The sequence below is a fragment of the Bolinopsis microptera genome, chromosome 3 (assembly GCF_026151205.1).
Source record: "Bolinopsis microptera isolate Bmic1 chromosome 3, MBARI_Bmic_1.0, whole genome shotgun sequence".
Lineage (NCBI taxonomy): Eukaryota > Metazoa > Ctenophora > Tentaculata > Lobata > Bolinopsidae > Bolinopsis > Bolinopsis microptera.
Genome location: NC_087074.1, coordinates 4001566 through 4145744, shown reverse-complemented (window position 1 = coordinate 4145744; position 144179 = coordinate 4001566). Strand labels below are relative to the sequence as shown.

The window sequence follows — 144179 nt, the reverse complement described above, 5'->3', positions numbered from 1 at the left end:
ATGATGAATTAGGTAAAACTATAGCCGAGCACTCCCCCAGCAAAAACGTGACCAATGCAATTCAATGTAATTCCACCATATCTATCAATCGTGTTAATGATTACAAAAGCCCGAGGTCCACCGGTAAATATAATCAAGTGGAAAAAGGTTGTAGACATATCACAAAATCTATGTTAACTTAGATATTCTAATAATTGGGAATAATTTGATTACATACTTTAAAGAGAACAGTAACCCTGGTCATTAGAAACACCCCTAAAAGTTCGTTTTTTGACAAAAAATTTAAAACTTCTGTAATTTCATTTCTGTTTTAGTTACGAGTTCTGCCAGGAGTTTTCCGTCGAAATTTTTCTGTCTGACATTGGACGTTAAGTCTCTTTTGATCTTTGCTGCTTGCTCTGATCGGATTGAGGCTCTGTGACGACGTGCAGTGGACTTTGAGAGAGAGATAACAGCCTCATATCCCCGTATCTTCACCGAGCATTGCGATGCAGTGTCTCCTCGAACCGTCACTGAGGGAAAGAAATGTTCACAAATCTGATTTATTTTTCAATAAATAATGAACATGCAATATACATGAAGGTTTTAACAAACAGGGTTCAAGCCAGGCAGCATGGTTGAATAGTGAATAGTAATACCTGATAGTGAGAGAAACAACTGCACCAAGACTGAAGACGAATGAACTCCGTAAATTTCTGGCCGAAAATAAATCGTCTTTGCAAATTGTAGATCCCCTCCTAAAAATATAATCTATATTTAAGAGATGTAAAAAATTACCCCATACGTTTGGTCTTATGGCATAGCCATTCTTTATTAGTTTATATAATATGTTTAGCGTAAAAACATCGATTAGATCAGGTACTAAGTTCTGTACGTGACATCGACTAAGTATAATTTTGGAATTTAGTCAAAAACCCACCCACCGACCCTTCTGAGGTATTAAATGTTGAGAAATCACGGTACTAACTGTGTCTTAGTATATAAACAGCTTTAAACAGCTCATTAAACAGTGGGAAAATTATACCCACTAGGGGTTTTGTTTTCAATGTAGTCGAATTAGATGAAATAAAAAGTTACAAAAACAGGAATAAACTCAAAATCCCAAAAATACTCAAAATTGAAATTAGAGGTGAAATGGGTTTTTTGGGCTTAGTACCATGTGCCTGTTTTTCTGGGAAATGTGCCATGTAATAACTGTGTTTTGGAAGAAAATATGACCCACCCCAACGTCACCTACGGTACTAAGTGTATCCCCCCCCCCCCCCCCCCCCCCCCCGATTACAATCTAGCGATTGTACCAATACAAGTGTGTGGCTATATTGATTGATCCATGTCACGTGTCATTTGTATATAATATGATCTCTTAAAACTATTAATACTACATTCGAAGTGTTCTAAACAGTAAACATCCTTCATTCGTGTTTATTAAATTTTCGGCGAAATAACCACCGAAAAACAGTTCACTTTACCGTCTGTACTTGAAAATTCACGGGACGAACTTATGAATATATCGAAGTTCCGGTGTTGTGTTATAGTGATTTATGGACCGTTCACATAATACGTTATCAACACAGAGTCAGTATTACTAATTATTATCGAAATATATTATACGACTGAAAGATCAAGCCGTCTTAAATCCTGAGACAAAAGATTTAACGGAAGCTTCCTGAAAAAATCACACATTGAATAATTAAGCTTTACTGGGCCGCGCTCAGCCTGTCATTCCGCCAAATCTTTATTATGTTAATGAACATAATAGCCTGGGGTCCTCAGGTTACTGGAATCTTTAATGTTAATGAACATAATAGCCTGGGGTCCTCAGGTAAAATTAAGCTAAATAACGATACAGTTAATTCCCCCCCCCCCCCCCCCCCCCCCCCGCCCCATCGGCTGATTAAGTAACATATGTCAACACCCCGGCCCCTCAGTACGCCGGTGATAAAAACCGGAAGAGAAGCGCGGACAAACTTAGAAAGAACTGCTGAAAGAAGTGTATTTTATATTAAAACTGGTGTATTATAACTGATGTATAATTCTGTCCGTGACCCAGAACGTGATCTGAGCCGCGCGCACGTGCTACAACAGAGCTGAGTCAGCTCCGAGCTGAGTGTAGATAACTGATTTGAGTGACACACTAACTATTCAATTTTAACTGTTTAGAGAGATTTTCAAAGAACGTTCCATGGTTCCTAGAATACCAAATAAAAGATTCGAAATGTAGCATACAGTGAATATGTCCCTATAAAACATTGTAATGTAGATTATTATTATCGACAATATAGGCAGTCGGCAGAGTGAATGAGTTCAGCCATCTACAGATTATCGGGAGACCCCCGAATTGCCCGTATCCATGGAAACGTAAAAAATACTTAGACGTCGCTCAATCTTTCGCAGGTAAGTTTAAGGCATATCTTTTCTAAAACGGAAGAAAGACTGATTGTTTTAGTTCCATCCAGTTAAACCCAATTGTCAAGCGACAAAATATTTATGAATGTGCTAGAACCTGGTGTCCCTATATATGTAGACGAGATTATTTGTGAATTATTTTTACGACTATGATCATTTTCTCAGACTGTCAAAAGAGACAATTTTGAAAAAGCGTTGAAAGACCTCATGGATCAAATCAGCTTTGGATCAATGCCAGGGACAAAAGGATTTCGCGGTAATTTTGGCCAAAAATCGCGGCACCGCGACAAGCCAAACTAGGCTAATTCGCGGCTATTTCGCGGCGGGAATTCCGAAAATCGCGGCATATTCGCGGCAACAAATCGAAAAATCGCGGCAAATTCGCGGCAAAAAATAATGTATTTACAGTGCTTAGTTAGAGTTCACATATTCTTTGACTATTCTATTTGATCGGCTCATGTCCCATGAGGATATGATCTCATCATATGATGTGATACAGGCTGATGGGGGTCCATAACAACGAGTTACGAGAGCTACCATAACTTTGACATGATCTCAAATGTTGCAATGTCATACGTACTGTATGACGAATCTCGTTATCAATACTATATAACTTTCAACAGACGACAGGAGACATCATCATTCGACCATCTGCAATTCACAACGATAGCAATGGAATACTACGACCTTCTCAATCCTATTCCTCTATCCCTACCTAGCATCGAACCTCTACCCCTCGAAGCTTATATAAACCTTGACAACATCCTTTCCCCAGTCCCTTGCACGAACCTTCTTGAAGTTTTAACCACATCCCGTGGTAAGCCCATGGTTGTTCACGAAGACAACCTGTTTCAGCAACGATCGGAGCTGAAAAACAACATCAGTTACAGATGTAACCAATACCACGCGAGGAATGGAAATTGTCCTGCCACCATTACCACAGACAAGAACAGAAGTCTTCTTCTAAGTTTCAACGGGCCCCACAACCATCCGGACAGAAGCCCTAACAGTCTAGAGAAACATAAGAAAAGACATCGGCTGCACGTCACTTACAATACCAAGCAAATAACGATGACGTTATCGATGACGAAATATCTGACAAGTGACGATTCAATAACAACACTGATTTAACCTACTGTTCGATTTCCTAATCCATTGTATGTCTTCTGGTCAACTTTATGTCGTTTGGTCAAGTTTTGTATGTCTACTGGTCAACTTTATGTCGTCTGGTCAACTTTATGTCGTTTGGTCAAGTTTTATATGTCGTTTGGTCAACTTTATGTCGTCTGGTCAAGTTTTATATGTCTACTGGTCAACTTTATGTCGTCTGGTCAAGTTTTATATGTCTACTGGTCAACTTCCATATACGATCTCGGAAGTCAGACCTCTCCTTCGCAATACGAGCTCGGAAGCGGGAGCTCCGCCTTCAGATGTACGTATCAAGAATGACTCGGACAGAAAATTTTTTCAAAGTTTTTCTGGAAACTACTTTTGTTCATGTTTCATGCTACCCTGATCATTATGAGCCAAAAATATTTTTCCGGTTTTCAAAAGTCACACATACCCTTCGATACACGATATTGGACTCGAGGGCTCCCCTTGTAATGCGATCTCAGAAGGCAGGCCTCCCCTTCGCAATATGAGCTCGGAAGCGGGAGATCCGCCTTCAGATGTATGTATCGAGAATGACTCCGACCGAAAATTTTCTAAGTCAACATTTTTTCAAAGTTTTTCTGGAAACTACTTTTGTTCATGTTTCATGCTACCCTGATCATTATGAGCCAAAAATATTTTTTCGGTTTTCAAAAGTCACACATACCCTTCGATACACGATTTTGGACTCGAGGGCTCCCCTTGTAATGCGATCTCAGAAGGTAGGCCTCCCCTTCGCAATATGAGCTCGGAAGCGGGAGATCCGCCTTCAGAAGTATGTATCGAGAATGACTCTGACCGAAAATTTTCTAAGTCAAAATTTTTTCAAAGTTTTTCTGGAAACTACTTTTGTTCATGTTTCATGCTACCCTGATCATTATGAGCCGAAAAATTTTTTTCGTTTTTCAAAGGTCACACATACCCTTCGATACACGATATTGGACTCGAGGGCTCCCCTTGTAATGCGATCTCGGAAGGCAGGCCTCCCTGGCCTTTCGCAATATGAGCTCGGAAGCGGGAGCTCCGCCTTCACTTTCAGAGGTATGTTATATGTATCGAGAATGTACCTACAATCAGAACTCACGGAAGGCTGAAAATGTGATTGGTTTCATATACTTGTAGAAAACGTGACATTTGGCCCGCAGATTTTATGGAAAATACGCAAACTTGGTCCTCAGATTTTAAGGAAAATGCGCAAATTTGGTCCCCAGATTTAAAAGATAATGCACAAATTTGGTCTTCAGATTTAAAGATTTTTCGCGAAAAACTGAAAAAATCGCGATTTGTCGCGGAGAATGGGAGATTTCGCGGTCTGTCGCGGAAAACGTAAAAAATCGCGATTTGTCGCGGAGAAAGGGAAATTTCGCGGTTTCGTACATGCCGCGAAATCCTTTTGTCCCTGATCAATGCCGTTTCTCGATAATGACTTGACAGAGGGTATTATCAAATTGATTGTACAGGAGTGCCACAAAATCTGCTTTCCACAAGATTTGGATGCCTTGGTGTCGGGGTTGAGTGAGTCAACTAAATTGGACATCATGGAAATATTTTACGATATTTTTAGATTGAAGAAGGTCGACGGGATTTCGATGTAGTTATGTCTTACATCAGTCGCAAATACATTTGACATAATATTGGACACCCCCCTTAGTACCATGTACCTGTTTTTCTGGAAAATGTGCCATGTACTAACTGTGTTTTGGAAGAAAATATGACCACGGTACTAAGTATATGATCCCCCCCCCCCCCCCCCCGATGCTATCATGATTGCATAGAATTATGTACTGTGAATATGTTAAATTACAGCATTACCAAGTATAATTAGTTCATAGATCCACGCCCTACCTACCAAACTGTTACACAACATGAAGGCTTTGATTTGCTTCTAATTTAAGAGCTATAAAGTGTATGAGAAAAATCAACTATAACAGGTTTAGATGTTTACCTGAGTTCTGTATCGTTCGATAGCAACTCCATCTATACATCTAGTCAGCAAGCCATTACTGTACGTGTATTCCACCAGTACTTGCGATCCTCGTTGCAGCTTTCGCATGTTTTATGGGTCCAGCTTTCGCAGTTTATGGCTTCTACCTTGCGATTTCGTAGAAGGTAGACCATTTCTTGCTGTCACGGGCTAACTAAATGGCATAAGAACATTGAAGAGCGACCAAAGCAGCCTCATTCAGTGCTTTCTTCTTCGTTCTCTTCGTCAGTCCAAAGCAGTTGAGTAGAGCTGGTAACCCAATCTCTACCGTAAAGAGCTGAGCTTTCCAAACTCACCCGTCGATGCCAGCTCTAGCTGTTGTACCTTACTTATTTACGCACGACTTGGTCACCACAAGTCAGTTCTATCAGAACCACTTCTCTCTACAATTTCAGGTCTCTCGGATGTGTTGTAGATGTGTTGTATCGTGTCCTCGTCCCAGATCAGCATCCAGTCATTCGCCCTCTCAAACGGCATCTCCTTCCTCAACTTCAGCTCATCATAGCTCCCATTCTTCAACTTGAATCGTAACGATTATTTGTCGGAGGGCGTGGAAAATGCGGAATTGTAAGTCTTGAGTTGGTCTAGCAAGGCTCCAGCTATGACACGCAGAACGTTGTCATGCCTCCAGTTGTATCTCTTGGAGTTTCTTGCTACACTACAGACAGTAGACAGCCAGGATGTGGTTGATGTTGCACGTCTTCCTAAAGTTTCCTGTCCTCGAATAGCTTCACAGCTTCATATTAGCAGGGGTATTAGCCACATCATTTTGTCGAGTTTAGATGGAATTTAAGGAGAGCTGGGCTCATCTTGTAGTTGTAGATAAGGTTGTTCCAATAAAGTCTAATTGCGTTGTGTCTCCCATGTCAAGAACCTGCCCTGTACTACCTTGTTCACCGAGGAGGACTCATGTTTACATCTGAGTCCTCCTCGGTCTTTAGTTATTACTCCAAACAGCTCCTGGAAGTAGAGATCTCGCTCCCTAGCAGTCAGCTCCGTCGTATACGACCATTTTGAGCTGTTATTGTAGGCTTGTTATATAAGGCTTCTATACATCTAGTGTTATCACTGTTCTTTAAGGCGTGTCCCTTTGATACCTGAAGAGACTTGTATTAAACTAAATTGATAATTCATTGCGGTTATAATCATGATAGAAACTTTGATGAACCTATTAATTATATTATAGTATTATGATTATTATATAGTGCAATAAGAGTTTCTACCTTTTTAACCCTGCACTAAGCTAAAATATATTAATTAAATCTGAAAATCACTTAAAATCTTACCTAAAAATTGCAGTCTAGCCTGATTGCGACATCATTAGAAGAGAGAACTAATTGAAATCCAATTCAGCAACAGACAAGAAACCATACTTCCTGCAAATTTGGTAGTTATTTTTTATTTGAAAATTCAATTAATCATTATATATATAAATCAAGCGTTACATTTCAGCCATGCAAAATTACAATGACATATTTTGATATACTAAATGATAAATGGTACTGCAATATAAGTTGCTTAATGTTTGGCCGGATGACAACTAACGAGAAAAATAAACTTGATTAAATATAATAATTAATTCGGCTGAACCAACACATAGCAAGAGCCACATTAACGTTGGGGCCGTCGTAAAAGTCATGTCAACCTAGGAAATTGTTTCAGAGTATTTCTCTGATTCTGTCGTGTTGATCATCATTTCACAATGCCTCAGCCGTACTAAAACACAACCTACGATTTGAAAGGGCTCCCGTATGTTTGTTTTATGTGGGCAACATCGTAGAATACACACGCTATACACTATGGTTTCAGAGCGGATACTAATCTCATGCTGCAGTGTTAATAAGCATGAAAGTACAAAAGGTAACAAAATCTTATCGACTACACAAATTCAGGTTATTAAATGATAAAACAACTTCTTATCTACTTCAGCCCTAATGTCATAACTGATCACATATTATCTCACCACCTCCCTATATTTACAATATTTGACTGGGAAATTAGCAAGAACAAAAATATTCACAAGCACACTCAATATTATGACTATTATAAATCAAACACTGATAAATTTGCTGAAGTCTTGGGTAACAAACTAGACAAGAGGAAGTGTGTCAAACAGTATATATTCATTCAATTAAATCAAGTGATGCAATACAAACCAGACAATGAACCAATTATAGATTTTACTTACTTTCATGATATCTTTAAAAACAGCATTGACGAAACCTGCAAACTAGCTGTACCCAAAACCACTAAGCGCACTATCCAGAACAACCCCTAGATTACTGGCGGGATTATAGCCTCAGTAAACCACTGCCATGGACTGTATGATGACTGGGCGAAAGTCAGGAAAGTTAAGTGTAAACAAGGCGAAACTGACACAAAAGGGGGCACATGCCTGTGTTCTATCTGCTGTAATAAAAGATACCGTTATGATGACTACATATAGAAATATAGAAAGGCTCTAAAAAAGGTTCGTTAAAAGGCTGTATCTGAATATTATTCTGACAAGTTTCTTGAAACTCAGGGAACTCCAAGAAAACCTGGGAACTGATAAATAAAATTCGTGGCAAACAGAAACGTGATATCAGACCTATATTTACCATAGACAATGAAAAGATAACTGATCGCAGAGTTATAGCTAATGAATTCAATATAAGTATTTTGTATCCCTAGCATCTAACCTTAATGCAGCCTACACAGAACTAGGAGAGATACAAATAAATCAGCTTCCAAGTTTCTGTGACTTCTTACCTAAATCGAATAGAGCTAATATATATCTACATGACTGCTCACCTGAGGAGGCTAATATAATGTAACTTGCCCAAGCGATAATCATGTTATTGCATGACTCCTACATTTAGGCTGTGATTAAGAGGTAAATAGGGGTGTGATAACCTAAGACTAGGAGGGTACAAAATTACGGCCACGGTCCTTTTAAGTTTCGATTGTTTAATATTTAGCTGAAAATACGACACCGATAATAGGTAAATACCGATTAATTAACGATTGGTATTGGTCAATATACTCACCATGTATAATTAATCTCAGCAATAATGGATACTAATCCAAACAGCCGGCCTGGTAACATAGTAATGTATCTCTTGACATATATTAATGATATAGAAATACGATATTTTGGGGAAATATGTTATGATCGGCCTATGCTGCTCAGAAGTAGAACCTAAATAGTCGAACAAGCCTATTAAACCAATTTCAACATTCAACAACCATGCTACTTCATAAATCAATGATTGAAAATTGAAACATCAAAATTGGACAGTGATCTTGACTTACCCTTATTATAAGGGCCTTATACAATATATATATATATATGTACATATATTAAATCAGTTTCTGTATAAAAGCATTTAAACCGGCGTTGACAGTTTTGAAGTTCCTGTAAAAGAGGACATTAGTTTCTAGTAACTGAACTAACTTACACAAACTCAAACAAGTCAGTCGAGTTTCTGTATTTGCTTAATAAGCTGGTAATCGTACCGTTCCCAATGTAAATGAAAAAATTCCTGACCTTCAATTTGCTGAGTAATAGATCATACGGAATTAATGAATTAAATGGTTAAAGCCCAAGATTGCTTAATTACTACAAAACACAACAGGTTCTTAGTTCTAAAACGACAACTGTTCCATGTTCTATCAAAATTGAGAAGAAACGTAACTAAAGCTCAAAAGATAGATTCTTGATATCTCTTCTGTTACGAAAATCAGCTGGTTCATAAAATTAATAAAGAAGATTCGCATGCACGATTTAAAATAAAAGTAGAAACGTAATCGAAAGACAAACTGAACAAATGAGGATAATGTCTTGAAACGGGCTATATATAATAGTATAACGTAGCGCTCGACTCCAAATAGAATTCAAATAAAAATGCGCTCCGGTAGTTTCAACTCCCAGCAGCTGGGAGTTGGAAACCTGGAATTCACGTTACTGTCGCTGTGAGAAGCCTTATTGAGTGCGCGGCGCGGCACAGTAACGCATCGCGCTACAACGACGAGTCCAACTCGGCGCGCGTCCTGGTAGGTTGTAAACCTACAACAATTATGTAACTTAAAAATAAAACTTTACTGGAATAAAGCAATATTATCAAAATTTAGAATATAATAAAATGTCATACCCGTCGCTGTTAGCACATTATTTACTTTGCCCTCAAATATATTAATATTATTTATAATTTTATGATTGATGTTACCATTTACAATTAGTAAAACAATTTTTTTAGGAAAACAAATTTAAATTTTGGTATTTATTAATAACAATCAAAACATATCATATCATAAAAATAAAGCCGCGCGTTGGTTGACTGCCTCAGTAAGGTGAATAATTTAAGCTTGAAGGTGCCCTGCGCATTTACAGAACCTTATGCGGCGATCGCATATTCACGAGGACCTGTGAGCGCCAAAATTAATTTAAAGTTTCTAGAAATCATACATCACTACGAGTTACTCATGCTTTTGGATTATTAGAGTGCGGATTGTTAGGTATTTCATTCATTCATACTTTAATTGACGATGTCAATTCATGGCAGCTCGGCGCGGCACAGTAGCGCATTTCGCCGATCTAGCCAGCGCTGTGAGATAAGAAGCCTTATTAAGTGCGCGGCGCGGCACAGTAACGCATCGCGCTACAATTCATACTTAATCGGTTTAAAGCTGTATATTTAGAACTCACTATTGTTTAAACTACGAAAGCAGAACGTAGATAATGGACAATATACCGACGACAATACCAAAGACCCGAGTGCCGCATATGCATTGACTTTTCCGGATTTTTTTTAAACGTTAAAATTTAGTTGGGTATAATTTTTTGATTTATTGAGCTCAGTAAATCAAAAGATCTAAATTTTAATTTTTTTCAATTTGCTGACCCAAATTTTGTAAACTATTGGGCGACGTTCATAGTTCAGCCTTTTGTTCCGCCATTCATTCCGCCTCATTCATTAATGCAACAGCTAGCTTTTAGTTTTATATTGACCATTGTTAATGATCTGGCCCGGCGCGCGCTACTTCGTAGCTCGTGCCGTCGGGCCAACATTTTTTGTATCACGTTGCAACCCCCACGGTCGTTTCACTTTATCGTTCTGACGATACAGGGGGAGCCGCGCACTTCGTGCGCGGCGGGTCATACAACGTATGACAAAAGAAGAAAGCGGCGCGCGCTACTTCGAAGAAATTTAGACGAGTAACATCCGTCAAGTTTTATATTGTCAATTTTGATAAGTTTTGTTTACCCAGCTTTTTAGTTTAGGCTTTTTTATTTTCCGTATACTATATGCAGGTTCTCGAAAAGAGCGCCGCGCACAGAGACAGGAATATCTGGTCAATTTTTCTATCACGTCGTGACCACCACGATCGTTTCACTGTAGAGTTTCTACGATACAGGGGAGCCGCGCACTCGTGCACGGCGGGTCATACAACGTATGACAAAAAATGGTGTGTATTTTGTACATTTTTTAGTGTAAATTAATTTATTAATTTATCACTTAAACACGTATCACAAATTATTTTATTATAATAAAAAACTTTTGTGAAATGGTTATTTTGACTTTAAATATTTGAACTAAATATGAATTGATTGTGGGTATAAAATAAAATTTGTTTTACTAAAAAAATTTGTTTTACTAGTATACTACTATTAGTATAGTGCTATTTTTTAGTACACTCACGCTACAATGTAGATATATTGAAAGGGTATGAAAATATTTTTAGCCTTATGTCAGGGCGCCCCTTTATTTGACCCTCTATCACGGTTCACCGATCATTTGGCTAATTGCTAAGTTCAACTGGGGAGACATCAGAGGTGCGAGAAGGAACTTTGTTAACATAGATAGTCTAGATTTGAACTTGGACCCACAAGGCCAAGGGTGATATTCAAACGTTTCTCCCGATATTTGAGATAGGGAATATATTGAGTTTTTGAAGGGTCGGTTTTATATACAGGGTCACTGTGACATTATGTATATATACTGTTTAAAAAATGTTTATATTGAAAAATAAATAAAACTGAGGAGACATTACACAGGAAAACAAATTTTTTAGGAAAACAGATTTAAATTTTGGTATTTATTAATAACAATCAAAACATATCATATCATAAAAATAAAGCCACGCGTTGGTTGACTGCCTCAGTAAGGTGAATAACACAAAAGTGTAATTTCGCATAGATCCAACGGATCCTTAACCATCTTCCTAAACTAGGTGACACTAGGATTACAGCCCTGAACCCTGAAGTTTTGTCTTTCTTCTGCACAAAATGCCAAACCTACAACCATAACATACATGAAGCTTGACTGATTTAATGATATCGTAACACCCGTGTGTCGGATCTCTAATGAGAATCAGAATTATTATGTGGTTCGCCAAGAATTGTCTCCTACTCGGCCCATTATGAGAGTTTTATTGTTGAAATAGTTGTATTGCATTGGCATCAGCATGTCCATCCAACTTAAAAGTGGTTCAGCTTAAATGTTTTTCGAACTTCGAATTTCGACAAACAAGGGCCTAGAAGCAAACTTTCAAATATAGTTCGATCCCATACCACAGCTTGTTTCAAATTTTCAAAGAAAGTTATAACAATTGACCAATCAAAATCAATGCATTTGATAAGTTTTTAAGTTATGTATGACGTGAATATTATATTTAGGCATCATTTCAGGATGGGTAGTGGAATCTCGAAAAAGAAATCTAACATCATATGTGTTGGACTTGATAACAGTGGGAAATCTACAATTCTGAACAAGTTAAAATCAGACAAAGAGCAATCACATGACATTGTGCCTACTGTTGGATTTTCAGTTGAAAGCTTTTCAGCTTCCTCTATCAATTTCACTGTTTTCGATATGTCAGGTCAAGGGAAGTACAGGAATCTTTGGGAGGCCCATTACAACGATGTTGATGGTGTCATAATGGTTGTAGACAGTAGTGACAAACTGAGAATTGTCGTTGCTAAGGAAGAACTTGAAAATTTCTTGCAACACAATGATATAAAGAATAAAGGCATACCAATTCTTGTTTACAGCAACAAGATGGATGTGAGAGATTCCCTGTCTCCTTCACAAGTTTCCTTGAAGCTGGAGCTGGATCAAATAAGAAATAAACCTTGGCAGATATTTGGGAGTAATGCACTGACTGGAGAAAATTTAGGAGAAGGAGTCAACTGGTTAGCTGCACAAATACGTCAATATAGACTGAAACGACAATGAAAGTTATTGAAAGCTTTTCCTTCGGAATGCATTCAACAACCAAACTTAAATATTCAGTCTTTCCAAATCTTCCTCTTGTAAATATCCTTGTTACATTTTTCATGGTATCAAATCACAACTTCTGCCTATGATTCGATATGCAATATAGTTCTGTGTTATCATTTCAAACCTTTCTCACATTTTTAAATCATGGGTTGTGAATTTGTGATTAAGTCAATTAATAGATTTAGCTAGTGATGCAATTATTTCTGCCCTGAAGTATACTCTGTAAAATTATTTTATTCTATAATCAGTAAAATCATTATATTCTTGTTAATTGTATAAAATGTACAGTAAGTGATTCTTAGTGTGCAGCTATGATAAGACAACCATGAAAGTGTTAATAATATAACAAAGATTATTATAATTATGTAACATGTTTGTGTTTAGATTGTCAGATAATTGATTATAGTTACATGCATTAATTTATTTCATTGTTGTAAAAATGGTTTGTTTCCTGTTCTGAGTAGCTTTTGCTTTCTAGGTAGATTATCTTCCAGTAACCAATGCATGCGCATGGTTGGCTACTGGAAAGTGCTAGAATAGCCCTAGAAAAGAATTAGAATGGTTTTGAAATTTACCTTTAAATAGTATCTCATGATTTGTACCTTTTTTATAGTAATAACATTTATTAACTACTAAAGCTAATCTGCCAAATTCAGGACTCAGCAGTATGGGAAGCAGAATAAAGGAGAAAGAAATCTTGTATTTATGGAGGATAACATTATTTTTCAATATGGTCATAATGAATGGAGTCAATTCGTCAAGTTTCATTGTTACTGAAGACTTGTACACAAATGAAAACCCACCCTTTACCCTCCCTGTGTTTTACACAAACAGTATGGACTCCCCGATCTCTCTAAAATGTAAAACCGTTAATAGTAACAGCGGACTTACAGCTCAAACTGTGACATTACCAGTGGGTTCTAACCAGAAGGTTGATGTGGTGTTCTCTGGTAGCCTCACGATTTCTCTTCCTTTTGAAGTTTCTTGCTCAGTTGAAGACGAAACAGAAATACTGACTAAATCTATTGTATCAGACACTGAGAGAGTATTGGGATTGTGCCATTTAGACCAGTTATACGCTGACCCAACCACTGGTAAAGTAGAAATTCGCACAGCTGAAACTCAAGGTGATATAACTCTAAACTTTTGTTCATGTATTAATGTTGATGAAAAATCGATCCTTCTTTTTGATGACAAAGACACAGCTGAAGTTAGTAACGGTAACTGTGTTGGGCCAGTTTGCAAGTGCACTCTAAAATGCACTTACAATACTAATCAGTTTGTAAGTAGAGAACTGAAAGTTCTGAAACCTGTCCTCTACATAAAATCTTCATTCGAGAAACTTACACTCTTCAAGAACACATCAACCATTGCTGCCTTCACTTTTCCTCCTTCTAAAGATGCTCTTGAATGTTTTGCAAACAAAGTGGATGTTTCAGAAAGTACTTTTCTTGTTGGGGATGTAATCAAGAACGGTAACTTTAAAGATCTGGTATTGGAAGAGTCGCAGTCTGACCCTGGTGTGTACCACGTCTTTCCAAAGGACTCAGCTGTGCTATCAGGGGTATATGGGATAAAGTGCACTTCTGGCACAACTTCTGATACATTTGTGTTTGAATTTGACAATAGTGAAGCGAGCAATATTGTCGGAGAGAAAATTGACTTCGATGAGTATGTTTCTGTACCTTGTTCTTGTGATAAAACTCCAGGTTTCTGTGATCATCGGTGTTGTTGTGATTCAGATTGCTCAGATGTACAGGTACTTGTCTATTTCACTGCAAAGAGGTGTTATGTTCCGTCGAATACTACTGCCCCTAAAATACTAATAATCCAAGTGCTCCCAATAATTATTTATGTAACATTATAATTGTCTAAAATATGGCCGAATTTATTTCCCCTATCCCCAGGAAGAGTCGTTCAGCAGCTGTATCGAAGGACCTAAGGGAGGTGACCACACTGTTAGAATAACTCCGTCGTGTTCTGACGTCAGTAACGTCTCCCCCTGGGAACGAGCTTTGTGCATCAAGACTTCCAACTCTGCTTTTCTCGGCAGATACTTCAATTTTGTCAACCGAAGGTTACTATTTCACGAATTCTGATCACTCGAGCTTTCAAGCATGACTACATTATATTCAAAACATTATATATCAAAAGTCATATTTGTAGAAAATCGATTTTGGGACTCGAAACCTTCCAAAACCTTCCAAAACGGAAAACTAACAGAAAATTAGATCTTCCAATCCCAGTTTCACAGCGGAGAATGAGTGGGATGATAGCAACATCGCCGGTATACCCACATCATCGTCAAAATCTACAAAAGGATATCCAATCTTCACTCTCATTTCTCTAGATGAGAACACTGACGTGAAGGGTTTCCTCACCTTACCAGGTATTTGCTAATTTTTTTTCAATTTTGTTTTTGTTTTTCATTTACTTTGATCGAGGTTTTATACAGGAATATATTTTGGAAGATTTAATAACTTAAATTAATTAACGTCCAGAATAATTCCAGGTAGAGTAGGACGATCCTGCATCTCAGCTGACCCGTTAAAATTACTGGAGAACTCCCATGCTATTTGTAGTAGAGAGGTTACAGATAATTGCAATATGGAGTTTGGGGGAGCTTTCAGTGCCCGCTCTTACCTTAGTCCTACAGAACGTTCCGTCGATCCTTGCGGATGGTATGTGTTAACTTGTTCTCAATATTGTTAAAGTTATTTATCGGATATAATTATATAATGATCATCCTACTAAATCAGTGGCTCACAGGTCACACATTGTATTGTGTTTGTATATTAGAGCTTTAGCCACAGGTAGGTTGGTCTGCACGGAGCCCCACAGTTTCAATTCCTTGTTTAACTAGCCGTACAGCAAGGATATCCACTGTGCTCACCAGGTTAGGCACATAACCAACACTACCCTGCTAAAGTTAACTATATACTATGGTTTTCTCGAAAGTATTTCCTTGTATTTGACTTTTGTCAAGAAAGTACTCTTACTTTCGGTTCAGATGTTATATAAGCTAGCCTTTTATGTGATAATCATAGTACTTTTAAAACCGTCATTCCTTCGTTGTAATCATCACTCAAAACCTTTATCCCAAAACTCACTCAACTTTGGTTCCCTCTTATGACTGAACCCACCAACTTTGTACTATCAAGACATAGATAAATCACTACAATAATAATCACAGGTTTACACGTGTATACTCAAACGGAGTGAATTCAAATGAAGCTTCAGAAGCTATAATAAAAGTACTCTACAAAAAGGACGGAGTGATTATCAACAACTTGGCCTCGAAAATCCTGCAGGATCAATCCTGTGAGCATGCAGTTACAGGAGTGCTGTACGAAGTATCTATCTCCTCTGGTGTTATAATCTATATCACCGCTACAATCACTATACAGGACCTCAGGAATGTTGATAGCGTGATGACGTCATATAGTGTGGTCTACAAATCAGCTGATATGAAATCGGTGATTGCTAAAGAAATGCCCCCAGAGATAGGATACAAACGGCACGAACCACTCCTTGTATCATCTGGCACATTCCAACTGCCCCAGTATGGCAACTGTGATGATGATAAGAAAAGAAATACCCCCGAATTCAGAGTATCTACTATCGTCCAATGTTACAAGATCATCCAGGACAACAACATCAAACAGAACTGTTCAGCACTGTACGATTCACTTCTAAAAGGCTACTTCCAGATAATAGAGAACGGGACTATGATAGGATCAACTCCCGGAAATAGTTCCCTGATAACAGCCACCCTTACTAACCCACTAAACATTACTGATATCACAGAAACAGAGCTCTGTGATTACCTCCCCTCATATCTCCACATTAAAATATACCACAAGAACAACACCCTTTCTGGGGAGGACATCACCAATGTCACCTTCAGTTTAGAACACGGTTCTATCACTCAGTTCAGTGGTGATAGGTTTCTGTTACAAGCTGATCTTCAGTATCTTATCTCTGATGTTCCTGTCACGAGGGGCTCGTTATCTTTTGAGGATATTATCGAGTTCTTTGAGAACAAGCAGGAGCTCTTGAACAGTTTGATTGTTGTTTTTGCGGCGCTTATCTATTTTGCTATCCCCAAAAATTTGTTGTCTTCAAAGCTTTAACGTTCGTGAGATAGATATATTTTCAAACGCTATATTTTAATATGTATTTTAAATTGAATGTAAATATATGTGAATAGACAACAAATTATTATGGCTATAATGATTAATAGTTCATCGACAAGTCAGCTTAAAAATGGGGGGGGGGGGTGTCATGTCCGTCTATGTCCGCCTATGTCCTGTCCTTTTTGGATTCTATGAGACAACGGACGTGTTTTTTGGGACATTGGCGGACACGGACGGACATTGGCGGACTCGGACGGACATTGGCGGACTCGGACGGACATTGGCGGACTCGGACGGACATTGGCGGACCCGGACGGACATTGGCGGACTTGTATGGACATTGGTGGACATTAGCGGACATTGGTGGACATTAGCGGACAAACATTTTGAGGACTGAAGAGTACTGAAGAGTACTGAGGAGGATGGCTGAGAAGGATGGCTGAGGAGGATGGCTCAGAAGGATGGCTCAGGAGGATGACTGAGGAGGATGACTGAGGAGGATGACTGAGAGGGAGGAGAAGGATCAGGAAGACCCAGGAGGAGGAGGAGGAGGACCCAGAAAGAGGACCTACAGGGTGAGTTGAAAATAGTGTGTAGAATGTAAATGGCTCAAAGGTCAGCGCGTGTGTGGTTATTGTATTGCGCGAGCAATTTTTGATCGCGTGCCCTGAAAATCGAGTCTAAAAATCTATCTCCTCCTACATTTTTTGAGCAATCACCCTGAAACTTTCAGGATATGTTTTAGGGATCATTTAGAAGAGATGAGCCAAACAGAATTTTGAGAGTGGCCTTTTTAAAAAAATTTTTTCGATTTTGAAATCGTAGACCTCGAAAAACCATCAAAAAACGAGGTCCAAGATTTTAAAAATCGAATAAAAATTTTTTAAAGCCCTATCTCAAAATTCTGTTTGGCTCATCTCTTTTAAATGATCGCTAAAACATATCCTGAAAGTTTCAGGGTGATTGCTCAAAAAATGTAGGAGGAGATAGATTTTTAGACTCGATTTTCAGGGCACGCGATTTGAGAACCCCATTAGGACGAATTTACGAATTTTTGGAAAACTGCCAGAAATCGGCAGTGTCGAGATAGCCCGACCACTGTCCGCGGACAACTGTCCGCGGACACCTGTCTACCAGATCATATTACTGTATAATAACAGTATCCCCTGAATCAAGCAACAGGTGTTTGTGAATAGTTGATTGGTTACCAGATCATATGAATGGTATGTATGGTATCTTGGATGCAATTAGTTACGACTAGCATAATTAATTGTAGCGTAGTAAATTACTGGGTCAAACTATTGATTACGATTCAAATGACGGATGCTGACGGATGTGCCCGAGTAAACATCCTCCACTATAATAATTGATGGGGTATTTTTCGTGAATAAGTGCGTCTGTTTGTGTTCGCCGTCTGCTCCGAATGGGTCCTACTCTGCTTGTAGAAGGGGGGTGATCAACTGCAACTGGAGGACTAGGCTGCAATACATCGACTGGAGGTGATGGGAGCAAGGATGTTTGTGATGTTTGCTTGATTCAGGGGATGATGTGAACCCTGCTTGATTCAGGGGATACTGTTATTATGCAGTAATATGATCTGGTAGACAGATGTTCGTGGACAGTGGTCGGGCTATCTCGATACTGCCCAAAAATCAACCAAATTATGAGTTAGAATCAAATGAGAGGCAAGAATGAAATTTGTAACGTTTATGAACTGATAGCAATTCACCTTTCAAAATTTGCTCCTTCATAAAAAAAATTATCGATTTTTACATTCTACACACTATTTTCAACTCACCCTGTAGGAGGAGGAGGAGGAGAACTGAGGAGGATGACTCAGGAGGAGGAGGACTCAGGAGGAGGACTGAGGAGGACTGAGAAGGAGGAGGACTGAGGAGGATGGCTGAGGAGGATGGCTGAGGAGGATGACTGAGAGGGAGGAGGAGGAGGAAGAGGAGGAAGAGGACTGAGGAGGAGGAGGAGAAGGACTGAGGAGGAGAAGGAGGACCCAGGAGGAGGAGGACCCAGGAGGAGAAGGCCCCAGGAGGAGGACCCAGGAAAAGGCCCCAGGAGGAGGAGGAGGACTGGGGAGGAGGAGAACTGTTGAGGACTGATGAGGAGGACTGAGGACGAGGAGGAAGAGTAGGAGGAGGACTGAGGAGGGGAGGAGGAAGAGGACTGGGGAGGATCAGGAAGACCCAGGAGGACCCAGGAGGAGGAGGAGGAGGAGGACCCAGGAGGACCCAGGAGGAGGAGGAGGACTGAGGAGGACTGTGGAGGAGGACTGACGATGACTGAGAAGGAGGAGGACTGAGGAGTACTGAGGAGGATGGCTGAGGAGGATGGCTGGGGAGGATGGCTGAGGAGGATGACTGAGGAGGATGACTGAGAGGGAGGAGGAGGAGGACTCAGGAGGAGGACTCAGAAGGAAGAGGAGGAGGATTCAGGAGGAGGACTCAGGAGGAGGACTTAGGAGAAATGAGAAGGAGGACTGAGGAGAACTGAGGAGGAGGAGGAGGACTGAATAGGAGGAGGAGAAGGAGGGGGACTGGGAGAGGACTGGGGAGGAGGAGGACTGATGAGAAGGATGAGGAGGAGGACCCAGGAGGAGGAGGACTGAGGACCGAGGAGGAAGAGGAGGATGAAGAGAAGGAGGAGGACCCAGGAGGAGGAGGACTGAGGAGGAGGACTGAGGAGGACTGAGGAGGATGGCTGAGGAGGATGACTGAGAGGGAAGAGGAGGAGGAGGAGGAGGAGGAGGAGGAGGAGGAGGACTGAGGAGGACTGAGAAGGAAGAGGAGGAGGAGGAGGACTGAATAGGAGGAGGAGGAGGGGGACTGGGGGAGGACTGAGGAGGAGGATGGAGGACTGAGGAGAAGGATGAGGAGGAGGACTGAGGAGGACTGAGGACTGAGGAGGAAGAGGAGGAGGATGAAGAGGAGGAGGAGGACCCAGGAGGAGGACCCAGGAGGAGGACTCAGGAGGAGGAGGAGGACTGGGGAGGAGGAGGACTGTTGAGGACTGATGAGGAGGACTGAGGACGAGGAGGAGGACTGAGGAGGGGAGGAGGAAGAGGACTGAGGAAGATCAGGAAGACCCAGGGGGAGGAGGAGGAAGAGTAGGAGGAGGAAGCATCTAAATGTTATTTCCATTTTGTCCGTTTTTGTCCATTTTTGTCCGTTTTTGTCCGCTCTATTTTTTGTCCGTTTTGAAAATATAGGGTACCGAACGGACAAAAAACATAATCCCCCCTATAACAGCAAAAATTGAACATTTTATTTAGCAATTTAGGTGTCCATTAATGTCCGCCTATGTACGCCTATGTCCGTCTATGTCCGCCTGTGTCCGCCTATGTCCGTCTATGTCCGCCTATGTCCTGTCCTTTTTGGATTCTATGAGACAAGCGGACATAGACGGACGTGACACCCCCCCCAAAATGACACCGATTTAAGTTTCAGAAAACATGCAGTATTTATTGTTTATCATTAATTTATTGATATGTAATTGTTTCTTTGTGTTCGAGCTGGACTACGAATTAAACCCTTTATTACTGTGTGAATATAATATTTTTATGCACAATTCGTGTAATATTTACTGTAAATTATTTGCTTATCGATTTATTCACAACGATGATCGGTGTATTTCTTTATTGATAAATAGAAACAAGGAAAGTATTGGTAAAATTAAATTGTCATCTAGACCTACTTATTTAATAATCACCATAATGATAACTCCGGCATAAGTTCACATAAAATTATAATTGAATTATAATGGGGCAATTTGTTTAATAATATTTTGAATTTGCGTATAAGAGCTTCTGTTCTAACGCAACCGTTTTTGACGTCTTGCTCTCTTAATGAAGTGATTATATTATGCATGTTGTACACATCCATACGAATATTAACGAACGCGCACATTCATTGACATATCTTAACTCTCCAATCTCAGATTGACAATGTAACATGTAAACGCCCTAACTCCCAACGAACATGCTTACCCTGCTCCTGCTCCTCTCACTTCACCCGCCATCTCACACCACCCTCTGCCCCTGTGACGTCACACCTCAAACATGTGACACTGACTGTTGTTGTGACATTTCCTGTTCTGCTGAACAAGTCCTCTCCTTCACATGCCAAACATTCCTGCTCTCCGACTCCAAGTTGTGTTGTGAAGACAAGTTGACCCTGACCCTGGAAGGGAGCTATCAGAACGTCAGGACATGTTCCAGTAACCTGGCTTGTTTGCAGGATACTCCCCGCTCTTACGGAGGGTTCCCTGACGGGGAACCACCTGATAGCACCGTGTGGAGGAGTCAGCTGGGAAGTTCCCCCGCCACGGTAGAAGTAGGTTCTCAGACTCAGTATCAGGACAGTGATGTGTTGTTGCAGGATAACGGGGCGGATCCTGCTTCCAGGTTCATGTTCCCTGTTCAGTTTCACGGCGATCTGTGTGCTAAGAGCCCTGTTTTGTTTTACTCGGAGATACAATCATCTTGTAGGAGGAAAGTAGATATGGGGGAAGTGTGTAATGCTGGTAGTATGTTAGATTACCACAGCTATCTTAACACTCTGCTCTCCTTCCCTGCAGCTAATTCTACTGAAGTTGTAGACTTGTCTGATGCTGACAACATTGTTTTCTACTGCCTTGATTCTTCTAAGGGACTTAAAGAAAAATGTACATTGAACCCGATAGGAGCTGTTCCTAAAGTTGCAAATGGTTTGTGTGTCAACGCTGTTCAAGAAGTAGCGATTTATCTGACAGTTTCTGCCGACAAAATGACTATATCAAGCGCTGCTGTTCGTGTTACCTTGACATCTTACCAAACCAACTCACCAGATAAACTCTCCCAGAAGTTCTCCATATCCTACCAACCAAGCTCACAAGTAAACATGATATCCGGTAATTTTGGGTATGTCCGGGGTTCTCACATCCTCTCAGGAGCAGTCCTGTTAGAAACAAACTCTGATCCTGAAGTTATCATGAACTCAGATTCAACTCACCGGATCTTGTCCCTGTTCAAGTCCCAGGACTGCTCTCAGTTTTCAGACCACCCTATTAGTTTTGGTACTGGGTATTACACAGGGTGTAAGATGGAGCTGCCGTTCTATAACTTTGAGGTGATGTCTGGAGGTGATAAGGAGCAGTATTGTCAGGTGATTAAGGGTATTAGTGGTAGTGTCTTCAACGTTACTAAAGGGATCGTTGTAGGTTAGTGAACTTAGCTAGCTACTGTTATTTAAATATAATTAAGACCCTGGTCATTAGAAACACCCCTAAAAGTTCGTTTTTGAAAAAAAATATAAAACATCCGTAATTTCATTTCTGTTTTAGTTACGCATTCAATTTTTTGTATGCGTATAGAAAATTAATACGGCTTAAAAATGAGATGTCCGGCGACCTCCTAGCTCACTCACAAGACTCAGTAGGAGTGATTGAACTGCGAGGGACAATTGAGGCTAACGAATTTACTCATTATTTTCAAAAAAGAACATTCTCGTGTTACGTCCATGATATCCAGGTTGCAAGTATAATCCATAGTGATTATACTTGATCGAGATCTAAGCTTTAATTATTCGAGGTGAAAATGAGGCTAACCACCTTTTGAGAGGGTGAAATGAGGCTAACAAGTATACTGTTGTGTATATTTTTGAGCAGGTTCAGTATTGTTACTATCTAATAAGTCAACAATAAAAATGTATTCATCCTCTTCAAGCTCAACATTTCAGAAATCGCCGAGTCTACTTGTAGGAGGCCAAAATGAGGCTAATAAATAATTCGACCGCATTTTAACTTTAATGTACGGAAACATGTTATAGACCCACTATAAAATTTGTAATTGTAGCCCGAAGGTTATTGAGACTTTATCGAAACTTATGTGAGGTTGGATTGAGGCTACCTTCCCTCCTTGAGGCAAAATTGAGGCTAACAGATACACTGCGCAGACAAACGTCACTGTGCCGGCTGTCAAGTAGTTGCTGAGCAGCAGCAGCAGTTAGATGAAGAAAATGAAGTTGAGGAAGGAAATGTATTAGAACTGTTGGCTAGAGTAAGCCCCTTACTTCTATGGAGCTCTTTGGCTAATTGCTCTGGCAATGCTCTCTATGGGGCCATGTAATATTACATGATCTGATATCATGCCAATCTAGGCTCTAAACTATATAATAAGGTATAATGAAAATGGAACTGTTTGAGAAAGTTTTACAAGGGAAGTTTTTATTTCGCTTGACACATCTCAAACGCAAGGAAATATTTTTTAACAAATATAAATATAAATTTTTCCACAATTGTCAATCGACTTGATCAATGCACCAATTAACAATGAATCTACCTCAAATCACTAATTTACACCATTAGTTAGATCTATACCTCTTTAAACTGGCGAGAGGGCTCAAAAAAACCAGTGCAATTAGTTTTGTAATGCGCGATTTTGAAAATAATTAGTGGCTATGAAATAGGTCAAAAGTGGAGTTATATAAAGAAAATAAAAGCATTCAACATTAAAACTATCGCTTATAAAATATTATAATAAGCAGGAGTTAGCCTCAATCTTACCTCTCAAGTGAATACAGGTTAGGCAGACCGCAAAAACAATTTGAAATTGAAGGGCTAGTCCGAAGAAGCAGTAGAACAAGAAATGAACAAAACCTTGATAGTTAGCCTTATTTTACCCTCCATCAAAAGACAGAAAGGGTAGGTGGATTCTACCCTCGACCTAAAGTATCCATATAATGTATACCAGGGCAAAGGATAGTTTAAAAAGGACGTTATTGTTCAAACATAATTCAAAAATCAGAAAAGATCTGTTAGCCTCATTTCCCCCTCAATTAGAAGAAAAAAGGGGACGGCTGGGCTAGCCTTCAACCTAGAGCATCCATCTCATGCATTTTAGGTCAGAGGATACTTTGATAGACGTTATTGTTCAAATATAATTCATAACTTAGTAATGACTTGTTAGCCTCATTTCCCCCTCCATTAGAAGGAAAAAGGGGTCGGCTGGACCAGCCTTCGACCTAGAGAGCGTCCATCTCATGTATTTAGGTCAGAGGATAATTTGATAGACGTTATTGTTCAAATATAATTCATAACTTAGTAATGACTTGTTAGCCTCATTTCCCCCTCCATTAGAAGGAAAAAGGGGACGGCTGGGCTAGCCTTCAACCTAGAGCATCCATCTCATGCATTTTAGGTCAGAGGATACCTTGATAGACGTTATTATTCAAATATAATTCATAACTTAGTAATGACTTGTTAGCCTCATTTCCCCCTCCATTAGAAGAAATCAAGGGGTCGGTTGGGCAAGCCTTCGATCTAGAGCATCAATCTCATCTATTTTAGGTCAGAGGATACTTTGATAGACACTATTATTCAAAAATAATTCACAAATTAGTAATAACTTGTTAGCCTCATTTTTCCCTCAATTAGTGAAAAAATTTCCCTCTTCTCTCTGGATTCTGAAAGAGTCAGATCTGATGAATCGATTAAACATGTTTAAACTTTTATAGCATGCTTGGAAGCTGTTATTAGGAGACAAAATGTAAATGACTCGTTAGCCTCAATTTGCCCTCGACTAAATGCTTCAAAACTTTTATTAATCGAAACAAAATTAGTTGAACTATAGATATGTGAAATATCATATGCCTATCTCAAAAGTTCTTCCTGTGAAAATCTTCTAAAGTTAAAATGGGAAAATGTGGTCCATCTCGTGCGAACTTTCCTAATGACCAGGGTCTTAATACACCTTTATTGGGCGAATTTCCTCATTGATTAAACATAATATCCAACGTGTATTGTCTGTTATAACTTATAACAATAAATTGCTGATGGCATCATACAGTTCACCTTAAAATTGAACTGTGAAATATACTAAACTAGTTTTCCAATCTAATGAAAACAAACCACCTAACAGGGGCAACAGGTCGAGCCAGCACAAGTGACTTATCTCAGTGGGTCTACGTAGAAACAGAGCCTGATATCTCAAGCCCAGCAGTGAGCCTAGAGAGCACTGTGAAGTGCAGTGACGTCATTAGTCACGTGACCTACAAAGTGTTCTACACTGAGGTGGGGGAGGCGGGTGATCTGCAGGCTATCATTACCGCCGTTAAAGTACAGTTCACCACTCAGGGTAAGTGTTCGCAATAATATTGTATAGTATAGTTATCACATTATTGTGCTACTGAAGGGTTTGTCATGTGTGTCGCTCGAACGCACTGTTATGTCAAAACATTCCTTAACAAATTTTATAAATATTACGTACGGGTAAATGCCTCACAGAATGGCTAGCCTCACAGAATGGCCAAATTTGTAAATGTTTTTGTAACTAATTTTTTATAAAAGACTGGTAGGTTTTGTGGATACCATATGAAACAAAAGTCTTCTGGCAACACTTCCTGTGGTGAAATCATTAACTAGGACCACATTTTCTGGCATAAATATGACTGTTTATGTAGAAATTTTGAGCACTGAAAAATTTGTTTTCAAATTTTTGAACTAAGTTTACATTTTGGTGAGAACTTCTGGCACCAGTATGACAGAAGATGTTCAAAGAATAGTATTCATCAAAAAAAACGAACATTGTTCAATATAGGAAGAAAAAAATGCTAAAATGGCTACACGCCTCACAAAATGGCCAAAATATGCCTCACAAAATTTGTTTTCAAATTTTTGAACTAAGTTTGCATTTTGGTGAGAACTTCTGGCACCAGTATGACAGAAGATGTTTAAAGAATAGTATTCATCAAACAAAACGAACATTGTTCAATTTAGGAAGAAACAAAATGTTAAAATGGCTAAACGCCTCACAAAATGGCCAAAATATGCCTCACAAAATGGCCAAAATTTAAAACTCCTTTTATTCAATGAAACCATAAGTCTAAAGTATTCACAAGCTATTTATCATACAATAACACCCCAGATGGAGTGTTTTTACAGCCGAATGAAGGTTATAAATCATGAAATCAGGGAATATGAACAACGCCACACAAAATGGCCATTTTTGGTGTAGGAAATTATGCCCTTTTTATTCAGTTCTAAGAAATTTCACCTATATGGGGGTGTTAACAAGGCATATTAATACCAGCAGCATGCCTGAAACAAGAGCCAAAGGTTTTAGAAAAATAAAATTTTCTCGTTTTCTTTTTTTTTTGCCATTTTGTCAGGCATTTTTTCTTTTTTGTGAAATAATTTTTCACAGCTCAGTTTTTTCGTGAGTTTTAGGTTATTACCCCATTCCTTAATAGGTTTTCTAAGAACGTGTGGTGATAGAAATTTAAAAAGTATCTCCATCAACAAAATTATAGAAATTCAGATTTGGCCATTCTGTGAGGCATGTTTTTTTGGAGGAAGATTTTCCGGCCAATTTTTCTCAAAGAAAAAATGGTTATGAGATTAAATGAACCCCCGGGAAGAAAAATATGAGTGTCAACTTAGCTTCTTATGAGATAAAAACTGGAATAAAGTGTGTTTTGTGACTTTGAGAGACCTTCCTTTTTTTTGGCCATTCTGTGAGGCAAATACCCGTATCAGTTAACTGCGCCATCTAGTCAAAATTCCGATTAAGGTATCTTGACAATTGTTCTCTAGGCCGGCTCAGTACAACGCTATGTGACTATGTTATACCTCACACCTCCCCCACATTTCAGATGTAGTATTATACTGCAGCAGTACACACTGTACCTCCAACAAGGCCCAGTACGTGGTGCTATCCAACAGTGTCCAGTTCCACTACAACACCCCCGACCTTCACCACAGATACAAGGTCAACCCCCGTACCACTGCGCTGCTGCCTCTAGACTTCTTCTACCCTATCACTGCGGGAGGGAGACGAGCTAGTGTGGGGTTAGGATGGGGCTGTGTCGTGCTGGGTTATTGTTTTAGCAGGCTTATCTGGGCAGTTTGATCTTTTAGTGTTTTATTTTAGAAGCTGGATGAATTAGCTGCTCCACACGTTTATTTGCTGCAAGATTTCTGACATGTGCTTGTCCATCTGACATTCTTTCGTTATTCATAGAATCTTCTAGGATAGTTAGTACATATTCTACTTTTTGTAATACTACCTGACCATATTTTATACACGAGTAACGTATTTATTCAGATATTTTATTCGCAGACATCGCTAGCTTGTAACGAGCTTTGATTATTTATTGAATGTACAGTTTTGTTGAATGTATTTAAACTGTTAATATCACAATCTAATTTATTAATCTATACAATTTGTTTACGTACCAGATCACCGCTTGGTTACTATAAGTATATTAATGTATCACTTTATATTATGCACTTGACACAAGTGTGATCTTATTATGTATGTGACATTACTAGTACTAAATTATATTTCAACTGATCTGTTTTGAAGATTTATTTTGTATCTCTTTCTAAAGCAAAGAGCTTATTGTTCATGTTTTGCATAGGAATGTATAGAATGATGGTTAGAATGTTGTAAGGTACAAGTTGTGCGGTACCGTGGTAGCTCTCTCTCTCTCTCTCTCTGCTAGCAGCACAAAGTCAAATCCTCTTGATATCGATAATGTCGACCACAAAGAATCCCGATAGATTGAGTAATGTGCTTATTCTCCTTTCATTTCTTGTAAGTTGCTTTTTCAGTTTGCTATTTTGTTCTCAGTTTACAAGTTTATACCCAGTATATCAGTTTATCTAGGGTTACCTAGCAAATCAGAGATCTTGCAAGACTATTGTTTGATATGGATGTTTTAAAAGTACAAATTTAAACTCACCACATTTAAGATCAAATAAAACTGGGTCAATTTCACAGAATGGTGTAGCCCAGTTTACAAGTACATCCCCAGGATTACCTAGCAGTATCGCTGGTGTACCCCAGTTTACAAGTGTATCCCCAGGATTACCTAGCAGTATCGCTGGTGTACCCCAGTTTACAAGTATATCCCCAGGATTACCTAGCAGTATCGCTGGTGTACCCCAGTTTACAAGTATATCCCCAGGATTACCTAGCAGTATCGCTGGTGTACCCCAGCTTACAAGTTTATCCCCAGGATTACCTAGCAGTATCGCTGGTGTACCCCAGCTTACAAGTTTATCCCCAGGATTACCTAGCAGTATCGCTGGTGTACCCCAGCTTACAAGTTTATCCCCAGGATTACCTAGCAGTATCGCTGGTGTATCCCAGTTTACAAGTATATCCCCAGGATTACCTAGCAGTATCGCTGGTGTACCCCAGCTTACAAGTTTATCCCCAGGATTACCTAGCAGTATCGCTGGTGTACCCCAGCTTACAAGTATATCCCCAGGATTACCTAGCAGTATCGCTGGTGTACCCCAGTTTACAAGTATTTCCCCAGGATTACCAAGCAGTATCGCTGGTGTACCCCAGTTTACAAGTATATCCCCAGGATTACCTAGCAGTATCGCTGGTGTACCCCAGTTTACAAGTATATCCCCAGGATTACCTAGCAGTATCGCTGGTGTACCCCAGTTTACAAGAATATCCCCAGGATTACCTAGCAGTATCGCTGGTGTACCCCAGTTTACAAGTATATCCCCAGGATTACCTAGCAGTATCGCTGGTTTACTCCAGTTTACAAGTATATCCCCAGGATTACCTAGCAGTATCGCTGGTGTACCCCAGTTTACAAGAATATCCCCAGGATTACCTAGCAGTATCGCTGGTGTACCCCAGTTTACAAGTATATCCCCAGGATTACCTAGCAGTATCGCTGGTGTACCCCAGTTTACAAGTATATCCCCAGGATTACCTAGCAGTATCGCTGGTGTACCCCAGTTTACAAGTATATCCCCAGGATTACCTAGCAGTATCGCTGGTTTACCCCAGTTTACAAGTATATCCCCAGGATTACCTAGCAGTATCGCTGGTGTACCCCAGTTTACAAGTATATCCCCAGGATTACCTAGCAGTATCGCTGGTGTACCCCAGTTTACAAGTATATCCCCAGGATTACCTAGCAGTATCGCTGGTGTACCCCAGTTTACAAGAATATCCCCAGGATTACCTAGCAGTATCGCTGGTGTACCCCAGTTTACAAGTATATCCCCAGGATTACCTAGCAGTATCGCTGGTGTACCCCAGTTTACAAGTATATCCCCAAGATTACCTAGCAGTATCGCTGGTTTACCCCAGTTTACAAGTATATCCCCAGGATTACCTAGCAGTATCGCTGGTGTACCCCAGTTTACAAGTATATCCCCAGGATTACCTAGCAGTATCGCTGGTGTACCCCAGTTTACAAGTATATCCCCAGGATTACCTAGCAGTATCGCTGGTGTACCCCAGTTTACAAGTATATCCCCAGGATTACCTAGCAGTATCGCTGGTGTACCCCAGTTTACAAGTATATCCCCAGGATTACCTAGCAGTATCGCTGGTGTACCCCAGTTTACAAGTATATCCCCAGGATTACCTAGCAGTATCGCTGGTGTACCCCAGTTTACAAGTATATCCCCAGGATTACCTAGCAGTATCGCTGGTGTGCCCCAGTTTACAAGTATATCCCCAGGATTACCTAGCAGTATCGCTGGTGTACCCCAGTTTACAAGTATATCCCCAGGATTACCTAGCAGTATCGCTGGTGTACCCCAGTTTACAAGTATATCCCCAGGATTACCTAGCAGTATCGCTGGTGTACCCCAGTTTACAAGTATATCCCCAGGATTACCTAGCAGTATCGCTGGTGTACCCCAGTTTACAAGTATATCCCCAGGATTACCTAGCAGTATCGCTGGTGTACCCCAGTTTACAAGTATATCCCCAGGATTACCTAGCAGTATCGCTGGTGTACCCCAGTTTACAAGTATATCCCCAGGATTACATAGCAGTATCGCTGGTGTACCCCAGTTTACAAGTATATCCCCAGGATTACCTAGCAGTATCGCTGGTGTACCCCCAGATGGGTATTAGAATGCGGGAGTTGGGTGCTTCTCAGTTTATGAGCGGTCTTATTTCCTCTTCTTACGGGGCTATCCAACTCTTCAGTGCTACTGCTCACGTTAGTTTAATAATTATTTATAAGTTAACTTTAATCTGCTTACGAGCAATAACTGTTATTAGTGCTCTTAGAAGCTTCAAACCGATCAATTTAATGCCTCATTTGAGATACTACACCGAGCTTATTTTACTCAGTTCCTTTCATTGATAATACCATTTCAATGCTTAATTCTAGATATTTAATATCTTAATTCTAGATATTTAATATCTTAATTCTAGATATTTGGTCTTATATTAATATAATTTTAATACATAACGCAATTTGGTATGTAACTGGGTCCCCTCTCAGGGTGTGGTATGTGATCAGTACGGGAGAAGAATTCCTCTCCTCCTCTGTCTCGTCTCTATCACGTGTTCTTATCTCGCTCTGTCTGGTAGCATGTCGTTTGTTAGTATTCTGGTGATAAGATCTGTGTTGGGTCTTGTTAAACATACTCAGTCTACTCTCAAGGTTATCGGAGGAGATATTCATACGGGTAAGATAATTACTATTATATTGAACTTTACCTAAAAAAAGAATATTCTCATATTCAGAAACATCACAACTATGCGACTCATAAATAATGTTCCTATCCGGACATCACACACTATTATAACCATGTATTATGATATTTTATGGCAATATTTTCATTTAAGCATGTTTATTATCATGTGCAGCGAGTTCGTTACCAACAACTCCAAAATCCTTTTATTTCACGACTAAACTGTTTCGGACCGTTATATTGCATTACATGGTACATGGTACCATTTGATATTTTGATATAATGCGACACATCTTGAAAATCGAATCATTATTTATAACGTTCGTAACCACAATTCAGCGAGTTTACAAATTGCCCACCCAATATAGCAATATAGCAATAGCGCAATATCTGCCTATATATTGTTCTTTTGTTGTACTGTGAAATCAGATGAAATTAAACATAAGCGGCAGTTTACGATAGCAATCCTATCCAAACAGCTAATATTTTGTTTACAGGGACCTCGAGAAGCACATTTATCAGCAAATCTAACAGTTTTAGTGGTCTAGCTTTCATGATAGGACCGTTCTTAGCGGCTTACTTCTTGGAACCCGATACCAGGTACACATGATATTTAACTTGTATCCTGTTTTTCAGAGCTCGTAAGCCTCGGATGAATAAGTAAGGGTCGATGACGATATATATATAATATATCTTGGGTTTCTTACTCTTAAAAACTAAAATTGTTTACAGAAATATCCAGCCGATACTAAAACTTGAAACAAAATTATGTTTGGTAATCTGCAACCCTTATCTTGTTATCCTAGTTTTCAGTACGGATGTTGGATATGCAGTGCGATATTTATGGTTACGCTAGTGATAACATATTTCTTTGTTGAGGAGACATTGCCCGTGGTAAGGGTTAAACCAGATAAACCTCTGGAGTCCAAACCTCAGTCATCTATCTTACAACGTTTCAAAAAGTGGGTACTTTGATAACTAACAAAATCATTATTCCATGTTTGAACTTCTCCACAAATTTATTATTTAACTCCGCCGTTTTGTGATGACTACACAAATTGTTTTAAATACAATATGATAACCAGAATGTAAACCTAATCGTGTTTCCATCCCGGGAACGGTAAATTTATTGATCTGATAAATTGCACCACGTGTTATCTCCATGATATAAACCTAATAATTTGTGTATACCCCAGATACAGCACGTGTTATCTCCATGATATAAACCTAATAATTTATGTGTACCCCAGATACAGCACGTGTTATCTCCATGATATAAACCTAATAATTGGTGTGTACCCCAGATACAGCACGTGTTATCTCCTGTCTCCATGATATAAACCTAATAATTTGTGTATACCCCAGATACAGCACGTGTTATCTCCATGATATAAACCTAATAATTTGTGTATACCCCAGATACAGCACGTGTTATCTCCATGATATAAACCTAATAATTTGTGTACCCCAGATATAGCACGTGTTATCTCCATGATATAAACCTAATAATTTGTGTATACCCCAGATACAGCACGTGTTATCTCCATGATATAAACCTAATAATTTGTGTACCCCAGATATAGCACGTGTTATCTCCATGATATAAACCTAATAATTTGTGTGTACCCCAGATACAGCAGCCTACAAGATATCTTCATCTACCGCTTCTGCGCAGCAGCCAGTGTTATTATACTCAGATACTTCACTCCTTTGTATACCCAACATTACTTTGGGTTCAATGCTAAACATGCTAGTTATATGACGTCTTTCTTTGGATTCTCAGGTTTTATTCTCGTGTGGAATACACCGCTCAAATTCTAGGATATATATTCATTTTTATCTGGAAAATTGCCTAACTTTAGATAGTAATTTCAAATCTTTTGATAAGTCATTGGAGTAAAATTCTGAAACCAAATTCTTACTCTTAAATGAGACCCCCCACCAGGAATAGTGTGTTCCTCTCTGGCAGGATATGTTGCCTGGCTAGTTAAGTTCCTGACAAACTTAAGCTCACCAGATACCTCTCTCTGCTCCTCATTTTCAGTATCGCCTCCACGTGAGTATATTCTAGAAGTTCTAGTGTTGTGATCTAACAGCGAATATCTGCGGTATTTTGTCCAGTATCAAGTAGAGTCTCTCACCACAACTTGATCAGCTGGTCGTTTTAAGCTTGATTGCGCTATTTTTGCTGATTTCATCCTACAACCGCTCATATTACTTTGAAACTATTTCACCTTATTTCAGGTTACTGTCCAGCTCAATAACCGCATTCCTAATAACCCAGTTCATGCTCTCATTTGCCACCCAGAACCTACGGATCATGATAGACTCCCTCATCCTCTCGGCAGCATCAGACTCAGACCGAGGGGAGGTGTTCGGGCTGGGTGCCAGTATAATAGGGCTCTGTAGGGTGGGAGGTCCTGTAGTAGCTGGGGCTCTGGCCGAGATTAACATGATGTTACCGTTAGTGTGCAGTGTGGTGTTAGCTGCGCTGGGGAGTGGGGTGTTGTTTTGGAGTGGGCGCAAGGTCAAGCAAGGATAGGGTCGGGTGTTGGCCGGATCAGGTTTCAGACATCATTCCATTTGGGGGACTGGACGTAATGAGTGGGATAAACATGACTGGTTAGCGTTAATTGGGTCTTCACGTTATCTGATCTGAAGTTTAGTTTTGTTGTAGAGATGTTTTTAGCTACCGAAATGTGGTTTGATTATCAGTTTTCTAGATTGTTCGTGAATCGTTTTTGCACGTTTTGTTTTTTAATAACGGTTTATCGTGTAATTTCTTTTGCTTGATTTCTTTTAAAAGGGTTGTCGTATTTTTGTATTTTGATATTAGGTAAATGATTTATGTCAGTCTGTATAATTTTGATAAACTTGTTCAATTATTTCAGTCAATGCAAGGATTTGTGACAATAACTGATGGATAAAGATTTCAAACTCTTTTCCAGGACTTTTTTCTGTTTACCTCGCTTTAGAAAAAAAGTGTGTAGTTTTAAGCCTACATATAAATGTTTGCTTATCTTTAAGGGGGCCGGGGGGGGGGGGGGGGGGGGGGGTCTTCATCAAAATTCTCTCGAAATTGACTTTATAGTTGTTTCTGGTAGAAGGGAATGATATCTACCAGCTGCTTTTGGTCCCATGGAAAAATATTGTTCCTAGCCGAAATTATCGCCGGTCTAAGGTCAGCGCTTATGTGTAATTGTATTGCGCGAGCGATTTTCAATCGCAAATTCTGAAAATCGAGTCTAAAAATCTATCTTCTCCTACATTTTTTGAGCAATCACCCTGAAACTTTCAGGATATGTTCTAGGGACCATTTAGAAGATTTGATCGAGCCAAAATTTTGAGATGGGCCTTTAAAAATTTTTTATTCAATTTTGAAAATCTTGGACCTGAAAAAATCGTAAAAAAAAGGAGTCCAAGATTTTCAAAATTGAATAAAAAATTTTTAAAGGCCTAATTCAAAATTTTGGCTCGATCAAATCTTCTAAATGGTCCCTAGAACATATCCTGAAGGTTTCAGGGTGATTGCTCAAAAAATGTAGGAGAAGATAGATTTTTAGACTCGATTTTCAGAATTTGCGATTGAAAATCGCTCGCGCAATACAATTACACATAAGCGCTGACCTTAGACCGGCGATAATTTCGGCTAGGAACAATATTTTTCAATGAGACCAAAAGCAGCTGGTAGATATCATTCCCTTCTACCAGAAACAACTATAAAGTCACTTTCGAGAGAATTTTGATGAAGACCCCCCCCCCCCCCCCCGGCCCCCTTAAATAACAATTGAAAACTCACCTTCTCACAGATAGTTTAAACATTACTTTTAACCACATTCCTGACCTAGATGATGATGGAATTAAGAAGATCCAATAGAATCAAAGCCCGCACCGATGCGGTGGGCCCTCGTCTACTGACTGCTGGGAGAAAACGAGGCTACCACATCGAGAGTCAAGAAGAAAAAGACCAGAGAGTTTACGAAGAAATGAAGAGTTACAAATTCCGAGCCCGTCCACCGCCTGAATCTGCTTATCAAGGTTCCTCCTCAACAGGAGTACCAAAGAAGAAATCCAGGAAAGTTACCAAAGCGAAAACTCCGATGGCACTTAAAAGGAAGGCGGTCTCAAGGACAGGAGTTATGAAAGCCAAGAACAAGGGCACAAACAATGCCATGAAGCGATTGAAAGCATTACCTTTGCCGGATCTGAAAAAAGTTTTCGAAGTGGCAAGAGCAGAGCTGAAAGTGACAAAACCTCAGCCGTTTTCTTTCGAATCCAAGTACCCAAAGCCAGCTGAGGTTAAAGAAAAACTCATCAAAGAATCTGCCGAGCAGGAGAAGAAACTAAGAGAGTTCAAAGCCAAGCCTCTTTATGAGACTAAAGGTTTTAAGATTGACCATAACTTATCAAAAACCTGCACAAAAATTGAACCATTCAATATATCCAAACCAGATGCGTACCAAGAAAAATTAATGAAACTGGACCAAACCATTGAGAAAGAGAACATGGAACTTCAGAAGAAACGAGAGTTCAAAGCCAAGTATCCTCACGTCATATTCGAAGAACCTTTCATCCCAGAGAAAGACTCGAGGTATTGTAAGATCGAGGAGTTTAATCTGCACAGTGACAAGAGAGGCGAGGAAAGGAGAAAGTTCGACGAGGAACTGGAGGAACAGAGGTTGATGTTGGAGAAGGAGAAGGTATGTTTGTAAAAATTGCTAGAATACAAGATTTAAAATTTAGCCAAGATATGTTTAATGTGATCTTGGCCCCATATACATGGTTTGAAATATAATAGTCGGTTTTAACCACATTCCCTTTCATGACATTCAAATATGAATTTCCACTCTACTTTCAGGCCCACGAAGCTATAGAACGAGAGACGTTGAACAAAAAGGAAATAGCCGAACTTCGTAAGAAAATGGTACACAGAGCAAACAACGTAGGAGAGTACAGCAAGCAGGCGTATGATGATATCTCGTGAGCTTGAGAACCAATTATCCCTGAAATTCGCTTTGTTTGATTAGATTACTGAGTAATAGTCTGCAGTAGTGGGCGCTTGTTAGGGTTTGTAAATAACTAAACGTGGTCTTCTCTATGGGACTTGAATTTTATGAAAAATCGCTACAGAAGTTGGCGTATATTTGAACTTTGTTTGTTTTCGAAGTCGAGCAAGTTCTTACTGTATTCAGCTAGGCTTTTTGTTTGTACTTGTACCGTACTCTTATATGGCCCGTTTTTGAGTTTTGATAAATGATTTCCGAGATCATCGAGCAAGAAAATTGTATTATTTTTTAATTATTTCAAGTGGTGATATTACTTAACTTAATATTTTTATTAAATTAATCTTCTTCAAAGTAAAATTTTTTTTCTTCAAAGTTGACAATTTTAAATAGCAATTTTAAAGAATAAATGAGCTGTTTATTTATTGTTTATTCCAGTTATTCAAAATAAATTACGATACCGAAATTGTCTGACTACAATAACTATTTTTAATTACAGTACAATTATTATAGCATTTGACCTTCTGGTTTTCATTGCACATCGATTAAATGTGATTCTGTCCCTAAAAATAGACTTAAAAATTGAAGGCTGATCGAATCGTAGATTATTTAAATCACTCTTTTCAATATTGCCGATTTTTCCACAAGTGTCTAATCTCCTAAAGTAATGATTTATGGACACGTTCATTGAAGTTTGAGGATATTGGTAAATATTAGTGACCTTACTGAATGGCACGATGATGTAAAATGTGTCACACTATGAAACTATATAAACCCTCTAACCCTAAGATAATCGTTTCATCCTTTAGATAAACTTTGTCGCATAACGATATCTTTATCAGACGATAAGATATCGCTTAAATGCGGCCGGCAGTGAGTTGTAAACTTTGTCACACTATAAAAACGTGACGGAGTTTATATGGACCCCTTGTTGCCGTGTTTGACCAAATTTTCGAATTTCCAATTCATAGAATAGCTGTATATGACTATTATCTACATATTTAGCGACTTTTTTCCTTAAATGGTAGCACCATGTAAACTCCGTCACACATTTAAGAAATTTATATGAGGGATGTTTATGACATCCTGACAAGAAATGCCGAATAGTCTAGCATTATTTTGTGAGCTGAATGTGTTTGGAATTGTTCACATATTTCATTGTTATAGGCAAATACAAATACAGAAGGCAGAAATAGGTAAATTTAGTCACATAAATTTGTATGATATCTCAACATGTGTGAAATTGAGTAAATATTAGTATACCAACTTAAACACCCTATATTACGTACTATGAATCAATTAACAATATTTCAACCATACGCCGGTCATATAAATTATTATATGGCAGTGATATGTTAACATTGGATAAATTTCAACACCTGAACAGGGTAAAAATTTGTAAATTTCGTCACAAAAAAAATATTACAACTTTATTTGCTCCGTGTTGGCAAAATAACTAATTTATCGACATAGTGATGGTGATAAAGTGACATTATATACTAATTGAGGTATGATTCTTCAAAATAGGGGCAAGAAATGTAAATTTCGTCACATCAGCCATTGCATTAGTTAGATAGATTTTCTTTCATATCAACTGCCCTTATTATAGTTGGAATGGATTTATACAGGAAATATAGAAACCCATGCCCATTTTTCATCACATTGAAATTATACTGTTGGGGCAGGAAAAGTAAATTTCGTCACATTTCGGTAAATTAGTGATATTAAACTCAGCATTGTTCAATTTGAGTTCTGATTTGCTGAAAAATAACCTACCAATAATTCCTGGAAGAATATTGAATTCTAATTGGGGTATGGTTCTTCAAAATAGGGTCAAGAAATGTAAATTTCGTCACATACGTCATTGTAAAATTTAGATACATTTTCTTTCACATCAACAGTCCTAATTATAGTTTGAAATGAATAATTCAGAGATGAAGGAAATATAGAAACCCATGCCCATTTTTCATCACATTGAAATTATACTTTTGGGGCAGAAAAAGTGAATTTCGTCACATTTCGGTAACTTAGTATAATTAAACTCAGAATTGTCAAACTTGAGTTCTGATGATCTGCTGAATAATAACCTACTAATAATTCATGGAAGAATATTGAATTCTAATCGGGGTATGGTTCTTCAAAATAGGGTCAAGAAATGTAAATTTTGTCACATACGTCATTAATGTAAAATTTAGATACACTTTCTTTAACATCAATAGTCCTAATTATAGTTTGAAATGATTAATTCAGAGATAAGGAAATATAGAAACCCATGCCCATTTTTCATCACATTGAAATTATACTGTTGGGGCAGGAAAAGTAAATTTCGTCACATCTCGGTAACTTAGTAAAATTAAACTCAGAATTGTTAAACTTGAGTTCTGATTTGCTGAATAATAACCTACTAATAATTCCTGGAAGAATATTGAATTCTAATCGAGGCATGTTTCTTCAAAATAGGGTCAAGAAATGTAAATTTCGTCACATCAGCCATTGCATTAGTTAGATAGATTTTTTTTCATATCAACTGCCCTTATTATTATTGTGACAATTTTTACATCAACTGCCCTTAACTTGAATCAGCTCTATCCGTGCATCGTCCTTATATACAGTTTTCCCGCCTTCCAAACCAAAATCAGATATAAATGATTTCGGCAATTCACCCAGAATTTTAAATTCCATATAATGTGACAGAATTTACATCATTTCCCAATAAGTGCATGTATTTGCTAACTTTTCAAAACAACATATTTTAGGGCTATGATTGGTAGAAGAACCATCAAATAATGAGTTGAAAGGGTTTTGAGGACACCTCACAGTAGAAAAGAGGTATCGTATTCTGAGTGTGACAAAGTTTACGAAATATTGCCTTAAAACCGTTCGATCCCTGCCCTTTAGCCAAATGTTGTATCATAATTGTAAATTGTTAGAATGACCTAATCTACTATATTTTAAACCAAAAAATGCTAATTGGGCAGCTATGGTTAACACAGTCACAAAAATGTGACATTTTTTACATTATAGTGCCTAAAAACAATAAATTGTATTTCTGAGCCGTGTATATGGAAGTATGGGTCACGTGGCTAATGTCCAGAACTTCTGAACACGCTATATTTTTTGGTTTACCAATATCCTTAAACTTCAACATGAACGTGTCCATTTACGATTTCGTATCATTTTGTGACGATGTTTACATCAACTGCCCTATACTTCAATCAACTGTATCCGTGTATCGTCCTCATATATAGAGTTTTCCCGCCTTCCAAACCAAAATCAGATATAAATGATTTCGGAAATTCACCCAGAATTTCAAATTCCATATAATGTGACAGAATTTACATCATTTCCCAATAGCCAAGTGCATGTATTTGTTAACTTTTCAAAACAACATATTTTGTGGCTATGATTGGCAGAAGAACTATCAAATAATGAGTTGAAAGGGTTTTGAGGACACCTCACAGTAGAAAAGAGGTCTCGTATTCTGAGTGTGACAAAGTTTACGAAATGTTGCCTTAAAGCCGTTCGATCACTGCCCTTTAGGCCTACATTGTATCATAATTGTTAGATTGACCTAATCTACTATATTTTAGACCAAAAAATGCTAATTGGGCAGCTATGGTAAACAATGTCACAAAAATGTGACATTCTTTACATAATAGTGCCTAAAAGCAATACATTTTATTTTTGAGCAGTGCATATGGGAGTATGGGTCACGTGGCTAATGTTCAGAACTTATGAACACGCTAGATTAATATATGTTAAAATTAAACCACTATCGTCAAAAACGCTGTTTTAGAAATTTACCAATTTCCTCAAACTTCAATGAACGTGTCCTTATAGACCACACTAAATTCTTGAAATTGGATCCTCATAACATACCAAAACCCCGTCGTTACCCTGGTTACCCTGGTTACCCTGGTTACCCTGGTTACCCTGGTTACCCTGGTTACCCTGGTTACCCTGGTTACCCTCACATCCTCTCAGTCATGAACGCAGAACGGCAGATGATAGACACGTTCTGTCGTAAACTGAACGTGGTGAAGGTGAGCGAGCGCGCGGCACAGTTCTACACTCAGCTAATGAGTGCGAGTGCTGGACGCACCCACCACCCTTCTCTCCAACATCCTCAGGTACCTTAACTCTCTGGTAATGTGTATTTTCCAACATCCTCAGGTACCTTAACTTTCTGGTAATGTGTATTTTACGTTTACCTCTTTAGTTATAATTGGTCATACTGTACATGTGCTCGATCTAGTCATTATGTGTTACCTTCTATCATCTTGTTAGTGACACATTTCTTTATTACTTTATTACCATATTTTTAATAAATCTTCAATAAAAATGCCATGTTGCTGTCAATTTCGTCCATTTGAAACGATACACATTTATTGCGTTTAATGAACAACAAATTTCTGTTAGGTGACATTTAATCTGTTTGGGTTTTATGACGTCACGCCCCTTATTTCTACAGTACCGTCTTATAATGATCTAAGTATCGGGAGTTTATCTAGCTACCAGTGCACTTTGTAAATGGTTGCCATGGTGACACAACAGATTATGTAGCTGTAGGTTGTGTATAAAGCGGAGAAAGCTCTCTTTTATAGCTAACCATTATCCGTACTGTAATCGTATTATTGGTTTAGTGATTACCTTTACTAGTTTCGTTGATCATTACATGATGGCTTTCACTTATTTGTTATTATTTAGATAGTTTAAGTTAATTAAATTTATTTAATGATAGCGTTAAGATATTTCCTTTACCCACAGGTGAAAGTGTGTATTTGTATAGAGCTAGCTAGTCGACAACATCGTCTACCAATAGAGAAATCATTCCTTATAAAGTTAGCTGGAATCCCACAGAAACAGTATAAAACAGCCTTCTCCGTATCTGAGTCTCTTCTTAAAGTCAAGAACAACGCTACGTAAGTGTTCTCGTGATCTGGATATTAACTTTCGTACGTTCTAATATGAAATATCCTAAATAATTTCCTTTTATAACGCGAAATTAAGGTACAACTAAAATAAGTAATTAAGTGAATCAGTTTTTTAAACAATTTCAACGCACACTGGACTTTGAAGGGGAAATCTAATATTCCTTACTGTTATACACTTCGGTGATCACCAAATTAAAGTGGAATTTTCGATTGTCACCTTAATTAAGTGATAATTCAATTTTGTGTAATAAAGTCTAGTTTTCTCATAAATTCTCTCTTCTTTAATCACATTAAATTAAACTGCCTTACATGAAATCGGATTACAGCCCTTTACTTCCACCTGATATAGAAATGACTCATTAAATTAAACTGCCTTACATGAAATCGGATTACAGCCCTTTACTTCCACCTGATATAGAAATGACTCCTTAACTCTCCTTCTCATTTCCCTCTGAGCCCTTACTTCTAACTTATGACGTTATTTACAGTATGCAGCAGTTAGGAGTACAATTCTCATGCAGTATTCACGTGACTAAAGCTACCGAGATACACAGTTTCTATAGCAACAAGATAAACAGGAGGCAGAAAGAGATGGGACACGAACCCCTGGATTTAGAAGGGCCTCTTTACAAGTGCGCTGCATTTGTTGCTGCTGCCAAGGTTTGTTATTTAGAGGGGCCTCTTTACAAGTGCGCTGCATTTGTTGCTGCTGCTAAGGTTTGTTATTTAGAGGGGCCTCTTTACAAGTGCGCTGCATTTGTTGCTGCTGCTAAGGTTTGTTATTTGCTACTGCTAGTATTGCTCTTTACAAGTGCGCTGCATTTGTTGCTGCTGCCAAGGTTTGTTATTTGCTACTGCTAGTATTGCTCTTTACAAGTGCGCTGCATTTGTTGCTGCTGCTAAGGTTTGTTATTTGCTTCTGCTGGTGTTGCACTTATCTTAACAGATTAACTACTGTTTTCTTCTAAAAATGTGAAATTTGTTTCGTTGAAATCGGTTCGGGAAGATCCTTTCATGTTTATTCTTTGATACTCACAGAGTTATGCTGGGCGTTTTTCATAGTATTCTTGTAATTCCTGGAGTTCTTAACATGCATGGTGTTTATCAGATGTGTAGAAGTCGAACTAACGCCAGAGAGTTTTGCACAACATTAAGCTTAACAGCCTCTCAATTGGAGACCATATCTAAAGACATGCTCTCTTTTAAAGATGAGATGAAAGAACAGAAAGTCTCACAAACATTTGCCCAAGTTAGTATTCAAATAGTTCGCATTTTTAACATTCTTTCAACAGTAAACATTATTTGAATTGTCCCTTGTTCCTTGTTTGTGGTCACAAATTATTTTCAATTTACATTCTTCATGATTTTGTTTGCTCCGTTAATTCGATTAATATTTTACGGATCAAACTTCGTCAGAAATTAGAAGCAAGATCACAGCAACTAAACCAGAATTCAGCCAAGAAAAAGTCAGCTGCAGATGAGAACTTACTGTGGAAATTCTACCCAACTGGAACCCTCCGATCAGTTTATAATCAGGATTTCTTGAACTGGAAGGAAAAGATGATAGCTCAGGCATCGTCTTGATTTTAACGATTTAATATTTTTAATAATTATATTTTACATTTTACATTAAATTGTTTTTAACAGGAATTTTTGACGTGATATAATATTTGAAATTTAAGTAACAGTGAAATAACTGTTAGTTATTGCTATTAAAACTTTTGTACCAGTACAGTGATTGACTTTTTGACAACTAATGACGAATTTGCTTCCTTTTTACCGTTCAACCTGTGAGTTATTGGCAGAAGATGATAACGCTGAAATTGTTCTGATTATGGAAACGCATCTGAGTGTTTCTTTAGAAGCATTTTTTATCTTAATAAAGGAGCACCATATAAACCTAACACCCCTGTAATGATAGTGTATGTCTCGAACATGGTGCACCACACTAGAAGAGAGCATTGTATCAGAGTACCTAGATGGCATCCTCAACAGAAAGAAGAAGAACTTACCCCCGCGCTCACCTTATGAGACGTCCGCTTCTCAGCGCGCACGTAGCGCCGTGCGGCTCGGTGCTGGGAAACATACAGGCAGTAGGCCGGGCAGTGCGCAGAGACCAGGGAGCGCACAGAGGCCGAGTAGTGCACAGCGCCCACGTAGTGCTGTGCGGCCAGCAAGTAGGGAGAAACAGGAGGTCAGACCTAAAACTTCATGTAGTGTTAAGAAGAGTGGTAGTAATATGAGCACTAAGAGTTACGGGTCAGCTACATCAATAAACTCTTCTCAACTATCCGTGTATTCTGCTAATGTTCAGGTACTTTAATTCTTAAGTCCTGGTAGCTTTATATTTTATAATATACTTTATTAACTTTGTCATAAAAACATTGTACAGTCAGCCCCCACCATAATAAGGTTTTGAAGACAATTTTTGCTCGCGTTATTCAATATTCAGAGGGTACAGAGGTTTTGCTGTGGTTTATTTTTCGTTGCTAGAATTTGGCATCATTTCATAATCTCTCCCTAGGGACACCCAGGAAAACATTTTCCTTCAAAGAAAATAGTGAAAAGAGTAATCAAATTCACCGCACCCGACCAATCTAAACATCTCGTCACACACTCTTTTTCGTGAGTTACATGATTATACTCTGTGACATGATTTACTACTTTGTGACTTTAATTGCTGTTCAATCAACCAAATACATATAATTGTTTCAAAGAATATTATGCAAACGTGTACTTATCTAGTGTTCTGGTACCTATACATAAAATTATTAAACTGTAAAGCTGTAAGTGATGAAATAACACGTGTATAATACCCTAAGTGAGCTGATAGAGAAGTCACACTCTCATCATCTGTACACGAGTGACGGTACAGCCCTGACGAGCGAGCTCTACCATCTACTCCCACATAACTGTCACATTTACGTGTACGATCCTACTACAGCTCAACCAGCACGTGCTTCTAAACCTAAGGTTTATTTTAAAATTAACAGAGATTATCGTAACGTTACTTTCATTTGTCAAAATCTTTTACTGTCAGTTTTAGAGAGGTATTTCTGAAAACAAGGCGTGGGGTCAGGCACATGGGCGACTTGAGGTGACTAATATCGATATTAGTCGATATTTGGGCTAACCCCACGCCTAAAACAGCTGGATAGCTGGAGTTCCCAGCCAATCATGAGCCAAATTACTCAAACATAACAGCACCCAAACCAGATAATGTGGACAAAGGACGGTATCCAGGTTTCAGGAGCCCGACCTAAACGAACCACCAAACCCAACCTGTCCGCAAGAATGCAGAAACTGGTAGAGAACCGGAAGCAGCGTGTGTTAGTGTTTAAGAACGGAGAGCACCGCAAAGCAGGCTCCGTTGCTGTGACAGAGGGAAGTTTGAAGAACATGTTGAATGATACTACTAATGTACTGGGATTCTCTGTTAGCAGTTTGTTTACTGTTGAAGGCACTAAACTTATTGAGGTACGCAGTTTTACTGGAGTGCTTCGTTTTTTAGAGTAATCTTTTCTTTAACATTTGGATTAAACATATTGCGAATTATTCGATATGAATAAAATCATTTTGTATAGTGACGAAACTGAAAACTTAATTTAACGCTATCAGGGGGCACCACTGTCCACTAATCAGAAAGTACTTAAAAGTTGACCATCTATATCTCTCTGTTTTCAGGGTGAGCCAGTACCACACGTTTTGTCAAATTGTCACATAAAAGGGCCACTGTGGGCATCACGCGGTAATGAGACATTCTCATTTCTTGGAGCTTACAACTGGTGCAAACAGGAGCACAAAGCTCTGAAGAAGGAGTTGAACTTGTGCCAAGATAAACTTGCTAAGGTAAACACATTTTTATGAAATTCTTGACCAGTTATCTTTTCAGGAAACATGGGTTTTATTAATTTATTGTTTTTTGTTATGAATTTGGGTTTTTTGGAAAGGGGAAAAAACCCCGGTTCCCTTTTTTTTTTTGTTGGGGCCAAAAATTTTAAAATTTTATATTGTTTATTTTGGCCCAAAAAGTTTCAAAAGGGGGTTTTTTACATTTTTTTTCAGGGGAATTTTTTCCCCCAAACCCGGGTCGGATGGGGGGAAAAAAAAACTTTTTAAATTTTATTTTTCAAAGGGGAAAAATTTAAAAAAACCCCCGGGGAAGGGCCAAACCCCCCCGGGGAAAATTTTAAGAGGGGGTTTTTTTTCGGGTTTAAAAATCCCTTTTGGGAAAAATGTGGGTTTTAGGGGGGGGGAGGTTAAGGGGGGGGGGGAAAGGTTTTTAGGGGTAAAAAATAAAACATTGGGCCCAAAGAAATAAAAAAGATAGCGGGTTTTGGTTGGGTGAAATTTTAAAAGGGAAAGGGTTTTTGATAAAACCCTTTGGGGGGGAGAAAACAAACCAAAAAAAATGTTAGGCCCTTAATTTTTAAACCCAAAAAAAACCCCCTTTTTTAAAACCCAAATAGGGTTTTTTGGGGGCCCCCGTTTTAAAAGGGGAATTTTTTGGGGGGGGTGGTAAGGTTGGTTTTTAAAATGGCACAAAAGGGAAAAATTTTTCTCGGGGGTTTTTTTCGGGGTTTTCTCCCCCGATAAATTTTCGGGAATCGGCTAAAAAGGGGGGAAATGGAAAAAAACAACAGTTTTGGGGGCCCTTTTCTTTAAATTTTAATTTTTTATTTCAACATCTGTAATTTTTTAAAAATTTAAAAAAAAAAAAAAACCCTTTGGGTAAAAGTTAAACCAAAAAAAACTTTTAAATTTGGGGGGAAATTGGGGAAAAAAATTAAAAAAGCGGGGGATAATTTTGGGTTTCCCCGGGGCCCCTTTTTTTTTGTTTTTCCCCGGGTTTTTTCTAGGGGGTTTTTTTGGGGTTTTTAAACGGTTATTCTTTTAAATTTTGTTTTCCCCTTGGAAAGGGGGGGGGGGACCAAAAACGGGCCAAAAATTAAAAGGTTTTCGGGGGGAAAAAAGCCCAAAAATTTGGAAATTTTAAAAGTGGGGGGGTTTTTTCCCTGGGGGGGGAAAAAAATTTTTTTGGAAACAAAAAAATCTCGGGGGGGGGGTTTTTCCCTTGGGAAAGGGGGTTGAAAAAAAGCCTTACCCGGGAAAATGGGGAAAAAGGGTAAGAGGGGGGTTTTTTAGGGCCCCCCCTTTTTTTTTCCCAAACCATTTTGGGTTGTAAAGGGGGGGTTTGGGGGGCACCCGCCCAAAATTTTTTGGAAAAATTTTTTTTTTCGGGGTTTTGGAAAGGGGGTTTTGTTTTAAGGGGGTTTTCCCCCCCGGGCGGGGGGGCCGCGCTTTTCTTCATTTTTCAAAAAAAAGGGTTTTTTCCCGGTTTTTGGGAAGGGTTTTAAAAAAAAAACTGGGGAAAATTTTTTTCCCCGGGGGGGGGCTATTCCCCCCCCTTTTTTTAGGGCGGGGTTTTTTAACCCCCAAGGGGAGCATTTGCAAGGGTTTTTTTTTGGGGGGGGGCAAAAAAAAGGGAAAAACGTTTTGCACCAACCCTTCCATTTAACTTTGAAAGGGGGGGGGGACCGGGTGAATTTTTTATTTTTCCCCTTTAAAACTTTCGGGGGGAAAAAACCCCTTCCCCTTTTAAAAAACCAAAAAAATTTACCAAAAAAACTTTTTTTTTTGGGACCCCCTCTTTTTAAAAGGGCGGGGGGGGGGGGACCCCGGGTCCAACAAATTTTTTTCCCCCCAATTTTTTTTGGGGCAAAATTTTTTTGGTTGTTTTTAAAAAAGTTTCCCCCTTGGGGGATGATGGAAAAAACTGGGAAATCCCTTTTCCCAAAAAAAGTTTTAACCCATCTGGAAAAGGGCCTTTTTCCTTTCCCTTCCGGGAAATTAAAAATTTTTTCCCCAAAGGGTTTTTGAAAGGGTTCAGGGGCCCGAAAAACAAGGCTTTTTTCCCCCACTGTGGGGGTGGGGGGGTTGGCCCCCCACGCCCCCTTTTAAATTTGGGCCCCAAAAATTTAGTTTTCCCCCTTTTTTCCCGTTTTAACAAAATTTTGGGAAAAAATCAAAAAAAACGACTGTTTTTCCCGCACCCTTTTTTTCCCAAAATCAGAGGGGGACGGGGAAAGGGGTTCTTTGGGGGGAAAAAAATTTCCCAAAAATTTATCTTTTCCCTTTTGGGGTTTTTTAAAACCTTTTTGGGTTTTTCACTAAAAAATTTAGAAACTTTAAAAACCGAAAGCATTCCAAAAACTAAGTTTGGGAGTTTCAAACCATTCAATATTCAGAAAGGTGGGTGATGATCTTATTGAGGGTTTCATGGTTTCCCTTCAAGTTAATGGTCAGCACACATGGGATTGCACAAAAGAGGGTCAGTTTGTGTGCACACGTACTGGACTGTATCTGACCAGCTTGGAGGAACCAGCTGAAATATTCGTACCTAACATCAGCAGGACTCAATCAACTGGTTTTATCAGACAAAGTACACAACAAACAGAGAAATCAGCGGGAGGAGTGTTCGATATATTAGGGAAAACAGTCGAGGAGGAGGTTACTATTCCTGGTGTGCCAGCTGGGGAGGAGCCTCTTATCGTTGCGTTCCCCTCGCTCAAGAAAATGGAGTTACAACGTTGGGCTTTTAAACAAGAAAACATCGCCTTTGTTAGGTCAGTGGAAATTATGTGAAATTGATAATCCGGAGTGGGCTAAAGAGTGTCTTTCTTGGCCAACAAACTCTGATGGTTCGGAGAATGGTAAACTCTCGTGGCCTGTTGAGGGACTTCTCCTTTCTAGAGCTCCTTCTCAGCAGGAGTCTAAATCACCCAAGAAACAGACTCCAATGCCGGTAGTTCTAAGACTTGGTGTGAGAAACAACGGTAGTTGCGATCCAATCAGACATGTTACTGCTCCAGATCTTAGTAACATGAAGAAAGACCTTGCCATGAAACGGCGGTCTATTGAACTAAAACAGCGAGACAGACAACCAGATACCCAACGCTGGCTTGACAAGCACTCTAAAGAAGTGGTCCATGACGACCAGGAGAAAGTTTCGGAACTAGAGTTCAGACTTTTTCTAGACAAGTGTGGTAGTATGTTGGGCTTAACAACGTCTCCCACTCGGCTGTTTCTAGTTAATGGTGAAGAGCTCGTGTCCCTGGAATCCTTAGAACGGGACACGGAGGTTTATGTAAGCTGCGGGGGCCACAAGAAACTCGCCTGATCAGTGCTGGACAATTGACGAGGTTTCATATACTCTTCTAACGGGCAGACTCTAACTGTGTCCCAGTGTTCGGTAAATCCTCCCAATCCTGTGGATCATGCTGGCTCCAAGCTCAAGATAGCGCCCCCCTTCACGCAAGTAGCCAAATGGGCAAGACACAACCAGAAATGGAGTTATGACATGAACACGGGCCATCTAACCGCGTTTGCTGGAACACCCTTGTGTAAAAGTCTCAATGCCGCTCTGCAAGCTAAAATCTGCACCTACGCTGTGACGAGTAGTGACAACGCTGAACAACCAACCTACATCATGGAGAATCCCGGAATCTCAGGAATCCCCGACGACAACACCCACATCTACGTGTGTGGTTCCTGTGCTACTGCCCTGAGGGACCGGTACTCCGTCGATAAAATAGACCCCACCACATTTGTCTGTTCTGTTGGGTACTACTGCTCAGCAGCAAACCTGACATGAGGAGTAGTTTGTTAGCACTGGGTGGTTTGGTTGGGTTAGTTCCGGGTAAAGCTTTCGGAACACTCTATCTGTGGGAATCGTTGCTGGGTGATCTTAGACAGCAAACTACGTTGAAGTCCATCAAGGACGTTGTCAGACAGACATTGCAGCTTGAATGTCCAAATGAGGGACTTGTATTAGTGAGATGTTATTTGAATGGAACGGGACCTCCAAAACATCGGGGTACTCTCTTTTTAGCTAGGAGTTTTGAGGAGATCCTCAGAAAGTGCTTGATTGAATTGAAGGCTGGCCGACCGCTGTCTAGGATATTTTTAGCGGGTGGAACTGAAATTGCAAACTTTCAGAGCCTCCTAGATTCTAGTGTTAACACGTCAGTCTCACAAGATCAGTTTTCAAATGAAGTGGCAGTTCCTTACAAAGAGCTGTTTGTCAGTGCTGGCGAGGATTTTATCCGACCAAGAAGACCCAAAGGTATGCCCAGCCTCAAGAGACGCCGAAGATGTACAGAGAACTCAACAAACTAGATGTGATGTCCCTCCAGTCAGTACCCACATCTAGAGGTGGATCCAGACCTCCCCACCTCCCTGCCGGTTACACCAAACACGCTCTCCCGCTTTACATTACCCGTAATGGTGACTTCACCTCAGCTGCGGTGCGAGTAGTGGCCCATAATCTGGACGTCTTGCTGGAGTCCGCTACTTCTCGTCTCAACATGCCTGTAGCAGCTAGAAAAGTCTTCTCCTCCTCAGGGGTCGAGGTGGTGTCGTGGGGGGAGGTATTCAGAGATCAAGCTCTCGTGGTATCTGCCGGAGAGGCTTTTATGAGGAAAGGACACTCTAAGAAAAACAAATGGCTTCATAGGAAAGCAGAGAATGAAAAGTAGAAATTGTTAATTTCTTTAGAAGTTATCTTAATGTGAGCAAAGTAACGTATTGAGAACTGAGGTAGATATTATAGTTTATAGATGTTTGATGTAGAATTTCTATTTTTGATATTTTATCTTATGATTATGTTTTTTGAGTGTTGAACAGAGTTTATGATTATATTTATTATGTACAGAGTGTAAGATTGCTGTAGAAACCACTAGAATTGTATAATGTCGATATAGGATATAAACTGCTTCATTCTAACTGTTTCGTGTTCAAGTATAAGTTTTATGATTCTTAAAATCGAGTCTTACTTTTTAGTTGATTGACCCTATTGCCCAATCCCTAACTTGTAACTAGAGCATGATATAGTCTAAGCTATGTAATAAGCGCCATGAGTCAGCACAGAACTTTTTCTCCGATTTTGATAAATTTCCACCGGTATTTTGACGAGCTGAACATTCTGCATCCTTTGAACATCCTCGATTTGTTTTGAATATTCAAAAATGGCAAGCTGGGAGGTCGATTCAATACAAGTTTTATTCCGACAATTCAGTGCCACTTCAGCATGATGAGTTATGTTCAATTTAAGGATAAGACTGGATCTGGACGAGCATTTTAGGCCTACCAAATAATTTCCACCGGTATTTTGACGAGCGGCAAGCTGAACAGTGAACATCCTGCACCCTTTAAGTTTAAACATCCTCGATTTGCTTGCAGCTTGAATCTCAAAAATTGCGAGCTGAAGGTCAACTTTGCAGATTCCTGACCTCTGATTTCAGATTTTTGATCATTGAAATAATGCTTCTCGCTAGATCGGCGAGATGCACATTGCACCATTGGGCCTCGCCGATCAGCTGTGAAGTTAAGGATTGACATCGTGAATCAACGTGACAGCTAGATTGATAAATGATCATCCCTAAGATTTACTGGGCGGCGCTCAGCCTGTCATTCCGCCAAGGCTCTATGTTCATGAACATAATAGCCTGAGATCCCTTGTCATACGCTGTATGACCCGCCGCGCACGAAGTGCGCGGCTCCCCCTGTATCGTCAGTAATTCACTAGTGAAACGACGTGGGAGTCAGCGAAGTGATACAAAATAATACGACAAAAAATCAACGGCAATTTGGTCAACTACGCAACTTTTACAGCTAATTTTGGCTCAAAAAAGCCACGCACCTCAAATATGGCATCTAGGGCGAAACTGACTGATCTGTCCACAAAAGTAGACCAACTTTGGTATTGTGAAAATTCTCACAGTCTCTAAAAAAAGGTACAAAAAATTTTAAAATCTGAGCAAATTTATTTTACTTTTATCGTGCACCCCTATATTGCATTATATCAAAGCGCGCGCCTGAACTTTGCTTAGCTCCCCCCCCCCCCCCCCCACCCCCCCCCCCCCCCCCCCCCCCCCTCCCACCCCGCTCCCCCCCCCCCCTCAAAATACCACATTGCACCCCCGTCCACCCCCCCCCGACCCCCAATCCCACTAAAATCCCCCACCCAATATTCCTTGCTTCCCCCCCCCCCCCCCCCCCCCCCCCCCCCCCCCCCTAGTACCCCAATTCGCCCCCCCCGCATCACACGCACCCCCCCCGCCACCCATTCCAATTCCCCCCCCCCTACTCATAGTCCCTCCCTCACCCCCCAATTCCGCCCCCCACCCGGTAAACTAATTTTGGTAGATTATAAACTTGTTAGCGCGATGGTGTTACGGGACCGGCGCGCGCACCAATTATTGGCTATGCTTCTCGCAAGCAATCGTTTTAATACGGAAAAAATGCGTACTGGGCCCTCGCCGAGCTGCGAAGAACTGAACATCGTCAATTATAATTATAAAAATATCGATATTTTGGTCCAAGGATCCTTGACGATTGTTGATATTTCAAATGTAAGGCGTTTAAATTTACAATGTCAATCCTTCACAGCTTGGATGATGATTAATCACTCTACACTTTGTAGCGCATGCGTTTACTGTGCCGCGCCGCGCACTCAATAAGGCTTTCTCACAAGCTTCTTCATTCTCCAGGCTAGATCGGCGAGATGCTCGCTACTGTTTGCCGCGCGAGCTGCCATGAATTGACATCGTCAATCAAGTAATCTACACTCGGACTGTCACGTGACTTTTTAAACACGTTTCTCTTTGGTGGCCCTGAAATGACTTATTCGAAATCATAGCCTCTAATCTGATGCCAACCTTAACCCTAACCCAAATCCTAACTAAAGCATATGCTGAACCCTAAACACTAAACGAGAAATTCGGACCAACTTCGTTATCGGTCCATTATCACGTGATCAAGACAAGTTTTTTGCAAATATCTCCCGGCCCCAGTTGAGGTGCTCATTTTAACCCCTATGTCATGGGGGGGTGTTTCGGAATCAGCAGCCGAAAATACATCGATTCAAGCTGGTTTCAACTGTCGGGGGCCCTTTTAGAAATAAATCTCGAGATGACTGTTGATTGGATTTAGCACGCTCGTTCACAGCTTGGGCGATGCCAGTTTAAGGTGGCAATTGTGCATCTTTTGATACATGTTTCGTATCCAAATATCATTACCTGAGGGACCCAGGGTATTATGTTCATTAACATAAAGAATAAAGATTTGGCGGAAATGACAGGCTGTGAGCGCGGCCAGTAAAAATTCAGAAAATATTGTGGATTTACGCTTCGAGCGGCGAAAAAGTGGCATGCAAACGTATGTCAAAGTGATTCTTACTGATTTTATTATTGATTGCGCGGCGCAGTCCAGGTAATTTGTATGTAAAGGGTCCACTCGTTGCTAAAATTTTGTTTTGTAGTTGTTATAGTGATTAGTTTTATTTTCCATTGTTTAGTAATAATATTATAATAACATTATATGGGACTGAAAAGCCCGGCAACGAGAAATTTGTTAAATCTTTGCCGAAAGTCATTTAAAAAAAGGGTCACTGGGCACGTCTGCTTCAAAAAATGTCAGTTTTTCATTGGTATTATTCAGTTTATAACAGAAAATCTCAAAATTTCACATTTGCGAAATTATAAACAATATGTTGCTTGGTTATAATTTGCATTGTTGTTTGTTTTCATTGTCGTTGGTGGATTGTTCTCCTTAGGTGATATGGCCTAGTATAGTATAGTGTCTCACCAACACATTTGCCTCATTAAGTATAAATACTTTATAGGTATGTTTCGTGGTGGTCTCCGATGAAATACATCACTGGTGCTCCATCGCCACCAATTACAATCTGACAATGTCAAATGTAAGCTCGATGAATAAATTTTCTACCACGAAATGATTTGAATTAAAAATGCTAATGTTTAGGGAAAGGCATTTTGAAGAAAAGGTTTCGCTTTTACCATCAGTTTAGTTTGTCTCCAGGAACTGTCTGTCATCTTTTGCAGACAGTCAGTCGATTTCATTGGTTCGCAAAATAACTCTTTTGCTTGTTCTTGCCAACCATTCTGAAGTTGCTGCCCTTAGTATTGGTTTTCTCAAAAACTGCAGAATCTTATCCTCTCAAGCATAAGCAAAAATAATGTGTCTTCTCTTTCTTTCTTTCACAATTAAACACATACCCTCATTTTAACGCAAAAACCGCTGGACTTATTTTCCTTCCCTAAACTCTGCTGTAAGTCAAGGTTTTTTACTGTATAGTATGTCACTGTTCTGTTTTACTTTGTTTAAGTGGCTCTGAACACTTTGTTTATGCTCGGCATGATATCAAAGTTTTTACAATTATTTGACCATATTTATTTACTTTTGACTTTGGGGGGGGTTCAGGTAGAAGGATTATGACTTTTTGGAGGGCCTAATCCCTTTAAAGCTGCTCTCACTGCAAAGCTGCATTATAAAACGATGATGGAAAGAATTTGCTGATTTGATGTCTTTAAATCATCCTTTTCGTTTGAGAAAATTGGAACTTAACAATATAAATCTGGATCCACCATTCGATCAGGGATGTTAGGAAATTTCCAGTGTCCGATTGCAGTTAATTGCAAATGATTTTGCCACAGCATTTAATCATCAGTGCAAAGTTATTAGATTTGCCAGAATGTTTAAAAATCAGGAAAGGAAGGACAATGGGGCCTGCCAATGATGAACCTATGATAAAGGGATATGTTTTCTTTGGCTGTATAAGCTGATATTGTTGCTGTCGCAAATGAGTGGAAATGGTTAATAGGATCAAAAATAGATGCATTGTGTGATTATGCTCATGACAGTTTTTCAGAGTTTCGTGCTAGTGATTCTAGGAACAAGTATTGTGATCAAAGCGATGGGGACTGATGCCTATTCATCAATCTGTTATTCAAATGCTACTTCAAACAAACAGCTTCACTTGTGTAACCATTGTTTATGGCACATTTGGACCAACGCTGCAAACAAAGACATTTCATAAGACCTGTTTTCTATCCAGCTGTCCGGGTAACATTACCCAATTACTTTTGTTGGATATGATGCATTATGTTCGAGAATGAATTCAGGGGGTGCTGACAAATGTTTTATTTTCCTTTGAGAACTGTTTGAAAAGTGGCAACCCAGTACTAAGAGAACGATTTTTATATGCCTAATCCGGTAAAGATGACTCTTGGCTTCATGCCTTAGTATCAATATTGAAGAATTACAACCTGTTGAGTTTGAAGACGTTGTGAAAGCTGTTAAAAACAGGTAATATCAAACTTCATAATGAAGCTATCGAAAAAGAATGCTGCTTTCTTTACAAGAGCTGGAATATACTCATTCTAGAAAAAACCTCCAAAGTCATAAACTCTCAGGAATCTCTTTTAATAGATTTACCTCATTACTGGTCTTTTCAAAAATTGAGTGGCAAGATTGCAAAACAGCATTGAATTGGCTTTGGAACATGATGATGTTTGATTCAGATGAAACTGAGTGCATCCTTGCTAACATGATTCAATGATGGTTACATAAGGGTTAACATATTCAGAGCAGCACAAGAAATTTGTAGAGTGAGCAAAGTTAATGCTTTTCCTAAAGCTTAATACATTTTTATAGGCAGTGACAAAGCTATTTTATCAAAATTATACATTTTACATTTTGACATCATTTTATTATAGAAATAAGAACTTTGCTGAGCTTTACTCAAGTGATTACGTCTTGATTAATTAATGATATTTCAATGATATTTGTTCAGCACTTAATGCTTCATTTAGTTAAGAAATGTTCCTGGTATTTGAAATTATCAAGTTCTGTCACAAGATTTTAATATTTTAAGCATTTTATCTCAGATTACTGCAAGTCTCTTTGGTTGAACTATGATTAACTTATAAATGTGTCATTAATACATGGCACATGCCATTGATAAGTAATTTACTGTAAATTTATCTTCAAGGTAATCCCCAAGATATATGATGATTTGTTTTCGAAAAACGTCAAAACTTTTCCTCAAATGTTGGTAACTCTCCATCTGAACATTATTTCAATTATTTTCAGGATGTAGATTTCAAAACACATATCCTGCAGAACTAATTATGTCTAAAGACCTAAAGATCTTACAGCTACAAGATGTCTTGAGCAGGCTGGGAGAAAAGAGATAAAAGCATCTTCAAAGATACTGAAAACTTGATGATGATCAGAATGCACAAAATGCTACCAAATGAGTCGGATGTCGCTTGAAAATAGTTCTCTCAGATTAGAACGGGATGAGTTAAGGATGTGATCCAGTTAGTGATGTATGGCATTTGCTGATATTAACATCATTGGAAGCAGAAGTTTTTTTTATGTGGAGAGAAACTTGAATCCATCTTATGAAGGAAACTTTCTCAGAGTAAAGAAAGATTCATGAGCTTTCCTCTGAGTTCGAGACTAAGACTGAGAATAAAAAAAAATAAATGGGGGGCAATTGAAAAGAATATGAGAAGTTCAAGTTTAGTTGTTGAAAATACAAAGGAAGAAAATGAGAAGTTACTCCATCTTTAGCTATAGCAGATGATGAAATGAAAGTGTGAATGAAAGTGACAGCGAATTCTCGGAAAAAATATTAAAACATGTTTCTTGTCCCGGGAGACATGAGGTTTTGAGTGAGAATTCGTGTTCTTGAAGAAAAAGTTAATTATTTTATGAGGAATCAATTCAGCAGTCGTGAATTGAACCAGCTTGGAGTCAGACAGAAGCTGAAGAAAGAGACAGGACTTCCAATGTGTAAACAGCAGTGAAGTGTGCAGCTCAATGTTCTGTTACCTCTTTGAAGAAAGATCTTGATTCTAGGGAAATGACATAAAGCACTGTCAAGATGAAATAAGCAGACTTTCTTGCTTATGTGAATCACAAGCTTCAAAAAATAAAGAAGATACGGAAGGAAACAGTACGAATCTTCCAATACTTCAGAAATGCTGAATCTTCTTTGAATTATCAAGAAAGAAAGAGGAAAAACATTTTAGAAAGCTCGCAAATGTTTATTCGATGACTTGGATCAAAAAACTGAAACGCATTTCAAAAGATTAACGATGAATTAAAAGCTGGAAAAGATCTTTAAGTTTGAACTGGTAGAGAAAAAAGATGCTCAAATTCAGCATTACAAAACATGTTATATAGGAAATAGAATTGCAAAGTTCAATGATCTCATAGACAAGAGGTGGACTAATTACAAAACACACATTCAATCTTGCTGAAATGAGAGAAAATTGTTTGTAAATAGAGACCTGAGTTCTTGGATTTCGGAAGATATGATTCTATCAAGGGATTGCCTGAACAAAGTATCAGCGGACAATAGAAATTCTGGTCGAGGAGCTAGGAAAAATAAAAACGTGTAAATTCTAGAATAGTTGTGCTCAAAGTAGTCAATGTAAAGATGGCTGAGAATGGAAAACAGCTGTACTAATCAAGAGTTGGGAGGATTTTGCCATCTCAAAAATTGGCTGCTTTTGACATAGATTTGCTTGATAAAAACCTTCAAGATTGAGGAAGTGACGAAAGAAAATTCGTTTATAAATAGAAAAAGTTATGGATATGATTGAGGGAGAAAACGATGGATTCAAAAGTAATGAATAACAAAGAGGTTGAATTTATCAGGAACTATTGCCAAAGCCTGGAATCATTAATGAGAAGAGGTTCCTCAGAGATAGCTGCCCTCAAGGATGAACTTTCATCTAATGGAGCTTTGCATCATGAGTACAAAAGAGAGATGGAGGAGAAGGTGGACAATATGATCAATATGGCTGAATTCTCTGATAAGGCGACATCAAATGTCTCCTTATGTTCGTCAAATTATGGTTAATTGTGGGACCATGACTGAACCTGAAGTGAATTTACATTTATTTCACATAACCTAAGAAATCAAATTTTGTTTGAAAAAAAAGTGTTGCCATTAAAGAAAGAAAAAGAAAACTGTGTCATTGCTGAGGCCGAAGCTTGCCAGCAGGCCTCTACTATTGTTCAAAAACAGTGCAATTGATCAGCTCAGTACGAAATTTGCCCTCAAGATTCAAACCAAGGAACAGGCAAGAGAAAGTGATCTCAATATAGGCAATAACTGTAAAAAACTTGAACGAAAAAGTAAACTCATTAAACAAAGTAATAAATGGTAAAATGAAGAGCTGGATGATTAAAGGCTGCTGAATCTGGCTAAAGAAAAGAGAGATAGAAAACCTTCTGGAGCTGTCCGAGCTTTGTAAATATCTTACAAAACGAACCTGGGAAAGTAAACACACCAACACTCTCAGGGAAGTTAACTTTTACAAGGACCGATTGATGGACTATGAAAGACGGGCACTCCGTACTGTAATAAAAGTGTCAATCCCTCTTTGCATGAAGTAGATGACGGTTTTGAAGGTGAGTGTGATGTTATTTCCTGTAAGTCGGGAGAGAAAGGTCTTTGATTCTGAAAGGTGAGGAGACTGTCATGAATAATGTGAAAAAGCGATTACAAAATGACTCTTGATGCCATTCATGCAATTCATTCAGGGAGAATTATCTGATATTGGGATTATTCTGATTTTAATGACTGAATGGATTGTCTTATGAATAAGTAGATAAAAAAAGCTAAAGGTGAACATTATGTTCGATTCCGGTTCTGTTTTTTTTAATTTAATACCTTAATATTGGGCGACTTACCATTGACAAGCAATTTGATACTAACAAAATATGCTACTGGAGAATTTTTTCTTACTTTTGAGCTTTTATAAGTTGCACCTAAGCTTATCTCCAAGTATGTGCGTTAAATAAAATGTTAACGTATATATATATATACTTTATACCAGCTCATGCCTTTAGCGGTTTGTAATTTGCCATTTTGCAGTTCCACAGTTTATACCTATTACAGTTTATTATACATATATTATTTATGTTTTTGAGACAGTCTAATATGGCTATATACCAAGTGCCAACCATCCATTACCCTTTGCATCGTGGGTTTTCTAAATTTCCATATTCCAATTATTGTTTATTTATCGTCATAAAATTATTTTTAGTATAATATTATTTTAGTTCATAATGTATATTTTGAGTAAATATTATGGATCACCAGACCCAGCATTCTGACATGTTATGTTTATTTGTTTTCCTTGGTCGGAAGCAGACGATATTTTTGAGCTTGATAGATTTGTCCGGTTTTTGTTTGGAATTTTGTAATGGAATTTATACCCGGTTTATCCTGACTTAAGCTACTGACGACACTTTATTGGACTTGTGGACTTGATGACAGCTTCATAGATGCTTTAAACTTTTTACAAAGAATGTTTTATAAATTCTATTATTCACTTTTGTACACTTAAATTAGTATATGGAATAATGTTTTAATATATTTTTTTTTATATTTTTGTATACAGCTTAATTTATTAATTGTGACATGATCATATTGTTATATTGATATCAAATTGTAAAGGTTAAATATCAATTGATATCAGTTAGATATATAGATATTGATGATATAACCGCAGCTTCATGTAACACTAGCTTATCTATTTAACTAACATATTTTGTTACACCTTGACTAAAATAAGATATAATATAATATACCAACTTGCAAAAATCTTCAAAAATGTCGGGATTTTTATTGTTTCAAGAAATGTGCTAGTAGACATGAAACTCAACGATAAAGTTATACATTTGCCATATTATAAATATGATACAAATTTCATCTACTCCACTAACTAGCAGCTAATACTCACCTGCTCTAAAATAATCGTTATCTGTGAAATTAACTATGTTGGTTTATGAGTAACAATTAACGGACTGATAAAATCAGGTATCATGGGTTCAGCTCCTTCTTGTAACGATTCTCAGGAGACGAAGACAGGAATCGTTAGATACAAGCCTTATGTCCTAAGGAGGGTGAGGATCCAATGGCCAGAGTACATGAACTACTGGCAATGTTGTTCGCATGTGTTGGTCTTCTGATGCGCTTCAAGTTAGGGCTGTTGGGCTGCTGTAAGTTATTGAAATTATCATACTCGAATTTGCCGTTTGATGAAAACTGTAGAGTCAATTAAGACAACACTTAATTTTCGTCGTTCTGTAAAAAATCTTTGAAAGTTTCTCTTGTCACCTAGTGAAAATTTATTCAATTTAATTATCACCACTACCAGAATTGCAAATTGTTTGCATAATAACTAAATCCGTTTCAGGTGTACTGTGCATTTATTGGATATTTTCCAACTCCCGAAAGCTCAGAGGAACACAAAGCAGATATTTAGCCAGTTTTCATTGTTGCTCCATATCAAGTGTGGGTTATGAGTACTTGCAGGTCCCCTACCCATGGCTATCAGTTACTTCTTTAGGATCCAACGTTATGAGTTCAAATTTGTGTGTATTGTTTTTGGTTTAACTTCACTTTACAGGTCTGTATATATATAGTTTCTGTGCTGATTTGTTGTATTGTCAAGATTGAAAGCTTTACTAAAGTTTACTTTTAAATACTCAAGTGTACTGCAGTTCATGTGTGCAGTGTCTTCAAGGGTGCTCCCTAAAACACAATTTCTTAAACTGCGAAATTTCTGACAGTGTAATTTAACCAGAGTTAATTATTCATTTAAGTATATAATTTTCAGCGTGATGAGTATATGATTATATTATATGTTATATAATTTTCTATACATAATCTAAATACTTCATGCGATATAATATGGTACATGTGTTGAAAAATGCCAGTTAAGTTTACAAATTGACTTAATACATTAAATGTTGCATTTGAGATGCTTATTGAATCTTAGTGTTTTAATATATTTTGCGTGATCATTAAATGCTGGAAACCTGGTTGAGCAAAGATCTTCATTTCCCAGTATACCCTTAAAAAAACGATGAAAATGGTGGAGTTTGATGATTATATATCAAGTTTAGTCTGTTATTAGATAATGAATTTTCTGTACAAGTTGCAGTCATAATGTTGATAAACTTTATTTTTAGAAAATGGCTCCAGAAGTGGTGGTACCAGCAAATTTTGGGAGGCACCACCTGAAGTCTCGCTCCACACAGTAAACTGGAACTGTTGTGTAATGAAGGAGAGATAAAGCGAGCTATTCCCATGGATCTGTCTCTAAACAGCCCTGTTATAGATGATTGATCTCTAGACTTCTAGACATTTTTACTTCTCTGGACGTGGCAGGATTTGGAGGCCCTGCTGTGGGGTGTTTTGTTGAATCTATGTACAGTGAGGAACTGGAGAAGTGTGATAAGAGTAACTGTAGAGACCTGAATAAGTGGGGACATGTTTTCAATGTGAGCTGGTTTACAGAGAGATGTTTGGAGTACTTTTACTGAGCATGTTGATATGTTGCCTGGGAGGTGTTATGAGGATGTTTTGTTTGTGGTAGAGGAGGCAGGCTAGAGATTTGTGAAGAGCGTCAGAAGAAGGACACTTTACTTCTTTAGTTGAAGATAAGCTGAACACAATGAGAAGTAAAAAGAGTATTTTCTTGAAGCAATATGCTAATGATTTGGACAGTATTTCTATGAGTCAACTTAAGGCGGTTATCAAATGGCTGGAGTTGATGTTGAATCATTCTTGTGTTCCAATTTCTTGGTATACTCATCACCAGAAAGTTGGTGCCAGCCTTGTAACAGAGGGACACCTGGTACCTCTTTAAAAATATAGATTTTGAGAAGTGCTTTTAACAAAACACGGGCTACTGCGATATCACCACAAGCTCTTTGAGATACTTACTGAGAATTGCGGTGATCATTTTTATTTTAAAAATGCTTTGGAATGGATTTCCAGATTTGCTAACAAATCAAATAAAGAACAGAAGGATCCAGTTGTACAATCGTTACCCGATTATGATAGACCTGTCCGTAAAAGATTTACTTCATCTTGACTGGGATCCATTAATTATGCTTTTAGCACAGTCAGAAAAAGTTTGCAACCTTTATCAATTCTTTGATGCAATTTTTCTTTGGCTTCATATTGCAAGGAATGATATTAATACTTCTAGTGTCCCTAGATTAGAGTTTACTGAAGATCATATCAAAGATATCGTTGATATCAAAGATGATCGATGTTGGGATAGAATCTCCTCTAAGTACCTTGAAGATATATTAAATTGCTCCAAAATAGGTACTGACATACTGCAAAAATCATTTATTGACTCTGATGAACTAATATGTGATGATGGTATCTTGTTTAGCAGTGAAGATGAGTATACTATTGACAACATTTTTACAGAAGATCTGAAAATAACACTTGTGTCAGACGTTAAAATATCTGCTTGTACTGAAGAAACAAAATGTGCAATAATGCTACAAAGCACAAGGGTAAACGAAACAAAACCATTCTCTCTTACGATTGCACACGATGTACAGATAGGATGTGAAGGTGAAAATGTTCATTTCCACTATCCTTCAGCAGCAACTCAGATTATTAGTCTATTGGTAAGATTTAATTCTGAAGATGTTAACATACTTTTGCCAGTTCCTTTCAACTGCCCTCCTCATTGGGTTAGTTCTGAGGAATTTTGGGGTTGGGGGTTTCTATCATTTATTAAACACAATAAATTCAAATCTGGTATAGAAAAATTTGCATTTGGATATGGACGCTCAAAAAATACAAAAGTGAAGTTTCTAGCATTTTTTGCTGAATAGGTCTTACATGAAGCCTCTCCGCATATGATTCTGGTTTTAGTTTCTTGTATCTAGATTCTTAATGTCAAAAAAAAATATTGCTAGAGTAAGTTCAAATGAATGAATTTATGAATTTGATGTTACGAATTTGATGTTAACAATTTGGTGTTATGGATTTGATTTATAATGTTAGAAAGATAATTTGATGATTTCACATATTTAGTACCTTATTAATCTTTTCATTATGCATGTCGGTTGATTGGGCAAAGTATGTTGAACATGACCTGACCATATCAATGCGGTTAAAATTAATGAAATTTTCGATAATTTAACATTTATCTTAACAGTTGAACATTGTAATGAATTCTATTGATGATATTCTTTTAAGGTCGATAATATTCTGTAGAATGGCTCCAGAAGTGGTTGTACCAAGCAAATTTATTTTGGGAAGCACCACCTGAAGTCTCCGCTCACACAGTAACTGGAAACAGTTGTTGATGAAGGAGAATAAAGCGAGCTAACTCCATGTTACTGTCTCTAAACAGCCCGGTTATAGATGATCTGATCTCTAGACTTGACATTACTTCTCTGGACGTGAGGATTTGAGCCCCTGCTGTGGGGTGTTTGATGAATCTATGTTACAGTGGAGGAACTGGAGAAGAGTGATAAGAGTAAATTTAGAGTCCTAATAGATGGGACATTGTTTTCAATGTGAGCTGGTTTACAGGAGGGATGCTTGGGAGTACTTTACGGAGCATGTTGGAATATGTTGATGGGAGGTGTTATGAGGATGGTTTTTGTTTTGTGGTAGAGAGGGCTAGGTTTGTTAAATGACAGTCAGAAGAAGGACAACTTTACTTTGTTTAGTTTGAATGATAAGCTGAACACCCGATGAGAAATAGGAAGAGTATCTTCTTGAAACAGTATGCTAATGATTTTGGACAGAATTTCTATGAGTCTTCAACTTAGATGGTTATAAATTAGCTGGATCTGATTGTTGGAATTCTTGTGGCCCATTCTTGTAACACACTTCAGAATGGTTGGTTTGCCTGCTCTTATCTGAATCATCGAGGTTACCTGTTCAGAAATATAGATTTTTTATGCAGCGTTTTAACCAGCGAAAGGTTACCTTTAATATTCCAACAAGGCTCTTTGAAATTCCTAGCCGATAATTGCATTGATGATTTTAAGTCTGCAGTGAGTTTGATATACTTGCTTTGCCAAAAAAAACCATGGAAAATAAAAATGATTTCGTAGTTTATCAATATCCAATTATGTAGATCTGCCCATAGAAGACTTCCTTCAGCTTGACTGGGATTCTTTAGCAATTTCTTGTCATTGTCAAAGAACATTTGCAACCATTATCAGTGCTTTGATGCATATTCTTGTGGTTACATATTTAACGGGGACCGCATCAGCGATTCCCAGGCGTGGATCTTTTCCATTGATCATGTGAGGAAATTCTTGATATTAAACAGGATCGTGTTGGGATAGAATTCAAAAAAGTAACCTAGAGGCTATATCATGGAATACCACTGGTAGGTTACTATTCACGCTCGTGACTTGCTTGTTGACTCTGATGATCTATCATGTACTGTGGTATTTTTATTTAGGAGTGGGAAAGTAGGAGTGAGCAAAACCTGACCATTGGAGAGAATCTTTTCGGAAGATTATATGAAGATACACTTGTGTCGGATTATAAAATCCCTTCTTGGTGTAAAGGATGGGAAAATGCGCGTTATGTTACAGGTACCGTTCCCAGAGTCTAGATAATGGTTGTTGTTAAATTTTTCCCTGGAAAATAGAGATGTGAAGGATGAAATGAGGGAGGTGAAGATGTTCATTATCATAATGTTTCTAGGGGGAACAGAAATCGTTGTTTATTAAAAGGGAATGAATTCTGATGATGATCGAAAGTTACTCCGATTCCATTCATGTTGCTCCTTGTTGCACTATGTCTAGTGGATTATGGTATTGGGGATTTCACAGACATCAAAGTGAGGATCTGATCTAGACTGGACATTACTTCTCTGGACGTGCAGGACTTTGGAGCCCCTGCTGTGGGGTGTTTTGTTGAATCTATGTACAGTGGAGAACTGGAGAAGTGTGATAAGAGTAACTTTAGAGACCTGAATAAGATGGGACATGTTTTCAATGTGAGCTGGTTTACAGAGAGATGTTTGGAGTACTTTACGGAGCATGTTGATATGTTGACTGGGAGGTGTTATGAGGATGTTTTGTTTGTGGTAGAGGAGGCTAGGTTTGTTGAAGAGAGTCAGAAGAAGGACAACTTTACTTCTTTAGTTGAAGATAAGCTAAATACTATGAGAAGTAAAAAGAGTATTTTCCTGAAGCATTATGCTAAAGAGTTGGACAGTATTTCTATGAGTCAACTCAAGATGGTTATCAAATTAGCTGGATCTGATGTTGGAATTCTTGTGCCAATTCTTGTAACCCACCTTCAGAATGTTGGTGCCAGCTCTTTATCTGAATCATCTAGGTACCTGTTCAGAAATATAGATTTTATGCAGAGTTTTACCAGCGAAAGGTACTTTAATATTACCAACAAGCTCTTTGAAATTCTAGCCGATAATTGCAATGATGATTTTAAGTCTGCAGTGAGTTGGATATCTTGCTTTGCCAAAAAAACCAATGAAAATAAAAATGATTTAGTTGTTTATCAATATCCAATTATGGTAGATCTGCCCATAGAAGACTTCCTTCAGCTTGACTGGGATTCTTTAGTCCATTTCTTGTCATTGTCAGAGAACATTTGCAACCTTTATCAGTGCTTTGATGCAATATTCTTGTGGTTACATATTTTAAACGGGGACCGCATCAGCGTTCCCAGGGTGGACTTTTCCATTGATCATGTGAAGGAAATCCTTGATATTAAACAGGATCGGTGTTGGGATAGAATGTCAAAGAAGTACCTAGAGGCTATTTCATGGAAAACCACTACAGGAACTATCACGTTTGTTGACTTGCTTGTTGACTCTGATGATCTATCATGTACTGACGGTATTTTATTTAGAAGTGGGAGTAGTGAGCAAAAACTTACCATTGAGAGAATCTTTTCGGAAGATATGAAGATAACACTTGTGTCGGATAATAAAATCCCTTCTTGTGTAAAGGATGGAAAATGTGCGTTAATGTTACAGAGTAAGTTTACAAAGAGTCTAGATAATGGTTTTGTTAATTTTTCCCTGAAAATAGAAGATGTGAAGGATGAAAATGAGGCAGGTGACGATGTTCATTATCATAATGTTCTAGGGGGAACAGAAATCGTTGGTTTATTAATGGGAATGAATTCTGATGATGAATCGAAAGTTACTCCGATTCCATTCAATGTTGCTCCTTGTTGCACTATGTCTAGTGGATTATGGTATTGGGGATTTCACAGACATCAAAGTGAAGATCAACCTACATGCAGATTTTGTTATTCGTACAAGAAAAATACTGAAATCACCTTCATTGTATGTTTAAATTACTAATAATGTTAGAAGATAATAATTGATGATTTTACATACCTATTATGTTGTACCTTATTAATCGTTTCATTATGCACGTCAATTGACACGTATGTGACATGGCCTGCCCATGTCTCTATTTAAATGCAATCAAATTAATGGTATTTTCGATAGTTTAATATTATATATTATATATTTAATATATCTTAAATGTTGAACATTGTAGTGAATAATATTGATAATATCCTTTTTAGGTTGAAAGAATTCTCTAAAATGGCTCCAGAAGTGGTGGTACCAGCAAATTTTGGGAAGCACCACCTGAAGTCTCGCTCACACAGTAACCTGGAACTGTTGTGTAATGAAGGAGAGATAAAGCGAGCTAATTCAATGATACTGTCTCTAAACAGCTCTGTTATAGATGATCTGATCTCTAGACTTGACATTACTTCTCTGGACGTGCAGGACTTTGGAGCCGGTGCTGTGGGGTGTTTTGTTGAATCTATGTACAGTGGAGAACTGGAGAAGTGTGATAAGAGTAACTTTAGAGACCTGAATAAGATGGGACATGTTTTCAATGTGAGCTGGTTTACAGAGAGATGTTTGGAGTACTTTACGGAGCATGTTGATATGTTGACTGGGAGGTGTTATGAGGATGTTTTGTTTGTGGTAGAGGAGGCTAGGTTTGTTGAAGAGAGTCAGAAGAAGAACAACTTTACTTCTTTAGTTGAAGATAAGCTGAACACGATGAGAAATAGGAAGAGTATGTTCTTGAAGCAGTATTCCAATGATCTGAGTAACATTTCAATCAGCCAGCTTAAAATGGTTGTTAAGTTAGCTGGGTCTGATGTTGGTATACTCGTCCATATTCTCGTTCGTCATCTGAAAATTACTGGTTCTACTTCCTTTGTTGAAACGTCACGTTTTCTATTTGAAAACATTGATTTTGAATGTTGTTTTGCAAAAAGAAGGTTTCATGGCATAACCATTGAATTGTGTGATATCCTTATGGAAAAATTTAATGAAGATTTCAAGTCTGCAATAACACTATTTATCTCAAAACCATTAGCAGAGGTAAACAGTAACGATGATAAGATTCACTACCCTGTTTTAGATGATGTACCTGTAAAGGAATTCCTTTGCTATGATATAGACACTTGTCTTGAGTTTCTTTCATCTTCAGATAAAGTAACCAACACTCATCACCTTTTTGATGCACTATACACATGGATGCATCTCTGGAAGGATAATGATCCTAAAACTGCTGTAAAATTTGAACCCGAAGAAGTTTTGGAGGAAATTATCAACATTAAAGAAGATCGATGTTGGAACAAAGCCTCTGTACAATATCTTAAAGCTTTAACAGCAGATAATTCGGTGAGTACTTCTAAGCTTCGGCAAGTATTCCTTGACTGTCAAGAATTATCGGGCAATGATAACCACTGGTATCTGTCAAGTAATGAGCAATTTCCATTCGAAAATGTCCTGACTGAGAATTTGAAGATAACCCTAGTTTCTGAAGAAAAGATATCATCTTGCAAGAAAGAAACAAAATGTGCCATTATGATGCAAACCACACCCATAAATTCCCAAGATGATGTCACATCATTTTCGCTCAAAGTGTTGCAAGAAAGAGAAGTTAAAGATAATGATGAAGTTCATTATCATGACGTGATAGAAGCACACCAAAGTGTTAGTTTTATAATACGTTTATCATCAGAAAATAAAAAGACACATGTTCTTCCTATTCCATTTAATATCAATCCGTCTTGGTCTGGATTTTGGCACTGGGGTTTCTTTTCCTTTAATAAATACGGTATTTGTGGTCTTGGTCCTATCTGCCATTATGTTTATTGTCAAGACAAGAATGCTAAGATAGTATTTAATGCTGTTGTCAGTGATAAATAAAGAGACCAGTAGTGGTTGTGCCAACAAAATGATTTCATTTTCGACGGAGTCCTTATGTTTCTTTAACTACACTCTACAGTCTACAGTAGGTCGAAAACTCACAGCTAATAGTATGAATTGTCCATACATTGTTAGTGTCAGCTCCAAAATATGATTTGGAGCATTTTCGACTAGTGTTGACTAACTCCTTTATGACATTGGGTCGTCTTAAATATGAGTAACCATTGTCTGGTACTTAGCGGCCAGTCCCAAAAATCATCATTGGCATCATGTCGGCTCCGTGGTCAAATGTTCATCAATTGCTCTTAAGATTTCCTGTTTAAAAATGTTTCGAATTGTAGTGTGTGTAGCTTACGTTGCAATTATCGAGCTCCCTTATCTTTTGTAACTTAGCGATAAGTTCAGTTTGCTGCTACCGCGTAGTTAGCCTTTGCGTGTGTAATTGTACATTATTATACAAGTACACCATGGAGGATGATCTGAATTTGACCCGATCTCAGAAGAAAATCAAGGATTTCAACTACGAAGAAAAGGAAGATGTAGAGGGCTGTACTGAAAGATGGTTCACTTCGATGGCAAGAGAACTGAAATTAGAAAACTTCGAAATTCGTGGAAATATGGACCAGGAAATACTCATGTCTCCGTCTATCTATAAAAGGTATATGGCAAACTGGGTTATGCAAGCAGCAGACCTCGTACGACGGCAGAGTAGTCAGATGAGCGCTATGATGGAAATCGTTGAGTGCCTCAAGACGGAAGCACTAGCAGACAAGGAAAAGATGGTCAGGTTGCAGGACCAGTTGCTAGTGCAGAAGGACGAACAACTACAGTTGTTTAAGACGTCAGTTGAAGAGACAGTACAAACAACGGTGGAGACAGGGATTAAGAGCTACAGTGCAGCTGTACAAAAGAACAGCACAAGTGGCGCGGTCTGCAACAGTAAAATTCTGAAGAATGTAATGAAGAGTGTGGCTGCAGAGGAGGACAGGAGCAAGAATCTGATAGTGTTTGGTCTGAAAGAAGAGGATGAAGAACAGCTACCAGCTCTGGTAACCGCACTATTGGAGGAGATCGGGGAGAAACCTCATTTTGAAGCAACTAGAGTCGGCTGGAAGAGGCCAGGTACGGCTATCCGACCAGTCAAGATCACCGTCCCAAGCTCAACAGCAGTTCATCAGATTCTGATGAAAACAGGGAGACTGAAGATGGCTGATGTACACAGAAATGTATGGATCTGTCCTGATAGATCCAGTGAAGAGCGTGCAGCAAGGAAGAACGTGGTAACTGACCTGAAGAAGAAGAGGGCTGAACAGACTCATCTCGACCACTACATCCGTAACGGGAAGGTCTGTAGCCGGGTTAAGAAGGCACCATGATGACGTAATTCATGTTTCTCGGACACCACCGATCAGTATAATATGTACTTGTAGGGGTATTTTAAGAGTTAACGGACGTTATCTGTATTTGAGAGACAATTATATTATATACATACATTATTATTTGATTGTTTCACACTTTTCACATTTCATAATTTTATTACTAGGTGGAGGTGATGTTATTGAGACTTTGGGCGGCCAAAAAACTCTTGTTCTGAAAGTTGTCCTCTGTACTTGTTTCACTGACCCACGCTTTTTAGCATTTATACATTTCGGCCCATTTTATATGTTTGTTCGAATTGCTGTACATTTGTATACTTGCTATTTTGTAAAAGTTTCAAATCAAAATCATTTATTGTTTGATATTTTTTGTGTACCCTGATTCGTAGTTTTTGAAAAGATTATCACAAATGTACGTTTTTAAAAAATTGGGACTTTTTAATCAATTAATCAGAGAGTAAAACACAAATGTATTATTTATGGCAATTTTTACTGAATAGTTCTTTGATCAATAACCCCATATTGTATGATTGTATGGGTGTTTATCTATAATCATTTTAATTTTCATTTCAAAGATTATTATTATTATATATGATATTTTAATAAGCAAAGATCAAATTTATATTTTTTGCATTGGGGACCATTAGACCTCAAGTTTTAATTTGTTATAAGTGTTCTATGTTGAATACCTAAGAAGCACAGAGCACTTAAAACCTTCCAGAAACCAGTTGTAATACTCAAGTTTGAATATCATCATTTACCAACTTTGTACAAAAAATTGTTTTCCTGTTCCATTATTCAATTATTTGTTGTAATAATTGCATTGTGATCGATCTGCTGAACCTGTCTGAACTGTATTGTTATTCCTGGTATCCAATCCCAACACTATCAAAATAATTTCATTGTTATACTAAACAGACTCTTGATATAATCAAACTTCAAAATAATATGTCAGTTCATAGTATTGATCAACTTCTTTTTAGGTGGGTAATATTCTGTAAAATGGCTCCAGAAGTGGTGGTACCAGCAAATTTTGGGAAGCACCACCTGAAGTCTCGCTCACACAGTAACCTGGAACTGTTGTGTGATGAAGGAGAGATAAAGCGAGCTAACTCCATGATACTGTCTCTAAACAGCCCTGTTATAGATGATCTGATCTCTAGACTTGACATTACTTCTCTGGACGTGCAGGACTTTGGAGCCCCTGCTGTGGGGTGTTTTGTTGAATCTATGTACAGTGGAGAACTGGAGAAGTGTGATAAGAGTAACTTTAGAGACCTGAATAAGATGGGACATGTTTTCAATGTGAGCTGGTTTACAGAGAGATGTTTGGAGTACTTTACGGAGCATGTTGATATGTTGACTGGGAGGTGTTATGAGGATGTTTTGTTTGTGGTAGAGGAGGCTAGGTTTGTTGAAGACAGTCAGAAGAAGGACAACTTTACTTGTTTAGTTGAAGATAAGCTGAACACGATGAGAAATAGGAAGAGTATCTTCTTGAAACAGTATGCTAATGATTTGGACAGAATTTCTATGAGTCAACTTAAGATGGTTATCAAATTAGCTGGATCTGATGTTGGAATTCTTGTGCCAATTCTTGTAACACACCTTCAGAATGTTGGTGCCTGCTCTTTATCTGAATCATCGAGGTACCTGTTCAGAAATATAGATTTTATGCAGAGTTTTACCAGCGAAAGGTACTTTAATATTACCAACAAGCTCTTTGAAATCCTAGCCGATAATTGCAATGATGATTTTAAGTCTGCAGTGAGTTGGATATCTTGCTTTGCCAAAAAAACCAATGAAAATAAAAATGATTTAGTTGTTTATCAATATCCAATTATGGTAGATCTGCCCATAGAAGACTTCCTTCAGCTTGACTGGGATTCTTTAGTCCATTTCTTGTCATTGTCAAAGAACATTTGCAACCTTTATCAGTGCTTTGATGCAATATTCTTGTGGTTACATATTTTAAACGGGGACCGCATCAGCGTTCCCAGGGTGGACTTTTCCATTGATCATGTGAAGGAAATTCTTGATATTAAACAGGATCGGTGTTGGGATAGAATGTCAAAAAAGTACCTAGAGGCTATTTCATGGAAAACCACTGTAGGTACTATCACGCTCGTTGACTTGCTTGTTGACTCTGATGATCTATCATGTACTGATGGTATTTTATTTAGTAGTGGGAGTAGTGAGCAAAACCTTACCATTGAGAGAATCTTTTCGGAAGATTATATGAAGATAACACTTGTGTCGGATAATAAAATCCCTTCTTGTGTAAAGGATGGAAAATGCGCGTTAATGTTACAGAGTACGTTCACAAAGAGTCTAGATAATGTTCTGTAAAACCTTGGTCTTACAACGATTCTTAACCCACATGTCAGTCTCAAACACATATAAAGGCGGATACTCCTATCGTGTAGTTCAATATTATTCCATGATGATATGATCAAACCAAATTGTTTTTCTAAAAAGTGGTTGACTCCTTGCTTTTTAAAAAAAACTTGAAAAAGCCAAACCGATGGAATTATAACCCAATAATACTTCCAGCTGAACACATCGGACCAGTAAACCAGGACCCTTCCAATATCAAGTGTGCATCCGTGTGGTGAGCAGATGAACACGATCGAGCACTTTCAGGACCCGTTAACATCAAGATCGCCCTGGGCCAGGTTGCAAAGAAACTGAAGGAACTGTATCCTGATCTCAAGGACGACGTTTTAGTGTTTTTTTCTTCTTCAATAATATAACATAAAAAAGTGAATAATCAGCATTGAAAACCTCAAATCATTGTTTAAATATTAGCATAATTAATATGTATTTTAAAACTGTGTAAGTTGAAATTGATAATGTGTTGTCAGCGATGAATGCAAAGTATGGAGAAAGTATTGAAAGTTCATCCAACTACGCTAACAGTACTCTTCTCTATCGTCTCAGTGGCATTGTGCAAGCGTGTAACAAGTCATGTAACCCTCAATGCAGACGTTTGATACCCACTGTGCAGTAACAAACACACAAACAAAGTCCACAACCAGAAGCTGGAAACATCAAACATTTGGAGCAGGTGGAGAGAAAGTAGAACAAACATCTGATTCAGCGGGAACTCTTCAGAGGACCACCACCTCCCCCCAACAAGCGCCGTTCTAAACCTCACAAGATTGAGAGAGAGGTTAGGCAGATTTTTTAAACAGCTTTTCTATTATAGATAACCTTTTCAATATCATATACTTTGTACATTAATACATGTATATTATATAATATACTAGAAACCCGCTAGTCGAAAGCATTTTCGGAGGAAATTTTAAAAAAAATCAGTTATGTTTTTTAATTTCTCTTCATCATATAGCTCTGTTTCTACTTTAGACCTTAATGGAATTTATCTAACAATGGTGACACGTTGTTAGTATTTCGGATTCCCAAAACGATACTTTTTACCGCATCACAAATACCAATCACAACCAAAGTTATGAATATAAGTACATACGTGAAGCGTAAATTTGACAGTTTATGAAATTATGACGTAGCATACAGCATAACAACGCGCGTATTAAGATGTTCTTGCTCGCGCAACGTGCATTTTAAACGTTGCTACTCAACAGCGCAAGTAAACTTCGCCTAAAATCACGACATTATTCTAACGGTTATTTACCTCACTTCCGACTTAATTATAAAAAATCTAAAGCCTAAAATCAAAATTCTAAGAATAGCTATAGCCTATTCGCTATCCTTTTTTCTACAACCCTGCTAAAATGGCGAGGTTTCAACTCCATTTGCGAGCCTGGGTTTGATTTCACCAGAGGGTCATTTTGAGGTCGATTTTCGTGTTTTTTCTTCTATGTCCCCGTTTGCCGGGGAAATTTCGTCAATTTTAAAATATAGTATAGATATTATAATTATACATAATAATATGTTTCCTTAACTTTTTATAATGCTGTTCTCAGATTTCTATGTGGAAATTTTATGTAGTTCTGAGAAATGTTTGCTAGCTTTTTTAAACTTCTTTACATTTTTTGTGAAGATTCTCAACTGTGATAGAACACCTAACAAATTATAATTCCCAAGGTTTTATCCATATTTGTATCAATGTAAAGTGTGTAATTTTTGGAACTTCTGAAAAAGTTCCTGATCGACAAACACTCTACGAAACAGCGGTAAAGCTCTCAAGTTTGTTTCACTTTCTTAAAGTTTTCCTTTTAAGAAATTTAAAAACCTTATATATTTTCATTCATAAAACAAGTTCATAAATTCTTAAAATTATATAAGTAACAATATCCACCAATAATCAATTAAATAAATATTTAATCATAAACCAGAGTCCCACCGAGCAATAAGTTACATGAAGAGAAGACACGGAAGAACTGTACAGAGTGGCCTGACGTTGGTAAATTGGAACATAAAGTGTCCGACTTAGGAGAAATAGGCCCTAATGCCAAGTAAGTCCAAACTCAGGAAACAAAGGCCTCCTCAAGAAGTAGCATGGGGACATGATTACTTGCCAGATCCTCAAGAAATGTCAATGAACAAGTAAAATAGCTGCCCACAAAATAGACTGGTAACATCTACAGAGGTGCATATGGTGTGAGGTAAATAACTGTTTAACTTCTACAAGGTGCAGTATGTTGAGAGTGAAATAACTGTTAACTTCTACAGAGGTATAACAGTATGGTTGTGAGTATATAACGTTTTTAACTTCTACAGAGGTGGCAAGTATGTTGTGAGTATATAACTGTTTAACATCTACATAGTACAGTATGATTGTGAGGAATATAACTGTTAAACATCTACAGAGGTACAGTATGTTTGTGGGTATAAAAATGTTAACTTCTAACCGAGGAACAGTATGTTGTGCGGTTTATACCCTGTTAACTTCTACAGAGGTACAGTATGTTGTGAGGTATATGAAACTGTTAACTTCTACAGAGGTACAGTATGTTGTGAGGTATATAACTGTTAACTTTCACAGAGGTACAGTATGTTGTGAGGTATAATAACTGTAACATCTACAGAGGTAACAGTATTAGTGAGGGGGGGGGGGTGGGGTATATAACTGTTAACTTCTACATAGGTCAGTCATTTAGTGAGGTATATAACTGTTAACTTCAACAGAGACAGTAAGTTGTGAGGTATATAACTGCTAACTTCTCAGAGGTACAGTATGTTTTGAGTATAAAACTGTAACTTCTACAGAGGTGCCGTATGTTGTGAGGTATATAACATTTAACTTCTACAGAGTACAGTATGTTAGTGAGGTATATAAACTGTTACTTCCACAGAAGTACAGTATGTAGTGAGGTAATACTGTTACTTCCTACAGATGGTGCCAGATATGTTGTGAGGAATATAACTGTTAACATCTACAAGGTACAGTATGGTTGTGAGGTATATAACTGTAAAACTACTCAGAGGTACAGATGTTGTGAGGTATATAACTATAACTTCTACAGAGGTACAGTCATGTTGTGAGGTATATAACAGTTAACTCTAACAGAGGTGCAGTAATGTTGTGAGGATATATACAGTTAACATCTACAGCGGTAATATGTTGTGAGGTATAATACTATAACATCTACAGAGGTACAGAATGTTGTGAGGTATATAACTGTTAACTTCTACAGAGGTACAGTATGTTAGATGAGGTATAAAACAGTTACCTTCTACAGAGGTACAGTATGTTGTGAGGTATATAACTGTTTAACTTCTACGAGGTACAGTATGTTGATGAGGTAATATAATCTGATAACTTCTACAAGGTACAGAGGTTGTTGAGGTATATAACTGCTAACTTCACAGAGGTACAGTAAGTTGTGAGGTATAATAACTGTTAACTTCTACAGAGGTGCAGTATGATGGTGAGGTTATATAACTGTTTCACTTCTACAGAGGTACAGTATGTTGTAGAGGTATATAAACTGATAACATCCACAAAGTACAGAAATGTTGTGAGGTATAAAACAGTCCACTTCTACAGAGGTACAGCGGTTTGTGAGTTATATAAACTGTTAACATCTACAGAGGTACAGTCAGTGTGAGGTATATAACTGTTAACTTCTAACAGAGTAACAGTAGTTGTGAGGTATCCACTGTTAACTCTACAAGGTACAGTATGTTTGAGGTATAGTAACTGTTAACTTTCACAAGGTACAGTATAGTTGTGAGGTAAATAACTGTTAACATCTACAGAGGTACAAGTATGTTGTGAGTATATAACTGTTAACTTCTACAGAGGTAATATAGTAGTGGAGGTATATAACTGCTAACTTCATCCAGAGGTACAGTAGTTGTGAGGTATAAAACTGTTATCTTCTACAGAGTACAGTATTGTGAGTAAAACCTGTTTAACTTCTACAGAGGTACAGTATGTTGGAGTTATAACTGTTAACTTCTACAGGAGGTACAGTTTTAAAATGTTGTGAGGTATATAACTGTTAACATCTACAGAGGTACAGTATGTATGTGAGTATATAACTGCTAACATCTACAGAGTGTACAGTATGTTGTGAGGTATATACTGTTAACTTCATACAGAGGTACAGTAATGTTTGTGAGGTATAAATAACTGTTAGTCATTCTACCGAGGTAACAGTATGTTGTGAGGTATATTACTGTTAACTTTCACATAGGTACAGTAAGTTTGTGAGGTATAAACTGTTAACATCTACGAGGTACAGTATGTTGTGAAGGTATATACCTGTAACTTCTACAAGGTATACAGTAAGTTGTGAGTTTATAACTGCTAACTTCTAACAGAGGTACAGAATGTTTAGTATATACTGTTACTTCTACAGAGGGACAGTAATGTTTGGGTAAATAACTGGTTACTTCCTACAGAGGTACAGAATGTTGTGAGGTATATAACTGTTTAACCTTCTACAGAGGTACAGTAATTGTGAGGTATAAAACTGTTATCTTTCTACAGAGGTTCAGTATGTTGTGGAGGTATATAACTGTTAACACTTCTACAGAGTGCAGTATGTTGTGAGTATATAACTGTTAACATCTACAGAGGTACAGTAATGTTGTGAGGTGAAATAACTGTTAACTTCTACAGAGGTACAGTATGTTGTGAGGTATATAACTGGTTAACATCTACAGAGGTACAGTATGTTGTGTGAGGTTATATAACGGTTTAACTTCTACAGAGGTACAGTATTTGTGAGGATATCACAGTTAACTTCTACAGAGTACAGAATGTTTTTGATGTATAAACTGTTAACTTCTACAGAGGTACAGTATGTTGTGAGGTATATAACTGCTAAATCAACAGAGGTGCAGTCATGTTTGAGGGTATATAACTTAATTAACTTCTACAGAGTCAGTAATGTTGTGAGTAATATAACTGTTAGACTTCTACAGAGTACAGTATGTTGTGAGTATATAAACTGTTAACTTCTAAACAGAGGTACAGTATGTTGTGAGGTATATAACTGTTTTAACTTCTACAGAGGTACAGTATGTTGTTGAGGTAAGTGAGCTTAGTTTTGCACTACGCCCTTCTCCTGGAGATACACAATCGAGGCATAAGCTTCACAAGGAGTCACATCTAGACTGCAGGGTGCACTCGAACAGGCTGTCCAAGGTATTTTACTTACGCGCTAATTCCTCGAACGTGATATTGTTTGTTTCATTTGTCAGAACCTATTAATATGGAGCTAGTTTACCTACACTACAGTATACCTAATACCTACAGCTCCCCCTCTAGTTTACATATTATACTAATACCTTTAGTCCTTGCTTTACAGCTCCCACTCTATAGATACAGGAGAAAGCAGATACCCCGCCTAAAAGCGGGGAGGCACCACTGTGACTCTTTGTAATATCCACACAAGCTGTCGACTCGTATCTAGCCCACGTCTCTAGTAGTAGTTTTTACCTTGTAATCACTGGTTATGCGAAATGTTATATATATATTGTGATTGTCCAGTGCCAAAATGTTGTCGGGTTTCGGATAGATCGTAAATTTTTTCAAATCAGTCATAAAGGTTAAAAAATTTTGATGATAAACTGGTAACCATTCCTTCTTAAGGTACCGCGACAATATGACCCCCCGACAATTGACCCCCCGACAATTGACCCCCCGAACAATTGACCCCTATGTTATAACACTAGGGTCAATTGACGCGAAATCGAGGGTTCGAGTACGACAATTGACCCCCCCACAATTGCCCCCCATGTAATTAAACTGGGGTCAATCGATCGGGTTAGGTTCAGGGTCCTTGGTCAGATCCTGGTCAGGGTCTCGGTCAGGGTTAGGGTTAGGTTTAGGGTTAGGGTTAGGTTAGGGTTAGGGTTAGGGTTAGGGTAGGGTTAGGGTTAGGGTAAGGGTAGGGTTAGGGTAAGGGTTAGTGTTAGGGTTTAGGGATAGGGTCCTGGGATCATTGGTCAGGATAGGGGTTAGGGTCAGGGTCATGGTCAGATCAGGGTCAGGGTCAGGGTCAGGGTCAGGGTCAGGGTCAGGGACAGGGTCAGGGACAGGGTCAGGGTCAGGGTCAGGGTCAGGTCAGGGTCAGGGTGCGGTCAGGGTCAGGGTCGGGTCAGGGTTAATTGTAATAAATTATATTGTCGGGGGTCAAAGTCGGGGGGTCAATTGTCCGGGGGGTCAATAGTCGTGGGGGTCAATTGTCGGGGGACATTTGTCGGGGGGTCAATTGTCGCACCACCCCCTCTTAATGCTCCTACCATCACTTATCAGGTAAAGATACAGAAAGATGATGACACCAGCTACCTAAAAGAGGTGTAACAGCTGGTTCAACAACAAATAGACCCCCCGACCATTTGACCCCTCCGACAATTTGGACCCCCCGACAACTGACCCCCCGACAATTGACCCCCCGACAATTGACCCCCCGACAATATAATTTATTACAATTAACCCTGACCCTGGACCCTGACCCTGACCCTGACCAGCTGACCCTGACCCTGACCCTGCACCCAGACCCTACTCCTGACCCTACCCTGAACCCTGAACCCTGACCCTGACCCTGACCCTGACCCTGACCCTGATCCTGACCCTGACCCGACCCTAACCCTCACCCTGACCCCTGACCCAGGACCTAACCCTAACCCTAACCTCTAACCCTAACCCTAACCCTAACCCTAACCTCTAACCCTAACCCTAACCCTAACCCTACCCCTAACCCTAAACCCTAACCCTAACCCTAACCCTAACCCTAACCCTGACCCCAGGACCCTGACCCAGATTCCTGAACCAAGACCCTGACCCTATTCCCGTAGATGACCCCAGTTTAATTACATGGGGGGTCCAATTGTCCCGGGGGGGTCAATTGTCGATCTCACCCCTAGATTTACGCGACAATTGACCCACGTGTAATAACATAGGGTCAATTGTCCGGGGGGTCAATTGTCCGGGGGTCATTGTATCGGGGTCAATTGTCGCGGTAACTTAAAGGAATGGTTCACAGATTATCATCAAAATTTACTTAGGACTGATTTTGAAAAATTTACGATCAAACCGAAACCCTACCAACATTTTGGCACTAGACAATCACAATATATATATAACATTGTCAGCATAACCAGCTGAATTACAAGGTAAAAACGACTCACTAAGACGTGGCTAGATAACGAGTCAGACAGCTAGTGTGAAAATTACAACTGCACAGTGGTGACCTCCCTTTATAGGTCGTGGTATCTGCTTTCTCCTGTATCAGATAGATGGGACTGAAAAGCAAGGACTAAAGGATCTATATAATAAGTAAACAAGAGAGGGGGCTGTAGGTATTAGGTATACAGTAGTGTAGGTAAACTAGCTCAGTAATATAGGTTTCGACAAAGAAACAAACATATCACCGTTCGAGAATTAGCGAGTAAGTAATACCTTTGACACCTGTCGAGTGCACCCTGCAGTTCTAATGTAACTCCTTGTGAAGCTTGCTCGCTTGAGTAACTCCAGGAGAAGGCGTGTGTGCAAAAACTAAGCTCACCTACCTCACAACATACTGTATACCTCTGTAGAAGTTCACATAAAATACCACACAACATACTGTACCTCTGTAGAAGTAACATATATCCTCACAACATACTGTACCTCTGTAGAAGTTAACCGTTAATACCTCACAATAACCATCCTGCACTCTGTAGAATTAATAGTTATTACCTCACAACATACTGCACCTCTGTAGAAGTTAGCAGGTTAATAACCTCAACAACATACTGTACCTCTGTAGACGTTACAGTTCAACCTCTCAACATACTGTACCCTCTGTAGAAGTTACCAGTTATATACCCTCACAACTACTGTACCTCTGAAGAAGATAACAGTTTATTATACCTCACAACCATACGGATACTACTCTGTAGATGTTAACAGTATATATACCTCACAACATACTGTAACCTCTTTAGAATGTTTAACATTAGATACCTCACAACATACATGTACCTCTGTAGATTTTAACAGTTATATACCTTCACAACATACTGCACCTCAGTAGAAGTTCACAGTTATATACCTCACAACAAACTGAACCACTGTAAAAGATAACAGTTATATACCTCACAACATACTGTACCTCTGTAGAAGTTAACAGTTTATATACCTCACAACATACTGTACCTCGGTAGAAGTTTAACAGTTTTAACTATACCATCACCACATACTGTACCTCTGTAGAAGTTCACAGTTATAACCTCACAACATACAGTACCTCTGTAAAGTTAGCAGTTATATAACCGCACAACATACTGTACCTCTGTAGAAGTTAAACAGTTAAAACCTCACAACATACTGTACCTCTGTAGATTTAACATTATATACCTCATCAACATACTGTACATCAGTGAAAGTAAACATTTATATACCTCACACATACTGTACCTCTGTAGAAGTTAACATTATATACCTCACAACAACTGTACCCTGAAGAAGTTAACAGTTTATATACCTCACAACATACTGTACCTCATGTAGAAGTTAGAGATTATATACCTCACAACAACTGATAACCTCTGTAGATGTTAACAGTTATAAACCTCACAACAATCAGTACCTCGTAGAGTTAACATTAATATACCTCCACAACATACTGTACCCTCTGTAGAAGTTAAACAGCTATATACCTCACAACATACTGTACCTCTGGAGAATTAACAAGTTATTATACCTCACAACATACTGTAACCTCTGTATTAGAAGTTAGCAGTTATTACCTCACAACATACTGTACCTCTGTAGAATTTAACAGTTATATACCCACACATACTTTACTCTGTAGATGTTAACAGATTATATACCTCACAACATACAGTACCTCTGTGAAAGTTAACATTATATACCTCACAACCTACTGTACCTCTGTAGAAGTTAACAGTTTATATACCTCACAACATACTGTCCCCTCTGTAGAAGTTAACAGTTATATACCTCACAAACATACATACCACTGTAGAAGTTTAACCAGATAAATACCCTCACAACATACTGTACCTCTGTAAAGATTGTACAGTTTATAATACCCTCAAACATACTGTACCTCTGTGGATGTTAACAGTTATATACCTCACACATACTGTACATCTGTAGAATTAACAGTTATATTACCTCACAACATACGCACCTCTGTAGAAGTTAACAGTTATATACCTCACAACATACGTCCTCAGTAGAAGTTAGCAGTTATATACCTCACAACCCAACTGAACCCTCTTAGAAGTTAACAGTTATATACCTCACAACAAACTAGTATCCTCTGTAGAATTTAACAGTTATATACCTCACAAACATACTGACCTCTTGTAGAAGTTAACAGTTCTATACCTCACAACATACTGAACCTCTGTAAAGTTAACAGTTTATATACCATCACAACATACTGTACCTCTGTAGATGTTAACAGTTATATACCTCACAACATACGTACCTCTGTAGATGTTAACAGTTTATATACCTCACACATACTGCACCTCTGTAGAAGTTAACAGATATATACCTCACAACATACTGTACCTCTGTAAAGTTAACAGTTATATACCTCACAACATACGTACCTCTGAAAGAAAGTTAACAGTTTTATATACCCACAAATACTGTACCTCTTGTAATGTTAACAGTTATATACCTCTCAACCTACTGCCCTCTGTAGAAGTTAACAGTTATATACCTCACAACATACTGTAGCCTCTGTGGAAGTTAACAGTTATATACCTCACAACATACTGTCCGCTGTAGAAGTTAATAAGTTTATATACCTCCCAACATATACTGCATCCCTGTAGAATTACAGTTATATACCACGACAACATACCTGTACCTCTGTAAAGTTGCAGTATATACCTCACACATACTGTACCTCTGTAAAGTTAACAGTTATATCCCTCCACAACATACTGTACCTCTGTAGAAGTTAACAGTTATATACTCACAACATACTGACTCTTAAAGTAAACAGTTATATCCCTCACAACATACTGTACCTCGTGAGAAAGTTAACAGTTATAATACCCACAACATACTGTACCACGGTAGAAGTTAACAGTTATATACCTCCCAACATACTGTACCCTGTAGAAGTTAAACAGTTATATACCTCACACCATACTGTACCACTGTAGAAGTTATCAGTTTATATACCTCACAACATACTGACCTCTGTAGATTTAACATTATATACTCACAACATTCTGTACCTCTGTAGATGTTAACAGTTAAATACCTCACATACATACACACCTCTGGTAGTAAAGTTAACAGTTATATACCTCACAACATACTGTACCTCTGTAGAAAGTTTAACAGTTATAATACCTCACAACATACTGCACCTCTGTAGAAGTTTACAGTTATATACCTCACAACAAACGCACTCCGGTAGATGTTTAACAGTTATAATGTGGCAGCTATTTTACTTGTCAATGAACATTCTTGTAGGATCTGGCCAAGTAATCATGTCCCCCAACTAATACTTGAGAGCACAATTTTCCTGAGTTTTGACTTACTAGGCATTAAGAGCACTATTTTCTCCTAAGTCGACACCTTTATGTTCACATTTACCAACGTCAGCTACTCTGTACAGTTCATCGGTCTTCTCTTCAGAACTTATTTAGCTCGTGACTCTGTGATTATGGATAATATTATTTTAATTGATTATTTGGATTAGTGTACTTAAATAATTTTAAGAATTTATGAACCTTGTTTTTCTATGAATGAATTTATAATGTTTTAAATTCTAAAAAGGAAAACTTTAAGAAAGTGAAACAAAAACTTGAGAGGCTTTACCCGCTGTTTCGTAGTGTATATGTCGATCAGGTAACTTTTCAGAAGTTCCAAAATTACACACTTACATTATACAAATCAGGGATAACAACCTGGGGAAATAAAATTTGTTAGTGACCTATCACAAAGTTGAGAAATCTTCACACAAAATGTAAAGCAATTTTAAATCTAGCAAACAAATCTTCAGAACTACATAATTCCACATAGAAATCGAGAACAGCAAATATAAAAGATAGACATATTATTATGTATAATTAAAATATCTATACTATAATTTAAAATTGACGAAATTGCCCCGGCAACGGGGACATAGGAAGAAAAAACACCGAAAATCGACCTCAAAATGACCCTCGTGAAACAAACCCAGCTCGCAAATGGATTGAAACTCGCCATTTATAGCAGGGTTGTAGAAAAAGGATAGGAAATAGGCTATAGCCATCTTAGAACTTTGATTTAGGCTTTAGATTTTTAATAATTATACGTCGGAAGTGAGGTCAAAATAACCGATCGAATAATGTTCGTTATTTTAGCAAAGGTTTACTGGCGCTGTTGCGTAGCAACGTAAAATGCACGTGCGGGAGCAAGAACATCTTAACAACGTCGCGGTTGTTATGCGTATGCTACGTCATAAATTTCAAAACAAGCTCACATTTACGCTCACCAATGACTTATAATCATAACTTGTGGTTGTGATTGGTATTTTTTGATGCGGTAAAAAGTAATCGTTTTGGGAATCCGAATACTAACAACGCTGTCACCTTGTTTAATAAATTCCATTATTTCTACAGTAAACAGAGCTATATGATGACAGAGAAATAAAACATATCTGATTTTTTTAAAATTTCCTCGAACAAAGCATTCGACTAGCGGGTTTCAGTATATTTAATTATACATGTATATAATGTGTTATTTAAAGCAGTATATGGGCATTTTTTTTGTGACTTACATTACCGAGATAGCAAATTTTTACCTTTGAGGAGTCATGACTCCGTAACCATGCATGATGAGATGATATTTTGGTATTTATTTCCGTATCCGGAATCTCTTCATGTTCAGAACAATGCAGGTATAATTTAGTATGTGTCTTAAGGAAATTTTACACAATCGCCTGCCAAAAAAGTGTGACTTACATTACAGGATAGACTTTGATTTTCGGACTTAGGTGTATTCAAACTGCAATTCTATCTCGAATATGTCAGATAGCAGCTTTCATCTAAAATTTCTGCAAATTTGAGGCCTTAAGCTGCTAAAAAATGCTAAGTTTAAGATTCGTTCATTCGTTTATTACGTACATCACCCTCATACATTTGTGACTTACATTACAGACATTTGTGACTTACATTACTTTATCTCCTGAAACCAAGATAAAAATTCATTTTCGTGTGATATTAACTTGGAATACAAAATTTTTTTGATTCTACATGCTCATTTGGTAATAACATTTAAACACTTAAATGTAATAATCCCCAATAACTTGAAATCATATTTTAATAATATCGACGAAATACATTATTGCCTTTAACTCAAAAAATAAAGGTTCTAGGCATATAGTTGATTGATAAGTTGATTATAAACTTGGCTATTCCGGTTCTTTTAAGCTATAACACAGTTCTCTAAGTGGTATGGTTCTCCAGATATGAATTTAATTGAACAGTAAACCCAACCGCGACAGAGTGGTTACCATGGAAACGAAAAATACCACGATATAAGGTTGGAGTTGAACTCTAAATTTTTTTTTCCAAACTCACAATGACCTAATGCAACTTTTTTGAAGGTGCTGCATCAATTATTGGACCATGTTTGTGTTTTTTGATACAGCCTAATCGACAATCTTAGACAGCAACACAACACAGCAAAGACAGTTCACAAATAGGAAGTTTTTTCAACTTCCTAGTTTGCGTTCTTTTACATGTGAATTTGTATGAAACAGAACAGTCGAACTACATTAAGTCTGAACTGTATTGTTGCTCAGCAGGGATTTTAAGGTGTCGTTTTGGTATGTGTGACATACATTACATTGTGACTTACATTACACTGTGACTTACATTACTACTTTATACACTTAATTACAGGCACATTTAACCCACTAGCAATCATGCAGTAATTGATCTATCGTCCTTGAAGGTAGTAGAGATAGGTCTGAGAATTCGATTGTGGCTAGATTCGATTATTTGTCGGGAAAAAAACTTTTGTGGCAATATTGTGACTTACATTACATACTTTTGAAGGTAGATTTTTTTCTATGAAGTAATACTTGTCACAAGTTTATCACTTGATCAATACTTATACACTAAAAGTACAAACCAAATTGCGGTAAATTTAAATCGATAGTATTATTCCTACTTGTCGAAGTAAGACTTGAGAAAAAGGTAAATAATTGGAGCAAAATTTACAGCAGACTTCAGCTGCACTTTTCATGAACTAAAATTTGCATTTAACGGTAAACCCTTATCGAGTCTGGCATTTGAGACCTTTTTAAACAACAAACAATCATTTTTTGATGCTTTCTATTGATTTAAAATTTTCACCAAAGTGGAAGTTTTAGAAAAAAATGCCCATATACAGGCTTTGCATTAAAAGGTAAAGGACGATACACCCAGCTATCCGTTTTCTCTTTGTGTACTCCGATTAATAAATGAACTTCTGTAGGTGAATCAGAGAAATCGTGGTAATGGCGGTTTTCGTCATCTTCTCCAGTACACGTCTCGAAGAAGAATTCAGCAGAATAAGCACCGTGTTGAGTTGATTTCATGATCGGTGAATTACGCACGGCAATTGCACACAACGAATCTTTGGTACAGTTGCTAATCTTCTCTTCAGACGTCAACACTAATTTGACTTTATTGGTCATAAGTACATCAAAAACAAAAGTCTCCCCTGTTGAGAGGAAAACATTCCCTTCAATACTTGATAGTTGATCGGAAACAAGTACTCTTTTGACGAAGGTGTCGATTCCAAGATTTTCTGCACAGAACATAGCCGTAAGGTACTGTCTTGACAACTTTCCCCAACATCTGTCTAGCTGAATATTAATAATTTCTTCGATAATTTCATCACAACTGATACCTTCTGCTTCAGAAATATTCGCATCCTTGGAATTCGCCGGCAAATGCCTCCACATAATTAATGCATCAAACAATTGATGAATATTATCTACATAATCTGAAGACCTTAAATAGTCAAGACAGGAATTGATGTCCAATTGAAGATACTTCTCAAGTTCAATGTCTACCAAGACAGGATACTTGTTTCTAGAAATTTCACTCTTTTCAAAAACCCTTTTTGAGAACAGAATAGATATAACAGCATTGAAGTCTTCACTAAAACGATCCATAAATATTTCATTCAGCAAATTAGTGGCCCTATGCCACCTTCTCTTCGAGAAGCATTCGTTAAAATCGATATTTTTGAACAGATACCTCGAAAGATCTGTAAAAGAACTAGCTCCAGTGGCTTGCAAGTGTGACATAAGTATGTGAACAAGAATAACAACATCAGATCCTGCTAGCTTTATAACTAACTTCAATTGGTTGATTGACATACTATTTAAATCACTAGAGTATCGCTTTAGGAACATGCTCTTTCTATTTCTCATCGTGTTCAGCTTAACTTCAACTAAAGAAGTAAAGTTGTCCTTCTTCTGACTGTCTTCAACAAACCTAGCCTCCTCTACCACAAACAAAACATCCTCATAACACCTCCCAGTCAACATATCAACATGCTCCGTAAAGTACTCCAAACATCTCTCTGTAAACCAGCTCACATTGAAAACATGTCCCATCTTATTCAGGTCTCTAAAGTTACTCTTATCACACTTCTCCAGTTCTCCACTGTACATAGATTCAACAAAACACCCCACAGCAGGGGCTCCAAAGTCCTGCACGTCCAGAGAAGTAATGTCCAGTCTAGAGATCAGATCATCTATAACACTGCTGTTTAGAGACAGTATCATGGAGTTAGCTCGCTTTATCTCTCCTTCATTACACAACAGTTCCAGGTTACTGTGTGAGCGAGACTTCAGGTGGTGCTTCCCAAAATTTGCTGGTACCACCACTTCTGGAGCCATTTTACAGAATATTACCCACCTAAAAAGAAGTCGGTTAATACTATGAACTGAAATTTGAAGTTTGATTAGATTAAGAGTAAAGAGTCTGTTTAGTACATAATACAATTGAATTATTTGTATAGCATGAGATTGGATACTGGTCATTAAGATACAGTTCAGACAGATTCAGCAGAACGAGCATAATCAGTTACAGTGAATAAATGGAACAAAAAGGGCTTCAACATAGAACACCTATAATTAATTCAAACCTCCGATCTCTTGATCCAATAACTCACATGATACAAAGTTGACCACAATTCAAAATTTATAATGAAATCGAAATATGTTTGCTTATTAAAATATCCTATAATAATCTTCGATATGAAAATTAAAGTGATTATAGATACACACCCATGCAAAGTGGGGAAAATTGATCTAAAACCTATCACCTAGATCCTGTAAAAATTGCTGTAAACGATCTCTCTCTCTCTCTCTCTGTTCTGGTCAACGGTTTCTGGCCTCTTACTAAAAGATGGAGGCCTTCTCACCGTGCCCACAGAATGCAACTCCTGCTAGCTGCACGCCAGGACTCCCAAAGTATATACGAAATCATAAAATAATAAATATCAATGCAACAGACCCCTGGAGTCTTGAAGCTGTCACTACCTGTCTCAGAGCAAACCCACTTCCGTTGTAGTACTTCTGCGGGCAGACAAGGGACTTCCGAGCAAGGTCAAAGCCTGGGAGATATGTCTCTATGCAGAGATGGGCCTAGGTTGAGTTCCTAGTATGGGATTTAGCGAAAGTTCCTGGCGAAGAATCCTAGGAGGTTACCCAAAAGGGTTTTCCCTATCCAGTCTTGTCGACTGTTCCACAAATTTGAAGATATGATTGTAGTTTACTGTTTTTAAGGTAGAGTTTACCAATTATCCTCATTCTGAACGTCATGATCTGGATGCACTTGCAGAGGAGGTGCTGGGATGTTTCTGCTTCTCCTGAAAAGTGTTCACAATCTTGCATCTCGAAGTTGACGTTGTTTGCCACGTTCTGAAAATAAACTAGTGGGCTGTGACCTATCCTGAAAGCGACCATGTAAGCCATCTGATGTGAGTTCCAGAAAAATTAAAGTTCCTGTATTTATATTTGTGGAGGAACATCTCAAGTGGAATGTTCCTTTGTCACTGAGTGTGGCCTAATTGGGAGGAAGGGTTCTGGTCCTATGGGGATGTTGTTGGATTGATCGTCCCTTGCGAATTCGTCCGCTAGTTCTTTACCGTATACTCCTTCATGTCCTGGAGTTCTACTCGATGAGAATACCTAGTGAGTTGAGTTGGTCTGAGATGTTCAGAACAAACCTGGAGTTAAAACTGGTGCTGTTAAGCGCTTTAAATGCAGCCTGGGAATCTGAGATCCTAAGTTATCATTAGTCCAGATACTTGCCATGTATAACGCAAATAGCGGGTACAATTTCCTCAATGAACCTGAAGAAGGAATATCTGTCCTGAAATGATACCATGTATCGTCGAGCTTAAAAATAAATCAAAAGTTTTGAGTAAATCGTTAAACGTTGTATGTCCTATTTGCATCCCCTAAGCATTGCAATGATGTTTATTCCTGGTCCGGTTAGCTTTGCGTCACAGTACTAAAGAAGTCCACTATGCTTTAGTGAGCTATGCTGTCCACCAGGGTACTGTAGATCTAAGGGTTCCCCGTGTAATGGCGCAGGCTGTGAAAAAGCATCTCTGCAGGATGTCCGAGATGAACTGTTTTCGAGTGTTTGAGAACTTCCGCTGTAGAACTGAATAGAACCAGTTGCAGTAGGGGTGTCAGTCAAACACTGCTGGCTACTAGATGATTGTAGAGCGTCCAGTCACACTTCAATAAAGAGTGTGGCAAAGCTAACCCGGTCCCCTGAAAAGTGGTTACTGGAGGAAGAAGTGCCAGGAATTCTCGCTATCAGTGTGTCCTTGTAGTCAGAGTTGACATCCCTAACACTGTCTTATCACGAGCCTGTGTCTAGCGTGTGTCAGCCCTAACGCATTAGCTGTCTTAACTGAAAAGACCTGAAAAGTGGTTACTGGAGGGAGAAGTGCCAAGACTACTCATTATCAGTGTGTCCTTGTAGTCAGGATGAGCGAATTGGGATCCCTAGCTCTGTGGTGGGTGACTTCGATGGGACCTGAAAGCTGAAAGAGAATTTCCTGGTGATTTAATAGCTCTTAGAGCTATGTATCTGTGTCTAACGTATCGTCGTTTGTGTGTGTACTATCTTGTAACCTGATATCTGAAAGAGAAATTTCCTGGTGCTTGGTAGCTGTTAGTGTTGACTTCCTGGTTCCTATGGGAACTTTGAGTTGGCAAGTCCCAACCTTTGTACTCAACAAGAGAGCACACCACCCGTTAGTGCCAACCAGGCCACACCACGTGGAGGTTCGGAGAGGATTTCGTGACCCTGTAAACGATACTTTTATGTTTTTCTCGTGTCCATATACAAGTCTAAATTGATCAGATGAGGAATTACCGTCTTTCTGAAATGAATTGAATCCCCAAGTCCAAAATCTATCAGACCTAATCTGACAAGGGAGGCAATTGAAGGGAATTGGTATATGTATGTTATGACCTCCCGAATGTAATGTTAGCAATAGACTGATGATCTGTGCTGCCTCTGAAGGATAATGGAAATGAACAGTTTCACATCCCATCTGTAAATCGTGTGCAATAGTAAGGGAGAATGGTTTTGTATCATTAGTCCTACTACTTTGCAACATTATCGCGCATTTTGTTTCCTTGGAGCAAAAAGATATTTTATCGTCCGACACAAGTATTATTTTCAGATCTTCTGTAAATATCCTGTCAATAGTGTACTCATCTTTACTGCTAAACAAAATACCATTATCACCACATATTAGTTCATCGGAGTCAATAAATGATGTAAGCAGCATGTCAGTACCTGAATTGCTGTCCGTTGTTATATCTTCAAGGTACTTTGATGATATTCGATTCCAACATCGATCAACTTTGATATCAACGATATCTTTGACATGATCTTCAGTAAAAATCATTCTCGGAAAGGTGGTAGTCTTTTCATGCTTCGCAATAAAGAGCCAAAGATAAATTGCATCAAAAAATTGATAAAGGTTACAAACTTTATCTGACTGTGATAGGAATTCAATTAAGGAATCCCAGTCAAGACATAAGAAATCCTTTATCGATAAATCTACCATAATTGGATATTGATGAACAACTGCAGCCCTTCGCTCTGTAATCGATTTTTTTGCAAATCTGGTGATTGATTCCAAAGCAGTTTTAAAACTAAAGTTGTCACCGGAATTATCAGTAAGTATTTCAAAGAGCTTATTGGTAATATCAAAGTATCTGTTGTTTGAAAAGCACTTCTCAAAATCAATATTTTTGAAGAGGTACCCAGACGTCTCCGTTAACATAGTTGCACCAACTTTCTGGTGATGAGTTACAAGAATTGACACAAGAATTCCAACATCTGTTCCAGCTATTTTGATGACCATCTTGAGTTGATTTATAGACAAGTTGTCCAAGTCATTAGCATACTGCTTCAAGAACATACTCTTCCTATTTCTCATTGTGTTCAGCTTATCTTCAACTAAAGAAGTAAAGTTGTTCTTCTTCTGACTCTCTCAACAAACCTAGCCTCCTCTACCACAAACAAAACATCCTCATAACACCTCCCAGTCAACATATCAACATGCTCCGTAAAGTACTCCAAACATCTCTCTGTAAACCAGCTCACATTGAAAACATGTCCCATCTTATTCAGGTCTCTAAAGTTACTCTTATCACACTTCTCCAGTTCTCCACTGTACATAGATTCAACAAAACACCCCACAGCAGGGGCTCCAAAGTCCTGCACGTCCAGAGAAGTAATGTCCAGTCTAGAGATCAGATCATCTATAACAGGGCTGTTTAGAGACAGTATCATTGAATTAGCTCGCTTTATCTCTCCTTCATCACACAACAGTTCCAGGTTACTGTGTGAGCGAGACTTCAGGTGGTGCTTCCCAAAATTTGCTGGTACCACCACTTCTGGAGCCATTTTCTTAAAATAAAGTTCATCAATATTATGACTGCAATTTGTATAGAATATTCATTAGAACAACAGACTAAACTTGATATATCATCAAATTCCATCATTTTGATCGTTTTTTAATTGAATACTGGAAATGAAGATCTTGTTCAACCATGTTCAGCATTTTAATGATCACGCAAAATAGAGTAAAACACATTCAATTAACATCTCAAATGCAACATTTAATGTATTAAGTCAATTTGTAAATTTAACTGGCATTTTTCAACACATGTACCATATTATATTGCAAGATTATGTATAGAATATTATATAACATATATAATTATATACTCATCACGCTGAAATTTATATACTTAAATGAATATTTAACTCTGGTTAAATTACACTGTCAGAAAATTCGCAGTTTAAGAAATTGTGTTTTATCGAGCACCCTCCAAGACACTGTACTACCCACATGAACTGTACACTTGAGTATTAAAAGTAAACTTTAGTCAAGCTTTCAATCTTGACAATACAACAACTCAGCACAGAAACTATACAGAACTATAATAAAGTGAAGTTAAACCGAAAACAATACACACAAATTTAAAACTCATAAAGTTCCGATTCCTAAGAGAAGTAACTGATAGCCATGGGGGTAGGGGACTGCAAGTAACTCATAACCACACTTGATATGGACAACATGAAACTGCTAAATATCTGCTTTGTGTCCTCTGAGCTTCGGGAGTTGGAAAATCCAATAAATGCACAGTACACCTGAAACGGATTTAGTTATTAATATTAAATACATTATATTATGTTGTAAACAATTTGCAACTTCTGGTAGTCTTGATAATTAGAGAAACTTTGAGAAACTTTCAAAGATATTTTAAAGAACGACAAAAACTTAGTTTCGTCTTAATTAACTCTTAATTGAATCATCAAACGGCAAATTCGAGTATGATAATTCGAGTAACTTACAGCAGCCCAAGCAGCCCACTTAAAGCGCATCATAAGACCACACATACTGAACAGCATTGCCAGTAGGTTCATGTACTCTGCCATTGGATCCTCACCCTCCTTAGGGACATACGGCTTGTATCTAACAATCCTGTCTCGTCTCCTGAGATCGTTACAAGAAGGAGCTGGAACCATGATACCTGATTATTACCACTCGTTAATTGTTACTCATAAACCAACATTGTTAATTTCACAGATTTTAGAGCACGTGAGTATTAGCTGCTAGTTAGTGGAGTAAATGAAATTTGCATTATATTATAATATGCAAAGTTATAACTTTATCGTGAGTTCCATGTCAGTACTAACACATTTCTTGAAACAATAAAAATCCAGACATTTTTAAAGATTTTTGCAAGTTTTGTATAATATTATATATCTTATTATTCAAATTGTAACAAAATATGTAGTTAAATAGATAATGCTAGTGTTACATGAGCTGTGATATCTCATAAATATCTATCATTTAACTCTACAATTGATATTTAACTTTACAATTGATATCATAATATAACAATATGATCATGTCACAATAATAAATTAGCTGTACAAAAATATAAAATAAAATATATTGGAAACACTATTCATATACTATTTAAGTGTACAAAAATGAATAATAGAATTATAAAAACATTCTTGTAAAAGTTTAAAGCACTATGAAGCTGTCATCAAGTCCACAATTCCAATAAAGTGTCGTCAGTAGCTTAAGTCAGGATAAACCGGGTATAAATTCCATTACAAAATTCCAAACAAAACCAGACAATTCTTATCATGCTCCAAAAATAGTCGTCTGCTTCCGACAAGGAAATAAATAAACATGTCAGAATCGGGGTCTGCTCTGGTTGATCCATAATATTTACTCCAAATATTCATAAGAACTAAAATAATATTATACTAAAAAATAAGTTAATGACGATAAAAAACAATTAATTGGTAGAATATGGAAATTTAGAAACCACGATGCAAAGGGTAATGGATGGTTGGCACTTGTTATGTACCTTACTCGGGATTATTATAACCGGGATAAAGTGGTGGGTTTTGGAAGATTCCGCCATATTTTTCCCGGTCAAAAATTTTACCAGTCATAAAAAAACCCGCCGACTCAGATTATGGGGTTCCAAGGGGGTGGTGATCATCATATTTTACCTGAAGTCTCATATGTGCTAGAGAAGACTTTTGAAGCAGTGGATAGAGGGCTGTAACTTTATTGGCGGTTGCTACCATAATTTCGTTATAAAAATCACAATTTGGTTATAGAAATCAGATTTCAGGGTGGACCGTGATTCTCACTTCTCTTGCCCATGAATCAGTGAATCGTAGAGAAGAGAGGGGACATTAGCGATAATGAGAATGAGAATACGCTTTAATGAAGATTTGACTTATTATTGCTATAGATTTATTTTCCTTTAAATAGACGTGTCTTTTTTTCTATTTCTGAGTAATATCAGTAACTGTAAATTGAAATAACTTTTTAACAAGTAACAAAAACAGAAATTTCGGTTGAAAATTTGTTGATCTCTGAAAAAAACTTGAAAGGTCGGCCACCGGTAAATACATGACCGGGATAATTTGGCGGGTTTTGGGAAAGTCCGCCATATTTTTCCCGGTCATTAATTTTCCCAGTCATAAATTAACCCGCTATAATATTCCCGAGTAAGGTAGCCATATTAAACTGTCTCAAAGAAATAAATAATATATGTATAATAAACTGTAATAGGTATAAACTGTGACTGCAAAATGGCAAAATTACAAACCGCTGAGGCCTCAGCTGGTAAAAGTATTATATACGCTAACATGTTATTTAACATGTACTTGGAGATAAGCTTAGGTGCAACTTATAAAAGTCTCAAAAGTATGACAAAATTCTCCAGTAGCATATTTGTTTATCAAATTGCATGTTGATGGTGAGGTCGCCCAATATTAAGGTATTAAATTAAAACAGAACCTGAATCGAAACATAATGTTTACTTCTAGCTAGTTATCTACTTATTCATAAGGTCAATCCATTTCAGTTCATTATAATCAGAATAATCTCCAATATCAGATAATTTCTCCCTGAATGATGCATGAATGGCATCAAGGTCATTTTTGTAATCGCTTTTCAAATTGTTCATAACAGTCTCTAAACCTTTCAGATCAAAAGACCTTTCTTCTCCCGACTTACAGGAAATAACATCACACTCACCTTCAAAACCGTCATCTACTTCTTGCAAAGAGGTATTAACACTTTTATTTACAGACGGAGTCCGTCTTTCATAGTCCATCAATCTGTCCTTGTAAAAGTTAACTTCCCTGAGAGTGTTGGTGTGTTTACTGTCCAGTTCGTTTTGTAAAATATTCACAAGCTCGGACAGCTCCCAGAAGGTTTTCTCTCTTTTCTTTAGCTCAGATTCAGCAGCCTTTAATTCATCCAGCTCTTCATTTTTACCATTTATTACTTTGTTTAATGAGTTTACTTTTTCGTTCAAGTTTTTCACAGTTATTGCTATATTGTGATCACTTTCTCTTGCCTGTTCACTTTGGTTGAATCTTGAGGCAAATTTCGTACTGAGCTGATCAATTTGGCACTGTTTTTGAACAATAGTAGAGGCCTGCTTGGCAAGCTTCGTCTCAGCATGACACAGTTTTCTTTCTTTATTGGCAACAGCTTTTTTCAGAACAGAAATTTGCTTTCTTAGGTTATGTGAATTAGATGTAGAATTCACTTCAGGTTCAGTCATGGTCCCACAATTAACCAATATTGACGAACATAAGGAGACATTTGATGTCGACTTATCAGAGAATTCAGCCATATTGATCAGATTGTCCACCTTCTCCTCCATCTCTCTTTTGTACTCATGATGCAAAGCTTCTTTAGATAACAGTTCATCCTTGAGGGCAGCTATCTCTGAGGAACCTCTTCTCTTTAATGATTCCATGGCTTTGGCAAGTTCCTGATATTCAATCTCTTTGTTATTCATTACTTTTGAATCCATCGTTTTCTCCTCAATCATATCCATAACTTTTCTATTTATAAACGAATTTTCTTTCGTCAATTCCTCAATCTGAAGGTTTTTATCAGCTAATTCTATTTCAAAAGCAGCCAATTTTTGATGGCAATCCTCCAACTCTTGATTAGTGCAGCTGTATTCCATCTCAACATCTTTACATTGACTGCTGAGCACAGCTAGGCTAGAATTACATTTTTCTAGCTCCTCGACAAGATTCATATTCTCTGCTGATACTTTGGTCAGGCAATCCTTGATAGAATCATGCTTCGAAATCCAAGAACTCAGGTCTCTATTTACAACAATTTTCTCATTTTCAGCAAGATTGAGTGTGTGTTTGTAATTATCCACCTCAGTTATGAGATCATTGAACTTTGATTCTATTTCTATATAACATGTTTTGTAATGCTGAATTTGAGCATCTTTTTCTCTTACCAGTTCAAACTTAAGATCGTTTTCAGCTTTTAATTCATCGTTAATCTTTTGAAATGCGTTCAGTTTTTGATCCAAGTCATCAATAACTTTGCTAGCTTTCTTAAGGTTTTCTCTTTCTTTCTTGATAATCAAAGAAGATTCAGCATTTGAAGTATTGGATGATTCGTACTGTTTCCGTATCTGCTTTATTTTTGAAGCTTGTGATTCACATAAGCAAGAAAGCCTGCTTATTTCATCTTGACAGTGCTTTATTTCATTTTCCCTAGAATCAAGATCTTTCTTCAAAGAGGTAACATGAACATTGAGCTGCAACACTTCACCTTGCTGGTTTACAACATTGAAGTCTCTTTCAGCTTCCTGTCTGACTCCAAGCTGGTTCAATTCACGACTGTGCTGAATTGATTCCTCATAAAATGAATTAACTTTTTCTTCAAGAACACTGACCTTCTCACTCAAAACCTCATTCTCCCGAGACAAGAACATGTTTTTAATATTTTTCCGAGATTCGTCTGTAAGCTTTCTATTCACAGCTTTCATTTCATCATCTGCTATAGCTAAAGATTGGAGTAACTTCTCATTTTCTTCCTTTGTATTTTCAACAACTAACTTGAACTTCTCATATTCTTTCAATTGCTTCTCAGTCTTAGTCTCGAACTCAGAGGAAAGCTCATGAATCTTTTCTTTACTCTGAGAAAGTTCCTTCATAAGATGGGATTCAGTTTCTCTCCACATAAAAAACTTCTGCTTCCAATGAGTGTTAATATCAGCAATGCCATCATCAGCTAACTGGATCACATTCCTTAACTCATCTCGTTCTAATCTGAGAGAACTATTTTCAAGCGACATCCGACTCATGGTAGCATTTTGTGCATTCTGATCATTCATCAAGTTTTCAGTTATCTTTTGAAGATGTTTTATCTCTTTTCCAGCCTGCTCAAGATCATCTTGAAGCTGTAAGATCTTTAGGTCTTTAGACATATTATTTCTGCTATGAAATGTCTGTTGAAATCTACATCCTGAAAATAATTGAAATAATGTTTAGATCTACTAGAAAAATCATTGGAGAGTTACCAACATTTTTAGGAAAAGTTTTGACGTTTTTCGAAAACAAATTATCATATTATCTTGAGGATAATTTACAGTAAATTACATATAAATGGCATGTGCCACATGTATAAATGACACATCTATAAGTTTATCATAGTTCAGCCAAAGAGACTTGCGGTAATCTGAGATAAAATGCTTAAAATATTAAAATCTTGTGACAAAACTTGATAATTTCAAATACCAGGAACATTTTCTTATTAAATGATGCATTAAGTGCTGATAAATATCATTGAAATATCATTAATTAATCAAGACTTAATCACTTATGCAGGAATAAAGCTCAGCAAAGTTCTTATTTCTATAATAAAATGATGACAAAATGTAAAATGCACAACTTCATAAAATAGCTTTGTCACTGCCTATAAAAATGTATTAAGCTTAGGAAATGCATTAACTTTGCTCACTACAATTTTCTTGTGCTGCTCTGATATGTAACCCTTAATGTAACCATCATTGATCATATTAGCAAGGATGCACTCAGTTTCATCTGAATCAACATCTTCAAGTCCAAGCCAATTCAATGCTGTTTTGAATCTTGCCACATCAATTTGAAAAGAACCAGTGATGAGGTAAATCTTTTTAAAGAGATTCCTGAGAGTTATGACTTTGAGTTTTTCTAGAATGAGGTATATTCCAGCTCTTGTAAAGAAAGCAGCATTCTTTTCGATAGCTTCATTAAGAAGTTTGATATTACCTGTTTTAACAGCTTCAACAACGTCTTCAAACTCACACAGGTTGTATTTCTTCAATATTGATACCTTAGGCATGAAGCCAAGAGTCATCTTTACCGGGATTAGGCATATAAGAATCTTTCTCTTATTACTGGTGCAACTTTTCAAACAGTTCTCAAAGGAAAATGAAAGACATTTGTCAGCACCCTTGAATTCATTCTCGAACATATGCTTCATACCAACAAAGTAATTGTATGTTACCCTGTCAGCGATAGAAAACAGGTCTTTGATGTCTTTGTTTGCAGCGTTGGTCTCAATTGCAATAATCAATGGTTTACACAAGTGAAGCTTATTTGTTTTGAAGTAGCATTTGAATAACAGATTGATGATAGGCATCAGTCCCCATCGCTTTGTATACTCAATACTTGTTCTAGAATCACTAGCACAAACTCTGAAAACTGTCATGAGCATATCAGCACATGCATCAATTTTTGATCCTACCATTTCACCATTTGCGACAGCAACAATATCAGCTTTTACAGCCAAAGAAAACATATCCTTTATCATGATGTTCATCATTGGCAGGCCCCAGTTGTCTTCCTTCTGAGTTTTAAACATTCTGGCAAAAATCTGAATAACATTGCACTGATGATTAAATGCTGTGGCAAAATCATTTGCAATTACTGCATCGGAACATTGGAAATGTTCTAACATCATCTGATCGAATGGTGGATCCAGATTTATATTGTTAAGGTTCCAATTTCTCAACGAAAATGGATGATTTAAAGACATCAAATCAGCAAATTCTTTTCCATCATCGTTTTCTAATGCAGCTTTTGCAGTTGAGAGCAGCTGTTTAAGAGGATTAGGCCCTCCAAAATTCATAATCTTCTACCTGAACCAAAGTCAAAGTAAATAAATATGGTCAAATAATTGTAAAAACTTGATATCATGGCCGAGCATAAACAAAGTGTTCAGAGCCACTTAACAAAGTAAACAGTTACAGTGACATACTACAGTAAAACCTTGACTTACTGCAGAGTTTAGGGAAGGAAAATAAGTCAGGGTTTTGCGTTAAATGAGGGTATGTGTTTAATTGTGAAAGAAAGAAAGAAAGACACATTTTTTTTGCTTGATGCTTGAGAGGATAATATTCTGCAGTTTTTGAGAAAACCAAATACTAGAAGGGCTGCAACTTCAGAAAGGTTGCAAAACAAGCAAAAGAGTATTTTGAGAACCAATGAAATCGTGACTGACTGTCTGCAAAGATGACAGACAGTTCCTGGAGACAAACTTAACTGAGGTAAAGCGAAACCTTTCTTCAAAATGCCTTTCCCTAAACATTAGCATTTTAATCAATTCATTTTCGTGTAAGAAATTTGATTCATCAGAGCTTACATTTGACATTGCAATTGTAATTGGTGGCGATGGAGCACCATGATGTATTTCATCGCAGAACAACACGAAACATACATATAAAGTATTTATACTTAATGAGCAAATGTGTTGGTGAGACACTATACTACTAGGCATATCACTAAGGAGAACAATCAACAACGACAATGAAACAAACAACAATGCAAATTATAACCAGCAAAGTTGTTTATAATTTCGCAATGTGAAATTTTGAGATTTTCTGTTATAAACTGAATATACTCAATGAAAATCTGACATTTTTTCGAAGCAGCGTGACCAGTGACCCTTTTTTAAAAATAACTTTCGGCAAAGATTTAACAAATTTCTCGTGCCGGGCTTTCAGTCCATATAATGTTATTATAATATTATTAATAAACAATGGAAAATAAAACTAATCACTATAACAACTACAAAACAAAATTTAGCAACGAGGTGACCCTTTACATTACAAATTACTGGACTGCGCCGCGCATCCAATAATAAAATCAGTAAGATGCACTTGACATACGTTGCATGCCACTTTTCGCGCGCGAAGCGTATCCATAATATTTCTGATATTTTTACTGGGCCGCGCTCAGCCTGTCATTCCGCCAAATCTTTATTCTTTATGTTAATGAACATAATAGCCTGGGGTCCTCAGGTAATGATATTTGGATACGAAACATGTATCAAAGATGCACAATGCACCTTAACTGGGCCTCGCCAAGCTGTGACGAGCGTGCTAAATCACTCAACAGTCGATCTTCGAGATTATTCTAAAAGGGCCCCCGACAGTTGAAACCAGCTTGAATCGATGTATTTTCGGCTGCTGATTCCGAATCACCCCCCATGACATAGGGTTAAAATGCTCCCCTGCCGAGATATTTGCAAAAAACTGTCTTGATCACGTGATATGACCGTATAAGGAAGTTGGTCGAATTTCTCGTTAGGGTTAGGGTTTCAGCATATGCTTTTGTTAGGGATTGGGTTAGGGTTAAGGTTGGCATCAGATTAGAGGGCTATGATTTCGAATAGTCATTCAGGGCCACCAAGAGAACGTGTTTAAAAAGTCACGTGACAGTCGAGTGTAGATTAATTGACGATGTCAATTCATGGCAGCTCGGCGCGGCACAGTAGCGCATCTCGCCGATCTAGCCAGGAGAAGTGAGAAGCTGTGAGAAGCCTTATTGAGTGCGCGGCGCGGCACAGTAACGCATCGCGCTACAAAGTGTAGAGTGATTAATCATCATCCAAGCTGTGAAGGATTGACATTGTAAATTAAACGCCTTACATTTGAAATATCAACATCGTCAAGGATCCTTGACCAAAATATCGATATTTTTATAATTTAATTGACGATGTCAGTTCTTCGCAGCTCGGCGAGGCCCAGTAGCGCATTTTTCCGATTTAACGATTGCTTGCGAGAAGCATAGCATAATTGGGTGCGCGGCGCGGTCCAGTAACACATCGCGCTACAAGTTTATAATCTACCAAAATTAGTTACGCCTGCCGAATTTAACTATTAAATTAATTCGTCGGATCGCGATTTCTAGGAACAAATATTTTGCAATTATAATTTCTCCTCAATGATATTTAAGCTAAGCAAAGCAAAGTTCGGCGCGCGCTTTGATATAATGCAATATTAGGGGGTGCACGATAAAATGTAAAATAAATTTGCTCAGATTTTAAAATTTTTTGTACCTGTCACCAAGATGTAACCCAACTCAAAAAAATGCGCGCGACAATCAACTCCAGAAAATGCGCTGGGGGGTCTACTGCCTCGTAACACAGTGCTGAAACGTATATTTACATATATAAGTAACATAAAAGCCGCGCAATTATGGAGTTGGGGAATTGAGCCGCGGATTTTCTGGAGTTAATCACGACCTGGTGAGGGTTAGCCCCTCAGATCGACATTATGCCTGCTGGTCTCACCAGTAGGCATTATATATTTAATTTTCAGCACCTGTCGGCTGATTTATACTCAGTAACTTTGCATTAGTGTTTCATATTCTTTTTTGTTTGAAAATGAAAAGGCTTTTATCACAGTTAAACTGAATAATTTAAAAATATCAGTTGGAGATAATGTCACTGGTATCATGTCGGAAGTTTGCTGCTTATCATCAATGACTATCACTGCACGGTGCTGTGTTACATCTGATTCTTTTACACGCTGGACGACAAGACTTGTAAACATGACATCGTTCTCTGGATTTGCCACACTATAGTAAAGAGTACGGTAGCCATATGATGGAACGTTCGTCCAGTTTCCTTCAATCATGTGTTTCCAGATCATAACCTCGATAGTCAAATTGTTTGTGGCAGTCAGGAATGTGGTTAACATGTCTTGATTTCTTTCCACAGCCCAAACTGGAGATTAAGTGAAGCCGGCTTACTAAATTGAAACCACCAACTTTCTATAGTTACTTACTTCCGGCTTCTTCTCTTCTTTTTTCCTGCACAAAATATCGGTTCAGATAGTTAATTTAACCAGTTAATAAAGTTGTTGAAATATTGAGCATAAAAACGAGAAATTGGCCGTAGTTAAACCACGCACGATCTATTTTCATCTTCAGACACAGTAAACCAATATTCCATCATCTTTTGATGCACAATACACATGGTTGCATCTCTGGAAGGATACTGATCATAAAACTGCTGTCAAATGGAACCGAAGAAGTTTTGAGGAAATCATTAACATCAAAGAAGAACGATGTTTGGAACAAAGCCACTGTAACAATATCTGAAAGCTTTTAAAGCGAAGATGATTCTGTGGGTACTTCTAAGCTTCTACAAGTATTCCTTAATTGTGATAAATTATCAAGCAATGCAAATGAGAACCACTGGTATCTGTCAATGACGAGGAACTGTCCTTCGGAAATGTCCTGACTGAAGATTTAAAGGTAGCACTTGTTTCTGACGAAAAGATATCTTCTTGCAAAAAAGAAACAAATGAGCCATTATGAATGCAAACCACACCCATAAATTCTCAAGAAGATGTTCACATCATTTTCGCTCAAAGTAGTGCAAGAAAGAGAGTTAAATAAGATAATGTAGAAATTCGATTATCATGACGTGATAAAGCACACCAGAGTGTTAGTTTTATATTACGTATAACGTCAGGAAATAACCAGACATCAGTTTACCCTGTTCCATTTAATATTAATCCATCTTGGTCTGGATTTTGGCACTGGGGTTTCGTTTCCTTTAATAGATACGGTATTTGTGATAGTGGTCCTTCCTGCCGTTATGCTTATTGTCACGACAAGAATGCCAAAATATTATTTAAGGCTGTTGTCAGTGATAAATAAAGAGACCAGTTGTAGTTTGTGCCGAACTCAAATTATTTTCAGTTTCGACGGATTTCTTATGTTTCTTTAACTTCACTCTACAGTCTACAGTGGGTCGAAACTCACAGCTAAAAATACGAATTGTCCCATACAGGGTTATTGTCAGCTCCAAATTATGATTTGGACATTTGTTGACTAGGAATGACTATCTCCTTTATATATTGGGTCGTCTTAAATATGAGTAACCAAATTGGTCTGGCACTTAAGCGGCCAGCCCCAAACATTTATCATCGCATTTATTTCGCCCGTGGTAAATGGTCACAAGGCTCTTAAGATCCCCTGTTTAAATATGTTTCGTAGGTTTTTGAAAAGATCTATCAAAAATGTACTTTATTTTTTTCCAAATTGGGACTTTTTAATCAATTAATTAGAGAATAAAACACAAATGTCATTTCTTTATGGCAATTTTTTTATGATCGGTCTTAGATGAAGTTCCCACATTGATGGGGCGTTTATCTTTTTCATGTTAAATTTCAGGTCAAAGAGAATTATTACGTAGAATGATAGTTTAATAAGCAAAGATCAAATTTTATATTTTTTTGAATTGGCGACCATTAGATCTCAGGTTTTATTTTATAAGTTGTTCATATGTTTTGAAATACATAAGAAGCACTGAGCACTTAAAACCTTTCAGAAACGAGTTGTATTACTCAAGTTTGAATATCATCCTTTACCAACTTTTTACAAATAATTGTTTTCCTGTTCCATTATTCGTTGTAACTGCATTGTGATCGATCTGCTGAACCTGTCTGAACTGTATTGTTATTCCTGTAGCCAAGCCCAACACTATCAAAATAATTTCATTGATATACTAAACAGGTAAACAGACTCTTGATATAATCAAACTTCAAAATAATATTTTAGTTCATAGTATTGATCAACTTCTTTTTAGGTTGTTAAAATTCTCCAAAATGGCTCCAGAAGTGGTGGTAACCAGCAAATTGTGGGAAGCACCTCCGAAGTCTCGCTCACACAGTACAACCTGGAACTGGTTTGTGGTATTGAAGGAGAGATAATGCCCGAAGACTACGCCATGATACAGTCTCTAACAGCCTGTGATAGATGATTGATCTCTAGACTTGACATGACTTCTCTGGACGTGCAGGACCTTTGGAAGCCGGGTGTCTGTGGGGTTTTGTGTTGAATCTAAGTACAGTGGAGAACTGGAGAATGTGAATAAGATACTTTAGAGACCGTGAATAAGAGGGGAAATGTTTTCAATGTGCGCTGGTTTACAGAGAGATGTTTGGAGTACTTGACGAGCATGTTGAGATGTTGACTGGGAGGGTTCTGAGGATTGTTTTTGTTTGGGTGGTAGAGGAGGCTAGGTTTGTAAGACAGCAAAGAAGGACAACTTACTTCGTTAGTTGAAGATAAGCTGAACACAATGAGAATAAAAAAGATATTTTTTCTTGAAGCTTATACTAAAGATCTGTACAGTATTTCTATGGGTCAACTTAAGATGGTTATCAAAATGGCTGGATCTGATGTTGGAATTCTCGTATCGATTCTTGTAACTCATCACCAGAAAATTGGTGTAGCCATGTTATCAGAAACCTCTAGGTACCTCTTCAAAAATATCGATTTTGAGATGAGCTTCTCAAACAACAGATACTGCGATATCACTAACAGGCTCTTGGAAATACTCACTGAGAATTGCAGCGATAACCTAAATTTTATAACTGCTTTGGAATCAATTGCCAAATTTACAAAAAGATCAAATACAGAGCGAAGGGCTCCAATTGTTTACCATTATCCAATTTTGGTAGATTTACCGATAAAGGATTTCTTATGTCTTGAATGGGATTCCTTAATTGAAGTCCGTACACAGTCAGATAAAGTTTGCACCTTTATCAATTCTTTGAATGCTATTTATCTTGGCTCTTTGGGGACTACCACCTTTCGAGAATTGAGATTACGGAAGATATGTTCAAAGATATCGTTGATATCACGCTGGATCGGTGTTGGGATAGAATCTCTTCGAAGTACCTTCAAGATATATTAACTTGCAACAAAATAGGTACTCGACATACTGCTGAAATCATTTATTGACTCTGATGAACTATCATGTGATGATGGTATTTTGTTTAGCAGTGAACAGGAGTTCACCATTGACAGGATATTTACAGAAGACCTGAAAATAACACTTGTGTCGGACGATAAAATCTCTGCTTGCACTGAAGAAACAAAATGTGGGATAATACTACAAAGCACTAAAGTAAATGGTGATGATGACACCAATCCATTCTCTCTAACTGTTATGATAGCACATGATGTGGAAGAAGCTGAAGGGTGCGACAATGTGCACTACCACAATCCTTCTTCAAATCAGACCGTTAGTTTATTGATGAGAGTTAGTTCTGAGAATGTCACAAGAACTTTCCCTATTCCCTTCAATTGTCTACCCGTAAGTTTAAATATTTCTGATGGATTTTGGAATTGGGGATTTCTCTCTTTGGAACAGCACAATATTCTCTCTAAGGGCAGTTCTTGTAAACGTGGGTATGGTCACAATAAAAATGCAAGAGTTGTGTTTATGACAGTAATTACCGATCTTTTAAGATGAATCAAACGTTTTTTACTTATGCACTGTTTTACTAACATAATAACATGGATTTGATTTGTATTATGGATGCAAATACAATTTAAATCATTTAAGAATTACCACAAACAGATCATTGATGGTACTAAATTATTGTACGAATATTGTCTTTCTCCAATTTTAGGAAAAAGATGTTGAAATTAATGTAATGTTGAAATTAATTATGTGTATTTTTCTTTAAAATCTTTTCTTATTTTGATTTTAAAATTCAGTTCACAATATCAAATTGAGGTTCTTTTTAGGCGGGTAATATTCGTTATTCTTCTCCCAATTTGAGTGTTTCTACAATCACATCAATTTTCATTTCAAAGATTATACTTCTTTGACTATAATTAAGTTCCGTAATTCAGGTTAAACTGTATAGTGTATCTTTTATTCCTTGTATTCAATCTCACTCCAGGCTACACAATATTAATTGCTATAATAATAAATTGGCTCTAATTCTAATCAATACTTCAATGCACGATGGCAGTCAAAGGTATTAGTTATAGTTAAGTTCTTTTAGGTGGTTTAAAATACCTCAACATGGCCCAAAGGGTGGTACCACAATTTTGGAAAGCACCACCTGAAGTCTCGCTCACACAGTAACCGGAACGGTGTTTAATGGAGGGAGAGATAAAGCGAGCTAATTCATGATACTGTCTCTATCCAGCTCTGTTATAATGATCTGAATCTCTAGACTTTGACAGTACTTTCATCTGGACCTGCAGGACTTTGGAGCCGGTGCTGGGGGGGTGTTTTGTTTGAATCTATTGGCCAGTGGAGAACAGGAGAAGTGTGATAAGGAGTAACTTTAGAGACCATAATAAGATGGACATGTTTTCAATGTGAGCTGTTTACAGAGAGAATGTTTGGATACTTTACGGAGCATTTTGATATGTTGACTGGGAGGTGCTATGAGGACGGTATTGTTGTGGTAGAGGAGGCTAAGTTTGTTGAAGAGAGTCAAAGAAGGACAACTTTACTTCTTTAGTTTGAAAACATGCGAACACGATGAAACTAGGAAGAGCATGTTTCTGGAAGCAGTATTCCAACGATCTGAGTAACAGTTTCAAATAAGCCAGCTAAAAAGGTTGTTAATCTAGCTGGATCTGATGTTGGTTACTCGTTCATATTCTTGTCGGCTTCCTGAAACATACTGGAGCTACTTCTTTTGTTGAAACCTCACGTTTTCTATTTGAAACATTGAGTTGGGAATCAGGTTTTTGCAAGAGAAGGTTTCATGGCATAACCATGGAATTATATGATATCATTATGGAAAGTTTTAATGATGATTTCAAGTCTGCGGTTACAGTTTTTTTCTCAAAGCGTGTATCAGAAATAAGCAACAAAAAAGAACCGATAAAGTACCCTATTTTAACTACTCTACCTGTACAAGAATTCCTGTGCTATGATATAGACGCTTGCCTTGAGTTTGTCTTTCATCTTCAGAAGAGATAAGCAATATTCATCATATTTTCGATGCCCTATACACATGGATGCATCTCTGGAAGGATATTGATCCTAGAACTGCTGTAAAATTTGAACCCGAAGGAGTTTTGGAGGAAATTATAATATAAAAGAAGAACGATGTTGGAACAAAGCCTCTGTGCAATATCTTGAATCTTTAGACGGATTTGATTCTGTGGGTACTTCTAAGCTTGAGCAAGTATTCCTTAACTGTAATAAATTATCAAGCAATGAGAACCACTGGTATCTGTCAAGTGACGAGGAACTGTCTTTCGAAAATATCCTCACTGAAGATTTAAAGGTAGCACTTGTTTCTGAAGAGAAAATATCATCTTGCAAAAAAGAAACAAAATGTGCCATTATGATGCAAACCACGCCCATAAATTCCAAAGAAGATGTCACATCATTTTCGCTCAACATACTGCAAGAAAGAGAAGTTTAAAGAAATGATAAAGTTCTTTATCAATGACGTGATAGAAGCACACCAGAGTGTTAGTTTTATATTACGTATATCATCAGGTAACAACGAGCCATATGTTCTCCCTATTCCATTTAATATCAATCCGTCCTGGTCTGGATTTTGGCACTGGGGTTTTAATTCTTTCGTTGGGGAAGACGTTGTTCGTTCTGGTCCTTCCTGCAGTTATGCTTATTGTCTAGATCAGAATGCTAAAATAGCATTTAATGCTGTTGTCAGTGATAATTAAAGAGACTAGTAGTGGTTGTGCCTACAAAATAAGCTTATTTGTGACGGATTCGTTATGTTTCTTTAACTATGATTTGTCAAAAACGCACACGAAAAAAGTTTTCCTGGGGGGGGGGGGGGGGGGGGGGGGTGGATTTTAGTAGTTTCGTGAAGATCTTTATTTGAAAGTACTTGTCCTAAATAGGTACACCTAGCTAAAGGCATTACTAAATATATTTAAAGCGTTTTAACGAGTGTTGACTAATATATTATATAACTCCTTTTATGACATTGGGTTGTTTTGAATATGATTCAACAAAGTCTGGCACTCAATGGCCAGTCCCAAAAATCTTCATTGGCGTTATGTCGGCTCTATGGTGAAGTTTTCATCAATTGCTCTTTTAAAAATTTACTGGTTTTACAGTGTTTTTGAAAAGATTTATCACAAATATAGGTTTTTTTTCACCGATTCACTAATCAATACTTCAATGCACGATGGCAGTTCATAGTATTAATCAACTTCTTTTTAGGTCTGTAATATTCTCTAAAATCTCCAGGATGGTGTACCAGCAAATTTTTGGAGCTCCACCTGTAGTCTCGCTTCACACAGTAACCTGGAACTGTTGGTAATGAGGAGAGATAAAGCGAGCTAATTCAATGATCCTGTCTCCTAAACAGCCCAGTTATATATGAATCGGATCTCTAGACTGACATTACATCTCGGACGTCAGGCGACTTTGGAGCCGGGGCTGTTGGGGTGTTTTGTTGATCTAATGTACAGTGGAGAACTGGAGAAGATAAGTGATAAGAGGTAACCTTTAGAGACCTAATAAGGATGGGACATGTTTTCAATTGAGCGGTTTACAGAGGAGATGTTTGGAGTACTTTACGGAGCATGTTGAATGGTGACGGAGGTGTTAGGAGGATGTTTTGTTGGGGTAGAGGAGGCTAGGTATGTTGAAGAGACTCAGAAGAAGAACCACTTACTTCTTTAGTTGAAGATAAGCTAAATACATGAGAAATAGGAAGAGTATGTTCCATGAAGCAGTAATTCCAATGATCTTGGTAACATTTCAATCAGCAGCTTAAAATGGTTGTTAGTTAGCTGGGTCGGATGTTTTATACTCGCCATATCTCGGTCGTCATCTGAAAAAATACTGAGCTACTTCTTTTATCGAAACGTCTCGGGGTTTTTCTATTTGAAAACATTGATATTGATTTTTGTCTTGCAAATAGAAGGTTTCATGGCATAACCATCGAATTATGTGATATGTTTATGGAATATTTCAGTGAAGATTTCAAGAGTGCTGTTATAGTATTTATCTCAAAATGGGTAACAGAAATAAGTTATATAAATGAAACGATTCGGTTCCCTGTTGTAGTTCCTGTTTCCGCAGAGGAGTTTCTTTGCTATGATATAGACGCTGTCCTATGAGTTTTCCTTCATCTTCAACAAAAGTAACCAATATTCAGCTCATTTTGATGCACTACACATTGATGCATCTCTGGAAGAAGACTGATCATAAAACTGCTGTAAAATTAGCACCCGAAGAAGTTTTGGAGGAAATTATTAACATCAGAGAAGATCGATGTTGGAATAAAGCCTCTGTGCAATATCTTGAATCTTTGGCAGCTGGCACTAAGTCTGGCACGAGAAGACTTCTCGAAGTATTCCTTGACTGTGAAAAATTATCGGGGAAAGATAACCACTGGTATCTGTCAAGTGATGAGCAGTTTACCATCGAAAATGTCCTTACTGAGGATTTGAAGATCACTCTTGTTTCTGAAGAAAAGATATCATGCTGTAACAAGAATACAAAATGTGCCGTTATGATGCAAACCACGCCCATAAATTCCAAAGAAGATCCCACGCCATTTTCAATCAACATACTGCAAAAAACAGAAGTTAAAGATAATGATAAAGTTCATTATCATGACGTGATGGAAGCACAACAGAGTGTTAGTTTTATATTACGTTTATCATCAGCTAATTTAAAGACATTCGTTCTTCCTATTCCATTCAATATCAATCCGTCTTGGTCTGAATTTTGGCACTGGGGTTTCGTTCCTTCGCTGGGGTAGGTGTTGTTCGTTCTGGTCCTTTCTGTCGTTATGGATATCGTCTAGACCAAAATGCCAAAATAGTATTTAATGCTGTTGTCAGTGATAAATAAATTCATTTCTAGGTGTCAAAATGTCAAAGTGGGTATCTATGTAATTTCCGTAATAATTTAATGTTACTTTCATGCCCTCAGTTCCCTGTTTAAACTAATATAACAATTAATTAAATATACCATACTTTATACTCATTAACTATTATTTAAATATTATATGTTTTCATTCTCAGTCCTTAAAAGGGCACTCTATTAACAATTTTTTAATGTCCTGCACAGCAGATCAGAGCGTCTTTAAATTATTTGCTATTTTTATTTTATTGCTTTGTAAATTTGACTCTAATTCTAATTCTAAGGTGTTGTGCCGACAAGATACCATGAAGTAAGATACCCATGAAGTAAGATGAATATTCAGCTCGAAAATAATATTACAAGCTTTTTTGAGTAGTGTTGACTAAATCCTATTTTATGAGATTTGGTAGTTGCATCTTTATCAATTGGTCGGTTTATAAATTATAAATCTTTATTCCCTAGGGAAGTAAGAATGGGTTTTTTAAATGTTTAAATATGATAATGTTTTTGATAATATTTAATATTAAAATTTAATTTGATAAATTTTAATGTCGTTGGGCAATTATTTATTATATGTTTTTCCATAAAGTGTGATGATATTTTGTGGACATGTGATGATATAATGTCACAGTTTTACTTTACTTTACTTTACTTTGCTCTAAATATACGTTTTTGTAGTGGTTTGGCATTTTTACCACATTGGTAATTTTGTATCGATTAATTTTAATATAGTCATGTTCTTACGAGTAAGCTTTTTTCAGTAGATATGTAGCTGACAATGACCAAAACTTTAAATGTTTTAAATAGAACTGTGAGGATCAACATTAAATCATGCATTAAATCTCGTGTAAAATAAAATGTATTTGAAATGGTTGTTATACCACTTATTTCAATACATCAGACCAGTTAGGTCTTTAGGTTACCATTTGTCAATTATTGTCTACAGCAAAAATATGAATTGAAAAATAGGTTATCAAGTATTGGTAGAAATTTGTTTGTTACAAAAACTGATTTACTTTTTTTCTGTATCACTTTTTACCCACATCAAAATGAAATGACAGTTAAACCTAGTCAAGTCTCAGAAAGTTAAAATCATGGCTACGATGGAAGATAGAATATTGGGGGAGAAGCTGCACTACTACTGCAGCAGCAGTGAAGGTGAGGAAGAGGAAGATAAAGATGATGTTCAGGTTGCAGAGGACGGTTTTGATGTAGATAAATCCAGGAATACTCAAGCTGACAAGATTGCTGAGAGAGCGTATATGGAGGTTAGTGGCAATTCTTTGTCCCGGCTTAATGTATTTGTTACGTACGGCGCGAAGACAAAACCTTTTGCGCACATCACTGTCAGTTGAAAAGAAACGCGCATGAAGTCGCGCGTGTTATTTATAAAATGTACGAACTTAACCGTAAATCGCTCTCAATTCCAATATTCTAACCTTGATAACTTTATCACCGTTGTTTTATATTATCGTTGTATGTTTCAGGGCCCAAGAGCGCACAACACAGGAATAAAAGGTGTAAAAGAAGATGCAAGAGCTTATAGAAGATACATCTTGGAGAAAGAACAGGAAAAGTTCGACGAGTTAGCGAAGGCAGCTGGACGTTTCGTACTAAATGGTTAGCTTAATTTGTCCCTAATTGATGCTTGTAAATATTATCTAGCATGATATTACGACATTTAATTAAGCTTAATTACGGTTGTTAGCGTTTGAGCCAACCAAAACAAGATGTACAATAACTCTGGACTTCACTATAACATATAATATTCGCTTCAGACCCCGCGAAATCAGATGAATTTGATCTTGATGAAGACGAAGAGTTCATGGCGGCATACAGAGATAAGAGAATGATGGAAATGAAAGAGAAAGCCACTCCTAGATTTGGTAGAATCATAGAACTAACTGAAAGGGACTACTGTGATACAATCGACAACGCACATTCTAGCACGGATGTTGTGGTGTTCATTTACGAGGACCACATTGCAGCTTGCAGAGCGTACGTTTCTGTTTATTGAAATAATTCATATAATTCATAATGCTGATGATTAATAGTTGACTCAATAATCATCATTTGGTCAATATCTAATTCTCTTTTGACTCACAGTTTTTCTTCAGATACATGGAATATTTGCCAAGAATAGCTCAAGAGTTCCCCAAGTGTATGATATGTCATATTCGAGCTAGCAGAGCCAAGATGAGCGCTAATTTTATAAAGAGGGGCTTGCCATGCTTCATAGCTTACAAGTAATGCACTAGTTTTGTAACAAAATTCCATAATCTTGATATTTCATCACTAAGTCTCGCTTGAATGATTTAAATGTACATCTTTGTTGGGTATATTTTAATGTAGAAGCGTGTAATAAATGTTAGAATTTATTTATTATTTTTATTTATAAAATCAACCAGACATTCACTCACGTATATAATGTACATTAAAGTTGTATTTCTGTTAAATTATTTTCTCCTACGAAAACCTGTTTGAATCCAGTGAGTAGCGTCAGAAAGTTCACAATATTATCCTGTAACGTAAATACAGATCTGGAATTACTTAGCACTAACTCGTGTAATAAATTAATCTGTGATCGCAGGGGTGGAGACGTTAAGAAAGCCTGGGTAAATATCCGCGATACTATCGGAGACGATGCAGAGTACGATGTACTGGTTGACGGGATGCAGGACAATTCTGTATTACCGTACAACTAATCCGCACTCAATCAACATTTTATTTTAAGTTTACAATTTCTTGTTTGATATTTTTGTCTTTCTTCACCAAAGTCAGGCATTTTATCACTCCGATATTAACTTGACCATCAGAGAAGTTCGAGTCAGGGTTTAAGATGAATCGGAGATATAGATATTGTTGCTTATTTCTGTCTGAATGACTATTTTTGTATACATTGGATGAAATATTGGATTTGTTTAAACATATTTAACTTTTTTTGAATAATTCATATACCTTTGTTTATTGATATTTCCATGTTAAATATCCATTATCCACCAACAATCATTATCTTGAGGAAGCGAATATTATTGCCAAGCTGTAATAGAGTTGCACATCGGGAATTTATCTGATATTATCGTCAACGCATATGAGTACGGCTATTTAACATAATCTGTTTAAAACTTGTAATGATAACTCTGTAAAGTTTGAAATTATTCTGTCATTCCTATTTTGATCTTGTTTTGATCTTAACTACCATGATATGTTGAATTATTATTTCCGACTACAATAACAAATCTCTTCTAACCTGATGAAGTTATTCATCAATTATAATTATCAACTTTTTTAATCATTAAATAAGGGGAAATTTATCACTAAAATATCGAATAACTCTGTCCTGACTAATCTCGAATAATCTCACGTTAGGAATGTACTATCCAGATCCAAACTCAAGCTATTCAACACTAAACCAGACCAGCAGTAACGCCGCCACACCCACCAACCACCCAAACTATCCCCAACACGGCCCCAGTCCAACTCTAATCAGTACGATAGCCCCTATCAGTACGGTACAAACCAGAACCAGTACAGCTCTACAACACGCTCTCAGAACCAGTACAGCTCTACAACAAGTTCGCAGAACCAGTACAGCTCTACAACAAGCTCTCAGAACCAGTACAGCTCTACAACAAGCTCTCAGAACCAGTACAGCTCTACAACAAATTCGCAGAATCAGTATGGCCATGGGAGCACCCAGTTTGGTGGGGCCAGTACTTACCAACAGTACGGTGAGACAGCTCACTACTCAGTACCTGGTCCTGCTTACCCTGCTAATCCTGGCCGCGGCTGGGACCGTACTTCACAATTGAGTAGCAGTGAGACGACCACGAGTAGTTCACACTCCACTACAGGTTATCAGAACAGTGGAAAATACGCGGGACATCAGGGCGGGATCAGTTACTCTGGTTCAGGAAATCGGCCGAGAGGAAATAGTAATTATCCAAGTAGGGTAGCAAGTAGGGGAGCAAGAGGAGGAGATACAAGCGGAACTAAGTCAACTAAAGTTAGTAATTTTATTATACAGATCATCAACTAAACTAAACTATAAAAGGCCCGTTTTACTTATTTGGTCTCTTCCAAATTTCATTGTTATGGTTTTCTGGTAAACAGTAGTTGTACTTACTATCTTACTTGTTATCACCTCAAATCACCCCAGGTAGCACCGTTCAAAACAGATCATATCTACGATTGTCCCAACAATGGGCAGCCTATCCAATGTATTACTTGTGACGTCACAATGCCTGCCTACAGCATAGCTTCAATACACTTCAACAGTCCTAAACATCATCGCAAGGTTTGTTCAACGCTTCCGTGACTTTATAGCTATCGGACTGCTATAAAGCCCTTTAGTTTTAAAATATTCCGAATTGGAATATGGGTTGACTCAGTTAATGGGCATACCATTAGTTTAGCATATTTAGATTTATGTTTCGCCATCTGCCCGGAGCCAAAAACCGGCCAGTTTAAAAAATTCTCGATACCACATCTCTTAGAACAGCAGATACTTATTCGACCAACAGTGAGTCTTGTGTTTAAGTGACACATTTTATCATTATTACTTTTTGGATTTGTAACTCTCACCGTATTCAATTGAAAACATATCAAATATCTAGTTTCATAACAAAATGTAATTAACCACACTCTTCTCTTTCCTTGACATGATATCCGACCCACTCAGAAGATGAACTCTCTGCACTACCCGACAGAGAAGAGAGGAAACTAGCGGAGATATCTGAGACTGATCCGGATACCATGAAGATGGAGTGTGATACGTGTTCTGTAAAACCTGGGTCTTACAACGGATTCTTATCCCACATGTCCAGTCTCAAACACATCAGAAAGGTGGATACTCACACAATAATGTAAATTTATTCCATGTTGTATGTAAAACCAAATTGTTTTTCTGAAAAGTGGTTGAATCTTGCTTTTACTGAGCACGATAGAAATTATAACCCAATAATTCTTCCAGCTGAACAACATCGGACCAGAAACCAGACCTTCAATATCAAGTGTGCTCCGTGTGGTGAGCAGATGAACACGATAGAGCACTTGCAGGGACACGTTAACATCAAGTCGCACATGGGCCAGGTTGCTAAGATACTGAAGGAACTGTATCCTGATCTCAAGGGACGACGTTAGTGTTTTTTCTTCTTCATATATAACATATAAAAGTGATATAATCAGCATTGAAACCCGCAAATCAGTGTCTAAATATAGCTTAATTTATGTTTTTAAACTGTGTAAGTTGAAATTGAGGAATGTGTTGTCGCGATGAATGCATAGTATGGAGAAGTATTGATGTTCATCTAACAACGCTAACAGTACTCTTCTCTAGTCGTCTCAGTGGCATTGTGCAGCGTGTAACAAGTCCTGTAACTCAATGCAGACGTTTGATACCCACTGTGCCAGTACCAAACACACAAACAAAGTCAACAACCAGAAGCTGGAATCAGTCAAACAGTTGGAGCAGGTGGAGAAAGTAGAACAACAGTCTGATCAGGCGGGGAACTCTTCAGAGGAACCACCACCTCCCCCCAACAAGCGCCGTTCTAAACCTCTCAAGATTGAGAGAGAGGTAGGCAGGATTTTTTAAACTGCATTTCTATTGTAGATACCTGTTTCAATATAATATACATTGTACATTATATACATGTATAATATATAATATACTAGAAACCCGCTAGTCGAAAGCTTTGTTCGAGGAAATTTTAAAAATCAGTTATGTTTTAATTTCTCTTCATCATATAGCTCTGTTATACTGTAGACATAATGGAATTTATCTAACAATGGTGACAGCGTTGTTAGTATTCGGATTCCCAAAACGATACTTTTTACCGCATCAAAAAATACCAATCACAACCAAAGTTATGAATATAAGTCATAGCGTGAGCGTAAATGTGAGCTAGTTTTGAAATTATGACGTAGCATACAGCATAACAACGCGCGTAGTTAAGATGTTCTTGCTCGCGCACGTGCATTTTAACGTTGCTACGCAACAGCGCAGTAAACCTTTGCTAAAATAACGACATTATTCTAACGGTTATTTTACCTCACTTCCGACGTTAATTATAAAAAATCTAAAGCCTAAATCAAAATTCTAAGAATGCTATAGCCTATTCCTATCCTTTTTCTACAACCCTGCTAAAAATGGCGAGGTTTCAACTCCATTTGCGAGCTGGGTTTGATTTCACCAGAGGGTCATTTTGAGGTCGATTTTCGGTGTTTTTTCTTCTATGTCCCCGTTGCCGGGGAAATTTCGTCAATTTTAAATTATAGTATAGATATTATAATTATACATAATAATATGTTCCTACTTTTATATTTGCTGTTCTCAGATTTCTATGTGGAATTATGTAGTTCTGAAGATTTGTTTGCTAGATTTTAAACTTGCTTTACATTTTGTGTGAAGATTCTCAACTTTGTGATAGTACACTAACAAATTATATTTCCCCAGGTTGTTATCCCAGATTTGTATCAATGTAAAGTGTGTAATTTTGGAACTTCTGAAAAGTTCCTGATCGACAAACACTACGAAACAGCGGTAAAGCTCTCAAGTTTTGTTTCACTTTCTTAAAGTTTTCCTTTTTAGAATTTTAAAACATTATAAATTCATTCATAGAAACAAGGTCCATAAATTCTTAAATTATTTAAGTACAATAATCCCACAATAATCAATTAAATAAATATTATCATAATCACAGAGTCACCGAGCTAATAAGTTACTGAAGAGAAGACACGATGAACTGTACAGAGTGGCTGACGTTGGTAAATGTGAACATAAAGGTGTCGACTTAGGAGAAATAGTGCCTCTTAATGCCAAGTAAGTCCAAACTCAGGAAACATAGAGCCTCCTCAAGTATTAGCTTGGGGACATGATTACTTGCCAGATCCTCAAGAATGTTCATTGAACAAGTAAAATAGCTGCCACAATATAACTGTTAACATCTACAGAGGTGCAGTATGTTGTGAGGTATATAACTGTTAACTTCTACAGAGGTGCAGTATGTTGTGAGGTATATAACTGTTAACTTCTACAGAGGTACAGTATGTTGTGAGGTATATAACTGTTAACTTCTACAGAGGTGCAGTATGTTGTGAGGTATATAACTGTTAACATCTACAGAGGTACAGTATGTTGTGAGGTATATAACTGTTAACATCTACAGAGGTACAGTATGTTGTGAGGTATATAACTGTTAACTTCTACAGAGGTACAGTATGTTGTGAGGTATATAACTGTTAACTTCTACAGAGGTACAGTATGTTGTGAGGTATATAACTGTTAACTTCTACAGAGGTACAGTATGTTGTGAGGTATATAACTGTTAACTTTCACAGAGGTACAGTATGTTGTGAGGTATATAACTGTTAACTTCTACAGAGGTACAGTATGTTGTGAGGTATATAACTGTTAACTTCTACAGAGGTACAGTATGTTGTGAGGTATATAACTGTTAACTTCTACAGAGGTACAGTATGTTGTGAGGTATATAACTGCTAACTTCTACAGAGGTACAGTATGTTGTGAGGTATATAACTGTTAACTTCTACAGAGGTGCAGTATGTTGTGAGGTATATAACTATTAACTTCTACAGAGGTACAGTATGTTGTGAGGTATATAACTGTTAACTTCCACAGAGGTACAGTATGTTGTGAGGTATATAACTGTTAACTTCTACAGAGGTGCAGTATGTTGTGAGGTATATAACTGTTAACATCTACAGAGGTACAGTATGTTGTGAGGTATATAACTGTTAACTTCTACAGAGGTACAGTATGTTGTGAGGTATATAACTGTTAACTTCTACAGAGGTACAGTATGTTGTGAGGTATATAACTGTTAACTTCTACAGAGGTGCAGTATGTTGTGAGGTATATAACTGTTAACATCTACAGAGGTACAGTATGTTGTGAGGTATATAACTGTTAACATCTACAGAGGTACAGTATGTTGTGAGGTATATAACTGTTAACTTCTACAGAGGTACAGTATGTTGTGAGGTATATAACTGTTAACTTCTACAGAGGTACAGTATGTTGTGAGGTATATAACTGTTAACTTCTACAGAGGTACAGTATGTTGTGAGGTATATAACTGTTAACTTCTACAGAGGTACAGTATGTTGTGAGGTATATAACTGCTAACTTCTACAGAGGTACAGTATGTTGTGAGGTATATAACTGTTAACTTCTACAGAGGTGCAGTATGTTGTGAGGTATATAACTGTTAACTTCTACAGAGGTACAGTATGTTGTGAGGTATATAACTGTTAACATCCACAGAGGTACAGTATGTTGTGAGGTATATAACTGTCAACTTCTACAGAGGTACAGTATGTTGTGAGGTATATAACTGTTAACTTCTACAGAGGTACAGTATGTTGTGAGGTATATAACTGTTAACTTCTACAGAGGTACAGTATGTTGTGAGGTATATAACTGTTAACTTCTACAGAGGTACAGTATGTTGTGAGGTATATAACTGTTAACTTTCACAGAGGTACAGTATGTTGTGAGGTATATAACTGTTAACATCTACAGAGGTACAGTATGTTGTGAGGTATATAACTGTTAACTTCTACAGAGGTACAGTATGTTGTGAGGTATATAACTGCTAACTTCTACAGAGGTACAGTATGTTGTGAGGTATATAACTGTTAACTTCTACAGAGGTACAGTATGTTGTGAGGTATATAACTGTTAACTTCTACAGAGGTACAGTATGTTGTGAGGTATATAACTGTTAACTTCTACAGAGGTACAGTATGTTGTGAGGTATATAACTGTTAACATCTACAGAGGTACAGTATGTTGTGAGGTATATAACTGCTAACTTCTACAGAGGTACAGTATGTTGTGAGGTATATAACTGTTAACTTCTACAGAGGTACAGTATGTTGTGAGGTATATAACTGTTAACTTCTACAGAGGTACAGTATGTTGTGAGGTATATAACTGTTAACTTTCACAGAGGTACAGTATGTTGTGAGGTATATAACTGTTAACATCTACAGAGGTACAGTATGTTGTGAGGTATATAACTGTTAACTTCTACAGAGGTACAGTATGTTGTGAGGTATATAACTGCTAACTTCTACAGAGGTACAGTATGTTGTGAGGTATATAACTGTTAACTTCTACAGAGGTACAGTATGTTGTGAGGTATATAACTGTTAACTTCTACAGAGGTACAGTATGTTGTGAGGTATATAACTGTTAACTTCTACAGAGGTACAGTATGTTGTGAGGTATATAACTGTTAACTTCTACAGAGGTACAGTATGTTGTGAGGTATATAACTGTTAACTTCTACAGAGGTGCAGTATGTTGTGAGGTATATAACTGTTAACATCTACAGAGGTACAGTATGTTGTGAGGTATATAACTGTTAACTTCTACAGAGGTACAGTATGTTGTGAGGTATATAACTGTTAACATCTACAGAGGTACAGTATGTTGTGAGGTATATAACTGTTAACTTCTACAGAGGTACAGTATGTTGTGAGGTATATAACTGTTAACTTCTACAGAGGTACAGTATGTTGTGAGGTATATAACTGTTAACTTCTACAGAGGTACAGTATGTTGTGAGGTATATAACTGCTAACTTCTACAGAGGTGCAGTATGTTGTGAGGTATATAACTATTAACTTCTACAGAGGTGCAGTATGTTGTGAGGTATATAACTGTTAACTTCTACAGAGGTACAGTATGTTGTGAGGTATATAACTGTTAACTTCTACAGAGGTACAGTATGTTGTGAGGTATATAACTGTTAACTTCTACAGAGGTACAGTATGTTGTGAGGTATGTGAGCTTAGTTTTGCACACGCCCTTCTCCTGGAGATACACAAGCGAGGCAAGCTTCACAAGGAGTTCACATCTAGACTGCAGGGTGCACTCGAACAGGCTGTCAAGGTATTTACTTACTCGCTAATTCTCGAACGGTGATATTGTTTGTTTCATTTGTCAGAACCTATAATACTGAGCTAGTTTACCTACACTACAGTATACCTAATACCTACAGCCCCCACTCTAGTTTACATATTATACTATATACCTTTAGTCCTTGCTTTACAGCTCCCACTCTATCAGATACAGGAGAAAGCAGATACCCCGACTATAAAGGGAGGTCACCACTGTGACGCTTGTAATATTCACACTAGCTGTCTGACTCGTTATCTAGCCCACGTCTCTAGTGAGTAGTTTTACCTTGTAATCAGCTGGTTATGCTGAAATGTTATATATATATTGTGATTGTCAGTGCCAAAATGTTGTCGGGTTTCGGATATGATCGTAAATTTTTCAAAATCAGTCATAAGTAAATTTTGATGATAAACTGTGAACCATTCCTCTTAAGGTACCGCGACAATTGACCCCCCGACAATTGACCCCCCGACAATTGACCCCCCGACAATTGACCCCTATGTTATTACACTTGGGTCAATTGTCGCGAAATCTAGGGTTGAGTACGACAATTGACCCCCCCGACAATTGACCCCCCATGTAATTAAACTGGGGTCAATCGATCGGGTTAGGGTCAGGGTCCTTGGTCAGGATCCTGGGTCAGGGTCCTGGGTCAGGGTTAGGGTTAGGGTTAGGGTTAGGGTTAGGGTTAGGGTTAGGGTTAGGGTTAGGGTTAGGGTTAGGGTTAGGGTTAGGGTTAGGGTTAGGGTTAGGGTTAGGGTTAGGGTTAGGGTTAGGGTCCTGGGTCAGGGTCAGGGTTAGGGTTAGGGTCAGGGTCAGGGTCAGGATCAGGGTCAGGGTCAGGGTCAGGGTCAGGGTCAGGGTCAGGGTCAGGGTCAGGGTCAGGGTCAGGGTCAGGGTCAGGGTCAGGGTCAGGGTCAGGGTCAGGGTCAGGGTCAGGGTCAGGGTCAGGGTTAATTGTAATAAATTATATTGTCGGGGGGTCAATTGTCGGGGGGTCAATTGTCGGGGGGTCAATTGTCGGGGGGTCAATTGTCGGGGGGTCAATTGTCGGGGGGTCAATTGTCGCCCACCCCCTCTTAATGCTCCTACCATCACTTATCAGGTAAAGATCACAGAAAGATGATGACACAGCTAGCTAAAAGAGGTGTAACAGCTGGTGTAACAGCTGGTGTAACCGCAGGTGTAACAGCAGGTGTAACAGCTGACACCTCACAACAGTGTGAACCCACAGCTCCCCCCACTCCCATAGCTCCTGAACAATCAGTTCCAAACATAGGGCAGCAACCTCAAGGTGAACTCCCTACCAGTACCGGGGAATCTAGCAAACATTCTGAAGGTGAGTTTTATATTTATTTCTTCTTATCGAGAAATTATTTGTTCTCTATCTCTAACTCTCTAAGCACCTTACATTTTCTACAGCCCTAAGAAAGCCTCCGTATCCATTTGGAGGTTATGATATAAATTCTCAAAGACTTTTGTTACACCATTTACTTATTGCTGTGATGTCTATGTATTTAGTATTTTCATTCAACTAATAATCTTTCACATCAGAACCAATGAAAGTTCAGAAAAAGAAGAAGAAGAAAAATAAAGATCCCTCAGACATCCTACGTATCAAAGACTATTTACAAGGTTTTTAACTTTAACATTAAGGGCTACTGCTATTATATAATCAGCATTAATTTATTACGCTGCTTTATTCTTCGCAACTTTTGCTTTAATCAATGAATAAATGTTTTTGTGATCTGTTAAGCACATCTAGTCGAAATTTGAATATATTTTCAATACGACGCTGGCTAGCCGCCACCTTTATAAGTGAAATGAACGAGACTATCTCATCATTTAAATGATCGAAATCGTTAATGGTGATATATTTGTTGATGGAGTGTTTTACATTTGATATCATCTTTATATAAGTAACACAGTTGGTTCGAGACGGTTACTTAGCTGAACTCAAGTACTCAAGTAATATGTATTGTCCCAGGCAAACCTTATCATTCTCCTGGTGGCTGAGACGTTAACCTATATCATATAATGATTCAAAGGATAATATCCGACCTAGTAGAGACTTGTTAGGACAAGTGAAACTACTGATTAGGAGGAAACGCGAGCTTTCTTTGTGCTACACTTTCATCAGGCTCAAATTATGTGTTATATAGTTAGTGCTGAAATTACTAAAACTTTCAACACTACTATATAACAAATAATTTGAGCCTGATGAAAGTGTAGCACACTGAAAGGTCGCGTTTCATCCAAATCATTAGTTTCACTTGTCCTACCTAGTCTCTACTACCGGATGTTATCCTTTGAATCATTATCTTTTCATGAGAGTTGAGAGTGATAAACAGCGTACCTCTCCAGGATCTACTATATCATATATTTCGAGACAAAGTTAAAAATACAGGTGATATTGAAATTGGTTTGTCTTCCCTTGCAAAATTTTGATTTATGACCAGCAACTTTCACATTAACACTCATAACAGCGACGAAGTGTTTTACGTTGTACCTAAGCTGAAAGTATACTCGTAAATTTCTAGCAAGTTAACGATCATACTTTCAGCTGTGGTAAAGATTTAGTAATTTGTGATCGCTCACCTAACTCTGAAAGTTTCAGTCGATATGACGACAATAACGAAAGGGAAACAAACTAATTTCAATATCAAAATATGTATGATAAATAATCCTTTTATTTTGAATAGTGAAGAATTGAATGTTAGTGTCAGTCTTTATTGAATCAAGCTAGCTAAGCGCTGACGCGTCGATATTTAAGAAATTAAACAACATTACATTTTTGATTAAATACCTCATGTCTTGTAATAATATGACTGATTTGCCAAGGTTTACCTTCTGATGGTATCCCACCTGAAGCTGTACGTGAGGACGGACGATTCGAATGCAAGGTAACATCTAGAGCACTTGCTCCTTATATTCAGTATGCTTCAATTCATACTGATACCAATATATAACCCCAAACATGTGGCGTCTTAGAAACCCTTTATACTGGCTTACTTGATTTACTATATCTTTTAAAGTTACTGATCCGGAATATATTTCAATATACAACATTGTCATCAGCCTGAAAATATACGTAAATAAAACTTTTAAAGTTGTTAAATTAACAACTTCAGTTGTGCTCGGTGGTGGTACAAAAACAACACTCGTTCATCCAACACAGTCAGAGTAGAAAGCACCGTAACAAGACCAATATCGCGGCTGAAACTTCCGCTGGAGCCACGGGGCCAAAGAACAATACCGTTAGTATCCTCTAGTTCTTATAATTGGGAGAAGTTGTAGTACAAGGTTTCCGTTGATTATGCTATATACGACCATGCTTTGCCACAAAACTATCGTGACAGTAACTGTCACGTGATAGTTTTGTGAGAATTGATGGTATAAATTCAAATAAGATTAATTGTAACAATTTTGACAATGATCATCCCATTCCAGGAGGTGTTCTGCTGCAAGATGTGTGACGTGTCGTGCCCTACCGGGGCGGACACACTGGCACACCTCTCCTCAAAGGAGCATACCCAGGGACCTGCACTAAAGGTAGCCAAGAGGGACAAAAAGGAGACTGAAGGAGATGAGGAGAATGATGATAGGGAGGAGCTGGATGCTTCAGAAATTACAAACAAGTTCTTCTGTGATGTTTGCAGGTTAGTTGTGAGGCGGGATCTCTGTGTCCAGCAAATTTAGTATTCTGATATTCTGTGAGTATTTAATCACTTGGGGGATATTATAGTCGATATTTTGGGTAACTTGTTGTTAAAAGGATTGTCTGTTGCATCTTCTTACTTCTTATTGATTTTGGAAGATAGTTTGTCTCGATAGTAGGGAAGTTGTTAATTATACCCAATATAACATCCCTTCACGAAACATTTTATTGAATATTGATCCATGGAAATATCATTTAGATTGGTCAACACTGAAAGATGATTGGTTGATCACAGTCTATAAAATGTGGTTCACCTCGCCACCAGTACCCACATCTATTAAATACTGTATTTCCTACAATCAAAAGGAAAGGTATTAATCCGACTTCTCCCCTAAGTGTGGACTGTAGAACTGAGTCCTCCTTCAACCTGCACATGAAGGGTGTAAAGCACATGAAGAAACTTACAGCTCTAACGGACGAGGCTGACACCGTGATGGGTAATGTGGATTGTGGCAACAGTGGGGTAAGTTTCTTAAATGGAGCTTCCTTTTTATAAATAGTTCACAAAAGTACTTGTTTCCGTCCAGATCCGTCCATCTTCAATGCTTGGAATAAACACGGGAAGGTCATAATATGACTTGGTCGGGTTCTATCCAATCTCAATCTCACTGTATTATTTGACAACACAACTAAAATTAGTTAAGTTAAGGAACTCAAGACCAGATAATTCACCTCAATCTACTCCGTCAGGTAAGAAAGAACCTGTCCTGTCCCAAATGTCAAGTGCACTGTAAGAGCATAACAAACTACGAGCAGCATTGTGCTAGCTTCGAGCATCTGAAGAAGATGTCACTAGTCACATTCCCAACTCATTACCAGGGTTACAATACTGACAGAGGCCTTGCCAAGTAGCTGGTAACATGGGAATAAGGGATGACACTGATAAGCAAGCTATTAAAAATCCACCCATGCTGTATTATGTTTTAACTTTAAGAGTTTAAGTTAAAGAACTTATCTTCACTATTTACTTTTAGCTTGGCTTGGGTCCTGGATCTTTTAAAGATTTAAGATTTAGACGCATAAATCAATGTTAATTGAAATAAATTAGTGCCAAGAGTCGACAACTGAATTTGTTCCTGTTAAAAATATTATTATTCTGGTGAAACTGGATCGATCCTTGGTGGGCCAACAAAAGTCAGTACCCATACGTTGGGTCTTATACCTCGGCCGTGTTTTATATTTGAGAGTTGTTGCTTTGCAGATGGCATACTGTACCTACTTGTTCGAGGCCTTAGTCGCCAAAATTTTAAAATTCGAATATTTTAAGACCACGCCCATTCAATATTAAAACACCTTTATTGTTCACTCTGAACATGCTGGACGCCTAATTTTTTCAGAGACGATAGATTATCAAAGTATTAAACATTAAACAAATTAGAAATGACGAAGTTATCAAACATTTTGTGTATCTCGTTACCAAAATTGATTGGGTGATTATGTGACACGACACCTTAATTTGGCAGCCTTAACGATTCCCATAATGTTTAACGGGGTGGTTAACGGGGTCACCTTATCACGTGATTAGGTAAGCCGATCACCTGATGACACGTAATGAATAAACTCGTTATGCTTCGTATCTCGGTCATCTGAGAAGCTACATCTCTAATTTGAAAAAATGAACGCGAATATTTTTCGAGTTGACAAATTCCTCGAACCAGTGGTGGTAAGTTAAGTCATACCAGAGTCCAGAAAGAATTATTTTAATTGGGCACTCAGTGACTGAGCTATAAAGGCCAACGTATGGGTACTGACTTTTGGCCCACCCTGTATTTATCTATTATGCTCGCTGAGATTTTATAAAAAAGAAAACACTGTAAATATTTTGAATATCATTTCGATTTGAATCATTATGCCAATTTCCCAGTTTTTTACTTCAACTTCTTGTGACATAAATATTGAAGGTTATGTTGAATTCTCCGTTGATCATACAAAATTTCACGATGACAATATTGATTTTTGTACGTTTAGGTCGAAATGGCACTGACAAATGATTCACGTGGCCGAGGAAATTCGAGAGGCGGACGTAGACAAAGTAGGGGTAAATACGAACAGAGGAACTATTTCCCTCCAAGTGCTTTGATGACTGACATTCACCATCTCCAATACCATCAGAGAGACCCCAACGCTCTGAGTATTCTAAAAACTTACCCTACTCACACTCTTCCTGTAAGACCAATGCCACAACCGAGGGGACCAAAAACCAAGAATTCGGAGAGGAAGAACAATGCTCAGTCACAGAATAATTTTAAACAGGCTAAGCTAAAAAATGATGAAAATGAAACAACTCAGAATAATGTATCTGAAAAAAAGAAGGATGATTCAGGCGAAATTCAGTTGCAGTCATTACTTGAAACACTAAGTTTAACTGTCAGTGACAAAGGCTCCACGCAAGAAAAACAATCAACCTTAAAACAGTTAGGTGTGGATAAAAGAGTGGTATCCATAGAATGGAAGTGTCTTCTGGAAACAGAGGCACATATTAGGTGCGATGGGTGCGGGATCGCACAATTTACCGTTTTCCGCACATTTCCGCATAATTTATTGTTTTCCGCACACTTCCGCACATTTTGTAATTTTCTGCATATTTCCGCATAATCTAGCATTTTTCCGCGTAATTTCGCATAATTTTGAAATTTTCGCGTTAAGATTTTCGAGTGTAAAAACCAAAATATGTTAAAAGTCGGGCCCTTTTAGGATCGTGACTCAGGCCCTTTTAGGACCGTGACTCAGGCCCTTTTAGGACCGTGACTCAGGCCCTTTCGGGACCTTGACCCAGGCCCTTTTGGAACTCATACCTAGGCCACGTGACCCAGTTACCACGTGACCCAGGCCCTTTCGGGACCCTGACCCAGGCCCTTTTGGAACTCATACCTAGGCCACGTGACCCAGTTACCACGTGACCCAGGCCCTTTCGGGACCCTGACCCAGGCCCTTTCGGGACCCTGACCCAGGCCCTTTCGGGACCCTGACCCAGGCCCTTTTGGAACCCATGCCTAGGCCACGTGACCCGGTTACCACGTGACCCAGGCCCTTTCGGGACCATGACCCAGGCCCTTTCGGGACCGTTACCCAGGCCCTTTCGGGACCGTGACCCAGGCCCTTTCGGGACCGTGACCCAGGCCGTTATGGAACCCTCGTCGTTACCGTACTTCGATCATACCTGCAGACCTTTTTATCGGGTAATGAGTTCTATTCGTTGTAGCGTTGGCTTTATAGTGGGCTTAATGGATCTTGGATCAAATGGTTTACAAGTACTGACGATCAATGCCAACAAGCGTGTCACATATTTGCGATCACGCATGGGATCTGATCGACTCTATCAAGAGGCGTCTTCAAATAACTGTCTCCTGATCTCTACCAGATCAAGTCACTGTTCTCAGATAACTGAATCTCAATATAGGTTCAATCATGGACTTAGTAAAGAACTACACCCTCAGTAACACATAAACAGACCTATTTTTGATAAGAGCGGCGGTTATACGTTTAGAATTTCCAAAGTCCTTCAGAAAATACAAAAGAAAACCGCACAATTCCCGCACAAATTTCGAAAAAATCGTCGCACATTTGCCGCATAATTGATAAAAATTTACCGCACCTTACCGCACATTTTACCTTTATAGTCGGGTGCGGTACCGCATAATTTCGATTTTTTCACCGCTGGAGACTGGAAACCATTGACCTGTCATCCTGTCGCCGCACCAACCCTGGTCTCTTCGAGGATTTATTTCAGGTCCTCCAAAAACATGATGTGCTCCAAAAACATCCTCGAATTAACTAATGGGGACACGACATGAATACAGCAGCTTCGCAAAAAAATCAGCTAAACCAGTTGACCAAACTGTAAGGAAGTTGTTTTTTCCCCAATTTTAATAATGTTTATAGTAAGCATAGTTTTTAATTTTACTTTCTACTTTTTTATTTAATTTCCTTAACAATTTTACATTTCATAAAACAACAGTGTAATGTTATAATTAAATTTCAATACATTTTCAACGACGTGCATAATATATGTACCAGGTTTTTGTACCCGTTTTTTATACGGTTTTTATTTTTTGTTCATTTCAAAAAATAAGCATAAGAATACTTGGATTTGATGTTTCCTTGACCGGATCTCTGTATTTTTTCCCGTTATTTAATTTTTGGCATTGTTTTTTATTTCGTTGAGACCGGTCAAGAGACAATTTTACTATTTTAGAAAAATATATACAATTACATTGCGTCCTAATTTATAACATGCAACAAATTATTATTTGTATCGGTTTTATCATTGTTTTTATCGTTGCTTCTTGCCAATGCAAATAAAATTGTCACATTGTCGACCTCCTTTGCTGTTCATGCTTTTAAAATTTAAAATCATTATGACAATGATGATACATCTATTACAGGTTAAAATGACACCTTTGGATAGCTGAAAACTCTCACTTCCACATCTCTGACTGCTCCTTAAAACGATGTATATTGAGACTTAATAGAAGTATGCCTAAAAGAGCGCAACCGTCTGCCTCTTATGGTGGAGCGGTGAGTGGCAGTGGGCATCAAAGTGAAAGATCAGCCACTAATTCCAATCATTCACACTTGCAGCACCGTGTAAGAAATCGTAGGCCTAGGGGCCAAGAAGGAGGAAATGCAAGAGGAAGGGGACGAAACTACCGAAGAAATAGCGAGAGGCAACCAGGGCGAGTCGAAGCAACGACGATTTTCAGTCCAAGAAATTATTACTCTGTGGGCGATATGAATAGGACTCATCCTCAGAAAACATTCCCTCCAGACGCCCATTCAACAGTGCATCCTCCATTTCCAATACCTTACGGGATACCGCCTTGGCATCAATACTTAGGCCCGAACATAGGTTATCATGAACATTTTTACAATGATCAGTTCAAAGGTGTCCCTTTGAATCATTCAAAAGCTGCACAAGTTTCTGAGGAGAACTGCAAATCTGGAGCTAGTGATTTTGGAAAAAATAAGTTGGACGATAAAACGTCCAGTAAATCTCAGCCTGGACAGATACAAGCTGAGTACATCCAGGATTTGGTCGAAACCCGATCATCATTTGAAAAATTTAGTATAACTGTAAATTCAAGTGTCAAAAGCCCCATGCAAGTTTCAAGAAAAGACGAAACATCAGTGGATGAAAATAATGTCTCGAATTTGAAGGATGGTTCGTCATCAATTAAGGGATCACACGATAAAAGGAGTGTCTACAAGGATGATCAGATGAGGCCTCCTGTAAAGGTTGGTAAAACATTAACATTGATAAACCAATCAGCAGCCAAAGATGCTGTAGTTCCGATGAACTTTGGTATTGAACTTCTGGACTCAGTCACTCATAACAACATAGAACTGGTAGCAAATCAGGGAGCAAAGATTCGGGCAAACTCGGCCATCCTGTCACTGAACAGTCCTGTGATACATCACATGACCACAACACTAGAGCTACTCACGATAGATATGGAGGAGTTTAGTGAACAATCAGTTAGGTATTTTGTTGAAGCTGCATACACGGGCAAGTTTCCAACAATACCTAGGGAAGTGTTTAGGGACCTTAACAAGGTCGCTCACGCTTTCAAAGTGAGCTGGTTACAAATCAGCTGCTTCCAAATGTTTTCTGAGTTTACCGATGGAATACCTGACATTTTGCCCCCTTACCAGGACTTGTTATTTGTGTTTGAGGAGGCAGCTTACGTTTTGTCCTAACTAAGAAAGCGTGATTTTTTGGATGTGGCAATCGGAAAGGTAGCAACCAGTGACAGCAAGCAGATGTTTATTGGGAAGTATTTAAAGGATATTGGGGCACTATCTGACTATCACCTTGACATGGTTATAGAAATAGCAGGAGCTGAAGTAGATCTGATTGTTCAGCCTTTGAAAGAACACTTACTTTCAAAGCAGTTGAGTATTTTAAAAGATCAATTTGTAGAACAGAAAGAGGTGGAAGAAACAGCGATATCAGAAGAATGCAAATATCTGCTAGAAAACTGTGACCTCTCATCCTGCCGCAGCTATAGCCCTGACCTCTTTGAGGAACTGTTTGATATACTGGAGAAACTTGCAGAGTCAAAGGAGGACATGAAGTGGGTGCTACAACTTCACAGGAAACCAACAAACATTCCTGATGTTCCAACCCGCCCGGCAGCTCCTAATCCTGGAAAGAAAGGTATATGGCCGTTCTGGAAAAATTCGGATAATCCAGATGGCCTGGGGTAGGGGAGATGACTGCAATCGAGATTAAAGTTTGAGACAAATTTAATTTTAATGTGCGTTGTAAGCAAAGTTTTCTAAGTTACATTTCCAATTTCGATTTTATCCAGTTGATAATTTTGTGACAATGAAAAGTACTTACAATAGGGGAGCCATGTATTTTCTGACAGTGACGGATGACTAAAATTTAATCCTCAAATCAGTGACACGTGTCAAAACAAATATGATTCACCGCCCCACTTTTTAATCCAAGTTTAATTTTTTGATGTTTGATGCTTTGATTAAATCATTTTTTGCTGCCCCCTTTGTTGGTTTTTTATACAGATTTTGTAGTTAAAATTGTTATAACCTGTTTTTACCGGCGAAACTGCAAGCATAATGCTGACAGTGACAGCACTATACTATGCATTATGCAATCATTATGCTGACAGAGTCGAGAATATTTGATCTAATTCACTAATTGCTATACTTTGTCTTTATCGCTTTGTCGTAAGATGAATCACAATCTATCTGTATAATATAAGATTATCTCAGGATGTCCCCACCTAATTTAAGCTGGACCCGTGGACATCACCTTTAAAATTACAGAAAGTTTACAAAATATTAGGCATTGAGATTGATTTTTCAAAATATATATTGTATTTAATACCACACTATTACAATTGATATTGAATATCAATTATTGCAGGTCAAAATGTCACCATAGCTGAAACTATCTGCGTGGGCCGTGAGATTATGTCTGAGAAAGAGCAACCGCCGGCCACTAGCGATGGAAGTGACCGAGAAAGTCATCGTGGAAATGAAGTATTCTGCACTAATTCCAATCGTTCTCGACCTCGTTCGAGAACTCCAAGAGGCCAAAGACGAAGAAATGCAAGAGGGGGACGTGGTCGATACAAGGGAAGAAATGGCCCCTGGCGACCTGAGATAGTCGAACCAAGAAACGATTTGCATTTTCCTCCTGGGCAAAATGGTCACCATCTATATTTTCACAGTGATCTAAGCAATCCGATGATACCTTTTCCAACACACAGCCTTCCTCAGAGACCCCCTCTTATACCTCCCCCTATGTTGTATGGAATACCACCTTTGAATACAATCATTGGACCAAGTCCAGCTCAATCAGGAGATGGGAACCAAGTACAGAATCAGGCTGGACAAAGCCACACAAGAAAGAGACCGGAAAACGAACAGGCCAATACGTCTCATGTACCCAATACGACAGCTAAGATTGCACAGATAAAGAATGCTCATAAAAACAGGGACGTTAATTCTCCATCACAGACTGATGAAAATTCTCAGCCACTGAACAATAAGAATTTACAGAACAAGAAAAAAGATCCATCACAGATATCTACGAAAGATCACGTTCGATCAGAATCTAAAAAGAAATCAACTCTCAAAAATGAAATATGCGAAACACAGTCATCTCTTGAAAACTTACAAATAAGTAACACGGACCCCTTACAAGATTTCAGATCAGTTGAAGTATCTGATGATAAAAGGAGTGTTTTTAAGGATGATGAGCTGAGGCCCCCTGTAAAAAGTCGGTAAAACACTAACATTGATAAACTCAGCAGCCAAAGATGCTGTAGTTCCGATGAACTTTGGTATTGAACTTCTGGACTCAGTCACTCATAACAACATAGAACTGGTAGCAAATCAGGGAGCAAAGATTCGGGCAAACTCTGCCATCCTGTCATTGAACAGTCCTGTGATACATCACATGACCACAACACTAGAGCTACTCACGATAGATATGGAGGAGTTTAGTGAACAATCAGTTAGGTATTTTGTTGAAGCTGCATACACGGGCAAGTTGCCAGTAGTATCTGGAGAGATGTTTAGGGACCTCAACAAGATTGCTCACGCGTTCAAAGTGACGTGGTTACAAATCAGCTGCTTCCAAATGTTTTCTGAGTTTACCGACGGAATACCTGACATTTTGCCGCCTTACCAGGACTTATTATTTGTGTTTGAGGAGGCAGCCTACGTTTTATCAAAACTTAAGGAGCGTAATTTTTTGGAAGTTGCACTAGGAAAGATAGCAACCAGCAACAGTAAGCAGATGTTTATTGGGAAGTATTTAGCTGGTATTGAGACACTATCTGACTATCACCTTGATATGGTTGTTGAACTTGCTGGAGATGAAGTAGATCTGATACTTTTACCTTTAAGAGAACAATTTGTAAAGCAATTGGGGGTGGACAAAACAGTGATATCAAACGAGTGCAAATATCTGCTAGAACACTGTCAGCTCTCACTTTGCAGCCGTTACAGCCCTGATCTCTTTCAGCAACTATTTGATTTTCTGGAGAAGTTAGCGGAAGAGTCGACAGAGGATATGAAATGGGTGCTGCAGCTTCACAGGAAATCAGCCTGCAAATTTGAAGTGGCGCAATGCGCCCCAGCTGTTTTAGATGAAAACTCTAACAAAAATGAAGAAGATGATCTCGAAAAAACGACAGACAGTCCGAAACCAAAGAATTCTTGTAAGACTCAGTAATTTATAAAAAAAAGGCCAAGACTGATATGGAAGAGTTTAGCGGACAATTTGTATTTCTTATTATTTGAACTAAGCTTCCATTCACGGGATAGCTAGTTACCTGGCAACGCCCGCTCATGATGCTTCTCCAAGCTCACACGAGTGTATGCGAGAAGGAAGATATTCTTGCATTTCTGCACGAGGAGCCCATCACAGCTACCATTCATTTTTGTTAGAAATAGAAATAAACTTATAAAACGAGTGAGCGATCTAAAACAAGATAGCTCAGAAAAATCCCCGAATTCCTGGAAAGGAAGGGATTTTGTTAAAAGGTGTTTTGGAAAACATTTGATGACGTTTATCACAAACATAATTGAATTACAGTAATTCTATTTTTTCGATTAAATCATGTTGATAATTTTGTATTTGTACAAACTAATTTGGTATGAAGTGACAGTTTCAGGGGTCGTTCACATATTACGTACTAGTAACTGAGGGAAGTGAATGGGGTTGCTAGATAATTATGCCGGCCAAAAAGTGATTACGTAATATGTGACCGACCCCTTATCCGTAATTTTTAAATATCAAGTTTTACCGTACATGTGAACCCATTTTTGTCGAGTTTTTATTGGTTTATTTCAATTAATAAACAAGTAGAATTTATATATCCTTGACTTTCGTCTGTAGCATCTTCATCTTTAAATTTTCTGAGTTCTGAGGTATTGTAAAAACTTTATTGGAAGTTTTTGGGTTAAAGATTTTAGTAGTTCCTTTCAAACTGATTCTTGTTAGAAACCATAGAGTCATGAAAATGATGTTTAGTCAAAGAACCTAAACACCACGCTTTATTGTAACATTGAGACCAGTCAAGAAACAATTGTATCATACTTCCTCTATTTAATTGCGTTTAATTGTATAAAATATCATTTATAACGTAGTAACTTTTATGTATTTGTACCATTTGTATAGCTTGTGTACTTTTTGGACAGAACCGATTCCGTTATTTTCATGATAGTCACAATACATCGTATCAATCAAGGATGGCTTGTTCTCCCAAGTTCTATATCATGACTCACATAACATTATCTCAGGATGGCCCCACCCAAACTAGATCCCTGGACATCACCTTCAGAATGGCAGAAAGTGTACTCCCTCCTCTACTCCCCAGACGAGCCCTCCAAAAGAGAGGGTCTCTCCTTCGTGAGCATGTGGTCAGCCAGATCACAACGACTCCCTCTCTCCGTGGAGTGTACCGGGGAACTGGTAGCAGCCTCTCTTGAATCTGGAGACAAGACCGCTCAGATATCTGTGTACAGTCTCGCTATCATCAGGTTCGTTAACGGAAACATAGACCGAGCCCAAGGTGGGGTGTTCGCAAGATCTGTAGCCAGCGTGGCTGCGGGGATCGGGATACCAGACTGGATCATAGATATCCGACACGAGGGCACCCACAAGTCCTTACCGTGTCGGGAGAGGCTGAGAATGGCTGCTCAGTATGCACTCTACTGGTTGGAGGAGAAGTACTGGAAACCTCAGAACCAGTGTCTGGAGAACGCAGAACGCAAGGTACAGGAGTGTTTGGTCGGCTACATGGAGCTCCAGAAGAGACTTGAAGGTATGAAGAGAGCAGGGAAGAAGACTAATAAAACTGAAATTACACTTCTTGTGGAACAGATCTCGTCATTGTCCCAGTATGAACTGAGTTTACTACCTGTTCGGCTTGTAAAGTGTCTTGAAGACACTTCATTCTCGTTCTCGACATGGAAACCCTTGCTGGTTCAACTTGACAAGAACAAGCCAAATGTTGTGGCTCACATTATCTACGTGCTATGTGAAAATTATGCAATTAACTTTCAGCATCGTCTTAAAATTACCAAGTTTGTTGAGAGTATTATCTCTGAGATCTGTTTGGAGATCCCAGTATAAATCAGCACAGCTTGTATGTTGATGTTTTGCTGAAAAATCAGAACGACGAAAATACATGGTGGTTATCGAACGTTATTCTTCACCACTGCGGTGATCACGTGACGGGCAAGTATGCTAAACTGCGCAACCTGCTTGAAATTCGTTTTCTACCGAAATCCAGTGCTCCGTTCGATCACGATAACATTTCTAAGCAAGTTGAGAACCTTAAAAATGTATTGAAGCAGCTTGAGAAACAGTCTCCAATTAGTGGGGCAGATAATATGGGATCTAGATTTGTGACGTGTGATAGCGTTTCTTGGGAGTGTTTACCTATTGGATGTATTCCAGAGAGTATAACCCCTTCTTTGGACTTTGAGAGTGTAGCCCCAATTTTGGACTCCTATCAGCTTCAAAATGAAGTTATTACCAATCTTAGTTCTAAAACTCAGCCAGAAGATGATTACGAAATGGAAATTGATCAAGTTAAAAATCTCCATTGTTCAAGATACATAACTAAAGATCAATTAACTCACATCGCGTGTTCGGTTCGGATTTTAGATGATTTGGATTAATACAATTATTATGAAGTTCAAACTTTGTGTTTTAAAATTTGTAATTTATTGAATATCTTAATCTTATGAATTACCATCGTGTTTTATTCTACTTGTTAGCCTTTCATTTTCTGTCAAGAGTGTGCCTAAATTTGATTTATGCTCACACTTTACAGATGCACATTAAAGTTTTCACCCAATTAAGCTGACTCAGCTCTAAAAATGTACAAGTTAACAACATAGGTAAACTCGATTAAAGACCAGTGCACAGTTTTCTTGCAACTTGAATTATCCAGTCTATTTACTTGACTTAATTAGTTAATTACGGCTCCGAGCCACTGGTTTAATGTTATATTTTTAGCTAGAAGATAGAAAATGACAGCTGACAGCCACTGGTTTAATGTTATATTTTTAGCTAGAAGATAGAAAATGACAGCGGACGACGAGGTGCTCTGCTATAACAAGGGGTGTGGTAAAGGCTTCAACCCTCAAGAAAATGCGGAGGGTGAGACGATTGAATCTTGTTATTTTGTACCACTATATACGGCATTATTTTCGGCCTTAATAAATAGTTAGAAAACTGTCTGAGTTACTCAGCTGATGTTTACCAGGATTTAGTAATATCGTGAATTCAACCTTTTATCTTCCTAATTCTACAGAAATCCTTGAATTTGTTATAACTATACATGAATTGTTTCCTCTGAAATACTATGAAATAAATTTGTAGTGTTGCCTTGTTTCATAGTATACATACTGTTTTTAAAGTCTCATATAATATTAAAAATAATTACTGGACTTAATGAAAATAATAACCAAATGCATGCACATGTATTCAAACCAGTAGTCCCTTATGTGTACCCTCTATTTAAGCTGCATAAATTAAGTCCACAACAGATTGAGGGGAAAATAGTTCCCCCTACCAGGCTTGTCCATGCCACTAAGGAGGGCCCTCTTTACAGGCTAGAAAAGTGGGTTAGCCCATACCTAACAGATATAAGTAGGATTTATTGCCAACAGGAGTTTCTCCTGGATACACCAGACCTTCTCAGTAACATAAAAAACCTTAATGAATCGGCAGACATGTCAAAATATAGCACCATCAACTTGTTTACTTTAGACGTGATCAGTCTGTATCCAAGCATAAAACCTGAAATAGCTATGTCTGCATTGGAACATGCCCTGAACGGTAGTACTATGATTGATAAACGAAAGGCTATTCTGAAAACATTCACGGAGATTATCTTCACAAACTCCTTTGTCACTTTTCAAGAAAATGTGTACACAGGCAAAAAGGGTATCCCAACTGGAAATTGTATTTCGCGTCAAGTCGCTGATATCATGCTTCATTGGGTGCTATTCATCAACATCTGGCCTGAAATGATACAGCTATGGAGTCTTATTTTATTCTGGCGACGCTTCATCGACGATGTCTTTGGAATTTGGAAGGGCTCCAGGAGGCAATTTGATCTTTTTGTGTCGAAACTAAATGAAGCCGCAAAACGATTTGGAATTCAGTTCGGTGATTGTCAGTTTGGCAAATCAGTTAACTACTTGGATGTAGAACTCTCCCTGGGGGAGAACAACAACATCGACTACAGACTATTTAAGAAAGAGACTGATGCCAGGCTTTACCTTAATACTGATAGTTTCCACCCAAACCACGTCTTTAAATCAGTAGTATTCTCACAGATGATCCGAGTGATCAAGCGAAATTCGCAGGATCACACATGTGTGGAGGACCTGGAGGAACTTAAAGAAGACCTAATGAAAAGTGGACACAAGGAGGGGACCTTAACGGAAACAGAGCCTGAAGCAGTCTTGAGATCAATAGAACACGATTTGTATGAGAGGGAAGATAAGAAGCCAATCACTGACAAAGTTGTCTTTTCAGTGAAATTTTTCAAAGAGGTCACTGAACTTAGGAAGTTGGTACACTCTACTAGTGAGGACATCAAACAATTATGCGGAGACGTACAGATATTGTTTGCACTACGTAAACAGCCATCTATAGGCAACACAGTAGTGCGCAATAGAAAACTCAGTTCGTGCTCCGAAACGGATTCTTTCACCGTCAGCCAAAACTGTGGCGGGAGAGGCTGTGCAACCTGTCCCCAACTGTTCAACTCCAACGAAGTTATCACTGTCAATGGTTTGGATTTAACTCTGGATTTCCGGTTGACATGTAAGGACAGCAATATAATTTATGTCGCCCAATGCCAAATTTGTAATAAACTTCCCCAGAGCCTAAAAGACGATACCTATTTCGGCCAAACGGTTTCTCCATTTCATATCAGAATGAATGGACACAGAAACAAGTTTAAAATTGATAATGAATTGTCATTTGAGAAGTCGGCACTTTCCATGCATTGTTTTCTAGCGCATAAATCTGATTTCACTATGGGAGTTTTTAAATTAGGTGTAGTAAGAAAAGTCCGACCAACAGCACTTGATAGAGAAGAGAGCATTCTTATTTCAAAATTTAGAACTAATATTTTTGGGTTAAATAGGATTGTAGTTACTCGCTGAATAATCTGTTATGCTCTGTTGTCCATTCTACCTAGCACATTGAGCTCTTTAGTAAAGTTTCAGATTAAAATCTGTTTTAAATTTTCAAGTTGTTAACTTTTAAATTGCTTTCATTAGTCTAACCTAATTTTATTTTTATAGGCTAGTGATGTAAATATACGAAGAATTCACCTATATTTGTGCTGTCTTACTATGTGTCCAAACCAAATTGATTAAAAATAATTACAATATGTAGAAACTCAGCCATGTTTGTGATCCTTGCATCCCCTTTCTGCAGTGACCCCCTCCCAGTGACCCCCTCCCAGTGACCCCCTCCCAGTGACCCCCTCCTTGCAGATGAATGTGTATTCCACTGCGGAGCACCCGTGTTTCATGATGCCTACAAAAGCTGGTCGTGCTGTGAAAAGAAGACAACAGATTTCACAGAGTTCCTCAACATCAAAGTTAGTTCTTTTTTCGTATTTATTATTTGTTATTTGAGTTTAGATAAGATTCTGATTCTTTCATCACGTTTGATTATAAACACGAATCTTGCTGAGAAATCACAGCCGCCTGTGAAGTGTGCATTTGGTTGACATACATATTTAACAAATTATGCATTATGAGCATATTATGAGCATTTTATAAGCATAATGATGATAGTCATTAGTCATTACTCATTGGTCATGATAGGATTGAAAACAAAGGTGTGTTTTGACTTCCCGCACACCATGAATTCTATTGCTTGATATAAAGATGTGGGTTTTGTAAGTATAATTATTAACAATGAACACCGTCACCCTCTACCAAGTTTGCCTCAATGCTTAATGAACCGTTCCATATCCATTATCTTACAATAGATCCACCGCCCCTTGTTTCGTCGATGATTCCAGATATGAATATTGGTGGCCTTATTATAATAACAACACCATCGCCAACGCCAGTTGAGAACTACCACGTTATTCAAACACCGACCATATATATAATATGAATTATTAATGAAGCTCAGTGCACTGCTTCCGTAGCATATCACGTATCAGAATTTGTTAGGGCTCCATAATCAGAAACAAAGAGACTTCGTTCTCTGCAATGCAACAGTTCAAAAGTTCTAAACTTTTCCTAGAAAGTAGCTGATTCGACGATCACGAAAAGATAATCGATCTGCGGTAGCTTCTATTCTTTCGTCTGGCATAAAAGTTCAGATTTCAGCTGATCTGGCTTTAAATTCGGTCCAAACTCCAGGATTTTTCCAGAGTCGGATTTTTAAAATTAAGCGGTAGCTTACCTGAAATAAGCATTTTATAAAGCAAATTTTCCTTATAATTAAGTCTCAGATAATTGTGGACTGAGGCCATTCAATGTAATATTATCTATATCCCTAACTCTAAAACTACAATCAGGGTTGCTGTAAAGGCAAGCACAACAATGTGAAGCCGGAAGAGCCAGCAAAAGAAGATAAGGAAATAACACCGCCACCAGAAGCACCTAAACCACCGGAGAGGGTGGAGCGACCAAGCGAGGAGGAGCCCCTGATTCCTCTACCTAGCAGTGTGTCTGCTTCCCTGAGGAAGTTACTCGACAAGCTTGCTGTTTCTGATAAGATTGGTAACTACTAGTAGAACTATTGAAACCAAGTCTGCTTTACCAATAAATTTAAAAAGTGTAAACTGTAAAGACCAATATTTTATACTAGCGATGTCCATTTTCTCTCTACATCACAATAATATGTTAACTCAACTACTTGCCACCATTGTATGAGTTAAGTTTATGTTTATTTGCTCGTTATCCTGGTTTAATTACAGACGAAGTGGTTACGAAAGAGTCGATCTGTCAAAGGAAGGGATGTGGGAAGGCTAAAGTGGATGTCAGTGACGAAGAAGATTATGAGGGAACATGTGAGCATCATCCCGGGTGCCCCATATTCCACGAGGGTAAGATTCCAATTTAACCTTTATTCGACCGTTATTTGTTGTTGTTTAGTGGTTATCTTTGATTCAGCTTTATTTTACTGGAAGTGAAGTGAAGATTGAATTAAATACTTCTACATCTGGATTAATTGTTGATAGATTCATTCAAATTTTACCATAAATCTAGCTGCTAAGTTATTTGATCTTCACAATATTGGTTCTTTTTGCAGGAATGAAGTATTGGTCTTGTTGCAACAAAAAAACTACGGATTTCAATGATTTTTTGAAACAGAAGGGGTGTACGAAGGGAACTCATCTTTGGGGAGATTCATCACAAAAAAAGGTACAATCTATGTTTTACTCCCCAAAATTATGCATAAGATGACACCTAGCCTCAAAATATCATGGCTATTGGACGGATTCCCATCAAAACCTTATCTTTCTGGCCTTGACAAGTCGCAATATTTCAATGAATGATGGATTATCATTGTTTTCATCGCTTTTATTAAATAAACTCGCATTGACAATTAAATAAAGTAGCTTACGTCCATAACAGGCTCTAATTTGAGCTTGGTGCTGCATTAAAATCTGTGGTCCAGGGTCATGGTGAAAATATGTGGTTCCGGCTCCAGCTCTCTATGACAATTACATCCAAAACAAAATCATGTTCCTGGCCCGAATGAGATAATTGATGCTACATGAATAAGCCTTCTGTCCAAAGTTTTTGTTCGAGATACTAATTTTCGTCACCGTATCATTAGTCCAAAGAGTGGATTCCCGCCAGTTTCATTAGACTGGTCATGGTGGAATTAAGGGAGCTTCGTCATTCACCACCTTTAATCGAGAGATTATTTTTAGTTTATAATAGCAAAATCGGCTAGGTTATGAACAACGTATACATTGAGTATGATCTAATAGTAGTAAGTAGTAAGTGTGGTAAATGCTTTTATGATTAATGTCCCCCCTCAAGGGATGTATTCTGAAAAACTTCATCCCAACAGGCGGTACAATGCCGTTACGACTGGCATCAAACCGGTGACACTGTCAATTTTACTGTGTACGCTAAAAAAGTAAAACCTGAACTGTGCACCGTCAACTGTAACGCTGTTAAAGTAAGTGACGTTTTTAACATGCTTCATAATTGGCTCGTAATTGACCAATTTATCTTGTAGTTAACTTTAAACCGCGCCCTGATCATCGAAATCAGAGTTAGCAATTAGCTGATGGCTCATGATCTATAGTGGAGGCTCAGTTCCCCTTCTCTAACTATAATTGATAAGTCTGATTCGTATTATAAGAGTAGAAGCTAACGGCCGCTGCTTGCATAGACCTCCAATCAAAATGCTAATCGTCAGAACGGACTGAACGCCCTCACGACGCTAACTATCTTATCGTTTCAGTTACAAATGGAAACTCACTTCGGAGATGACCAGGTTTTTACATTCGATAAGGTCCTGGCTGGAATAATAGAACCTGAAAAGAGTAAAATAACGTACTCTGCAACTAAAGTCGAGGTATGGAACTTGTCCTTCTGATGAATCGTATTTTATATTTCAAAATGAGGCTGGCTTTGCTGTCTATTTGAAATTGTTAGATTAGGCACGTTTTTATTCTCAAGGAGCTGAAGTTCTGTGTGAAACTTATTTTTAACCGTCAGAACTGACTGGATCTCATTTTCAGGTGAAAATGCGAAAAGCAGAATTCTTTGCCTGGCCAAGTACTTTCGTTCTCTAGAAGACACCATCTGGTAACTGAATGATATAAAGTTCTAGGTTTTACTACGGACTGTCACACTGTTGCTCCATATTCTCTTAACGGACAGGAAAACGAAAAGGAAATTGAATCTCCTCTCTCTCTCTTTATAAGTGTGTGTCTGTATCTCTTTTGTAAAGCTCTATTTGTTTAACTTCCGCGTTTATGTTGTCAAAATATATCTAATTATGGTTAAATAATAAATATCCAGTTGTGATTATATGATCCAATAATAAAAACATTCCACCTCCATTAAAAATCAAATGGCTCCTGTCAATTACATGCGATGATAAGGGCTTTCTTCCCACTTGGAGACCAGACACCATTTACCACACAAGGAGAGATGATTAAATACCTGGTTGTCGTCCAGCGATTATACTACACAACCACCAATAAACCAACGTGGGTTCTTTTTGCAGGGTTGTATTAAGTGTCACGTTGTTGAATTAATGTGTTACCGATCTCCAGAGCTCACTAAGATTGAGCATGACTTAAAAAGCACTTAGAGTTAAAATACCTCGTACTACAAGTACATATTATATTCTGATGACATACTCATAGCTATCGCTTGGTTCAATATTCAAGGTATTTACTCAAACATCTCCGAGAATTTCGCTATCAGTTCCTCACTCAGTTCCTTAATTGCAAGTTGGTGTGAGTTTAAAGCTGTTCTGTTTACTTTCGTCCAATTAATCCAAAGCTGGGATTAATAAAGAAAGCATATAGAAAAGATCAAAAATGGCAAGTGCCCAGGAAAATATAGCAGCTGCCTCCCTACGATTGTATTAACGATAGTAACCATGGTAACAGTACCCCTCCGCTGGAAGTTACGCAGACAGTGAGCGGCCACCATGGAGGCCGGTGTTAAGGAGGGTGATATTTAAACCATTTACAGTGAGTAGTGACCACCGCCTTTATACTGATCAGCACTGCACTTAAGTTGTTCTTTCGAACCAGGAGAGCGTGATTTTAGAATTAGGGTAAAAGCATGATTTTAGGGTATAACTTGCCCCGTAGGATATATTATAATTACGTTTTGATTTCATGGTTTATATTCTTTGAATTATTTCCGGTAGCAACCAAGTTAAATGGACAAAGTGAGAGATTATGCTTTAGGATTTAAGTTTAGCGATTATCTCGATTAGAAGTTATGTGATTAGCTGCTTCACAACTTCGTCTTATATCTGAATGTCTGGAAACGCTTGGTTAATGTTTAACGCTCATTTGAATGTTATTGAACTTGGAAACATGCTGAACTACTCGCTCTCCGGTAACCGTGGTGTCTGCAGTTGCTGCTGCTGTTGCTTACTCAGCTCAGCACCGTGCCATTATTTTCACTGTCTCCCTCAGCTCTCCGCGTCCCCGGAGATGCTAGCGTCTTTAACAGCTTATATCACATACCAACAGATATATCACATACCATAATATCTACTCCCAACCCAACCTCGAATTACTTATAACGGGAAAGAACAGTATAATATCAGCCCTACGCTTGACAGACAATGACAGGCGGGTCAAGACAGGCATGTCTACTATTAGTTCCATTGTCTCCAACTCTGTACTCTGAACTCTCCACTTCAAATAGGCCGGTACAAGGGCTACATTTTCATAGTTATGAGCACGGTAATGAGTTTGTCAGGATTGTGTTGGATTAGAACTGCTTGAAGTCTGAAGCCAATCTAAACGTATCATTATAGATTCCTTTGAGAAGAATCGCGAAGAATCGATTTAGGATAGTTTCAATCAATGGGGGAGGGCACCTGGCAAATGGTGGATAGGTCACATGATTTTATCAATACATCGTACAAAAGATCCCCTGGTGCCCGCTTTGTCATTGAAAAAGGGCAGTTTTGGTGTGTTGCGAGCGCGTGCCGGCCTTTCTTATGCAGATAGCACCGATAATTGGAGACATAAAATCTTTTATTATCTGATCATTAATAATACAGATGGAAAGTCTTGTCACTGGGTCGCCACTTACACTGTTAGCTCGGTTAGGACCCATATTAATTGTTCTAAATGACTTTTTGTTTACTTGAATTCACTGACGTATGGTTTTGTAGAAAGCAGCTACGTTGTGCTCTATATTTGACATTTCTTTGTTTTCGTTGGGATCAGTTCTATAACCGGAGTCTTGTAATGGGGTGCCCCCCCCCCCCCCCCCCCCCCTCGTACTGATTATAATATAAATTGGGTGCGAAATCCTGGGATTGGTCCATTGCTTTTTTATCGTTATTTGTGAAATCGATCGGAAAACACGAAGCATCCGCATTCCAGCTGATTTACAGTTTTATTTGGAATGCAACAGAGAGAACGATCAGCGAAATGAATTGCCATTTAGTCCAAGTAGATAAAAACATGTAAGTAGATACTATCCCAGTCAATTAAACCCATACAACTCTCGTCCCACGCCCTGCCTATCTTCTTCCCCCCAAATTGAGGATACTAAGTGCCCTGATAAAATGTGATCCTGTACGGGTCTGCTACAGACTAACAGTTACCCGCTTGTGAGTCATGAGAACACATACAACTGCATGATCAATGGAGATTAGGAATCAAGGATTAGGGCTATAGGGCACCCCGTCGACTAGTTAGCAACCTATCACAATACGTATTGAGCCCATTGTGATCTACGGTAAAACTAGTCAATCGAAACATTTTATTTATTATCGGTAATAAATTCTCAGAGTTGGTGTCTAATTCCTCGGTAATAAAGTGAATTAGGAGGTGATGGGATTTGAATGGTCATCCTAATGTTTTAACATGGTCTGGACCCTGTTAAACAAGGCCAGCTCATTATCACTTCTTATTGAGCGTGACAAACTTTAATTTCCACTTGTCAGTTGCATCTGGATCTCTCCAACTTTCCGCTAGGAACGGAGTCTACTTATTTTAGGGGTTTTGTAAGTAGCGGCTGCTGGTTGGGAAGTGGGATTAAAGGAGGAAGTGAGAATGGATTGTTGAGAAATTTATGTGGGGTTTTACATTGTGGGCCGGAAATGGTTTTAGGGTTGTTGCTGTTGGTGGAAGCAGTTGTGTCAGCAAACCTTATGATTGAAATAACTTGAAATACCACGGACAAGTTCGAGCCACAAAACGTGTCCTAAGTCCTTCTGAACTTACATTATTGTAAGAATCCAGGACAAGTTAGAAACCGAATGACAGATAATCTCAACATGTAAAGAATACTGATATAACAGCTGGATTTTTCAGTGTTATATAGCCTGATATACAGCTATGCTTATATTGCATTGCCATTTGCGACATTTTGAACTTTGGTTCTACCAGTACCATAAGGTAATATCCGTCATAATAAGTAAAAATGTACAATCTTAGGTCGTCAACTCATAATATTCTCGAAATCTAAATTTAGGTGTACTTGAACCGTATATCATAAAAAGATAAAACAGCCTATAATTTTCATTAGTGCAGTGGCTACTGGCTTTGGGCCGGTTCGCACCACATTTATACTCCGCGCTATCACTTAGAACATTTACATAGTCAGTGGGTCAAATTCAATCACCCGCCGTGACAGAACCAGTGCTCGACAGAATAATGATTTAATGGCTGCAGAAGCTCTTAGTATTAAGAACGGAAAATGCTTTACTGATTTGGTGGATATGGCATGACTTAATTCTTTAATAGATTTAAAGATTGGCTGAAGACTCAGTTTAAAAATGGTTGAGCAAAATCATATTTTGTTCAATTTATGTTTGGGATCCCCTCATATCATATCCCCAGTTATAAGAGTTTCAGAAAAAGTAAATATTCATTTACTGGTTCTAACCGAACAGCTGGTTTTAACTTTTAACCGAATATGATATTTTCTGACAGTTCCAACTTAGCTTTTCAAACCCACATTTAAAACCACCGATAAAGACAAAAATATTTATACGTAGATTGTATATAATGACATATAATTATTACTATAAGTATAAGTGTAATTAAGTAGGAGCAGGATCGATAATTTTAATCCTAATGCTCCGCAAATATCAAGGAATTTGTGGAGTTTTTCGTGCAGTTGAACCTAGAAGTTAAGAAGTTGTTGAGTTATTTATGGTTAGTTCACTAGTTGGTTAAAGAGATTTACATATTTTTGTCTCGTTGTGTTGAGTACCGCAGCTGTTGGTAGTGATAATCCATTTAAATTCACCGTTACTTCATACTTTAAATCACAGTTTTCAACTACGACTCTACGAGTTTATTTTTGATATAAGTCTCTCATTTCATCTCCTTGGCCAGGTTCTGATCAAACTTTAGGAGGTATAAACACGAATAACTTTTAGAAAACTGGCACAGTAATCCACTTTCTGGGCTTACACGTTTTGCTGGATACTGGTAGCACGCACACGCACGTTGCCATCAGGCATCCATTCTATCGTAAAGCGATCGCAGTTTTCGTGATAAGATGACGAGTTATGACTGCAGCTATACCATATACCTTGTCGGCGCGGACGTAATTTGACCGGATGTTGCTCAACGGATATAATTCTGAACGGACATTAATATAAACGCTCGAAGGTTGAAGGAATTTCTGAAACTTAAAAATCCCAAATATTTTCTTGAAATTGACATTTGACCGAAATGTAAGAAAGTCATATCTTATTCTTGGATGCTAATTTAGAATGGAATGCTTTCGAGAAAAATTTGAACAGAGTTTAACTTGGACGTAAATGGAAGACTTTATTTGAACGGACATAAATTTAAACGCTACTGCTAGGAGTAGGGCCTCCAGCGTCCACATGATGTCCGTTCAAATAAAGTTCAATTCGGTAAGGTACATCAAAATACATCCTTTAGCCGGAATTGTCATTATGATTTCTAGCCTATCTTTTCTTCCATATTGTATAAATGGCACTGTTAGAAACAACTGTTAAATTCCCTTTTCTTACAGCTATACGGGATGTGCTCTATTGTGTATATGTGTTTTATCTTTTATTGACGTGGATTGACTCTTCGTCACGTTTAGATTCCCGCCATTTTATCCTGTCATTTACGTGACATATTTCGGTACCGGATATATGCCTCAATCGGGGATTACCTCACTCACAATCAATCAATTGAGCATTCTCTACTTTTTACTGCAAAATAATTTGAGGAGGTCAACACTTTTTTTGGGGTCTAATTCTTTCCGACTAATGATCCTTACCAGATCAATATGTTGACGCCGGTGATTCCCGGCTAGTTGACTTCAGTGGGACGTTCCACCACGTTCCACCGTTGACGCTGCAGAACCGTCACAATCTGACTAAGATTAAATGACTTGACAATGTTTTAATGGATCCGACAATCAATTTGAGTAGGAATTGTGACTAATCGAAATTATTAAGACTTGTCTAGTTATCGATCTTCAAAATCGGCACCTTCATCTTAAACTTTACAATCTTCGTTACCAACTTACACTGTCAATAACTTGTAATTTATTTTAAGAGAATTAGAAGTTCAGTGCAACTTGGCTAATTGTGGAGCACAAAGCATAGATGAGGATTCAAGAATTCGGGAAAATATTGTGGTTGATTTTCGCACGTTAAGGTTATAAGACACAATCTATTGTTGATGAAGTCTATTCTGAGGAGGACAGCCGACAGACAGAGATTTATGGAAGTTGGAGCTCGTTATCTTGAAGATCACATAAGAGGGTTGGAACGACCATTTTGAAAGTAAATAGGATTACCACAAAGTTTAGGGTTTAGTAATTTATTAGCTAAATGGAATCGGTATTTTAAGGTATTCATGGTCGTCTTCGACTTTGGAGACATGACAGTATTCATAGCTCTGTCTATATGAGCTGTATTGTATCTAATGTACGTCTAGAGATATATCTAGACTGCGGATCCTCTGAACAAAATGTCGGTAGAAATATTCGCCCTTACTAAGTACTCGAACAGACTTGCAAAATCCCTGCTCGCTCACCCTCGCTCGTTCTCATTATGACAGTATTACAGCGGACAGTAATGTGCTAATTAACCTGATTGATTGAGTAATAACAGACCATGTTAAACAGGGTCTGTTCCGCCAAACACCTCAGTTAACTGACCCGGTCAGCGTGTGAAGAATGGAGCATTGTTCGGGGTATTTATTATTGAGGGTACTGCAAAGGGTCCTAAACACGGGGCATGCGGGGAGCGGGAGAGAGTGCGGGATGATGGGTGTTCGAGAACGGTTGTCTGTGAGATTGGTAGTACAAATGTTATTGGGGATTATTAATTACCTGGAGATAATGAGGATTTTCCATGAAAATATTCAATCTTGCTCGGTCGTTACACAATTTCTGGGCCTAATTAAGTAATCATGGGAGCACTGAACTGTATAACTATGATTAGCTCTGTCAAGCTGTCTACAGAGCACCACTCTAAGCTCTGGTATCACGCACAGTGTGGAACTTACACTTTCACTTAAAACTAGATTTCGAACCATGACTGGCGAGGTAA

At 38.0% G+C, this 144179-nt stretch overlaps 13 protein-coding genes and 1 long non-coding RNA gene across 16 annotated transcripts; 12 read left to right on the top strand and 2 right to left on the bottom strand.

Moving 5' to 3' along the window:
• Positions 1–333: 333 nt before the first annotated feature.
• LOC134813503 (uncharacterized) lies at positions 334–6256 on the bottom strand. The gene is made up of 3 exons (XR_010160029.1): positions 5504–6256; positions 639–737; positions 334–512 (listed from the first exon to the last, which is right to left on the bottom strand). It is a non-coding gene; the product is annotated as an uncharacterized LOC134813503 (long non-coding RNA).
• Positions 6257–12201: 5945 nt separating this feature from the next.
• Positions 12202–13235, top strand: LOC134812853 (ADP-ribosylation factor-like protein 6). The gene has a single exon (XM_063820430.1). The coding sequence runs from the start codon at positions 12214–12216 to the stop codon at positions 12757–12759; it is 546 nt and encodes a 181-aa protein (XP_063676500.1). The 5' UTR covers positions 12202–12213; the 3' UTR covers positions 12760–13235.
• A 225-nt stretch (positions 13236–13460) lies between these two features.
• LOC134812628 (uncharacterized) lies at positions 13461–17073 on the top strand. Of its 2 annotated transcripts, none has more exons than XM_063820116.1 (5): positions 13461–14563; positions 14712–14881; positions 15051–15193; positions 15317–15485; positions 15998–17073. In XM_063820116.1, exons 1-5 carry the CDS (start codon positions 13472–13474, stop codon positions 16935–16937), a joined length of 2514 nt encoding a protein of 837 aa, XP_063676186.1. In that variant the 5' UTR covers positions 13461–13471; the 3' UTR covers positions 16938–17073. The 2 variants fall into 2 exon arrangements, with proteins under 2 accessions (XP_063676186.1, XP_063676185.1); XM_063820115.1 differs by having other exon boundaries at positions 15036–15193; positions 15998–17009.
• Positions 17074–20886: 3813 nt separating this feature from the next.
• On the top strand, positions 20887–27312 carry LOC134812850 (tectonic-1-like). Its single transcript, XM_063820428.1, has 3 exons — positions 20887–22148; positions 24847–25062; positions 26579–27312. Exons 1-3 carry the CDS (start codon positions 20930–20932, stop codon positions 26833–26835), a joined length of 1692 nt encoding a protein of 563 aa, XP_063676498.1. The 5' UTR covers positions 20887–20929; the 3' UTR covers positions 26836–27312.
• Positions 27313–27344: 32 nt separating this feature from the next.
• On the top strand, positions 27345–33348 carry LOC134812852 (major facilitator superfamily domain-containing protein 9-like). The gene is made up of 8 exons (XM_063820429.1): positions 27345–27522; positions 29783–29914; positions 30203–30389; positions 30893–30995; positions 31202–31357; positions 32027–32178; positions 32341–32451; positions 32640–33348. Exons 1-8 carry the CDS (start codon positions 27463–27465, stop codon positions 32657–32659), a joined length of 921 nt encoding a protein of 306 aa, XP_063676499.1. The 5' UTR covers positions 27345–27462; the 3' UTR covers positions 32660–33348.
• Positions 33349–34247: 899 nt separating this feature from the next.
• On the top strand, positions 34248–36023 carry LOC134812124 (targeting protein for Xklp2-like). Its single transcript, XM_063819319.1, has 2 exons — positions 34248–35095; positions 35254–36023. The coding sequence occupies exons 1-2, from the start codon at positions 34250–34252 to the stop codon at positions 35377–35379; spliced, it is 972 nt and encodes a 323-aa protein (XP_063675389.1). The 5' UTR covers positions 34248–34249; the 3' UTR covers positions 35380–36023.
• Positions 36024–39375: 3352 nt separating this feature from the next.
• Positions 39376–42117, top strand: LOC134813060 (origin recognition complex subunit 6-like). Its single transcript, XM_063820737.1, has 5 exons — positions 39376–39528; positions 40166–40320; positions 40821–40992; positions 41441–41581; positions 41749–42117. Exons 1-5 carry the CDS (start codon positions 39385–39387, stop codon positions 41914–41916), a joined length of 780 nt encoding a protein of 259 aa, XP_063676807.1. The 5' UTR covers positions 39376–39384; the 3' UTR covers positions 41917–42117.
• Positions 42118–42256: 139 nt separating this feature from the next.
• On the top strand, positions 42257–47986 carry LOC134812554 (uncharacterized). Its single transcript, XM_063820037.1, has 7 exons — positions 42257–42646; positions 42857–42957; positions 43155–43305; positions 43549–43809; positions 44017–44181; positions 46994–47479; positions 47561–47986. Exons 1-7 carry the CDS (start codon positions 42257–42259, stop codon positions 47984–47986), a joined length of 1980 nt encoding a protein of 659 aa, XP_063676107.1.
• A 16581-nt stretch (positions 47987–64567) lies between these two features.
• On the top strand, positions 64568–104677 carry LOC134813606 (uncharacterized). The gene is made up of 2 exons (XM_063821469.1): positions 64568–66232; positions 104642–104677. The coding sequence occupies exon 1, from the start codon at positions 64587–64589 to the stop codon at positions 66216–66218; it is 1632 nt and encodes a 543-aa protein (XP_063677539.1). The 5' UTR covers positions 64568–64586; the 3' UTR covers positions 66219–66232; positions 104642–104677.
• Positions 68597–121524, top strand: LOC134812553 (uncharacterized). The gene is made up of 14 exons (XM_063820035.1): positions 68597–69275; positions 70238–70314; positions 112135–112374; positions 113254–113340; positions 113501–113619; positions 116589–116718; positions 116896–116998; positions 117833–118066; positions 118282–118362; positions 119569–119630; positions 119859–119984; positions 120178–120386; positions 120782–120908; positions 121136–121524. The coding sequence occupies exons 1-14, from the start codon at positions 68597–68599 to the stop codon at positions 121295–121297; spliced, it is 2436 nt and encodes an 811-aa protein (XP_063676105.1). The 3' UTR covers positions 121298–121524.
• On the bottom strand, positions 92362–96023 carry LOC134812751 (PCI domain-containing protein 2-like). The gene has a single exon (XM_063820316.1). It carries the CDS (start codon positions 96012–96014, stop codon positions 94818–94820), a length of 1197 nt encoding a protein of 398 aa, XP_063676386.1. The 5' UTR covers positions 96015–96023; the 3' UTR covers positions 92362–94817.
• On the top strand, positions 107877–109685 carry LOC134812521 (phosducin-like protein). Its single transcript, XM_063819990.1, has 5 exons — positions 107877–108064; positions 108284–108416; positions 108575–108794; positions 108914–109042; positions 109387–109685. Exons 1-5 carry the CDS (start codon positions 107891–107893, stop codon positions 109499–109501), a joined length of 771 nt encoding a protein of 256 aa, XP_063676060.1. The 5' UTR covers positions 107877–107890; the 3' UTR covers positions 109502–109685.
• LOC134813607 (cysteine and histidine-rich domain-containing protein 1-like) lies at positions 118912–137905 on the top strand. 2 transcript variants are annotated; one of them, XM_063821470.1, is made up of 9 exons: positions 118912–118944; positions 132004–132092; positions 134450–134556; positions 135493–135697; positions 135895–136023; positions 136230–136342; positions 137001–137111; positions 137400–137513; positions 137680–137905. In XM_063821470.1, the coding sequence occupies exons 2-9, from the start codon at positions 132017–132019 to the stop codon at positions 137731–137733; spliced, it is 909 nt and encodes a 302-aa protein (XP_063677540.1). In that variant the 5' UTR covers positions 118912–118944; positions 132004–132016; the 3' UTR covers positions 137734–137905. The 2 variants fall into 2 exon arrangements, with proteins under 2 accessions (XP_063677540.1, XP_063677541.1); XM_063821471.1 differs by lacking the exon at positions 118912–118944 and having other exon boundaries at positions 131999–132092.
• Positions 130219–131681, top strand: LOC134812600 (uncharacterized). The gene has a single exon (XM_063820087.1). The coding sequence runs from the start codon at positions 130224–130226 to the stop codon at positions 131055–131057; it is 834 nt and encodes a 277-aa protein (XP_063676157.1). The 5' UTR covers positions 130219–130223; the 3' UTR covers positions 131058–131681.
• Positions 137906–144179: the final 6274 nt, after the last annotated feature.

Coding starts and splice junctions, on each gene's coding strand:
- LOC134812853 (XM_063820430.1), top strand. CDS start 12,214: ATGGGTAGTGGAATCTCGAAAAAGAAATCTAACATCATATGTGTTGGA.
- LOC134812628 (XM_063820115.1), top strand. CDS start 13,472: ATGGGAAGCAGAATAAAGGAGAAAGAAATCTTGTATTTATGGAGGATA. Junction 14,882..15,035: donor TTCAATTTTGTCAACCGAAG/GTTACTATTTCA, acceptor ACAGAAAATTAG/ATCTTCCAATCCCAGTTTCA. Junction 15,194..15,316: donor GGGTTTCCTCACCTTACCAG/GTATTTGCTAAT, acceptor GAATAATTCCAG/GTAGAGTAGGACGATCCTGC.
- LOC134812850 (XM_063820428.1), top strand. CDS start 20,930: ATGCTTACCCTGCTCCTGCTCCTCTCACTTCACCCGCCATCTCACACC. Junction 22,149..24,846: donor TACTAAAGGGATCGTTGTAG/GTTAGTGAACTT, acceptor ACCACCTAACAG/GGGCAACAGGTCGAGCCAGC. Junction 25,063..26,578: donor AGTACAGTTCACCACTCAGG/GTAAGTGTTCGC, acceptor CCCACATTTCAG/ATGTAGTATTATACTGCAGC.
- LOC134812852 (XM_063820429.1), top strand. CDS start 27,463: ATGTCGACCACAAAGAATCCCGATAGATTGAGTAATGTGCTTATTCTC. Junction 30,390..30,892: donor CGGAGGAGATATTCATACGG/GTAAGATAATTA, acceptor TTTTGTTTACAG/GGACCTCGAGAAGCACATTT. Junction 32,179..32,340: donor GTCTTTCTTTGGATTCTCAG/GTTTTATTCTCG, acceptor ACCCCCCACCAG/GAATAGTGTGTTCCTCTCTG.
- LOC134812124 (XM_063819319.1), top strand. CDS start 34,250: ATGGAATTAAGAAGATCCAATAGAATCAAAGCCCGCACCGATGCGGTG. Junction 35,096..35,253: donor TGATGTTGGAGAAGGAGAAG/GTATGTTTGTAA, acceptor CTCTACTTTCAG/GCCCACGAAGCTATAGAACG.
- LOC134813060 (XM_063820737.1), top strand. CDS start 39,385: ATGAACGCAGAACGGCAGATGATAGACACGTTCTGTCGTAAACTGAAC. Junction 39,529..40,165: donor CTTCTCTCCAACATCCTCAG/GTACCTTAACTC, acceptor CTTTACCCACAG/GTGAAAGTGTGTATTTGTAT. Junction 40,321..40,820: donor AAAGTCAAGAACAACGCTAC/GTAAGTGTTCTC, acceptor CGTTATTTACAG/TATGCAGCAGTTAGGAGTAC.
- LOC134812554 (XM_063820037.1), top strand. CDS start 42,257: ATGTCTCGAACATGGTGCACCACACTAGAAGAGAGCATTGTATCAGAG. Junction 43,306..43,548: donor CACGTGCTTCTAAACCTAAG/GTTTATTTTAAA, acceptor CACCCAAACCAG/ATAATGTGGACAAAGGACGG. Junction 44,182..46,993: donor GCCAAGATAAACTTGCTAAG/GTAAACACATTT, acceptor GATAATCCGGAG/TGGGCTAAAGAGTGTCTTTC.
- LOC134813606 (XM_063821469.1), top strand. CDS start 64,587: ATGGCTCCAGAAGTGGTGGTACCAGCAAATTTTGGGAAGCACCACCTG.
- LOC134812553 (XM_063820035.1), top strand. CDS start 68,597: ATGGCTCCAGAAGTGGTGGTACCAGCAAATTTTGGGAAGCACCACCTG. Junction 70,315..112,134: donor ATCCTGATCTCAAGGACGAC/GTTTTAGTGTTT, acceptor ACTCTTCTCTAG/TCGTCTCAGTGGCATTGTGC. Junction 116,719..116,895: donor CACTCGAACAGGCTGTCAAG/GTATTTACTTAC, acceptor CCACTCTATCAG/ATACAGGAGAAAGCAGATAC.
- LOC134812751 (XM_063820316.1), bottom strand. CDS start 96,014: ATGAATTTTGGAGGGCCTAATCCTCTTAAACAGCTGCTCTCAACTGCA.
- LOC134812521 (XM_063819990.1), top strand. CDS start 107,891: ATGGCTACGATGGAAGATAGAATATTGGGGGAGAAGCTGCACTACTAC. Junction 108,065..108,283: donor CTGAGAGAGCGTATATGGAG/GTTAGTGGCAAT, acceptor TGTATGTTTCAG/GGCCCAAGAGCGCACAACAC. Junction 108,417..108,574: donor TGGACGTTTCGTACTAAATG/GTTAGCTTAATT, acceptor TATTCGCTTCAG/ACCCCGCGAAATCAGATGAA.
- LOC134812600 (XM_063820087.1), top strand. CDS start 130,224: ATGGCCCCACCCAAACTAGATCCCTGGACATCACCTTCAGAATGGCAG.
- LOC134813607 (XM_063821470.1), top strand. CDS start 132,017: ATGACAGCGGACGACGAGGTGCTCTGCTATAACAAGGGGTGTGGTAAA. Junction 136,343..137,000: donor GAGATTCATCACAAAAAAAG/GTACAATCTATG, acceptor TCATCCCAACAG/GCGGTACAATGCCGTTACGA. Junction 137,514..137,679: donor ACTCTGCAACTAAAGTCGAG/GTATGGAACTTG, acceptor TCTCATTTTCAG/GTGAAAATGCGAAAAGCAGA.